The sequence below is a fragment of the Leptosomus discolor genome, chromosome 1 (assembly GCF_034619465.1).
Source record: "Leptosomus discolor isolate bLepDis1 chromosome 1, bLepDis1.hap2, whole genome shotgun sequence".
Taxonomy (NCBI): domain Eukaryota; kingdom Metazoa; phylum Chordata; class Aves; order Leptosomiformes; family Leptosomidae; genus Leptosomus; species Leptosomus discolor.
The window spans coordinates 12,170,596-12,314,118 of record NC_141391.1 but is presented as its reverse complement, the minus strand read 5'-3'; the positions used below and the strand labels follow the sequence as shown (position 1 = coordinate 12,314,118).

At 47.7% G+C, this 143,523-nt stretch overlaps 2 protein-coding genes across 5 annotated transcripts in view; one reads left to right on the top strand and one right to left on the bottom strand.

Annotated features, from left to right (window-relative positions):
- Window positions 1-10,096, top strand: part of CWC15 (CWC15 spliceosome associated protein) — an 18,460-nt gene extending 8,364 nt beyond the window's left edge. For both annotated transcript variants that reach the window (XM_086481732.1, XM_086481731.1), the window contains exons 6-7: window positions 8,313-8,431; window positions 9,146-10,096. In XM_086481732.1, the coding sequence (XP_086337858.1) occupies window positions 8,313-8,431; window positions 9,146-9,275 (249 nt within the window). In that variant the 3' untranslated portion in view covers window positions 9,276-10,096. The remainder of the gene's footprint in view (window positions 1-8,312; window positions 8,432-9,145) is intronic.
- Window positions 10,097-39,154: 29,058 nt separating this feature from the next.
- Window positions 39,155-112,687, bottom strand: AMOTL1 (angiomotin like 1). 3 transcript variants are annotated; one of them, XM_086481727.1, is made up of 15 exons: window positions 112,603-112,687; window positions 109,999-110,049; window positions 88,146-88,292; window positions 84,473-85,361; window positions 84,222-84,224; window positions 71,520-71,808; window positions 66,126-66,270; window positions 65,056-65,145; window positions 54,661-54,806; window positions 48,944-49,093; window positions 45,163-45,353; window positions 43,713-43,838; window positions 41,600-41,826; window positions 40,591-40,860; window positions 39,155-39,258 (listed from the first exon to the last, which is right to left on the bottom strand). In XM_086481727.1, exons 1-15 carry the CDS (start codon window positions 112,685-112,687, stop codon window positions 39,155-39,157), a joined length of 2,913 nt encoding a protein of 970 aa, XP_086337853.1. The 3 variants fall into 3 exon arrangements, with proteins under 3 accessions (XP_086337853.1, XP_086337854.1, XP_086337855.1); XM_086481728.1 differs by lacking the exon at window positions 84,222-84,224; XM_086481729.1 differs by lacking the exons at window positions 84,222-84,224; window positions 109,999-110,049; window positions 112,603-112,687 and adding an exon at window positions 64,681-64,682 and having other exon boundaries at window positions 54,661-54,800; window positions 65,085-65,145; window positions 88,146-88,284.
- Window positions 112,688-143,523: the final 30,836 nt, after the last annotated feature.

The following is a 143,523-nucleotide window of genomic DNA, read 5'->3' as shown; positions in this document are numbered from 1 at the left end:
TATAAAGTCATCTGAGATGTTTTTTAGAACGTGATAAAAAAAAAAAACCCACATACTGATCAGGAGGCTAAGCGAAGGCTGCTGTGACAACTTAATGTTTTGATTCCTCTGAACTACTCGTAACGTTTCCTGTAGCTTAACACACACGCTTATAGTTTAGTGTTTTTCATGAGTGCTCTCCAGTGGAGTCAACTGGCAGTGAACAGGGCACAGCATCTAGCAGACACCAGGGACAGCCAGGAGAGAGAGAATGATGTTTTAACTGCTGTAGGCAGCAATGTAGTGCTTCCCTCCTCTTGGCTAACGATAGAGAAATTTACCTTTAGAATCAACAAGGCCTGTAAAACCAGTGAGGTCTGCGATTTTGGAGTGATGTACTTTGGAAGGCTAACAGCTGTACCGTGCTGCCTCAGTGCAGAAGTTTTGCTGCGGAAGGCTGTTGATACTTGATTGTCCATCTGGCCTGTGAGTGGTCTTCTGCATTAAAGTGTGCCTGAAAGTGTCTCTCTTCTCTTTATTTAGGCATTTGAAGCACATCACGCAGCAGTGAAATTGTGTTCTGCAGTAATAACATGGTGAAAATTACTTAAAAACACTGGCAACAATTGTCCCATGTATTCCTCTGTGAAACGTGCTAAACTACAAGGATAGCAGTGTGTAGGAAAGAGTTCTGCTTCAGCTGTGCTTGGGTAGTGCTTAAAATGAAAGCTTAGATCCGTGTGGATTTTTCATTTTGCCTGATGGTTGAAATTATACATCTAGGTTAAACAGCATGACTCGTCACGTTTCTGTGTAGAAAACTTGCATGAGGAAAATAGTGGTAGTAAATTGCAGCACAGAGAACCAGGTGCATGCTTCTCTGTTCGTGTGTAGAAGGTGGGAATATTACTGTCTCTGAAATTCTTATTTTGTCACTAGAGGGTGCTAAAAGCTGTGAAGTATGTAGTGTAGCACTTGTTTTGCTGTCTCTTAACTGGTATTATTTTTTACCTTCATGGATGTTCTCCTTCCCCCAGAAGCAGGGTCTGTAATGTCCAATACTACGTGCATACTGAATACGTGCACGCTTGTCTGAAATGAATACGTTTGTTTCTTCCTAAAAATTAGTAAACTAAGGAAACTAAGACTATGTTGAGGGAAAAAGTAAAAACCAAGGTGGGGCGTAGCCTTGGAAGGAGCCTTTAGGGGTGAGGATCTCCTTAGGAAAGAGATCCTTATATTGGCTTTAGGGGTGCAGTCTGTTTAGATTATGCCTTGTTTTCCATGGCTTTGAAATAAGGTGTTACTGACAAAGCATTTTATAGCCATTTTATATAAATCCCTTTTCCCTTCAGATATGTGGGATTTCATATTATTATGTATGGCAAACGGTAATTTAAACCTGATTTTGTAAATAAACTGGTGTTAGTCATCCAGCTGACTTCAGGGTAACATCTCATGGAATGTCTGAATTGTCAGGTCGCTGTTAGTCCTAATGCACGTGCAGGGAGGGCTTGTCTGCTGAAACGCTGCTGCCCCTGGGAGGCAGCGTGGGTAAACCAGGGGCAAGGCAAAGGGAACAGCAGAGTGGATGCCTGTTGGCTCTTCCACGCATCGTTCTCAAATCTCTTTGTTGTTATGCAGACAGGTTAACGTGTCTCTGCATCTTCTTGGAACGTGCCAGGGTCTTAGCAAGATGAAGTGGGTAACATACAGTAATATATCCCGGATTTGTGCCATATGTAATATTTTTCCTGATACTTTAGTTATTTTGAGTTATTAAAATGCTAGTCCAATTATTTCTGAGACTTTAAATAAAGGAAACTGTATTTTTGTTAACTGTTCTCAGTCATCACTTTGCTGTCCAGTATTTAAGTTGCCATGAAAGGAGGACTGCTTCTTTTGAAACCCATCTCTGGTGAGACAGCAGTTAAATAAAAAAAAAAAAAAGATAATCTGCTTTTTTTTTCGACTCATCATGCTCTCTGTTAACTTCCCTTATGTGGTAATACCAATTTCCACAGAAATTCTCTAACTCTATGACAAATATTAGTATTAAGAGGTTCTAACTTCCTTCACACTGATATTTCCCTGTAGTCTGTGAAGCAAATAGTTTGTCAATCAAATAAGCGGTTCCTGTCAAAGCTTGTTAACTTCTCAAAATGCTTAAATTCCCTTGAATTCTGTAGAAACATTAAATAAATAGTATGAATGTTTTTAAAAACTGATTGAGCATGGGAGTCCTCCTGACTTTTCTCACACCCTCCACAGTTTTAATCTCTTGAGTTGTATCTAGTAGACACTAAGCTGATCAGGAAATTTTAGTTTTGAAAGCTATTTCTGTGGAATAATTCTACGTCTGTCTTAAACTGTACAAACACTAGGTCTGCTGTCCATGTGAACTATCCACAGATAGGTTTCATGGAAACATTTCAATATTCCAAATTCAGCATTACAGTCCTCTTGGTTTTCAATTTGCAAGCACTTCCTTAAAAGGTAAATTGAAATAATTAAAAACAAACCTCAAACCAGTGAGCAGCTGAACGAACATGTGCAGTTCCAGCAAAGCTGTTTTAACATCCCGTCGTTCTGTGCTTCTCTGAGAGCAGATTTAAAGTTTTTGGTTTGTTTTTCTTAACGGTTTTATTTCACCAAGTGTTTCTCTATAACTGAATGTATTACTTTACCAGTGGTCTAAATAGATCTTAGCTCTGTCCTGTGTTTTAGCCATGTCATGGACTTTCAAATAAAACGTTAGAAATGTTTCTAAAACATTAGGAGATGAATCTTGATAGATATTAACCTTTTCACTTAAATGTTAAGGGTCTGACTAAAACTAGAATATCAAATCAGTTATTAAGAAGGAATTTCAGGAAAGAGGCAAAAGCAGATGGCAGAGTATGTTCCTTCATTAAAAGTTTGAGACATGCTAGCAATACTTACCCTTGCCGGCAACTAACCATAATGTCTCCTCCCTTGAGGGCAAAATGACAGCAAATCTGTGTGTAGACACTGCGGTTGTGATTAGTCTGTGCTCTTATTTTTTTGAAGTTTCAGTCAGTTATTAGAATCGCTGTATTGCATAGAGTTAGTAATTTGCATAGGATCAAATAACTGTGGTGGATCTCTGCATTATTAAGTTTCTTTCCCTGCTGCTAAAGGCAGTCATAGTTTGTCATTCAAAAATTAGCATTTAAATAAGGTTATGTGATTTTATTTTTTTAATTATTTTTTTTTTGGCCTTCAATGAAACATGGGTATTTCAGGTTTTCTTTCAGCTACTCAACATCTATAAAAAGTGAGTAGGATAATTTACTTTAATACAATGGAGTCATTTCAAGAATTTCAGCACTTTCTGTGAAAGTAATCTTGCTTTGTGCCAAGGGCAGAAACTATACTTAAAAAAAAAAAAAATAACCATGGTAACAATAATGTTTTTCTTTCCTTTGCGGTCAGAAACAAATATGCCAGGGGACTGTTATTCTTACAGCAAGATAAGGAGTAATTGTTTAGTTAAGGTTGTATAGTTTTGTCAGCCTTCTTTTTTTTCCCCCAGCTGTGATGCCACATGGTGAGCTCGGTTGTAGAGTGAGGGCCTGCTGTGAGATCCAGTTCACGTAGCAGCGTCGCCATCTGCTCCCTCGGGGTATGGGACTCCCTCTGCCAGTCCGGTCTTAGTCCCCACGCCGTCACATTCCTGTTCTGTTGCCTCTGACGTGGTGGTTACAACATGGTTGATGTCTGATTCATCTCTGCAGATGGTTGGTGCAGCTCGCTGCCACTGAAAAGCGCAGCGCTGCTGCCTTGTGGCGTTGGAATCGTCTGTAGCGTGGGTTTTTACTCGAGTGGCTTAGGAGGAGTTGTGCAAATAGGCGTTATTTTAGAAAGGGTGGAGTGAATACAGATGTATTGTTTTCCCCCCTAGGCCTTTCTTCTGTTGTGGGTTTGCTGTATCCGTGGTGTTTTAGCTTAATAAGCCTTTGTTCCACCACACAAAAGAACAATGTAGGCTTTGGAGCAACTGGGGCCGCTCATTTTGTGAACAGCTGTGCTTGATCGTGCCTCAGAGGTGTGAAGCTCAGACAGCTCTGAAGGTTATGTCTGGTCTGTTTGATTTGATGCAATCCATGCTCCATCGCCTGGAGTGTCCCAGCTTTCAGCGGAAGAGTGGACAGTAGAAGATTGATGTGGAAAATTCTGAAATATAAGGAAAACCTCTTTTGGCTGGAGGTGAGCGATTCTGCAGGTCTGGCCAAAATGTATAACTTAGCTAAAGTGTAAATGTCAACTTCACACCACTGTGTGGTATACCTAGTATTTCCTCCATGTCATGTCTCTACGATACAAAACTTAGTAAATTAGCTTTTTTTTAAAAAAAACTTGAATACCTTCTTTGGGGGGTTTTAGTGAAGCTAAATAATACCAAAAATCTTCAAGACTAATTTTCGGAATTAGCTTCCTAAAATTTGTAGCAAATCTGTTGAAATGTCATCGAACCCAGAACAGTTTTGAACAACTGAACTCCATAAACAAATTGCCATGTGAGCTGGGTCTTTGTGAAGTGGCTAAAACTGGTGATGCCTCGCTCACTATATCTGGTCCCTGTTTGCTTTCGGACTCTCGTCTGTTGATCTTTAATGGGAAAGATAAGCTTACGCAGTTTCTTGCTACTTCTCGTTGTTCTGCCTCTGTGGGTCTAAAAGAAAGCAGGGTTCTGTTTGTGAACAGAGCTGAGAAGCAGCGAAGGGTCACACAAAGTACCCAGGGGCTCTGCAGCGTCTCTTGACTGTGAAGATGGAAAATCCATGTTTGAAAATGAGATTCATGGTTGTTTTCCGTAACTGTTGTCGCTATAAAACAACGTTTGACAACTTCTGTCAGCATTATGTTCATAATTGGTTTTAATAATTTAATAGGTGCAAAAGTAAAATGTAATAATTTGAAATTCCCAAGATTGCCCCTGCTACTTCTTTTAATTATAGTGCAGTTTTTGCTACCCTCCACTCCTCTGGATTTGTAGTTGACTTGAGTCAATGTAGTTTTTTGCTAGCAATTAGAAGTTATAGACAGAATTCAGTTGAACTTGAACTACCAAGTTGTTGGGCTCAATGTACAAGTTATGTATCCCAGCTTCTGTGGAGATGCAGGCAGTAGAGCCTGGAGCCTGGCTGCTCTCCTGTGTGTGTAGTTTGGCATGAGCAGAATTCTCTAGATCTCTGCTAAGGTGTGAGCTCAGGTGCCTACAAGCGGATGTCCAGATGTAGCTGCCTTAATCTGGACCTAAATCCTGCTCTTAGTCTTACGCTACTGCTTATAGGGTAACGCTTCTTAGAAGTGTTATTTCAGTTTTTATTTTATTCCCCCTCCTGCCCACACATGCACATTTTATCCCTTCAGTCTGATGATGCTTTTTTCATTATCAGAAGGCGAACTATGTCAGGCTAATTGAGGCTGAAGGTTATTAAGTGGGTTATGTAAAGCTGATAGAAGTTCGGTGGTGCCTAACACGTCTTTTAAAAGTCTTATTATAGAAAAATTAAACGTGCATCTGTGTATAAGAACACTGGAACACTGTACACATTTTTTTTTTTTAATGATTCTTAATACTGGCTTTATTTTCCTCTAGTGATTCTGACTGTTCACAATTCAAATAACTGTCTGAGTGCTTTTCACTCCTTTCCTGTTCATGCACGGTAGAGGATGCTGGAACCATCAGCTTTGTAGGAACGGTTGAGATTAAATCTAAAAGGGGGGAAGGGAGGGAAGAAGAAGTGTACTTCCCCCCAAAAGATGCTGACTGACTCCAGTGGACTTTTGACCATTGAAGAAACATTGTATGTGGAGTGCGGTGTAGTTCTGTATAGTCAATGGTGTGTGGATGCACTGTCATGCGTCATAAAAAACCAGCGTGAGACAGTTGTGTGTGCTCCAGGCGAGGGGGTGCGCGGTGCGCAGGTTCAGTCACTTCGGGTCACGGCCATGGTTCATAGCTGAGAAGTTTGAGGGCGAGACTGTGCCATGCTCTGGTGCCACCTGCAGCAGAGTTCCCCTGGAGTCCAGCTCTGGAAGGCAAAACTGCTGCGTCCGTTTGCGTGGGGGGGACTTGGAAGAAGTTCTCCCTACAGAAGCATTTTTCAACAGGGGAGTTACTGGTTTCTTACAACGCTCTTATGAGTGCTGCCTCCCCTTGAGTATAGTCCGGTGTGGATTTCTGCTTTGCACCGTTCTTATTTGCTTTTAACATTTGTCGCAGACCTCTTATTTTCTTCAAAGTCTCACTTTTAATGGGGCGTCGGAGATTAAATTTAATGATGCAGAGCCCACATCATTTTGGACAACACAGAGAACGCTTCACATGCTTGCATCCTGTTGTACATTTGCTCAATGGTCTTAAACAGAAACTGATCACTCCTCAGGAGGTACCTCAGCACCAATACTGATTTTTTTCACTCGTACCAGTATCCTAGATTTGGCTGTGTGGTTGTCTGAGGGCTGCTTGGCCTCTGGTGGGAATGAACACATGGCACAGACTGCAGTGAGTCAGGTTTCACTGCGGTTGGCTCCTCCGTGTTACGGGGAAGGAAGATGGTAAATTAAAGCTTAGCATGCTGTGCAGAAGAAGCTCCGTACATTTCTTGTCTGTAATCCACAGAGGAAAGAGATGTGTAATTTGAATTTGTGTTTCTAATATGGGGGGAAATTGCTGTTCCATATCAACTATTTTTGCTCTCTGTTTCCTTATTTACTGGGGAGATAATAACAACTGAAGTTGGAATGCAAATGTTGGATTTAGAGCTATGTTTGAGAATGAAAAACTTTAGTTTACTTGTGTTAATAACTTTTAACTCTGCAGTTTGTGTTAAAGCTCCATGGATACAGCAGCAAGGGCAAGCTTTGCCTACACACATGTTTTAATAACAGGGCTTGTCCTGAAGCTGTGCCGTGCTTTTAAGCAGTATGCCCTCTTGGGGAGCTTTTCCCATCCCAATGGAAACTAATTGCAGCTGCTTCTAAATCTTATTTGTGAGAAGCAGTGTAATGGTAGGTGTCTCTTTCATAACTAAAACTGGGGTAGATTTTGAAAGGTAAAACCTTTACTAGTGATCCTGCATCATCTGGTATTGCTATGAATGTTACGTTGGTATTGCTCTTAAGAGGGTTGGAGTGTTTTATAGGAATATTCCACATACCTGATCAGTCCAATTGAAAAACATTATAAATTGTAGATAGTTTTAGTAATATGTCACTTAGTATTGATTAAATGTTTGAAGCGAGAGAACTCTGGCTAGTATCAGCGTTCAAGTTTAGCACTTAAAGCTTGCAAACGCTGTCATCAAGAAAAACATTTCCTCTCCTGGGGTCCGATAGCAGCCCTCAGCCACGAATTTTCTGCAGTTTGGAAAAAACCCCAAACCTCATGATGCCTCTGTCTTTAGTTTATACCACTCTTAAAAGCCAGGGCTTGAGTCTCCTGCAGCACTGATGAGACTTGAGTGCATTTTTTAACTAGAGTGTCTTCAGACCACCCTTCAGCATACAGGGAGGGGGAGACCTAGTTAGTAATCCAAATTAGAGAAAATTTTTTTTTTCCCTTCTGGTACTTTGATCAAAGAGCAATCCTTGTAATACGTTTGGAAGGTTGTGGGTAAATATGTTGGTGTAAAATGAGTATTAAGTATTCGTTTTGAAGTCTGTGAATGTTTGAGTCACTAAATATATTAAAACAGCTTGGAAGCATGGGCAGTGAAGCCTACTAGTGCAGTGCTTCACTTAGGCTTGAGTTACATGTGTTTGCTAGTACAGGGAGAAAATTTTTCTGATCCTTAATATTGGAAGTCTTAAATAGTCTTATGACATCCACTGCTCAGGGTTTTTTTTAATTGGTCCCTAGGGAAGTTGTAGTTGTAAAACCCAAGCAAATTGCTGAAGATGATAGAGAAGTCTCAACGTGCTTTAAGGTTTCTTCCACCTAATGAATATTGTATAATGTATTCTCTTTACTCGTGAGGGTGAAGAAAATCTTTTAATCTGTATACAGTTTTTAATATAATAAATATGTAAATGGTAAAGCTAGAATTTAACTGAATAATTGATGTAAGTAGAGCAGATATGAGTGTTGCTAGATTGACAGTTTATTAGCAACATTAAGCTCTTTAGAGTGTCTCTGCTTCTGTCCTTATTCTGCTCATATGCAAGTGTCAAATGCTCCGAAAAGCCTGAGCTAGGAATTAAAGCTCTATCTATGCGGGTGTTCACAGCTAAATAATGTTTGTCTCTACCAACTAGGTGAGAAAAATGGCCCAGAAAATAATGTATCACTTTCTGGTTCTCAGGAACAAGAGCAAAAGGCTGAAGAGGAAAGAATTCGGATGGAGAACATTCTGAGCGGTAACCCGCTGCTGAACCTTACCGGCCCCGCACAGCCTCAGGCGAACTTCAAAGTGAAAAGGAGGTACTGGGCAGCCTGTGCTGCGATACCCGTCCTCTCCTGACTCTGTCTGGAAATGTCATCAGGGCCTCGGTTTTTACTTCCTTCCTTGGCTCTTGTCACAAGCAGAGTAATGTAGGATGGGGATACTGATGGGGTACTGATTGTCTGGTGCACTTCTCTGAAGAACTCATCCTGCTCTTTGTGTTTAAAAAAGAGAGAAAAAGAGACTGAGAATTGTGTTTGTCTGACAGTGGTCCCGTTAGTTTTTGTTTCGTTATGAACAGAGTTCCTCAGGAAATTTGACGTTATGCTCCCCTTTAAAAACTATCTGGTTTGGGGGTTTTTGTTTCTTTGTTGTGTTTTTTTTTAGTGTAACTAGAGTTAATAAAGAACAGCCTTTTTCTGAATACCATTCTTGTATTCTGTTGTGTTTATCAAAATTAGGGCCATTAGATTCAAGGTTTTTTTCTGCTCTGTTCAAATGGTCATTATTTTCTGTAAAGGTACAATAACGTTTGATCTACCGATGCTCTTCTCGCTTCTAACTCGGGAGCCCATAGGAGACGGTTTGGATTAGAAAAGTAGATCTCTCCTTCTTAAAGGTGGAAGTCTAATCCTAATGACTAGTTGTTCGTAGTACGTTTAAATAGGAGGGCCAAACTTTGTTTATATGTTTTTGTAAGTTGCACCTAATTCTCATACGAGCTTACTGAAGTTAAAAACTTTTGTTTTCAGGTGGGACGATGATGTTGTCTTCAAGAATTGTGCCAAGGGGATAGACGAAACAAAAAAGGACAAAAGATTCGTGAATGATACTCTGCGATCAGAATTTCACAAAAAATTCATGGAAAAATACATCAAGTAGTACAGTTTTATGTGCGGTGGTGCTGGAGGACTTGGAAGGTCATGGTTATTCCCTCCCTCTCCCTCAGAATTCAAGGCTGAATACTTGGTCATGAATTCCCAAATGCTTTTCCAAGATCACCAACAGCTTCCTAATTAGTCATTGCTATGTATCTGGAATTTCTGCTCCTACAATATGTTTCCCTTTTCAGTTTTAATTAAATCGGTTTGTGTTTCATGCGTGTTTTTCTGCTCACGTGCATTTACTTTTACTGGCCGCCTTGTACATGACGGAGGAGAGAAGCTGGTTTGGAACAAATACTTCTAATTGTTTAAATTGCTTTCCAGAACAACCTGTATTTGTAGTGATGGTGGTTTGTAACTTGTGTAACTTACGTAAATGTCAGTATTATCAAAGGTGGGGAATAGCTGAGTATGATAAGCAGTGTGAACTGAAAAGAGCTGTACTTTCTGTAGCAAACTGGACTTCCTCTTAATAGCTAGTTAGAAACTTGGTTAATAATCTTCCTTTTTCAATTCTTCTTACTGTGAACCAAGTTGTGGTTTGGTGGGGTAGCTCCAAGTTCTTGGCAGCCCTGCTTTCTGGGCTGGCTTGGCTCAGCACTTCTGGAGCAACACCATGTAATGCTTGGGGGGGTGTTGAGAGGGAAATGCTCTGTGGAACCGTGGGGTTTTTTTCCCTCCATAATAAACCCTTGCAGTGCTTGGTCCCTCAGCCACCAGCACGAGGCTGTGAGTCTGCGTGTGTGTAGTTCAGTAGTAATAGTGTTGTCAGAAACTTGCAAGTGAGTGTTTTTTATTAAACGAGTGATCTCTTCAACATACCGTAGTGCACTTTGTTTACTTCTCAAATGTCCATTTTAACACTTACTAGGACTGTATAAAATGTGAATGACTGAAAAAAAAAAAAACCCAACCCTCAGTTGTGAAGGAATTTCCCACCCACCCCCACCCCATCTTCTGTCATCTTGGTTGCATTTGAAATCTTGGCCAAGTGATGCACTGGATGTGAGCCTAACATTTGCAAAATGTCGTAGTTACCTCTCTGTCTAGAAGGCTGCAGTAGCAGAGCTCAGATGTGTTTTTGTAAAATTGTTGCCCTTTTCCTTCCCAACGTTAAGCTCCGTCTAGTTCACTCTTACAGACACTGTCTGATAGTAAGACTGTTATTTTCGAGCTCTTAATTTGAAAATATATCTGATTTCCTTTTTAAGAGAGTAAATATAGAGCACAATGTTTTAGATTTTTGTTGGGCACGACTGGTATCCTGTAAAAGCTTTAGCTGTATTTTCCATCCTTTCATTAAGCTGTGCATAGTGTGCTAATGCCAGCAACTAATATCCGTATTTACTTGGAAGCAAGGTTTTCAGCATGCCTAAGATCATGTGAGCCCCTACAGCTCCTGGAGGGCTGTGTGTTTGTGTTACTCGAGCTGCCTGCCTTACAATAGTAATGATTCTTGGGAAGCAGAAGAACGGGTGTAGTTTGTCATTCTCTCTTTTTGATTTAGAGCTGCTAAAATCTTGGTATGTAGGCAACGTGTTTAGGAGGGGGGAGAAAGGTAAGAGCTGCACTTAGGGTCTGGCAGCGGAGAAGCCAGCTGCTGCTTTAGGTCTGGCCTAACGGCATAGTTGTCATGGCAACAATAAAAATACATTGGTCTCGCAGTATTACCACATATGATCACTGTGCCAAAGTGAGCAAGTGAGCGTATGGTTTTGTTGGAGGGGGGGGGGACAGGGTTGGAAGGCCGGTTCAGCGCCTTGGTGGAGATCACAAGTGCATAAGCCATCGTTTGTGTGCGTGCAGTAACGTTGACTCTTTTCGGGGAGGAGGTAACGCTTTTGAGCAGTCCGATGGCCGGGGCTGGGCGAGGTCGTCTGCACCCCTGCAGGCACTTGTTCTGCACCCCTGCAGGAGCACCCCGTTCTTAAACTGCTGCGTGACGTGTAGGTGTGCTCGGTGGCTTCTGCCAGCAATTCTCTCCCTCCCTGGTCCTGGAGGAAGAGCTGTAGGGACTGTATAGCTGCGGGCTGTGTCTTTATTTGAGGTTTTTTGTTGGCACTGTTCAGCTCAACCGCAGAATTTGCAGATCCTATCTCTAACCTGCCCCCTCAAAGCTTTTGTGTTTTTGCCTCCTGCGGTGTAAGCTGACCCACAGTCTGAGGACTCGCACAATAATGATAATTAAGGAATCTCAAGCCTTAGCTCTTGGTGGCTTTTGCATCAGTAACTACTGAATTTCCTTCACCAGTGCTGGAAAACTAAAGCAGTCTGTGCTTTTTGTCAGGGAAGAGCCCCGTGCTTTCAGTATTGCTGCTGTATTGATGTTTAACTTTATACTGTGCTGCTTATACTCATCTAGGAAAAGACAAACAGGTCATTTGGTTTTTTGTAAAACTGCAGTGTGACTGTGAGTTCTTCAAAAAAAAAAAAAAAAAAAACAACCAAACCCAAAAAACCAGACTGTGATGTTGTACACCTCTGCTCCTGGCATAGGTTTTTTTTTTTCCCAGGAACCTCTGCTCAGTATGACAAATAACTTTCAACAAAGGCGGTGGAGCTGGCGAGGCAGCTGTTCCAGGAGGTGAAGTGGAGGAAGGTTAACTTTCGGCACTTCAAGGAACGCAGTGTTTTACAGTTGTTTAATCCTGTGTTTTTGTAAGCAACACCTGAACTCACTGTAACTGGTGGCTTGAAACAAAGCCGCTTGCTTTATAAACCGTTTTCCCCCATTGTTTATGGTTATCCTTGGTGTAGCGTTGGAACTGAAAACCAGGATCTATTTTCCATAGGCACGAACAGTTAAACTTCAAAGAGGTTTTTTTTTAATAGACTTGTCTTTCAAAATTTTTCTTGGAATGTGTTTTATAATTCTAAAGAGATTAATACTGTGAGGAATAAGGCTTAATGATAGTCCTGCTGCTGGAAATAATTGCACGGTGCATGTACAAGGTTCTAAAATATTTTGCATCTCTTTGTCTTCCTCAAGTAGATGGCTGAATGTTAAAGGCTTCTTATTGCAATGAGAAAAGTTATCTGCATTTTTCAGGATTTGATGTAGTCATAGGTACCACGTAGGCATCCCGTGAACGTCTGGAAGGCGGCTTTCTCCTGGTTGGTTGGCTGGTTTGTTTTTTTTTTTTAAAGTTAAAAATAAGAAAGGCCTTTTTGGTGAGTTCCAGTTCCTCTGTTCACTTGGATTGTGTTTGAAATAAAATCCGGAGGCAGAGGTGGTTTGGTACTTGCTCTGTTTGGCTTTGAGTGCCTCACGGACAGCCCAGCTGGTGCCTGGTGTGGTGACAGCCTGGTGTCTCCTTTCAGCCACACACCTATCGGTTCCCATCGAGCTGCTGAAATTTCTCTCTGCTTTTTCCTACAACTACAACTACCTTAAAGTCTTTCATGCTGGAGGCGAGATCTGAGCACAGGGTCAAACCATCAAATGGATGGGGGCTGTTGCCTTGAAGCGCTTCCCTTCAAAGGCAGATCTGTAGGAGTCAAGCCTTGAAGGGATGTGCTGATGCTCAGAAACTGCTTCAGGCTCCAGTGTTCGTTCATATCTGCAGTCATGGGTAGTTGGAGCCTGAAGCCTTAATTCTCTTCTAAGGAAAGTCAGAATCACGTGTAGGGGCTTCTCTGATTTTATTTCTTTCTCAGTGCCTAGTGCTCTGCAATATGGATTCAGGGGGGAGGGAAAGAAAATGCCCACAGAAACGTTTCCATCTGTGCAAGTCCTCCTTCCCTCTCCTGTCAACTTTTAGAATGCAATTCAGTTAGTTGATGGTCAAGAACAAAACTTCCTGCCAAATTTTGTCTTGCTTATTTGGGAGGAAAATTTTGGGATGCTTTTTCCGAAGAAATAAAGTCGATGTTTTGTTGTAAGTTCAGCTACTTTTTCCCTAGACTGCCTGACATATTGTTGTATTTAGCGATAAAAGCAAATACAGCCTCGTAGCTGTATGTGATGTCCCCCAAGATACGGTTCCGGCAGAGTGTAAATAGGCATGTTTGGAAAAGTTGTGTTTGCTAAGAAGGGCTCCTCTGAGCTCTCCTTTGGATCGGGGAAAAGCAGAAAGAAGGATAATGTTTCCATAGGTGTCCAAGTCACTCATTTTAAATAAATTAAAAAAAGAAAAAAACCCAACCAAACAGCACTCAATTCTGATGTTGTTTGATCACAGATGCATTTTACCATTGTGCTGCTTTCCTCCTTTGGCTGAGATCATACAGGTTGGCTTTTATGAATTTCAGACTTGACTTCATTTTCTTGTCAGAGGCGGGCATATCATGGGATGTGACTGAAGAAGAATGACCATGATACGGTGACTGGCAGGGAAATAAGACTGAAAATGAAATAGTGACTATGTCTAGTTTTTAAATTGCTTTAGTTCAGAGGGTTGGAGTATACCTAAGGGATGTGATAACGTGTCTATGTGTAGTGTGGGGTTTTTTTCCCCTTTGTAGTGTCTGACCAGCAGTTCAGGAGCAGAAGCATAATGTCACTGATCTTATCAAAGTGTCATCCTTCAAGTGGGAAACTGCAGCTTGGTGATTTAAAATAAAAAACCCACAGAATTCCTTGGAATGTGCCTAGTGCAGCTCTAACAGGAAAGAAGAGTCATCCAGATCTAAATCTATTATGTCTCCTAATCCAAATCCTAACTTGGCACTAAGCCTAAGAAATACCTGCTGAAGTAGAGGGAAGCAGCACTGTACAGGAGGTGGAAGAATGAAGCAGGGACATCTGATTGCTCTCTGAAATCAGTAGTAACTGGATAGGAAAAGAAGATGATTTCTGATTTGTACTATAATATAATTTTATAGATTACAATGGGGATCTGTTATGATAGGTTTTATGGAAACAGGCTGTAGAGCAGGCTGTAGAGAAGGCTTAAAATGCTCAGAAGTTTGGGTGAAGGGCAGGATGGAAACAGACTGTTCAGTCCTGCAAAAAATTGTATTTGGGAGCAGAGTAGTGAGCCCCTCTCCCCTCGGTACCTGCCCACTCCCTCACCTGCAGATCTGCCCCCCCTCCCAGCTCTTTTCTTAGAAGTACTCTTGTTAAGAAGTTGAGCTATTTCTGTATTTTTTAACTGGGTTGTTCCCAGTGGATGGGATTTCAAGCAGCTGGTCTTCCTCCAGGGGAAGAGGTTTATTTTCACTGCCCTGGGAGAACAAGTTGTAAGTTTGAGCTGGATAAGGGTGGAGGATAGATCTGCCGGTCGGTCTGCTTGCTTTCGAGTGGAGTCCCCTGGGGTTCATCCCTGTCCTTTGGGGTGGCCCAGTTGGACTCGGTGGCACAGGAGTTGTTGGGATTGGCGGGGTGCACGGATGGTAAATTCTGCTGAAGCATCACGTGCTGAACCACTGCCTGGGTGGATGGTTGAATCTTGGCGCTAAACTTTTTGAATAGTCTCATTGCAAGACAAATGAACTCTCTGAAAGAAAAGCCTGTTCTGACTGAAACCCCCATGAATCCTTCCTCTGGTGTGCATGCGTCCTGCATTGTGTGCCCCGGGTGGGAGCCCCAGACGTGCCGTCGTGGTGAGACCAGCACGGCTCAGAATTCTGTGAATGTTCTTGCTGAGTTTGTTCTGGTGCAGACCAACGGCACGAAAATGTCACGGTCCCTTTGAGGACAGGATGGCAACGGGCTTGTACAGAACCAGTCTTGTAGCCTGATTCATGACCTGGGTGCAAAGGCTGACACTCCTGTGTGCTGTTTACCAGCCCTCAAGCTTTGTGTGTGATCGTGTTGGTCTCCTCCCTCGCTCTGGAGAGGTGCTGCAGCTGGAGGCTGCTCTGAAGCCAGACAGCGATGCAGGTTGTCAACACCGGACAGAAGAGTGGAAAAAGTTGGTGTCCTCTTGGGTTTATTTGCTCTGGTGAACTGTCCCTTGCACTCAAGGACTCTGTTCAACCAACTTTCCCCATCAGAACCTACTCCCACTAACAATATATGGATTCATCACATTTCTTACTTGTTTTGGGCAGTGCAGCAAAACCAGTGAACATTGTGATTTATTTTCGAAGATGATGCTTCACTGGAACACCTTTCCAGTTTAAAACTTTTAGGGCTGAATTTATTTCACTTGGAGGCACAGGTAAGCTGATGGTAATGACTGTGAATCATGTTTTCTGAGAGCTTTAGGAATTATTCACAGGTATTGAGATCTATAGCTGTGTTATGCCCACCTCCTCTTTTAGTTTATGCTTGCTTTTCAAACATTGCCTTTTTAGAAATGTATATTCTTTTTTTCAGCACAGACAGTGAGAGAAGGAATAATTTTAGAAAATTCCAGAGCCACAGAACTAAAAAACCAGCAAATTAAAGTTGTTCTTTATGTAATACCCCTTTCTGCCATTTGTTCCAATAAGGAATAAAAGCAAGATGTAACGTAGGCGTTAGAGCAGGGGATGGTAGTCAGAACTCCTGAGTCTATTTCCAGCCACTACCCCAGGATGGTGGCCTGGTTTTCATTCCCCTTGATGGACTTACTTTGCAGAACTTGTTCTGTTTGTGGAGTCAGGCACGAAGCTGAGGGGTGAAGCAATGATTTCAGCCCTACTCTGGGATGTGAGGAAAGCAGGGCTTGGTTTTTGGCTCTGCTGCAGTTCGTGTGAATTTGCAGGAGCAGCTCAGGCATGCAAACCCTTCCAGTCCAAACCCTGGATCCAGTGGAGAGCAGGGTGCTGGCGCCCCGGCTCTGCCCGGCCCTGTTCCTGCTGAAAGGTGCACCTTTACCCCTGCAGTGCTGAACCGTGGGGAACGAGGCGAGGACCCACCTTAGAGCATCTGATAGCCTCGGTGGTCACAACAGAGAAGCAAGAGGCCTGAATTAATACTGCTCGAGGCACAGGATAGAGGGAGAAGTGCTCAGCGTTGGTCCCTCGGGTAAGTTCGTGGCTTATGCACCCATGGGTCCCTCGGTGGAGGCTGTCGGCTGCCCGTGGTCCTGCGCAGGACCTGGGCAGCCATGCCTTGTGCCAGTCCGGGCGGAGCACTGAAGGGAGATGAAGCAAATACAGCCCCTGGTGCAGAACGTTGCATCTTGCCGTAGACAGCAGCTGCACCGCACTTCAGTGGTGGGCAGTGGTCGCAGTGGGGGCACACAGCCACCCTCTGGGACGTGCCTGGGGTGGCACTAGCCTGTCTGGGCTTTTGCTTCCCAGGTCAAACTCCTGCAGGAGGACAGGACTTGGGACATGCCTTTGTCTGCTGAGCTGCCTGTTAGCTCAGCCGTAGCTGCAGAGCACGAGAGCGTGGCTGGATCTAGACTGAGGGAGTTAGGGCTTTGGCATTAAGATTTTATTCAAATTACATGTTGTCAAAGGCAACAGTTTTGGTCAATTAGCACTGATCTGTCTCAGAAACATATTTTTAATTTTACTCTTGCTTTTAGTAGAAAGCTACCAACAACTGCTGATTGCAGATGGAAGCGTTTATGGATAAAGCCTTTCCTTTTCACACTGCTGCAGCCTGCCTGGCTGGCTCCTCTTCGGCGTTTGTTGGTTTGGAGTGGGTTTGTTATTTGATTTCATCCATTTTTTTCCCCAATAGTTACTCCTTGCCAAGAATATCAAATCTGAGAACTGGGGCGAGCGTGTTGCAAGGAAATGGAGAGCTACCACGAGGCGCCTTGGTACAAGGGGAATGCGAGGAGGGAGCTGACAGAAGACCTGGAGGGTGTTTGGTCCACACTCAACTGGAGACAGACACAGTGCAGAACTGGCAGATGCAGAAAGTTAAAGAAAAAAAAAAAAAATGGTGAAATGGAGGGAAGGGAAGAGATCAGGAGGTTGGAAGGAGTGTGACAGATGAGCAGAGTAATGTAGACAGAGAGAAGGTCTTCCCACTCCTGTAAGGTGCCATAGCCAAAGAGGTGATAACTCACTAACTGGGACCAGATGGACTTGTTTGTCTGCTCTCAACATCTCAGCAGAACTTGTTTCAGCTGCCACCAAGGATGAGTTTCAGAGTCTCAGCACAGATGGTTGCTCTTTTGACAACGAATTCAGGGGTCTGTCAACAGGTTTTCCAAAGCTCTCAACATCTGCGGGGAAAATGCTGAGCAAAGTCTGAAATTGCAGTCAGTTAAGTAGCGTTTGAAATGGGAGCTGGGAGCTTTTGAAGATCTAATTTCTGTCCCAGGATGCTTGAAAACCAGTGCTCTGAGACATTAATCCTGTGACTGGCACAGCTTTGGTTTTATCCCAGCGTTACACCGCTGGCTGTGGTGGAGTTATTCTTGGTCCTTGCTGCTGTAAATGGGAGAGCAAGACCGAGATGTTTCTAAATACTTGGAATTCTTTTTTTAGTGAAATGTGTTTTCTAAGTGGAAATAACAATAAACCAAAGACTTTTTTGGAATATCCTGAGCATTGTAAGAGTCAGCCGCGTCTTTCCCTGCTGAGTGCAGGGAGTCTGGTGGGATGAGCCACCCCCGCCAGCCGCAGGGACAGTGAATAACTGAGTGTCTGAGGGCACCAGCTGCAAATCAGAGGTGGCAAGCTGGGCTCTAGAGGGACGGGTTGATGCCGAATGGCATCATTACGGGACTAACCCGGCAGCTGCTCTGGCTCAGGAAAGAGGTTTGTCAGCAAGTTGAAAACTCTCCACAAGTTTTCTTTGCCGATGCAGCAGAAACAGAGGAGACATGGGGATGGCAAGGTGGGGGCGTGAAGGACGTGGTGGGACCCACACCGGGTCTTGAGCTAAGCCAACTTCTGCCAGCAGAGGAGTGAGTCCAGGGCTTGTTTTCTACTCCTGGCTTTTAATTCGCCTTTCCTCTGTAGTGCTTAAATTTCAAAGAAAGGCAAAGCAGTGGAAATTTTTTTTTTCATCCAGTATTCAGCAGGGCAGAATATAGCTGGTCATTGTAAAGCAATATCCAGGGGGCTCAGAAAGTATGAAGATACTCCCAAGCTTTCTCTTCCTTTTTATTGTGAGCTGGGAACTAGGAAAGGCTTGTTATCTGCAGGTGCTGCCTTGTGCAAGACGACATGAATTGGCATTGGACACTGAGGCCAGAGAGAGCTTTGCTGTAGCAATTAATGCCCGTAAACCGAACAGGACACACAGAGCAGGAATGGTGGCTCCAGCTCATACCTGTCGTCTTCCATTGGGCTCTGATGCTTCATGCTGGTATTATCGTAGGCAGAGTTGGAAGGGGGAGTGAGGAGGAAACGTGACACTCACAGTTTGAGGACCCGAACTTGTCCATGGAGCCACTGCCAAGCAGAGTGCCGGTGCGGTGGACTGGTACGTCTCAGATGTGACTTGGAGCATCTGATCTTGCCTTCTTGCATCTTAATTTGGTTGGTGCTACCCTGTGCTGCCATGTAACCACAGCCCCGTCATGGTCTGCTCGTTCCTTGGTGGAGTTTCTGCATTCGGATGGGCCTCTCCAACATTGCAGTTGTCCGTTAAGGCAGTCTTCAGGTTGACTGGTGTGGAGGAGACTTCCCTGTTTGCCAGGATTATGCTGAAATCTAATCCGGTCCTCTAGAACACTTGTTAGCATCCCCTCGCTCATCCTGGTGAACATGATGTGGCATTTTACAAGTGTGCTTTCCTTTCCGTCGTGAGGCAGCTCACAAACGGAGGCCAGGACACATCCCTGACCAGGACGTCTGTAGCTCCCCAGGAGTGTGAGTGCATCGCTGGCATACATGAGTGAGCGTCAGGCAGGACAAGGGAGTTTATCATATGAGCTTAAGTCTCAGAGGGAGGATCTATACAGGGTGGGCCTGATCCTGATGGAATTTCTGGGAACCGCTGGGACGCTCGTTGGCATTGGTAGGGCAGCACTGTTGGCTTCACACCTCCGTGGAGGTTTAGGTTAATGCAGGGCTAAAATCCAGTTCCAAGAGCTAGCTTTTCCCAAAGGGTAAGCAGCCAGGGAAACTGAAATCGGATCCTGTTGTCTCTGACGAAGGGTTGAGGCTAACGATAAAAGTTCTTGGTCGTCCTCAAAAGCAAGGACTAGGTGATGGCCGTGTTGTGAAGGAATCATGGTGGCTTTGTCTGGTAGAGCAGAAAGGGGAGCTTGGGGGTCTTGCTGTTTGGTGGGTGTGTGCTCTGCCTGAGAAGCAAGAGAGGGTACCCCTCAGCGCTGGTAAGCCTGCAAAACGGGTAGGGTTTGTCTGCAGTGGTGTGGGTTCAGTCAGGTCAAACGTTGACGTACGGGCATTAGAGCATACTGGATAGGGAGTTGCTGTGGGCTGGGGTGGCTCTGCAGGTCTGCGTGAGCTGCTTTCACTCTCTCTCCATGGCTTCCAGTACAGTGGTACTGGATAGTGATGGGAAGCACTCGCAGCTCTGAAAAAACACTTTGCAGTTGTTCTTGAAGGCATCAAAAGGGGCAGCAGTTGTAATTTGTGTGCAGAATGAGGGCTTCAAATACTGCACCTCTGGGGAAGGGGGAGAGCCCCCCTCAAATATGCCTCCTATGCTGTGCTCTGCTTTGCTGAGTTTCTTTTAGGGGAGCTAAGCAGCTCTTGCAGGGCTGGAGAGCTGAGGACAGCACCCGAAAAGGGCAATGTGGAAGGAGAAGAGAAAGTACAGCTGTGCTCCTCTCCCCAAGACGTTTGAGTCATCTCTTCAGCAGAGAGGAGAGGCTGACTAAGCCACTTTCCAGGACACCCTGTACCACAGGGGACAATGCTGTGCCCTGAGGGACATGTGCTGAAGCCCTTCAGCCTGGGTACAGTGGTGGTGGGGCCACCCAGCACACTGCAACCAGCCCTACAGACCCTGGTTCCCCACCCGTTGGGAAAAGTCATTTTCAAGAAGCTGCCGTGAAGCCTTCTCGTTCGATTTCTTTTGGCTGCTTATTTACAACATTTCAAGCCGCAGTGTTTGAATTCCCCCAAGTCCCTGTGTTCATCATTATGCCAATATCTTGTTTCTTCTCAAAGCATTTTCACCCAGGGCTACCCACTGGGTTTCCATTAGCCAAAAGCTGGTCCCCACAAGGCTCCCCACCATGAACAGGACTCACCAGGGGGCAGCTGAGAGGGCTAAAGCCTGTGTGAAAACACAGCGTTGCCCCTTCTCCTCAATGCCTGGTGCATGGAAGGAGCCCAGTGCTCATGAGAACACCCCAATTTTTTTTCCTTGCTTTGAAGCTTTCGGATCCCAAAGCCAAGCCTCGGGCTCACTCGGCTGCGTCTCTTCAATCCTTTAATGCTACCCCGGTACGACACAGGATCACGGTGAAGACAAAACAACCTCGCTTGCCCATCAGGGATATCTCTTGCAAGGGCCTCTTTGTTGTTCCAGCCCAGAGGGTTCTTCCACGTTACAGGCTGTAAGACACAGCGTGACGGGTCAAGGCAAGGCCAGAGATCCGAAGAGAAAGAAATGAAAACAAGCTCCTTTAATATAAACTATATGTTTTCTTGTCCATGCTCAATTTACACGCTGCATTTTTGACTCCTTTCTGACGACAGTGTTTATCTCGTGGGGGACAATCTCATTAGCAGGGAAGGGCAGCATCAGATTTTTCTGTGCCTTGTTTAAACAGTATCATTTGCTTGTGTTTTCCTTTTAAAATGATTGAGCAAACAGCTCAAAAGCGACTGAGGCAAGGCTTACATCGCCCTGCTCCCTTTCCACGTGCCCCCAACTATTTTAAAAGTTTGAGGGGAAAAAAAAAAACATTGTGTCAACTAAAACATTTTAACTTGCTGATTCAGAAGGGTCAAAGAAAACCCATTCCAGGAGACAAAAAAAAAAAGAAGTGAGGTTTTAGCTTCTATTGAAACTGGTGGCTGGCATTTATGAAAAACGTTGGGTCATGGTAAAGCAGACTAATATTTTAATAATATTTAGGATAACCTCTGTTTACACAGAAGTCTTGTTTTAAGTGAGGATCACTTCTATTGAGTCAGTATATTTTCCAGGAATAGAACCCTTTTTTCTTTGGAAAACCAGGAGAAAAGTGCAAAAGCTGTTATTTATATAAGACTGACCAGTTTTATTACTCTTTTCAGCATCAGGGTGGCCGAGGACTGGAGGGGGAGAGAGCAGGGCAACCACTGCCCCGTTGCACTAGACCATGCCCAGCGCCAAACCTTCCCCTTACCTCCCTGCGCCAGAGCAATGCTCTTTTCCTACTCATTTCCTCTCCCCGCTTCCCTTTGATCACGGTCTGGAGCCGAGCATCCTGACCCAGGCCACTTAAACAGGAGGGAAGATTTGCTTTGTTGGCTTTTGGAAACAATAAGCTGGTTTTGGGGCCGAAGGGGCTCCTGACAGCCCTGGCGTCTCACTCGGGAGTCACTGTGGTTCTGCGAGCGGCACCCCTCTCCCCACTCAAACCCCATCCCACACCAAAGTCCCTCCATGCCCATAGGGGACAGCTCCCTCCCTCCCTCCCATGCCCCCTGTGCTGGGATGCTCTGGCTCAGTGTCACCACGGAGAGGCACAACCTCATGCAGCTGTGGCCATATTCCACGTCTGGGTCCAACCCCGAGGACCTTGATTCTGTCTTTGCTGACTTTGGGAGATCCACCACCCGTATTTTTGGCACTGTGTTTCCAGAATCACCTTGTGCATTTAGAGCATCGAAAAATGTTTAGCCAAAGCCATTAGCAGCATCACAGCGGCCAGCGAGCAAGGAAGCGCGCTAGGAGATGGTAAACTGATGGCTTGTCACCGTTAAACCAAAGGCTCCACAGTGGTGTTTCTCCTGCATCTTCCTCCTCCTCCTCCCCCAGTGCCCTCTGTGCGGGCTGGGGTCTTGGCTTCTCCCAAACCCCCAACCTCCCTCGCCTCCCGCAGCCCCTGTGGCCAGTCGCTTTGCACTGGGGCCCTGCTGCAGTCCCCACCTCCTGCTCCTCCCGAGCACGCTTCGCTGGGCCGTTTAACAGCTCGGGCACCAACAGGCACTGGTGCTTCTGGACCTGGGCACGTGTGTTTTGAGTGTGCACCACCCAGGTAACGTTCAGCACCTGCTTCCCGCCGCGTATCTAGACCAAAATGGTAAGGCTGGCCAGCGCTATGAGGTGGATGGATTGTGCCAGGCCAGCTTAGCAGGACACGACTCACCCCCAGCGTCTGTGCCGGGTGGAGACGTGTGTCTGGGACGTGGGGAGATGGCTGTGTGACCCAGCAGGAGGGGGCCAGGCACTGTGGATGCCCCCGCTCCCAGGGATTGCTGCCTCCCATGCGGTGATATCCCCATCACTAGTGCTTGGGCCAGCTCTCCTCCACCGCCCTCCTGGGCCTCACAGGCATTGTCATTAGCTTGACTGGTGGGGTTTTTTTTAAATTTTTGTTCAAGTTTCCACCGTAAGGTGAGGGATGTGCCTTAACCTGCTGGTCTGGGGTTTTCCTAGCACAAGACTGAGGAGCATTGGGTGTCTGGGGGGTGGGTCACAAGCACACGAGGGTGTTTGAGAGCATGAAGTCTGCTGGGATAGTGCTGGAGGAGCGTGTGGGGCAGAAGGCACCAGGCTGTGCTGATCGGGTGCTGTGCCTTTTGTACGTGGCCCGCGGAGCATGCCTGGAGCTGGGCTGTGGTTTCACCCTGGGCAGATGTCCTGGTTTGGGCTAAACCAGAACTAATTCTGTTTTAGTGCTTTAACTTTTCAGTTAAGTCTCCTCTAACTAACGGCACTTTCTGAAACAGCAGCCTGTTTTTCCAGACAGTGACTGCTCCTAGCAGTGATAAGGCCTGATGTTTACAGTTCGTACCAAGGAATGGGATGCAGAGAGGCCCTTGCTTATACTTGTTCTTATGGCGACCAAGGTCACTGCTAAATCTTGTACCCCATGTTGGGGTGCCGGGAGTGAAAAGTGTCACAAGCACGTAAGAGGTCACACCTGCAGGGAGGAGCGAACCAGACAGGTGACCCAAACCTGACTTACAGAGTGTTCCATCCCATATACATCATATTCAGTATAAAGCTGAGAGATCACGAGGGTCTCTCTCTCTTCTTCGATGGCCAACATCTGAGGAGGACTCTTGAATCCAGTGCCTGAGTCCAGCTCCTGATCCCATCCCTGTCTGCTGCCGAGTCCAGCCTGGGACTACCCCAGTGCCAGCCCTGTGGTGTGGTGGCGACGTATCGTCATCAGGGTGGGGGGAGTCGGGTTCGGTATTGGTTTTGTATATATTTGTACATATTGTATGTATTTAATTATTTCCTTATTCTTATCTTTTCTTTTATTGTTATTGTTTCATTAAAGCTGTTTTAGTTTTCTTTTCCAAACCATAAAGTCTCTCTCCCTTGTTCTTTCTCCTTTTCCCTTCTGGGAGGGGAGAGGGGTTAACAGAGAGCATCTGTCATTCCTTAGTGGCCGGCCCAGCCTCAAACGGTGACAGCAGAGCTGCCTGGAACTCGCCACACTGGAGAGGGCCAACAGGGAAATAATATTGTGCTGTGGGCAACTGGGGGAGTCCAGCGTTTGAGCTTACACCCTTGCCTGCTTTTTTTGGGGGGTGTAACATCCCAGGTGGGGCTGTTTTAGTGTTTGTACCCACCTGGCGGTTAGGTACCTGCCTGCTCCTGCGGTGCAGAGGTACTTCCTACGTCTGGTGTGGAGGTCTCAGGGGGACAAGGTCCCCCAGGCTGCACCTGGCATGTCGTGGCTGGGGGACACCAAGGGGTGACATTGCTGAGAGTGAAAAGGAGGGCCCCAAACCTGGGACCTCTCCATAGTCCTCCAGCTCCTCTTCAAGGATTCCTAAGAAAAGCTGAAGGGCTGATTCCCCACTCCAGCTCCCCGGTGAGCTGGGGAGGTGCTTTGGGCCAGTCTCAGGGACAGTAAGTAAGTCCACTGAAGTGGTGGGCTTGCTTCTAGCCCTGCTGGCTGCCCTGAGGAATGTAGGTGTGCGAGCAGGAGCCAGGACCAGTTTTGGAGCTTCCAGGGGACAACATGGATTTAAGGGTCTGGCTCTGAGCCCCTTCTTCCCTGAGGATGGCAGGCAGCTGCCTCTTCAGGGTGCCACAGAAGTAGGTCCCTTTGCCTTGGAGAAGTCATCAGTGATCCTTGGGTGGATTTTTTGCTGTGGAAATGTAGGTATGATGCATTTGCAACTCCCTTTTCAATTCTGCTCTGCCAGACAGCAGATCTCATTGACATGTGCCTATAGCAACGTCTCCTGGTTGAAAATGAGTGAGCTGCAACAAATTGATAGATTTGCTGGTGGATACATAAGAATGGTTGATATTATTACCATTATTATTATTATTACTACTATGACTGTTATTTATCGTTTTGGGGCAACTGTTTTTTGGTTAAGGTTGCAGCAGTGTGCAATTCAAAAACAGCATCACCCACATGGCACCTCCACAAGCCTCAGGGTGCAGCAGCCTGGGGCAAAGGGACTGAGGTCACGGCGGATCTGATTCTCTTCTCTTGCTTAAACAACTGCTTTTCTTGGCGGGCATCTGGTGGGAAGAGGCCTACAGCATCAGTAGGGAATCCTTTTTCCTGGAAAACCCATGTATGTGCCAGTGTGTCCAGGGCAGTTGGACAGTGCAGCGTGTCACTGATTCTCAGGCTGTGTGACGTGCTGCCGGTCTCCAGGGACGGTGCTGCTCCACGAGGTTCCCGCTCACCAGCTCATGACCATTGCTGCATGACACGGGAGTCAGAGGTTATTGGCAGAAAGTGTCTTTGGGTGGGCTGAGCTGTGCAGAAGTAACTCATGGCTTTGGATGCCATGGTTTCTGGGTGTCCCTGTTTGAGTTACTGCACTATACTCTTAGTTTCCATTGCTAATTCATGTTTCAGGGAGCTCGTCAAAGCCAGAGGCTCAGTGCTCCAGGTGTGTGGTGGGAGAAGCACCTTCTTGTGGGCTCTGCATCCAGGCCATGGTGAGCTGTCAAATAAGAATTTATAATTAATAATTTGTTTCAGAATAAGTTATTTTTTGCGGAGGATTGCCCAGTGATTGGGGGGGATGGACTTTGACCTCATAAGCTTTCATTTTTGATCATTTTCCTGTTGCCCTTTAAACAGTTTACTTTTTGCTCGCTGAGGCTGAGATTACTTATGATTAAGAGGATGTGGCTTACACACGGCTCTCCTCTCCCCTCCCAAATCCTCAGCAGGATCAGGCTTCCCAGGTGGGGTCAGAAGTCATGGCACCAATCCACAGCTTTCCTGGGATTTCTGGTTTGCAGCACATTTTGCACAAATCCCCTTAAAGAATTCTGGAAGGAAGCTGGGAAAGCACCCATATCTTCAGGGCACTATCCTGCTCCACTGCCCTGGGACCTGTTGACTACACCCAAGGAGGATGGAAACAGACACCCAGGTCCCTGAGGTGTAGTTGTTCAACACATTCTCACTTCACAGTAGGGAGGAAAAAACAATTCCATTTAAACAGCCTTTTGGTGGTTTCCATCTGTCTGGGTCAGGTTTCCAGCGCACCGGCTCCCTGCTGTGGATTGGTGCTTGGTCATTCACTGCCAGGTCCCCTCCCGAGCCTGGGGATGTCCTGGCCAGGATGGTCCCAGGAGGGAGCCAGGGTGTTTACAGTTGGAAACATTGGGGGGAAACATGCTCCCATGGTGTTTTCTCTAAGAGCAGCAAATCGCAGAGGTTCCTCCTGACCCTTCCTCCTAGAAAACAGATGAAAAGAGACACTTCAATGAAATCCAGGTTGCCGTGACAGGGGATGCCCCTGACAGCTTCTCCAAGGGCTTCACACTAGGCACCAGCATCAGGGAGGCAGCTCCTGTTACCAGGCCTTCCCTGGGCTGAGCTGAGCACTGCACGATCCAAGCGTGGTGCATCCCCCAGTGTCAGCGCGACAGCTTGGGCAGCTCGGCCACGTGAGAAGCCCAGCAGAAACCTTGGGTGCTGGTGCGGTGCAGGGTGGTAGCTGGGGGTGTGCTACAAGCCCTCGTGATCTCAGATTTTGTGCACGACTTGGAGGAAGTTGTTCAGCATCTCTGGGCTTCGGTTCCTGCTATGTAACATACAGATGGTAGAATAAACTGGGGGACACGCAGCTGCTCTGCTGATGGGGACAGATCCATCCCTGAAGGAGATCACTTCCGACCCTCCCGGAGCAGGCTGGGGCTGGAAATGAGATGCCGAAGAAAATGAAACGGCGATCCGGTGATTCAGCATCTCTCCACCCTTCCCTGAGTCATACTCTGACAGAAGGCAAGAATGTCCGTCCAGCCCCTGTCCTGCAAGTGGGAAAGGCCAAGCCACCGCTCTCTCCTCTCTTTTGGTGTGCTCTGCACTGCTTCACTTGGCCTGGGACCCATCCCTTGGACGGGGATGTGCTGTGTCCTCCCCTTCTGTGCTGTGTCCTCCCTTTCTGTGCTGTCTCCTCTGAAAGCAGGAGGCTGCCATTAAGTGCTCAGAACTCCTGTGGGGGTACTTGGGTTTTCCAGGGCACCATCATGCCGATGGCTCATCGTCATCATCTCTCTCCAGCATTTGAAACCAGTATGTATATGTGTATGTGTATGTATATCTGCCTGTCTGCTAGGGGACATATTACCATTATCTGTGAATTCAGGCTTTTTGCCCTATTTCATTTCATCCCGTTTCTGCTATTCCACTCCATGGGGCTGTTCGGTTCCTCCAAAATGATATGCAAATCCTTTTTTGGGATGAAAACTGTGACACGTTTATGTTACCACATACTATTTCTTGTGCCACTGGCATTGCCAGAAATACTGAATGAGCCCCAGGACTGAAATTTGAGTATCTCCAGGAGTTATCTCCCTTGTAGCCTGAGAAAACCCTTACTGAGACAGAGCACTGGGATCTCCCTTAGTTCATTTGTGTCCTGGTTTCAGCTGGAATAAAGTTAATTTTCTTCCTAATAGCTGGTACAGGGCTATGTTTTGGATACAGGATGAGAAACACATTGATAACACGCTGATGTTTTAGTTGTTGCTGAGCAGTGCTCGTGCTAAATCAAGGACTTTTCAGCTTCTCATGCTGCCCTGCCAGCAGAGGCTGGGGGTGCACAAAGAGCTGGGAGGGGACCCAGCCAGGACAGCTGACCCCAACGAGCCAAAGGAATATTCCATACCATATGACATCAGGCCCAGTATATAAACTGTGGGGAGTTGGCTGGGGAACACCGCAGCTTGGGGATTGGCTGGGCATCGGTCAGCAGGGGGTGAGCAATTTATTGTGCATCGCTTCTTTTGTATATTCTATTATTATTGTTGTTACTGTTGTTGTTCCTGTTATTTTCCCTTCCTTTTCTGTCCTATTACTCTGTCTTTATCTCAATCCATGAGTTTTACTTTTTTACCTTGAATCTCTCCCTCATCCCACTGCGGGGGAGGAGGGAGCAAGCAGCTGCGTGGTGCTTAATTAACGGCTGGGGTTAAGCCACGACAGTTTCCTCTCACCAGATATTATCTTCTCCATTTTAACTAATAATTTCATGTGGGACACCATAAAAAGAAAGGTGCTAAACGCTGGCAAGATCTGACTGCATGCTTCTTTTTTACCTAGAAAATCAATTATTCAGGAAAGCTTGCAGAATTCTCTGACAAGAATTTTGTTTGGCAGACGTACTGTAGACAAGCAGAGCTGTAGTTGCCCAGGGCAACTTTCTTGCCTTTCTTAAATTGCTATTTTCCAGCACTGCTTCTAAACCACCATAGATTAATTTCAAATACTTGCTGCTGAACTTGCAATTTCATGGCCATTTCTTCACTGACTCTGGGATGGAGCTGGTCCAGTTCCTCTGATTTGCCTGCACCCAGCTCTTTGAGATTTCCTTCCCCATTAGATGTGGTTGTTTCCATATCCTGATGTCCATCATCCATCTTCAGTTCAGCCTGAGATTCATCATCCTCTTTCTTCCCAAGCCTGACACCGAACAGCCACCTCATTTGAGGGACCTTTTTTTGATATCTTTAGACTGCCACACTCTGGGCATGCAGAAGCCACATTTTTTTCTTCTTTTCTCATTTACAACTCATGAACATTTTGGTAGTTGTTTTAATTTCCTTTGTAAGGTAGCTTGACTTTGGCAACTTTCATGTTACTCCTGCACCACCCAACCTTTAACACAGAACTCTCTTTGCTGGTTAACCCCTTTTTCCCATCCATTTCAGGCTTGTGGTTATTCCTAACATTCTTTTTTTGTGGTAATTCTTCATCCAGTTAAAGCTTTGGCCTCTCCCCTGAGAAGCTTCCTCTTTTGCCTGGGATTGCGTTCCATATTGTTGTTAAGGTGAGTTGATTTCCCTGATTAATTTCCTTAATTTCTCAAAATTCCACCTCTGAAAATGTTAGCAGCAAGCTAAGTTGTTCTTTTTAATTTAAATTGAAATACCATGAGGGCATTCAATCCATTCCTTTATGATATCCTTACTTCTTATCAAAGGCAAGCAAAAAAGTCTTCACTCTTGTTGGATTAATGATGCTTCAGTGAACAAACCAGGCTATTGCAACCAGGAGTAGCCACATCTCATCATTACTGGCAGCGTGATGGGAAGTTAAGGTCTTCATTAGAGACACCACTCCCATGCTTGCCATGCTTGTATCGTGCTTGTATCAGCCCTGTGACAACAGCACCAAAATCCCTGTGCGTACCCACATCTGACCCTAATGATCTAGAGGAAAGTGCCAGCACTACCCTCATATGGCCTTTTGATGCTCCTGTCTCCTTCCTACCACTGCTGACGCCTCCTAGGTACTTCCTAGCCAAAGCACCGGCGGACATGATTCCTCTCTCCCAGGTTAGTGCTCTCACTCAACCATGTTTCTGCAGAGCCACTATGAGGTCTGCTTACTCCTGTCCATCCCTGCTGCTGAGTCTGGGTCCTATTCATCGCTTCCCACTTGCTTCCCCAGCCCGACCCAACTATTTGCCTGGTCTTCTGCAGACTCACCCTGGAAGCTGCCATGAGAAACAGCTGGTTTGCTTGATATCAAGTCAACCCCTCTGAAAATCGTTCTATTGACTTCCCCTTTCCTTCACCAGGTCTCAGTCAAATCTCAGCTCATTAGACCTCGCTTTACTTTAGGCCCCTAATTAAGGTGTCACTTGGAATGGCTGGATTTGATGAAATAGTTGGACTCGATGATCTTAAAGGTCCAACCTAAAAGTTTCTATGATGCTATGATTCTAAGTGCCTGTAGGTACTTGGTTGGAAACTAGGCCCCATACCCAACCTCAAGGTCAAGGGTGACTCCGATCTAGATTCTGTTTCCACTCATCTTCTGGCCTCTTTTTCCTCTTCAGTGCTGTCATCTTGTGAAGTTTGTAATCCTACTAATCCACAGGAACAGGCATGTTTCAGGAGCTTTGAGGCTTACAGGTCTTGGAAGGCTGAATTCTTTGGAACCCAGGTACGACCGGGAAGTCAATAGCTACTTGATTGCTGCAACAAGCTAGTATGTGCTGCTCATTTAGGAAGAACTCCTAAAATGCTGTCAACTTCTCTCCAGTGTTTTTCAGCACCATGATTGTAAAGCTCAACAAATGACAGAAGTTTCCTGAACCATTTCATCATCTTTTCTGTACATTGATTTAGTACCATCTGAGGACCTAGCCTTGCTCCTTCTCTTCTGTTGGCTTTCTCGAGATAAGATCAGGTCCTTAGACCATCTCTGCCCCATGTCCTGAAACCTGCAGGAACGTGGTCTGCCTCCACTGCACTGGGGCTGACTACTCTGACCTTTTTCCCAAACACATGGTTCTTTTTACAGCTAAGTGGCACACTGCTAACTTGGGGCCCAAACAAACATCAATATTTGCTTCATTGGTCTGGGAAGAAGGATTTAGAAGAGACTGGAGGGGTCTGACAGAGATGTTTCACCAGCACGAGGGGGAACAGCTGCAATGCTCGTCCCGGCAATGCCCCCCACTGCCCAGCAAACAATGCACAGTCATATGTGTCCCTTCCAGTTCTCCCTCTTTCCATGATGGTCTGCTAAGGGAAACCTTCGATGCATACAGCATCCAATGGGATAGTCCCCACAACTGCTTTTGGTGATGGGTGGAGATTCCACGGTGCCTCCCTGATGGTCCCATGGGCTGGCACAGGGGACACAAGGAGCTGGTGGGGTGGGAAGGAGATTGCCAAGGGGACCCCCGGCTGCTCGTTAGTGCCTGAGCAACCCTGGGGTTGTTGCACCCTTCCATGCCACCTCTGCTGGGATCAGGAGAGACCAGCCATGGGTCACCATTTTCGCACAGGATGACAGCACGGCACTGCCGAGTGGCTCTGGGGCCTCAGAGCAGGCCCCACCGACAGATGCCTGGTGCAGGGTAGCGCTGGAGCTGCTCCTGGGGCAGGCCCCAAAACAGCATGCCCCTCCCCAGAGAGCTGGGGTGAGACTGTGCGTCCAAAAACATCTCTTCTACTCTTAGGACTTCAAGTGCATTTTTCACGTGGGAAAAATCTTGTTGCAGGTGAAAGATCCAAGGAGAAAGCCGACGTGTGTCGGATGAAGGCTGCCAAGTGCTGGGAAATGTTTGCTCTAAAGAGGTGTATGAAATTCCTAAAACCGAAATGAACCTGGTCTGCAGTAGCTGGTTTGGGTCTGAACAGGTCGACTGGGTGATGAAGCAAGGAGGCTATGGAATAAAACTAAGTTTTCAAATGCAGCCCAGTTCTTGTGAGCGCATCATCCTGTTTTCTCCATGCAGATGCAAACCCTGTGCTCGGGTTGAGATATATATAGATAGATATATATATAATTTTTTTTTTAATGTGAAAAGACCTACGTTTGAGCTGGTCTGGCCACAGCCAGTGTTCACAGGGGAATAACAGACAATTTTCTCCTTGCATGGACATGCAGCACACTCTTGAATCAAATTCTTCACCTTCAAACCCTTCTTTTGCCATCTGCGATGAACGATTTTCTCTCGTTCTTATTCTATTTTCTTGTTCCCTGTGATGAACTGAATTGTTATTCTTAGTCTTTTATTCCTATTCCTACCGTTTTTCTTATTTTCATGTTCCTATTCCAATTCCTGTTCTTTTCCTTATTCTTATTCTTATTCTTATTCTTATTCTTATTCTTATTCTTATTCTTATTCTTATTCTTATTCCTCTGTCTCTTCCTCTACTATTGCTATTGCTATTTGCTACTATTACTATCCTTCCATTACCATATCACTATTATATCATCATCACCATCACAAGCTGGAGCCACCCTTCGCACCAAAATCCAAATGTGCTGTGTGCTACACAAACACGAAACGTCCATGACCCCCATCCCAGAGCCTTCCCAGTTTGAGTGCCGAGGAGGATCAGCAGGGGTGAGTGGCTCCTGCGCTGCTCCACTGCACGGGCTGCCCCCTTGCTGCGGGCTGGCTTTGCCCAGGAGTTGGCACGTGGCCGCTGGAGACCGACACTGGGGGGCCAGTGGATGGTGGATGGGGACAGGGACAAGGGAGGCTGGTGGTGCAGCCCCAGCCAGGGTCGGGTGAGGCTGCAGGGCCCCGCAGGCAGGAGAAGAGCCAGTGCACACACAGCCATCTGGGTAACACGATAAGGAGCTCATGGCGTCTGAAAATAAAGGCTCATCCAGCTAAAAAAAGCCCTGTGGTGGGGGTGAGGCACTATTAACACCTAAGTGAAAGGGCTTTTACTTCTGTGCCAGATTTAGGCTTGAGGAACTGGTATGATTTAATTTTAAAAGCAGAGGTGCACCAAGCTGGTGTGCAGGTAGTATTAGTATTTAGCATTAGTACTAGTGTTAGTATTATGTTGTTATTTACAGCTCGAGACAGTGCTTTTGGGCCACCACACATGGCCCCACCAGGCGAGGCACTGTAGAAGCACCCAAATGAGGGCAGCCCCTTCCTCCTGGCTGTTCAGTCTTAAAACTGAACAGGGAAATGTGGGGAAACGGTGGCACTGGAGGACCTGAGCACCTGGGCTTTCTCTGCCTGTTTCTGGCAGGGTTGAGTCAGAAAAAGATGTGGGAGGCAGCAGGGTGAGAGGGATGGAGCAGAGAGGCAGGGTGGGATGAGCTCCGTGAGGATGAGCCTGCCAGCCTGCAGCGGCAACACGGGTGAGCAGGTTGGGGGACGAGGATGTGTCCTACAGTGGAACAAGCCATGAAGGAGGGATGTGTCCCTGCAGAGGAGCAGGGCATGGATGGGGAGAGCCCATGGCAGCCCCCTCTGCTCACCCCACTCCTCGCTGAGGGGGTAGACGGGTTACTGCTGCCCCCTGGCATCACGCCCACCCCTGACCTGGCTTTGTGCAAGTGGTGGCTTTGGCTCTCTCGCCCGCTTCAGCCCCAAACCCACAACACCACGGGCTCCCTGCAGGTGCAGGGCGAGCGTGTCCTGTCTGCAGGCCCTTCTCCAGCCCTTGTGGCCAGACCCACAAGCCCTGGGGGTTCCCCACCCCTGCATCCTGCTTCACCCAGCAGCAAAGAGGGGAGAGGCTTCCCATGGCCAGGGTCTGCACCTGGATGATGGACTGATCCTGCTCCTTCGACAGTCCCAGGGCAGCTGGTTCAAGTGCTCTATGTTCCCTGTGGAGTCAACAGGTCCCACTGCTGCTCTGATGGGCTCAGGGCATAGACAGCATCAGGGCAAAGACATGGTGGCCACTGGTTCTCCAATAAGAGCAGAAAACCACTGGATTTGGTGCTTGGCCTGCTCGTTTCTGGGTGTGCTGTGAATTCAGGTGGAATTCATCACCTGGGCAGCAACTTTTTTTTGCACACCAAATCACAATGCGACTATTAGAGCAAGTCTACCAGAAAGGGTCTTAGAAACACTCTGAATGACCACGCCAAGGGAGGGTATCTCCATCTCGTCACGCCCTGTGATGCCCTTCTCCCTCCCAGTGCTTCCTCCCAGCAGGATTTCTCCTGCCCAGGTTGAGCAAGTCCCAAACCGGGGGCTGGTGGGGGGGATTGCTGCTGCTGCCACCGTTCCCTGCCCTCACCCCAAGCCCAGCTGTCCTGTGGGAAGCTTCACATGCCTGGAGGGTCACCAGCTGCCCACTCCGCTTCTGCAGGGGCCCACGAGTGCTCCCAGGGCACGCGGGCACTGGGGGGAGGCTGTGAACAGGGAATCAAAGAGGCCACCGAGCAGCCAGGGAAGCCACCACAATGGCCAGGTGTGGCTATGACCTCCTTGGAGAGGTGGCGGCACTGCCATCCTCCAACTTTCAGCTTGCTGATAGCTCCGTCGCTGCCTCTCCCTGGGCTACCTGGGAAAACTCAAGTTCTCCTCCAACACTGAGCTTTGCCATGGGTCCTCCGCCCCCCACAAGATGGAGCGGCCAATATGGACCTGGGTCTCATCTCTCATTGCTGCCCTGCTCTGCATCAAAGGGGAGGGTGCTGGCAAAGGCCTGAGGCCCAGGCTGCAGCAGGGCCACGCAGGGTTACTCTGGAAAATATGCACGCTGATATTTTATTCATCTAAAGCTGAAGTGGTCGGTATGAAAGAAAATACCTTTTGGTCTTTCATACCTCCAGTCAATGAATTCCTGGGCCTTTTATAGCTCAGGAATGCCGGGCGCTCTCGGTTGGTTTTACAAGGCTGCGAAGCCGCAGCTTAAGGTCTGGATGAACATTAATCACGGCGGGGACGATGACAGCTGCCCGTGTTTTACCCAGCTTTCAGGCGGGTATCACACTTCGGCACACTGCGCCCTGTTTGCCCCATTTGCTTTGGTCTGCGGAGAGGGGGGGGTTATTACCTTCAGGCTGGTGGGACCACTGGATCCACTGCTTTTAGTGCTGGGATTCGAGGCGGGCCCATGCCTAGCGCGTTGGTGCAGTGCCAGCACAGGATGCAGCTCAGCACCGGCCTCAGGCACATGCCTGCCCTTCGCTTTCCCCCCCAGGCTGCTATTTGAACAGCACTCTCACACCACAGGGGCAAGGAGGTTTCCCAAATGTCCATGACCTCTGTAATAAGACAGTTGGTCTCTCTAGCCCCCCCATCACTGCAGGCTGACGGCTGGGAAGGGCAGCCCAGCACAGACCTCACCAGGCACCACCAGCCCACTGGGGCTCTCCCACCCCCATGCTGTCCGCCTTCTGGGTGAGCAGCTCATCTGCCACAGCATACCCAAAAACCTGGCTAAGGGCAGTCCAGGAACACAGTGGGATGCTCAGACCTAGCCTGGTTTGTTGGGTTGCATCCAGATCCCAGACTGGGGATCCCAATTGGCAAGCAGACACCTGGCAGCATCCTCCCTGACAGCGACAGATGTCGGCACTTGACACACGTTTCACTCCAGCCCCAAGAGGTATTTAATGATGTAAGAAATCACAGCTTTTCCCCAAGAATGCCCCTCACCACTGTTGGTACACTTGCTCCTCTACAATGCAGGGAGGACAGAGCCCTGAGTATGGTTACAAACCAGAGCAGAAGAGATGTCGCAGCTGTACAGAGCGCTGAATCCAAGTGAATCCTGAAAAGGTCTCATCATTTTGGCTGAGACTTGACTCATGATTTTTGAATGCTTCTAAACAGCAATTTTGTTAGTATTTTAGCTCTTCTGAGCTCTCTCCCTGTATGTGCAAGTAAGGAGACCACTGGCCCGTACTTACTTTTGGGAGCATGCAGCAATCAGGGATTTTAGTGTTTAAACAAATTGAGTCAAAGTTTGCTTCTTTGCATGTTTTTTCCTGAGGTTAACATGCAAAATGTACTTAACCTGGAGACAGCATTACAGTGATGTTCTTGTTTTTTGGCTGGAGCATCCACGGTAAAGACACAACCCAAAAATGGGATAAAACCGCTCCTGAACACAGCTGGCCATGAGGCTTGTCCCACCCTAACATTGGTTTGGCCTCTGATAGTTTCTTTTCTCCTGTGGCCTTGAAGAACCAAGCAAAGCTCCAGATTTTACTGTTGAATCTTGAACTGAAGAAAGTTGAAAAGCCGCGATCTCAGCAATCACTGAATTTTTGTTCTTGGTGGTGAAGAGCCAGGGCACTACAAATACTTCCAGCTGCCATGTCTTGAAGATGGAGTAATCAGACGGGTCAGGCTGACCTGTGCTCGCATGGGGAACACGAGGTGCCGGATGTGGGTAAAGCAAACCGCTGCTCGAGTTTCTGCAACACCCCTGGATCTTTGCTGACACGCTCCCACCCCAGGCAGGTTGTTTTCAACGTGTGTGCGAGGATTTGGGGAGAGGAGACTGGGACAGGCAGAAGAGAACCCATAGCACAGAGATGCCCTTAGTGGCTTTCATGCCTTTCATGCCTGCAGCTCCCTGGGACCTGATTCAGGAATTTTCTAACAGACACTTTCAAGAGCATGTGAGAGCCTGCTGAGCAAAGCTCCCTCACTCAAAGCCAGACACTTGGATAACTTTTGCTCCCCTCCCCCCATTTATTTCAGTTGCATAAGCAAACATACGAGCGGTATTTCCACGAGGCTGGAGCATTCCCCTTTCCCGCACAACAGCTTGAAATGGGATCTGATCTCTATTCCTTACTGAGGATATGATAGTAATTCAAGAATACCCAGATCTACAGGGTGTTTAGGTATCTCACTCACACTGATCCAACACCTGACAAATAAAGATGCCCCAGGCCCTCAAGAACAAACAAACGTAAAAATCAACGGGAGTACTATGCTTAGTGGGAACATCGGGCTAAAGGACCTTCAGATCTTCCCCAAAGTGTCATCAAATTTCCACCCTCATTTCCTTCAGGTGAAGATGATCTTGCTAAAATCCTGCTCTTCCTGCTTGGCAAAGCTCTCAGTCTGATCGTCTGCTCTGCAGACCCACTGGTGTCGTGCCCACACACACCTACTGGGGGCACCTGCTGTGGGGCCTTTCAATAACAGCCATACAAAACAGAGAAGATGCAGCCTTAAAGTCCCCGAGGCAGCACTTCTTAGTCTTACGTTTTGCGTGCAAAGCTCAGGGAATTGTTTAAAAAGTCCTTTCTTCTTGGGGACTGAATATATTCACACTGGAAAAGTGAGAAAATAAACATGTTTATACATTTATTATATACAATATTAAGGCACAAGTTTAAACAGCAAAGAGTAAGAAATCTTTGGCTGACCAACAATATCAATATTTGCCGTGGGTGACACATAACATTCTCCATTTTCCCCCTATGTACAAATAACCCTCCAGCTGTACAACACTGTACACCAACTTCTCTATACAACCAAAGACAATTAAAAATGACAGTATTTTACATCTAGTTACCAACGTCACCTGGAATGGCTACAGCACAGTTTCCCAAAACACAAAACAGTTCAAAGAGCTGGGAAAACCAGAACAAATGGAGTTTTGCCGCTCTGCTGAGAGGGGCTGATACATGGCAGTAGTACTCCAACCAAGTCCTGCTAGTGCTCGGGCTGGGGGGAGACCCGCTGGTCCTCCAGACCCTCCCTCCAGGAAAATTAACATCTCTTGAGTTCAGCACAATTGAGGAGAACGAACCTTTGGGTTTATTTGAGCTGTTGCCTACAACAAGAGTTGCCAACACCGCAGTCTCTAACAAACAGTTTCCTACATGTGACCACGAATCTGGGGCAGCATCAGCTGTAAACACACCTTTGGATACCAGAAACTGGAGGGACTGTGGTCTCTGTGAGGAGTAGGAGTGCTGTACTCTAGCTGATTTGGAGAAGCTGAACTGAACCACTACCAAACGTAACTGAAAGCCACATCACAGGATCACAGAATGGTGGGAGTTGGAAGGGACCTCTGGAGATCATCTGGTCCAACTCCCCCGCCAAAGCAGGTCAGCCTAGAGCAGGTCACGCAGGAACGCACCCTGATCCAACACTGTTTCTGCTGGATGCCTAGCTGCCTGCCTGCACACAACTTACTGAACAGTTCCATCGAAAGAAATAATACAGCTGGTAATAAAATGCTTAGGGACTTCCAAGCACCTGGGTATCCTTAGTTCTTGGAGAAAAACAATGAAATTAAATATTCACTATTGTTTTACTTGTATTCCCTTGCTTTGTCTTCCTCCTGGCCTGCTCCTACCACAAACACTTGAGGAAGGGCCACGGAGGTGGGTCAGCACTGATGCCATGCGCGGGCCTGGCTTTTATGCAAACACTTACAACGTTTAAATTAACTTTAGAGGAAAAAAATAAAATTATTTTACAAGGCATATATTAAGCTGCGTAACACCTTCCAAGGGTTTTACACATTTCACAACGCAAAGCTGCTAATACTCAAACCACACAGTTCGCTTGCCCACACAACCTACCTACCACGACTTCGTTTAACAAGTGCAAAAGTCAGAAAGAGGGTGACACTGACGCGCGTCTAATTCTATGTACACGCAAAAATAAGTGCATAGATTTAACACAGCAATTTTGTTTTTAAAAATAAAAATATCAGCCAGGCAGTATTGAGCGCAAGGCTCTGGCCCCCTGAGGCTGAGGTTGCAAGGACTTAAGTTTCAGCGAAAGCAGAGCTTAAAGTGCCTGGTGTTTTCACAATCAAGGGCTCCGATTTGATACCTACAGGAAGGTACGCTTGAGCCAGCCCTGAGCACACCGTTACTTCCAGCACCCATCACTTTTCCACTCTAGGCAGCTTCACACAAAATCCCATCACCCTTTTTCCCAAAGCCAAGTTCTTAATGTCACTGCGGTGCACCACAAGGTGCAGGAACCACAAAGCCAATACAAAAATACCTCACAGAGGAAAATTTCCCTATCAGCATGTGCAACGCACGAAGCAAATGGTATGCCTCGATCAACACAGCTGGTGAGCTGGCTGTCCTACAGACAGTCACCACCTCTGACAGAAATCAGGGACTAAGCTGAAAATGAGAAACGTTCCATCCTGGGTAAAACAAGGTGAAAAGAAACTGCAGCTCAGCACAGAAAACTGCTCATGTACTGCTTTGCAGTTAAACCCTGCCTGGCCTGATCCTACACCCCTTAATTCCCAGTCCCACGTCAGCTTGAACGGCAGCTCTGTGTGCTCAGGGAAGGTAGGATTTGGCTGCAGACATCAAAAATAATGAAAAATCCTGTTCTTACCACAAACACACTGATTCTTCCACTACTATGAACCACTGCATGGTAAGAGGCATCTTCTAATCTCACATGCAAACTCATCTTAACTGCACTGAAAACCCACCCACGCAACCCCTCTGAACGAGCTCTGTAGTGTACAGCCCTTCGTGGAGCTGCCGGGATCCTCCCCCGACTTCCCCTCCCGAAACCTTCCCATCGTTACAAAAGGGATTGCTTCAGCAGAGTCCTCCTCCCCCCTTCTACGTTCATCCTCCATGGGAATTCCAGCCAACAACTGCTCCTACCAAAAAAAGAAGTCTCAGCAAGCTCTGAGGTTGCAAGACACGAATATTTGCACTGTAAATCCAGCTCCAAGAGCAACACTTGCCCAGCCAGGAAAGAGGCACCTGACCCGCCTGCCCAGGAAAACCACACCACACCACTTCAAACAAATACTTACAAGAACCCGCCGTGTACACCTACGGACCAGCTATTCACTGAAATTAAGCAGCAAATACTTTTGAGAAATGAATTGATACCGAGGAAGATGCAAGTTTCTCCTGGGTTATTCAGAAACTCCCCCTGGCCTCAAAAGAGCTGGGATTTTGCTCCCTGTCCTGGCTGCAGAGTGGCAGGAAAACAGTGGCAGTGTGCACCCAGTCTGTAACTTCACTTGCTACCTTCTCTTCACACCAGAAAATGCAGTTTCCTTTTCCCTCAACGATCCCTTCTCGCACCACCTTCTGTTTTCAATGCCCTTTTCTGCTCAGAAAATCCCAGGCATTCATTTCATCGCTCCTCTTCAGCGCTCTTTACTTCTCGCCTGGTTCAAAGTCTCAACATAGCAGACTCAAGCTTCGTTTTGGGCACAAACTTTGTGTATCTTTCTTCAAGCTCTCAGGGTTAGTTTTTAAGGTTGGCACACCGAGGACCACGTTGGACCTGGCTGTATGCACAGCAAACCCCAGAGATGCTGTCCTCTGCTCAGATGAGGACTTCCATCATGTCCGTATCTGGAAACTCGGGCTTGTGGAGCAAGCTGCTCACTCGGCCTTTGCTGTCGGGCGGCTTCCCATGGCTGGAGTTCTCTGCAATGGAAAGAAGGGAAGGTTGGTCTTCAGCTCAAATTCAACAGACCATTGTTTGAAGACAACATAAACCCATTTCCTCTGGGGTGATGGTGGGGCACGTCTTAACTGTATGTCCTACCTACTGACAGCCAAATTTCATCAGGAGGCTGAGAACATGTCATGCTGAATTTCCTGCACAACGACAGCAGGTGTGTCAGCGTGCACAGACCCCAAGGGCAGGCACAAAGATGGTATTTAAGAGGTACAGACCAAAGCACCTCTTTAGCTGTCACCCTAGAGAGAAACAGGCATTTGCGAAAGGTCTACGTCACTTCACCAAGTTACTACTTGTCATCTGACCCACAGTAGCTCTCCACATGTATACTCCTGTTCTGCATCAGATAGAAAATTTAGGAGTTTAAAACATTATGAAGGCAGTAAACAAATAATCAGGTAGGTGGTTTAATCTAAAATGTATTACTTTGCCAGTGGGATGGGCTCAGAGAACATATGTGGCCAATTATCACAATGTATGATAGATATTGTTAGGTGTTTATCTTTGTTGCTGTAGTTCTCAACAGTCAGGGAGAAGGAGGACTGTAATGTCTTACAAGCTGGAAAAGCTTGAAAGGCTATTTTAAGAGTATCTGGAAATAAATTTCAATCTGGATTCCCCAAAACACAGTAATCCAGAGTTTCAAGGAATTTAGGATATTCAGCCCTATTAGTGACACGTCATGTTTTTGGAGGGAAGGCTTGCTTTTGAGATGAGATGAATGTGTAGGAAACAGGCTTTTTCAAAATAATGTGTGTAAAACAAATGTCTCCCTTGATAGGGCTGCCAAGCAGCAATTTCCACCTTTCAAAAATAATTAAAATTGTATTTTTTTTACCCCCACCCCCACAATCTCCACTTTGTCCTTACTATTTCCCCCCAGGTTTCCTTTAAAAATTAGGGAGAAAATGGTGTTTTCACTAACCATGGTTTACATTGAAAAAAAAGAGGAGGGTCTGAGTACATGAGCAGGTGTGGAGTGTTTTCAAGGTGTGAAACTCTGTAATTTTATCTTTGGCATCATGAATAATTGCATTTGTTGGAAACTCTGCCTGCCACAGGCGAGCGGAGCTTAAAAAAGCTGCCGAGCACGCAGCTCTGCAATGCCAGACCGGGCAGCCTTGGCAACGTCTCTCCCTACGATTTTAGTTTCCCTGAAGAAACCTCCCCACTGCCTTACAAATTGTGAAGGCGTCACTCCTCCCTCCATCAATCCTGGGGCGTCTCTGGGGATCTGCTGTCAGCCCTGGGGGTGCTGGCATTCCATACTGATGCGGGGATCTGGCAGAGCTCACCCAGTTTCTCAGCAGCCACCCGTGTCCCTGGGGGCCGCGGGGCTGGGCTGTGTGATGGGGTGGTACCCAGCCGCCCCCGGCCGGGGAAAGAGGCGGCTGCGGGCCAGAAGAGCTCAATGCTTTTGTCCGTCTGGGTGCTGCTGTCTTTGCTGCCCGTCTTCGCGTGGGAGGCCGCTGGCCCTGGGATGGGCATGCAGGACAAGGAGGGCAGTGGAGGAGGCAGTGAGGGGCCTGATGGGTGGTCGTGGTGCTCCTTCCCCAAGAGCAGCCCTGAAAACACACGGAGGTGAGTCACATCCCAGCTGGAACGTAAGTGCTGTCCCTGCGTCCCACCCCAGAGTTCCAAGGCGCTGGTCTGGATTTGTCTCCAGCCGTTTGGCTTGGCTTTGCTTTTCCCCTTGATGCTGCCTGTTGCTCTTCTGCTGACATCCATATGGTACTTTCCTAGAAAACAGCCTTTTAAAAGCAGCTGCCCTTTCCTGCATCCCCTTCTGCACGCCCATCCCAGCGGTACCTGTGCCTGGCACAGCCTTGTCTGCCTCCACACCCCCATCCTACACGGCCCCAAAGCACAGGCAGTCCTGCACTCATATTTCCATTTAGCTGCCACATCTCGTTGTGCACTCCTACCCAAAGGGATGCTCACCATCCTGAGTAACTTTAACAAGGCTTTTTTTCTAGCCCAAATTTGCTATTTACTCCCACAAAGTTGCAAACATCATCTGCTTGTGTCTGGGAGGATTTCTCCCAAATATGGTTTTCTATAATCAGTGCAGAACGATTTAACATGATTAAAAATATAATTAAGATAGAATGTGAGGTTAAAGACTAATTTTTGACTTCAGCACAAGGACACACGTTCTGCCCATGGAAAGTGCTCTGGAAAGGAGCCATGGAGGCAACGTGTGCCATGGCCGAGGCACTTTCGCTAAGCTCAAGCAGAAGGATCTAAGAGTACCTGGAAATAAATTTCCAAATGAGCCAAAGCTTAACCAAAAACTGAGCTTACCTATACTTCCCTTCCAGATCTTCTCTTCCTTTTTCTCCTCAGCTATCTGATTGCTGGTCAGTGAGGTCTGGCGCGAATGCACGCCTGTAGCAGCAGCGATGGAGGGGACGGACCGTGCAGGTCGCAGGCTGGCACTGTCGGCTTTTCCAGGGTCTTTCCGTGATCGTTGCTGAAGGACCTTGATCATGGCATCCTTCTCAATTATTTTGGCATGGAGATTTTTTATTCTGCCAAAATAGGAATGCTCTGCTTACAGGAATGGAAAAAGCATTTATATGGGTAGATCTCCCCACTCTGGGGCAGCAGGACGGGTCCCCGGGATGTGCCCTGCTGCTCTGTCCCCTCCGGTTTTGAGCGACTCAGACAAGACAGCTCCCACCAGTTCCTCTGAGGATAACCACACACTTCAAAACCGGCAGCTTTTCCAGCTGTTAAGCCAAAACTGGGAACTCTTTTCTGTAAGATTAACTGAACCCATCTGTTGCTGCAGCTTTACCAACCCAGCAGGAGCAATGAGGGCAGTATCTTGACCTGGCTGCAGATTGCTACCTTCACCGGAAAACACACAGGCAATTTCCACCCTGGTAATACATCAGGGCCAAATCTGGAAACCCTCCTTTGGCAGGCTGAGTTAACCTCATGATTCGGGTCTGCCATCAGCTGGAGTAAAGACCTGTTGAAGCAAGTGGAACAGTTCCCTTTGGTTTCTCTAATAGGTGCACTGGGCTCTTGCTTCTCCCTCACTGCTGCAGAAATGATCAGCACACAGTGTGCAGAGCTGAGCAAAGCTTGCTACTTCTCTCACACAAACCCTGACGACTGTCACATCACAAAAAAAAATAGGATTATCTGAGACTTTTCTCCAGGAATGACTAACACCAAATCATACCAAAGGGCTACATTAAAAAAAAACAATCGTACATGTATTGTACATGTACAATACGACAGCCAGATGACTACAGCTTGACTGTGATGCACAATATATAGTCCAATGCAGCTGCACTTTGTGAAGCACTGAAAGCTAAAATGCTGCATCTGGAAAACCTACACGTACAAGGGAGACAGATAGTAGCTTCATGTTGGCATTAGTTTTCATAATCAGATGTCTAATTTGCAATGAAAACACAAGATCCTAATCTATCTTTAATGAAGCCAATGGCAAAACTCCATTACTTCACTGGAAGCAGGTTTAGCTTGCATCTGTGAGTGGAAAACAAAAACTAAACCCAGTAAAAATAATCATTGCTATTTTCCACAAGCAACAAATACATTTTTTTATAAAAGTGTCTGCAGACCAGTGTTTTTGTGGGGAAGCCAACACTGCAGAACAGATTTTAAATAGTTTTTCAGTAAAAACCTAGAGGAATGCACAAACTTTCTCAAGGGATTTTTACTGATCAAAAGGCCACTTTTCACCAGGAAAACAGTCTGGATTAAAAATACTGCCCAGGTCTAATGCTCATTGAACTACACAGCCACATGTCCACTTGTGTGCTGAAAACGGAGAAGTATCTGCAACAATGAATGTTAGTCTTGCCGACTGCCTGTGCCCAAAAGAGTTTATTTTATACCTTCTACTACTTGTAAATGCATCTTTTTTAGCGGTGCTAAATTTTGCAGGTTTGTTCCTAAACCCCAATGTGACCATCACACAACTTGGATGTGGGAAACTTAGTGTATCTAGAAAGCAATAAGCAGGCAAGGAGTGAAGAGCAAGGCAAAGAGAAGCCCTCGCGCTGCTGATTGTGTAGGAGTGGGATTACAACTTCAGCTTTTATGACCAGACACTCTTGTTTCCAGAGGGGCATTTTAACGAGATTAAACAAGCATTCAGCTTCCTCGCATGCCAACCTACTTTTATAGTGGAACATAGCCTCTGGTTTGTAAGAAGGTCATTTTTGGCACAGAGAAGGTTTAACAGGGAGGTAGGGAGGAAGTTATCTAACGACAGCAACTCTTTAATCCCTGTTTTAGTGCTGAAGAGCAAAACTAAGTCAAAGTGAAGCTAAGCTCATCCTTTCCAGGCACGCATGAAGGAACAGAAGGGCATCCTGGTTTATCCGAACCCAGCCCAAACACCACCACAAGCAGGTACGGCACGACGGCCCCTTACGTGTACTCCATGTCCTGGCAGCGCCGGTTGGCTTGCATGATCTCCTCCTCCTCCTGCCAGCCCCGCACCTCCAGCGCGCTCTCGCCGTAGCTGCCGTTGCGGGAGTGACTCGGGGCTGAGGCGTCCCTGGCAAAGCGGTTCAGCATGGTGAGTCGGGCTCCTGAGGCCACGACGGTGGCTCTTGCAAGTGAGATGGGCACTTGCAAAGAAAACCCCAAACCCACATTCAAAGAGCAAGCTAGCGATGGTTGCCTGTCAAACAGATGGCTGTCTGGCATTGGATCATCTTGCTGCAGGCTGCTCTTGGCTTGGGTTTAGTCATTAACACCATTAATTAACTGTGCTGATGGAACAGAGAGCATGCTGAAATCGTGGGTGACCCCCACGGGGCTAACAATCAACCTGAAGGACAGGGTCAGACATCAGAGGGACTCACTCACGGGGGAAAAGGTCCCAAGTCAACAAGATTACATCGCAAACAAGAAACAAAATTGTACACTTTGGAAGGTGAAAAATAGCACAGAATTGCTGCCTAGACTAGTGTGCAAAAGAAAAGGATCATTCTGAGTCATGCACTTAACCTCATTTCAAAGTGAAATCTCATTTTAAGATGTTTTCAGGGGATTTGGCTTCTAAGAAACTGGGGCGAGAAGTTAATTATCCTGTCCTCCTCATCGCTGGAAAGGCTCACTGCAGTGCCTTTTGTGCTTCCGGGCACCACACTTTGACACTGACAAACTGGAGACAGTCCAGACAAATGCAACATGAACAGGAAGGAGTTTACACTAGAACACGTGAGGAATGGCTGAAGGAAGTAAGGCAGTTCAGGCCAGAGAAGATATAACAGGGCATATCTGTCTTGCAATATTTGCAAGGCTGTTACAATGTCGACAATGATCTGTTGTTCATCATGTATTCCTGGAAAGGACAAGAATCAACTGAGGTAATTTGCAGTAAAGAGGTTTATCTCAGCTATCAGAAGAACCTTTCTAATTTGAAGCTTAATGAAGCTGTGAAAGAGGAGACTTGGGCCAAAAAATTTCCCTCACTACAGGGTTTTAAAACTAGGTTAAACAACCAGGTTGCAGACCATGGGATGGATGCAGCCATATACCAACAGTCCCTGCTTGCTCTATCAGTGAGGCAGGGGGGAGTTGCCTTTCCTATCCTGTGTAATTTGTCAGCCCAGGATTTTGCTGCAGAGGCCATGGTTTGAGTCTGGTGCCTGGATTCGGTAAACTTTTGGACTTGGTCAGAAGGGTAAATCCTGTCTTAACCAGCCATTGTATCTCACTGGCATGACACCACAGAGAGATGCACTAACCCTGGCGGTGCAACTCAGCAGGGAAAGGCAAGCGAAATCCAGACTTAAGAAAATATCCATTCCTTATTATTCCCCCATGCTTTCCGCGGTGAGGAGAGCTGCCCGCTTGCAGCAAGGCCACCTTACCTCTCTGTGGCAGCTGTGGCCACGGCATTCATGGCAAAGTGCCTGATCGTACTCTCCTCCAAGTACTTCTGCTCCCACTTGGTCATGTCGGCTTCCAGGGCCAGGATTCTCTCCTCCTTCTCCCGCACCAGCTCCATCAGGGCTGGGGCATTGTGCTCCGGGAGGCTGCTCGCCTGGTAGCTGCCCTGCCTCTGCCGGTGGAAACGACAACAGATAGTCACCCTCTGCCAAGTACGGGAGCTGCTGACCCATTTTTCCCCCCACTTCTCTGGAGCATGAGAAGACATCTTCATGTCTTTTGACAGGAGCAGGTGGAAACCCCAGGCTAAACACCTTAGGTTGCAGGAGGGCAGGCCATGCTGACAGAAGTAGGGATCTGGCTGCCCCCTGGATGTGCAGGGATTTCATGGGATACCCCAAGCCAAGGAAAAAGGCGGGAAAAAAAGCTGGTAGGAAAAAGAAGCAACAAAGCTTTAAAAGATATTCTTCTTGCTGGGACTTCATCACATGTCTGGGCAGTGCTTGGTACGGACACACAGCTATTACCAGAGGGTTTATATATAAAAGCAGAAAAAAAAGCGACGTGTAACCCATTTAAAACAGCAGCTGGGAAAATGCCCCAGACATGGATTTACACCTGTCTCTTCTGGCACATTAGTTCTCACGTGCCCTCAGGACATGTCTTCTGTGGTGCAGCAGGTAACTCTCTGACCGGAGGGGCAGAAGATCCCCAGGCACTGCGGGGTGGCTCCCATGGGATGCTAACCAGCAGCAATGGGTGCGGAACCCTTTGCATCTACATTGTGAGGAAAGCACTTACCCAGGCAGGATCTATCCCACCCAGTTACAGGCACTTAATCAAAGCACCTAAGAGGCATGGGCAGCTGCCCCGAGCTCCTCTCACTGCTGGTGGAGAGTGGAGGAGGATGGATATCCAGTCCTCGGCCCAGCACAGGCTGGGTGGGATGAGCACACACTGAGGGGAGAGGCGCGAAGCTCTGGGAGAACTCAGTAGAAGTAAGTGTTTTTTTTCAATAAAAAATGCAAGAGATTCGTTCACTCCACAGTGCACAGTATTGTGTTAAAGGGGAAACCGTGTCTCGGCAACACTGGGTTCTCATCCGTGCTACACCACGAACTTCCACTGGCAAAGCTGTACCATCACACCGCAGCAAGGGCTGCAGCAACCATTTCCATTCTCCAGGCCACATTTCCTCCTTCTAGAAACTTCTCTCCTGCTTTATCTGGGAAACTAGAGATATCAGGGGAGGGCTGCAGCCTCTGCCATTGGTGAGGTAACGATGCGTTTGGAAGCTGGTTTCTGGAAATGTAATATGGAACAGCCCTTATGAGCAATGGCTGCAGCTCTGCTCCTGCAAAAAACAGCACTTAAACTTGAAATATTGCCAAATCTCTGGCAGGAAGGTAGTATTTTGAAAGCACAGTCCTGGTCTGTAAATGGCATCTTGGGACATCACCGGTGCCTGTTGTCTCCTGAGACAAAACCTCTGCCAGCCCTGCATACTCAGCCTGCAAGGCTCAGTCCAAGGGATTTTTTTTTGGTCCTGGCTCATGCGTCAGTGATAACAAAGATTTGCCATTTGGACTCGGTTACCTACAAGCCAGGAACAGCAGAGATTCTGGCTTGCTGTCTCCTTGTGTGCTGCATCTCTTCTGCTGACTCTGGTAAAATGGAGAAAAAAGCTCTTTTTTTCTCTGTGATGACAAAATGTTTCAGTAGATACAACTTCGGTAACTCAGAGAAGACAGGTTTGAAGTAAAAAGTTGGGGCATTTTCACGCAACATGATTGATTGAAGTGTTGTGGCTCATAAAACAGAAAGTATAAATAACAATAGTAAAAAATACCCCAAAGTCTCCTCTCAAAGCTGATAGGCGAGACATGAAGTTAGAGTCTCTTTCTTTTTAAAACTTACTAGAGAGAACTGGTGCAGGCATTTGAGAACTATGGCAACTCAAATCCCAATTGCCAATTACAGTGCCAAAAAACAAAATTTAAAAATGAAGCAATCTATTAAGTTACAGAGGAATTTTATGCCAAAACGAGCAGACGTAGCCTGAACTCCCAAGACAAGGACTTCAGTGACAGTCCGTCCCAGTTACTTAATATATTGATTTGCCCCTATATTGCAGCTCAGAGAACAAAACCTTTCCTAGTTCTAGTTTTATCTTCACTTGAATTTGAATTTTCTCGCATGTTCTTTCATTTACACCAGCATTGGCATGTCATATCCCACGAAATTTCTTTGTTAAATTGGAGGAGAGCAGGCTAAGGGGCAACTGAGAAGATCTACTGGAAGAAGACAGGAACAGCAAGCCCATGGTGGACAGGGCAAGAAAGACTTAATGCACTTATATGGCAACAAGGAGCCAAGATGGATGGGAAGGGTCTCCAGGGAGCAGCAGTGAGAGTGCTGTTGAAGGGATGCTGGGCGACCTGCCCTGCCCTGGGGCTGCCAGTGAGAAGGTGATGCTCTCAGGTCTGGCCACCTGGCGACTCTGCAAACCACTGACACTGCCTGCAGAGCTATTTCCCAATCGCATCCTGCTGGCAGGCTCAGCCCCTCTCTTTCTGGCAGCACAAGCTCTGTGTAACAGCTGCTTTGGTCTCCACTGGCTCAGAAATAAGGAAAGGTTATTGCAGTAGATGCTTGTGCTGACAAGAGATATGAGTGAGTCCTTCAAGACTTACAAGAGCATCACGCTTTGCTTATGCTGCTGTTTTTTCCCCAGGTGGTGGTTTGATACACTTAGTACATCTGCTTGCTCTCCTCTGGAGCCAATGGCCATGTATTTGGCACTCGGTGCCAGCTGCAGCCTGGAAATCCTCCCTTCAAGCTCCTTGTGCCTTTTTTTTTTTTCTTTTCAAAGATGACTGGACTTTGGGACTTGGGGATGGAGAAGGAATAACAAAGGAAAACTGTGCATAAAACACAAGCATAACACTATCTCTCTAAGGGCACAGGGCTGCCAAAAAACAAGGGGACATACATAGAAATGCAAATCTACGCTTCTAGCCCATTCTGGACTGGACTGATATTTAAATTATTTATTGTCTGAAGATGACACCATTTGTCTCCAGATCTGTCATGGGTAGAGGCTTCTGTGAACCACGTATATCAGCTCTGCCCAGAACAATTATAGCCCAAGCTCTTGCCCCCACCAAATCCCACCTTGCTTTTCCAGTGAAAGATCAGCCAGAATCTGTGGGCTAAATCTCATGCCCATGTGTACCACACCTTTCCTCTCCTCCTTCAGTGTGGGGCTGATCTTGCACAATCTATGATTACTGGAGAGAAATGTGGAAGGATGTTTTCCCCCAGCAGGTGTGGGGGGACATGTGGGGGCAGAGCCTGTCCTTGGGCAGGGGAGCCAGGGCCTCGCAGGAGGCAGGGCTTGGCTGTGTCCAGCAGCCTCACTGCGGAGGTCCCCCATCCTCCGCTGAAGATCAGCAGTTAGAACCACAGAGTGGTTTGGGTTGAAAGGGACTTTCAAAGATCATCTAAGTCCAACCCCTCCATCATGGGCAGGGACATCTTCCACTAGATCAGGTGGCTCAAGGTCCCATCCAACTTGACCTCGAACACTTCCAATGAGGGGGCATCCACAACCCCATCCAAAGGAAAGGCTTAAGGCGAAAGCCCAATGACCTGAACCCAAAAGCAAGGCGGCACCCGGCAGGGCTGCAAGTGACTGTCCCTCTTGAAAAGCAACACCCAAGGCGCTGTGCTGGGGTCCCACACAGACCACCCTGTCCTCACCTGCTGCATCCGCAGCGAGTCCAGCTCCCGCTCCAGGCGCGTGCGCAGCCGCCGCTCCATCTGCTCCCTCTTCTCGCAGGCCGCCTGCAGCTGCGTCAGTGCCTGCTGCAGCTTCTCCACCTTCTCCACATAGGCCTGCTTCCTGCGCAGCTGCGGAAGACAGAGGGTCAGCAGTGCTGGGGGGGCACCGTACCCCCACCCTGAGCCACGGGGACCCCCACGCACTTGCAGGCATGCATTGGGCTCAAGCATGGCTTTGGCCGTTTGCTTTGGAGAGTTTCTCCAGGGCAAAGATGGTATCCCTTTCAGAGGGAACGCTGCCCAGACCTTCCACCCCTTGGGGATCCACTAGCCATCAAACTCCCTGGCCACTTCTAAGCAAGAGCCGTCACGTTGGTGGATACTCTTTGGGCAAGCACATCAGGCTGGCCTCAGCAAAGAGGAATGCCCACGGGTTTTATTGACCGGGAACACTCGGCACATGGTCTGCACCCAGACAAAGTCTCTTTTTTTTCAACCCCACATATCTGTCCAACATAGGAGGAACAAGAGGAGTGCCAGCAGCCAGAAGCACTCCACCTGCTCTGTCCTGCTCAAGGGCTTGGCCATGCCGATGTATTGATCTGCTGGCAGCTAAAGCCAGGCCCTCCTTATGTATATAACAATTACTGAAGGCCTAAACATGACAGGAGGATTTTGCAATACCAGGTTTTATGCCCAGAGATTGCTCAAGCAGCATACCCCAAAAGGAATTTGCAAGTGGACTGCAGATGTTCAAGGTGCTTAGTGGCTACCTCCACTTCTTCTGGCCTCCTACCATGCCAGCAGGCATTCAGCAACACCACAGGGTACTGGGATCAGGGTGCACAGCAGGAGCTGGCCCTCAGGGAGAGGAGACCGCAGACACTGGACATGTTTGGCATCAGCTGTGCTGGGCACTGGGACAGGCAGCAAAGCCTGTGCTGAAAACTGACCCCCAGCCAAAATCTGGCACCAAGAAGGGGCAAGCTCACGGGGGCCAGGCACACCTGGGTGTGCACGAGCCATCCTCGTCCCTGGGGAGTGTAGACACTGACCCAAAAACTCACCCATAGGGCTGCGGCAGCGGGGTCTGCCTGCTCACTCCATGGGCTGCAGTCCTAACCTTGGGAAACCCACTTCCCTTCTTCTCCCCCAACCTTTTATCATGAACTTTCTCTTCATCAGCATGAATAAATTTACCTTTCTAAAGATATCTGCCTTGTAGTAGAGAAAGCAACAGTGCACACTGTTTCTTGAAACTTCTCTTCCGTCACCCTAAATCCATCCATGTCACAGATGAAGTGAGCTACAGGCTTGTTCACAGCAAAAGCAAAGCTTGGCCTGAACAAACCTCCCCAGCCAGAGCGAACAACTGGCAGCATGACCTCCCTAGCCCTGCTGTAATCCGGGCTAACGCTTACAGCTGGGGCTTTCCATGAAAATTAATGAGATTATAATCCCTACAAGTCTCTGGCAGCAGCACAAAGATCGCATTCCTCAGGATCTTACGACTTGGCAAGACAGGCACAGTGGTGACTTCTTGCTGAATGTGCTGTTTTGGCAGTAGGAAGGTGCCTGTGCCACCTCCCAGCCACACCAGTGTGGATCAGAGAGGGGAAGGGGGCTCCCCTGGGGTCTCTCCTTGGCAGCAAATCTCATCTGCTCTCCCACCCCCTCCCAGATGCTGGAGGGTCCATCCGTATCACAGCAGCCAAATTTTGGCTTTGCAGCAGCCCTCTAAGCCCCAGGGTTCACATGCTTGCACATGAGTCCACCACCTTAGAAAACAATTTTGTTGGAGACATGCAATGAGACAGTTCCCACATTCATGAATTTATAGGGAGGTTCTTGAGCCAATTCTGACTTTTCTATCCTGCCTGTGGATTCACAAGCAAAAAATTTACCCACACGTTTAAAAAACAAAGTACAAAATGTTGCTATTCAAATTAATGGGCTCGTCAGTGCAGTATGAATCCGTAAGGGAGGGGGACTGAATCAGCAATAGATGATATTAAGCTCCACTACCTCAAAGGCACACAGGCGTAAATGAAAAAAAAGCTGGATGGCACCTGGAGAGGTACCAGTCCATCCTCCCGCTGCAAGGTGGGATCAACTCTACCTAAAACCTGGCACACGTCTGCGTGATCTGTTTACAAAACCCTCCAGGGGTAGGGACTCCAAATCCCACCCCTGCAAACTACTTCACGGCTTATTTTCCTTTACTGCCAGAAAACTTTTACCCTAATGCTTAATCTGGCTTTCTCTTATGCAATTTAAGCAAATTACTTCTTGTGCTGTTTCCAAACTGTGATCTACTAGAGCAAGAAGCATTTAATGAAACAATTCACATATTCACAAGATCAGCAAACTTGCCTGAACACTGCCCTTGTCCTAGGGATTAGGACAATAAAAATGAAGAACTTCCAAGACTAAAAGAGGATGATCCAAGCAAATAAATCTGAGTAAAGATGAGTGGGTCTTGGAAAAATACCTGCACTAGGAACATAACTCCAGTTTTATCTACAGAATATCTGTTCTATAGATATGAGACTTGAGTTAAAGACTGCAGGAGATGGAGCATCCACTATCACCCTAAGTAGGCTGCTTCAGTGTTAATTACTCTAACTCTATTTCTGGCCTGAATTGCTCAGCTTCAGCCTCCAAACACTGCATCTCATTATTTCTTCTTACGTTAAAGAGCAACATTTAATCTAGCTGACAGCAATCCCTTCTGCACGTTCATATGCATGGACTGGAGCTCAGCAACCTCTTCACTGTAAATGTTCACAGCGAAGAACAGCTTCTGTTCTTTCTGGGCCCGAAACAAATTCTACAGCTGTTTTCTGAACTTTCTCCAATTATTCAGTCTTCTACCCAAAGCAGGGACCAGACACACAATTCCAGAAACAGGCTCCTAAATGACATGTGGTGATAATACCACCTACATATTTTTGAATTAAATCCTTCTACTAGCAGGCGCTCAGGATAATGTAGATTTACATAATATGCCATCTTATGTTAATTCAACTTAGTAGCTATTGCTTATTTCTCAAGCCTTGATTTAAAAAGCTTTTAAACTTAATTACATTCTCGTGGTAGAAGAAATCTGGGTGGATTTTCATTTGAGTGATTTTGTGTTTCCTTCAATATACTCTAAATTATAGTAAAAATCCCAGGTTTAAGATGAAGGTTCAAAACTTCAACATCTGCTGCCTATGTGTCAAACTGAGCTCCAGAAACACTGGAGACTGTTAAAACGGTGCTCTGACTTAGTGATGAAACAGGCCAAAAGCAAGGGGAGGAGAGCACAGGAGCTTGGGCACACGCCAGCAGCCACAGATTAACTGCACTTCACCTGAGCTGCATGACACTGCCTTGAACAATTGAAACACAGCAGCTGGCACAAAATTAATTTGAACTCCCCCTAGAATAAAAAAAGCAGTTAAACACTACCAGGTTAATGTGGGTTTGCTCAGGCTGAGGGCTCTGACATACAAACTCCAGCTAATACTGTTGCATCATTCAGATGTTGTCGCCCCTGAGGTCTACCATGCCCTGTGCAAGAGATTACCACCTCTGTAACGACTACCATGCCCTGAGCAGGAGTTTAGCAGCTCTCCAGATGGGAATATTTGCCCTCTCCTCAGCCCCACCAGTCCACAATCCAGGATCCTAGGTCCAAACCCCAGCAGGGGCACATTTCTGTTGGATGACTAGACTAGAAACTGGCAACTGCAAAGCTCTTAGAAACAGAGTCCTAAGGCTGCAAACATATTTACTACAACCCAGCAGGCACACGGTAGCTTCTTACACCACCTGCCTGGAAATCTGTGTTTATGCTTCTGCTGCCTTCACTGGTGTGTATTCAGCAAGTCAGTGCTACCTGCCAATGGCACGCTGACAGTCTGTGGAGCAGCCAGGAGCTAAACCTATTTCCATCCCCTGCGTGATGCCACAACTGCAGGAGCAGGTGTTGCCCACCTAAAAACGTTCCTTTATTCAGCCGCTTCATAATGAAGCGCAAACAGAAAACCTCTGGTTTCCTTCAAGGCAAACAGTGTCAAGTGAATTATGTACAGATTAAAGGTACGCTAGCTCCTGCAGCTATCCCAAAGGGACAGCCCCAAATACACTGAGATGGTGAGCAGGCTTTAGTCTAACTAACAAAGGAGCAGTTAAACTTAGTTTGATCCTCTTCTGCTGAGCGTATCCACCAGAGGGAATGCAGTTTTTAAAGTGTTTCTAAATAGGAAGTCAGAATGGTCTAGTGGTCAGCAACAAAACAGCAGTGCCTTCAGCACTTACATATAGTACCTGAAACCTTCCAGACTCTAAGTAACCATTAGTTAGCCTAACAGGGGGTCTGTCATGCTGGATACCCTGATAAAAAACATTCAAGTATCACTGAGGAAAAATTCACCTTTCATCTTTCCAAGACAATGAACTGCACTTGTCACTTGCAGGTACTTGAGAAAAGACCTTTCCTGCTCCCCACAAGACCTTTGGCATCCTGCACCCAGAGGGCTCCTGTGGATTCATCCCCAGGCCAGCCCTGAGGAGGGTGCAGGTGGGAAATAAGGCACTGAAAGGGAACAGACAGGCCCAAGATCATGCCAGCGGTCTGTGCCAGAGCCCAAATCTCTAAAAAGCCTGCTAGGGTAGAGGTTCACCAAGGGACTTCCCCTCACCAATGACCTACCCACTCAGATAATAGAGATTAAGTTTCTTTTTCTTTTAGTCCCCACAAAACTTCCTCCCTCTCTGTTGGTCCCATGGACAGAGGTTTTATGGCCAAAAAGGCCTGTTTTAACAGTTATGCCTGATCTGCCAGAATGCATAGACTTTCAGCTAGTTATTAAGTTCACATCTCCTGATTGAAGGTCCTTAAGGAACACAATAATTTGAGACTTAGAGACCTCCAATAATGGAGAACTGACAACATCACTCTTACTTACAGTTAAAACTGAGCATTAGTTCTGCTCTGAATTTGTCCAGCTTCAGCTTCCAGATACTAGATATTGTTCTGTAGTTGTGTGTCACTTTGAAGAGCCCTCTGTTCCTGGGATTTCTCTTCCCATCTGGATCCTTATTTTCACCATCAGGTTTATAGGACCATTGTTTAAAGATCTCTTGGGAGTTTTGCACAGATGGAATTTCTTGGGTCTCATGGCATGGTAAGTTTTTTTCAGCTCTCAAATAAAACCTGTAGCTCTTTGTACCTCTAAATCCTGGATGATCTGCTTCCAGCCAGATCAGCCAGATCATTTAAGATCACTGTTTAGATGTGAAGTTACCGAGCCCTACACTGCTGTGTTGCCGTGCACATCTCAAAAGCCTCCTGGCATTCTTTGGGGAGAAATGGGATGCACAAATACCACATGTTTGTATCGCAGTCCCAAGTTAGTGAGTAGTCGGCTTTTCATTTGATATTTCTGCTAAGTCCTACCATTACCTCAGCCACCAGCTAGTTGAGTTTGGTGTTGCTCCTGGCTACATGTGGAAGGCCCTGCTCTGAAAACATCTATGGTTGTTGTCTCCTTGGCTTGCTTGTTTGGCTCAGTATTGTACACCTAGTGCAAGGGGAGCAGGAAGACCTTCCACACCACGGCTAGAAGAGATTCAGGACTTGGATGGAGAAAGCCCTAACCATAAGCCACAGCTACGCTCAGAGCACAGAAACTTTGCCCATGCCTCACCTCCTCTTCCAGTTTGATGACCTTGGCTTGCGCGTTGTTTAGGGCCTGGTCGAGGATTTCGATGTGCCTCCGCTGGTCCTCATTGGCAGAGCGCACAGCTGCCAACTCCATCTCCAGCTTCTCCTTCTCCTTCAAGTGCTCTTTGTCTGGAAGAAAGACAAGAACAAGACCCACTCCAGGAGGACAGCTCTCAGGCTTTGGGCCACGCATAAGAAGTAAGCTGCCACCTCCCTACGAAAGCAAAAATTACGTGAAGCAGCAGCAAGTGGGGCCACTACAACACAGTGCTGAGACACAGCTGCCAAGGAGCTTCTACTGCCAAGGAGCTTCTCCTGCCAAGGCTCAGCCCCTCAATGCCCAGCCTTACGCAAGTGCCAGCAGCAGAGATGAGTGGCAGCTTGGGCTGTGTTGGCACTAGCAGAGTTTGTGGACCCGAGCACTGCCTCGTAATTGTCCATTCTGCTGAACTACTAGCACGTTCCACAGCAAAATTTTGGCTCGCACCAGCTACTCCTTTCCCATACAATGTGCAGACCCTGCCTGAGAACAGCTTACATCAAGGACTGTTTACAGCTGACAGCTTGGATGCTGTTGCCCTGCCCTAATGGGCAAGAAACCTCAGGCCATGGATGTGGGATGTGCCTGGTCCATTTTATTTGCAAGCACGGAGATCATGACTGTAATGGGTTTGCACGGCAAGCTCTTGGTAGCAGGGGGGCTACAGTGGTGGCTTCTGTGAGAAGCTGCTAGAAACTTCCCCTGTATCTGACAAAGCCAATACCAGCCAGTTCCACAATGGACCTGCCACTGGCCAAGCCCATCAATGACGGTGGCAGCATCTCTGGGATAACGTATTTGAGAAAGGGAACAAGTTACTGTGCAGGAGCAATTGCAGCTGGAGAGAGGAGTGAGAATATGTGAGAGAAACAACTCTGGAGACACCAAGGTCAGTGAGGGAGGAGGAGGAGGTGCTCCAGGCATCGGAGCAGAGATTCCCCTGCAGCCTATGGTGAAGACCATGGTGAGGCAGGCTGTCCCTCTGCAGCCCATGGAGGTCCATGGTGGAGTAGAAGTCTGCCTGCAGTCTGTGGAGGACCCCACACTTGAGCAGGTGGATGCTCGAAGGGGGCTGTGAGCCTGTGGGAAGCCTGCACCGGAGCAGGCTCCTGCTAGGACCTGTGGACCCATGGAGACAGAGGAGCCCACGCTGGAGCAGGTTTGTTGGCAGGACTTGTGACCCTGTGGGGGAGCCATACTGGAGCAGTCTGTTCCTGAGGGACTGCACCTGTGGAAGGGACCCACGCTGGAGCAGGGGAAGAGTGGGAGGAGTCCTGCCCCTGAGGAGGAAGGAGCGGCAGAGACGTGTGATGAACTGACCACAACCCCATTCTCTATACCCCTCCGCCACTTGGGGGGAGGAGGCAGAGAAATTTGGAATAAAGTTAAGCCCGGGAAGAAGGGAGGTGTGAGGTGAAGGTGATTTTAAGATTTGGTTGTATTTCTCATTACCCTTCTCTGATTTGATTGGTTACAAATTAAACTAATTTCCCCAAGGTGAGTCTGTTTTGCCTGTGATGGTTAATTGCTGAGTGATCTCCCTGTCCTTATCTTGACTCACGAGCCTGTCATTATATTTTCTCTCCTCTGTTCAGCTGAGGAGGGGAGTAACAGAGCAGCTTTGGTGGGCACCTGGCATCCAGCCAGGGTCAACCCATCACAGTGAGATACAGAACACCTGAGGAAGCCAAATAATAAACACCGATCTGCACTGGACAGCCTGAAAACAAAAAGAGGGGAAAGCAGTAAGGAAGAATAAGATAGGAGGCACCTGACTGGGCTTTCTCTGGCCGTGCAGAGAAAAGGAAGCCATGGGAGGCATTTCAGTCCTGCAGGGCGCTGGGTGACTTTCCAGTCCTGTATGATCTAAGGGTCCAGTTACCAGTGGTCCCCTCCTGTAACCACCTTAATGCATCAGGAGCGAGAATAACACATGTAGATAACCTCTGTTCTAAAAAATCATCCCTTTTTGGATAAGATTTAAAACGACATTAAAAAGAAAAACTGGCTAAATTACGTCAGCTTTGCTCACATCTTTTTCTTTGGCAACAAAATACATAAATATAAATCCATGGGCCCTAATGGGATGCACCCACGGGTGCTGAGAGAGCTGGCAGAAGTCGTTGCTAGACCGCTCTCCATCATCTTGGGTAAGTCGTGGGGAACAGGTGAGGTGCCTGAGGACTGGAGGAAAGCAAATGTCACTCCAGTCTTCAAAAAGGGCAAGAAGGAGGACCTAGGCAACTACAGATCAGCCAGCCTCACCTCCATCCCTGGAAAAGTGATGGAACAACGTATCCTCGGTGCTGTCTCTAGGCATATCAAGGATAAGAGGGTCATTAGGAGCAGTCAACATGGCTTCACCAGGGGGAAGTCATGTTTGACCAACCTGATGGCCTTTTATGAAGACATAACCAGCTGGATAGATGACGGTAGTGCAGTGGCTGTGGTTTATCTTGGTTTCAGTAAAACATTTGACACCGTCTCCCACAGCGCCCTCACAGCTAAACTGAGGAGGGGTAGTCTGGGTGATTGGGTAGTGAGGTGGATTGTGAATTGGTTGAAGGAAAGAAGTCAGAGAGTTGTGGTCAATGGGACAGAGTCTAGTTGGAGGCTTGTATCTAGTGGAGTCCCCCAGGGGTTGGTACTGGGACCAGTACTATTCAATACAGTCATCAATGACCTGGACGAGGGAACAGAGTGCACTGTCAGCAAGTTTGCTGATGACACAAAACTGGGAGGAGTGGCTGACACACCACAAGGCTATGCTGCCATTCAGAGAGACCTGGACAGGCTGCAGAGCTGGGCAGGGAGAAATTTGACAAAACACAACAAGGGCAAGTGTAGAGTCTTGCATCTGGGAAAGAACAACCCCATGGACCAGTACAGGTTGGGGACTGAGCTGTTAGTGAGTAGCGTAGGGGCAAGGGACCTGGGGGTCCTGGTGGACAGCAGGATGACCATGAGCCAGCCATGTGCCCTCATGGCCAAGAAGGCCAATGGCATCCTGGGGTGGATTAGAAGGGGGGTGGTCAGGAGGTCGAGAGAGTTTCTCCTCCCCCTCTCCTCTGGCCTGGTGAGACCCCATCTGGAATAGTGTGTCCAGTTCTGGGCCCCTCAGTTCCAGAAGGACAGGGAACTGCTTGAGAGAGTCCAGCGCAGAGCCACAAAGACGTTGAAGGGGGTGGAACATCTCCCTTATGATGGAAGGCTGAGGGAGCTGGGTCTCTTTAGCTTGGAGAAGAGGAGAATGAGGGGTGACCTCATTAATGTTTATAAATACAGAAAGGGCGAGTGTCAGGAGGATGGAGCCAGGCTCTTCTCAGTGATGGCCAACGACAGGACAAGGGGCAACGGGTGCAAGCTGGAGCACAGGAGGTTCCACATTAACATAAGGAAAAACTTTTTCACTGTGAGGGTGACAGAGCCCTGGAACAGGCTGCCCAGAGAGGTTGTGGAGTCTCCTTCTCTGGAGACATTCAAAACCCATCTGCACGCATTCTGTATGATCTAGTCTAGGTGGCCCTGCTCTGGCAGGGGGGTTGGACTAGATGATCTTTCGAGGTCCCTTCCAACCCCTAACATTCTGTGACTTTGTGAAATGCAGGCCCACCACTGACTTAGCTAGCAAGCTGCCTGGGGAAATGCTTGGCTCCATCTACCTCTGCCCAGACAGCGCTAAGAAGCCGTTTCAGGGAACACGAGCATCACGCGCCTGTCACTGGATCCCTGATGTTGGATCGCAAACAGTTAATGACTGGAGTGAGCAGGGGATGGAGGTTTCATTCAGTGAAATCTGAGATTTCAAAATCTGGCCTTCATTCTGAATGACAACAATAATAGAGCACTTGGAAAGCCTCCACGAAGGAAAATTTCCACCAAAAATTAATTTGGCATCAATTAAACATTGTTTTGATTTTTGACTTTTTAAACACAGCATTACAGAATGTATTATTTTTTGACTGAAGTGAAAAGCTGCTCCAAAAACATCGAAACATGGAAAATCTGTCCCTAAGATCCAGCCTGTCCCACCCAAGCATGACCACTCAAGCTGGAAGCCCCATGATCCACCTCCCCCTGAGGAGGGTCAGGAAACTTCACATGGCCAAAGCCAGACCATTTCAGACCTGAACTACCCCCCTGAAGGGCCTTATTCTTCCTTAATTACAGGTGGGAAAAGAACAGGTTTAATTTACACACTCTTGGTAGGTGCCTGCCACGAGGCGAGATGCATACAAGCTGGGCCATGTGGAACAAGGCACAAGTGGACAAGGTGAGCCCAAACCCATCTAGCCATCTTCCCATTTATCCTAAAAGCAGGAATTCAGCACCTCACAAAAAGAAACTCTGGCACCAACACCAGCACACTGGCCTCTGCGAAGCCCATGGACAAAGCCCAGCAAGTGCTGTGCACACTGTGCCACTGACTGCCACCACAAGCCGTCTTGGTATGATGTGGCCTTAATCGTCCCACGTTGGCAAGGAATTTTATATTGGTCATGCAGACCTCTTCTTTCACACAAATACATTACTTCGATCAGATTGACCAGAAGGAACATTAATATCTATTGTACAAAAGAAAATCTGGGCAAATTATCAAGCAGCTAATTTCATTAAAGGGTGAGGAAGCTGGAAGATGAACGCTATTTCAGCTCTAGCACCCCACCATTTCATGCTGGGACCACACTTACTCTGCCTCTGATCTGAAACCCATGTTTCATGTTACACATGAAGACAGCACATAGGAAAACAGGACTTGGGACCTTCACTTTCAGCTTTCGTCCGGGGAACTCGAAGCACTCTGCTTGCCCTGCTGCATTATGTTTTCTAGCCCCTCCCAAAGGAGGACAACGTTATGCTGTACACAGAATAACTGCTGAACTCACTAGAAAGCTGGCAAGAAAAATTTACTTAGCAGCTCTTAACACTTCTCTACATCAGCTTCTCCCTGCAAAATGCTGGAAGCACATTTTAGAAGTACTTTCCTACATTACATCAAGTTTTAGTAAAGAATGACTTTGTTGAACATACCTTAAATTCTCTTCAAGTACATACAAGGTATCCTTAAAGTCTAACAACACTGTTTTACTGTGCTACCCTTGCACACACCTTTTGCCCAGGCACGTGTTTTTTACCTAACAGCCTCCAGCTAATAACTCTTTCTATTCTCTGGTGGGTCACTGCCACATCCCATTACTGAACAGTTCCCAAGAGGTTTCTCTGCTGCAGCTTACAAGTTGTAATCGCACGGCTTTCCACCCACCGTCTGCAAGTACCTCATCACACTGAGGACAATACATCTATACTCTGGCTGGGTAGAAGAAAGAGGAGATAAAGCAAAGAGCCTGCTTCAATGCTTCACAAACAGGCTTTTTGAGTTGTCAAGCTGGGTAAGTACACCAAGAGTAGACCAGCCTTGTCCCTGCTTTGAAGTAGAAACAGACAAAGATACACTCAATGTGTGCCACCTCTTCCCTACACTCAGATGTGACCCTCAGCTTTTCACACATTATATCTAAGTATCACAGTATTCGACCAATTTAATGACCATCTCAATACATCTCCTTGCTGTGGTATTGCAGAACGGTAACACAGACATACTTTAAAGACACTCCTTGTTCCTACAGAATGATCACTGCCGGCAGAAGAAAATATATCAAATTATGGTAAAAAGAGCCCAATTTGGCTGCAGGACATTTGCTGAAAACAAGACTGGCTCCCATACCATGTCCCTTGTGGCACTGCCAACAGTTTCTCTTATGCAGGTTTGCACTTCCCAGTGATGGCTCTTTGCTCACAGCTGCTAATTCCACAGATGCTCTCCAGTGACCATGCCTTTCTTGAGTGAAACCTGTGGGACTTATTTAGCCTTTCATCAGTCTTGCAACTCCCGACATGGCAAGCATGTGGAGGAGCTCTGATGTCCACCATCCATGGGCAGGGGTGTATGACGCAGCAGCTGCTGCTGGTCACCCTTGGACCAGCTGATTCACCAGGATGGGGCAGCATAGTTGTCTTTTCTGCTCATCCAGCTCAAGCTGGGACTTGCCCAGCTCTGGTGGCCTGATCTTCCCAGAAGGGTGCTAGGGCCATGACGCAGGAGCTGAAGAGCAGGACGGGTGCCTTGTGCTCTGCCACTCTGCTCGGAGTGACCAGCAGAACGAACATGAAATGAGGACAGGACCTTGTTGCCTGCTCCAAAGACCTTTCAGCAGCTGGTTCCCACCCCGTAAGAACAAGCAGAATACATGAACAAACAGAGCCCATTCACTGCATGCAGCCAGCCAGGACGAGGTTTTCCACAGCTTTACTAAATTCTTTGCACATTAAACAGTGCCAGGTTGCCAGGTCCAGACATTGACATTTCCCTCCAGAGGAGCAGCAAAGCCACCATACATCCATCTGTCTGTCTGTGCCTCTGCCCACGCCTCGCTGCAGCCCCCTGCAGCTGTGGTTTGACGCTGACTAGGCTGGGCCAAGGCAGGCCTGGAGCAGCAATGCAGAACTGGGAAATGAAGCATTTCTTTCCATCCCCACTGGCAGGTCTCCATAAGAAAAAAAAAAAAAAAAAGAAAGAAAAGATACAAACGCCAAGAGAACTCATTGCAATCTTCTCCTCCTGCAGTTTCACTCACAAACGGCAGGCTTCCGACAGCTCTCCAGAGTTTGGGCCATGCCAGCACCAAGAAAAGGCTGGGAAGCTGCAGGAGGTCATGCTTGAGTCCCTGAGTCCATTTTCTCATGTGGTCATCGACAGGGATTCTGTGTTGGAATTAAAAATTATGATCAATCGTAATGTACTTAAAAAAATGGCTCATGGTCACTGACCTAAGCAGGGATGTAGAAAGGTTTGCCACTCTGTTGTCGAAGGAAGTGACCAAATCTCCATTGAAACTTGTGATGTCTTTCCTTACCCTATGAAGTATCGTGGGCAGCTTAAACTTGGTCTGATCTACATCCTGGCCATTTCCATTTGCATGTCATGAAGTACAAGTCAGGGGAGAATTTGTCCTTCACATGTTGAAAACCGAAATCAGATTTCCCATACCCTTTCCCTTCGGAGGGCAGGGGGAAGTCAAGCAAAACAAACGCATTTTTCTATACAACACTGTTTCTTCAGGATGCTGCTCCCTGCACAGGTGCCCTTGGCTCTGGGTACCGGAGGGCAGCAGCTTCCCCATCTCCCCACGTGCAGCTTACAGCTGTGAAACAAGAGGGCAGAAAGCTCCCTCTCAATCACCCCTGAAACTTCTGCCTCTGCCCTGATTATTTCCCGTATGAATACCGAACGGCTTTTAGTCCGCCCCAAAATCCACTCTCAGAAACATCTATTGTGGTCATTTTCTTTGGTTGGATTAATTTGATGGGAATATTTCTGTGTCTGGGATATCTGGTACACAGATATATGCACAAGCCATACACGGCACATCCACTGCACATTCCCGTGAAGCACGAGGCTGTACCAACACACTGCCCAAACCGTCTGCGCATCCCCACTAACGGCTGCAGAGCCATGTGGACGGGCACAGACCCCGATCTGCCTCAGACACCTCAAAAAACAGCCCCTTGGAGGAACCGCTGCTCTGACAGAGTGTCTCTAAGCCCAGAAATCCAAGAAAAACAGACAAAATTCTCAGACTCCACCAAAACAAATTTTTCCTGTGATATGCTGTATCATAAGCTTTCTCTCTGCCTTATGCCCTTGAAACCATCCTCAGTCTTCCTGCTTCTCCCTTTCCACAGCATCTCTCAACCTCCTCCTGCCTGGCTCTTGTCTCACCTGTATGGGCCCACATGCCTTCATCTGTCACTGCTTCATGTTTTTCCTTAAAAGAACCTTTTTCACTGACAAAACATCACATAATTATCATGAAACTAATTTGCTGCAAGTTCTCTCCTACCCATGATACAACAGTAACATTTTTCTTAGGCACAAATGCCTAGCACTTAATACTTTGAGGCATGCAGCCTGGCTTTGCCTATTTTTATTACAAAGAATAAGAGTTTTTGTCACCTCCAATCTCCATCTCAGGGTGCATGACTGCTCTGCACTGTTGCACTGCTAATGGAAAGCTCTGTGAGGAACTGAGAAATGATCCCTGCACATCCTGCCTTGCCAGACTTCTTTTTCAGGGAGTTTCTCCTATTACTGGAGTTTTACCACAGTATTAATTCTATGTTTGCAGTATTACCAAGGATGAGCATTAAGAAAACCTCTAGATCCTTTCCTTCATCTCATTATGAGACTGGCTTAAAAATGGTAACTTTTAGGAACCTGCTGCTGAGTCTTTTCATATAACTTGGGTTGGGGATGTTTAAGTGTCATGTTTTCAGCCTGTTTTCCATAAATATAGGGACTAGAAAACTGCTTTTGCTTTCCTACTGAAAACTAAGATTTGCATTTACTAATCTGACTTAATAAGCTCCTACTCTTAGGGAAAAACAAACACGAGTTTCATGACAAAATTGCAACAGCTGATGGGAGCGTATTTAGGCACCATTTTTCCCTCCTCCTCTAATAATGACTATTGCAGTCTCAGCAGACAACTGTACACACAGCAGCTAAAACAAGCTGCATCCCATCTCCTCAGTTTTCTGCCTGAGCATCTCATCAAAAGACATGAGAGGGTACAGACTGTGCTTGCAAAACTCCCAGGTTGGCAGTGGGGTGCAACCCTTGCTCTGCCCCAGGGGAAGAGTCACAAACACCAGTGCATAAATGCAGTCAGCAACAGAGGATTTCCAAGGAAAACCTTTTATGGGCTTTCAGAGGGGTGTTATAGGCTGCTATCCTCATATCGAGGTCATTACTGTGCATGCCCCAGCAGCCCACAGAACATGACTGGAGGACCTGCTTTACATGTGCCCATTTTTCTATTCTTGGAAGCACTCTGCATTGCATTAGTAACATTTAGCTCTCTGGCCTAGCCAGGAGACACTCCAAGCATCCAGCCCATCTTATGAGATAGGATCCGAAAAGCTATATTTGTTTGTAAGCTGTGAATTGATAGCAGTAATATGCTGAGTGCACAGGCAAAGTTTCATTGCTAGATATTTATCAGTAGAAGCACTGAGCATGTTTACGTGCTGGAAAATGACTCAAATTGAGTCCATCCTGGGGATTTAATTCCCCCGGTAGCTACCAGTACATGGGAACATGGCCAGGCTGCCTCTAGACGAAAACAGCGGACCCCAGTTTGCAATTTGCGCTGTGCAACTTACCCCATTTGAACTCTTCCCAAGGATGACAAGACTTACATAGCAATGCTATTTTCTTAACAGATCATCCCCCTGGGTTCGCAGCAGTATCCACATGTCCTTGTGGCATCTGCTAATATGGCAAAGCTAACAGATCATTAGATTCTCTTCTGGTTTGTGCACGCAGGCACAATTATCAGTGAAGTTGCTGTGCTGGCATCGTTACTGCTGGTGGGAGCTAGGAGAAGGCTCTCCTGCATTTGGAGCAGCTGGTGGACGCTGCAGGGCTGGCAGCAAGGCATGCTGAGCAGTATCAAACACGGCACTGCTAATAGAGGCGGCCGGTTCTCCACCTAAGGATTTGCAGTTGCAGCTCATCTTCCAAGGAAACACTTGGTGCAATAAATAAATAAAACAGAGGGATCAGTTGTACACAGCATTTAGCTTCAATAGGATTTAATCCCGCAAGGTACTGCACAGCTCCCAGGCGGTCAAGCCCTCCTGGAAGCGTGCTGAAGATGCTCAGGATGCACGAGAAGCCACGTGCTGTCTTGTACCAGCTGCTTGGGTTTTGGTTTGGCTGGTCACACGGAGCCGTCAGCACATGGCAGGGAAATGCTGCGGCACTGTGCTCAGTCATTACAGGAACCTAAAACTTGACAGGAAAGGATGTTTTTCATAGCAGTAGAAGTTGTAAAATCTTTTTCTCTTCCATCCTTTGTGAAAAGGAGGGTCCAGTTCTGTTCTGCCTCCCAGACAGTCAACCCCTGTCATTGACAGTGAGTCAGCAGAGGTTGCTCTGGACTTACCCTAGCCAAGAAAAGAATCTGGCTTCTCTAAGAAGCGTGCGTCTCCAGAGGTGAACCCCGCAAGCAACACTTCACAATTTCAGATAAATATTTATCAAAAGTAAGCTAGGTTGTGTTATCCACTGCCTGGTTCTGGTGCTCAGATAGAAAAAATAATAGCCTAAACAATCCAGTCTGCAGCTTAAATAAGAGTATGTGATGAATTAGCTGAGTAAAACCAAGCCATAAGGACAATAACAATTCATAGCAAGGTATTCATCTCCACTCCAGCACATACGTATGTGTGCGTATACATATATGCACCTTCAGAACAGATTAGCACAGTACTCACTCTGGGCAACATAAAGGCCCTCTGTTGACTTATCCTCATGCCCATCGAAGTCTCTGCTGGCTAGCTGCCTATTGGCCGTCTCCAGTCGTTCTGCAAAAAACAGGAAATACTTTAAGTATAAATATATGTATATAAAATTGTAGGCCAACAAGAAAATAAGATGCATGCCAGCAGAGCAGTATAAATAGACTCTCTGAAGGAGGGCATTAAAATGGAGGCTGACACATACATAAAAGATGAGGCCTTTGACCTCTTCCATGAAGCTGTGTCGTTCAGATTTACAGAAACTGGGGGAAAAGCCTCTGCCATTCATGGCTGACGTGCCCAGGCAGTTTATCTCTCGCTGTCCAAAATGCACAAGGCATTTGCAATCTGAATTACCCAGCTTTGCAAGGGGATGGGTGCCTTGCTGCAGCAGAGCGCTGCCTCTGGTGCAGCGAGACGCCCTGTGGGAAGGCAGCCCCCAGCCCAGCGACACCAATCCTTGGGGATGCCCTGGGAAAGGAGCTTTCTGCAGCAGGGACAGCTTCCCCTGGCAAGGTTCTGCCTTCAGGTGCCTCCCTCCTCCAGAAAGACCATGCGACCTTCCTTGCACCATTGCAAAAAGCATAAGCCAGCTTGCCGAAGGCATCTCACTGCATGAGAAGTATACCCCCAATTTTATGTTTTTAATACAAAAATATTGATACTTGCTACTGGTTCGTGAAGGTACTGAACTTTGAGATTTATGGGTTGTACAGCATTGCTCTATACTGTAACTTGCTCTTCAGCTCGTTAGAGCTGGATGAGACTTCAAGACTGGTGGCCTTGCTGTCAAATCAGTATTTGCAAGTGCTAAACACAAAGGCACCATCTGAAGCTGACTCTCGTATTTTGCCAGCAGGTTTTCTTGCCAGCAGGGGCGTGACAGCAGTTTTGTCTTACGCCAATGAGCAGGGCTCGATTCCTCAAGACATTAATCTAAAATGTGTGAAGCTACTCCTCTAAAGCCTGCTGTTATGGGGCTTGTGAGAAGTGAAACACCATGCCAACCACGGAAAAAAAACCCACACAAGTTAAGTGTAACGTACCACGGAGATCCCTGTTGAAGTCATGAAGTCTCCTAATTTCTCCTTCGAGTTTGTTTCTCATTGCTTTGTCCAGAGACTCCCTCTTAGTGGTGGTCTTGACCAAGCCCTCATAAGCTTCTGAAATCCTCTGAATCTCTATTTCAAACTGAAAGGAGAGAGAGCTCCTGTTAAAGCCCAGCAGGAACATGTCCCGTCCCAGTGTCTGCCTAGTGCATTTCGATGGGGTGCAGGGGTCGAGGCAATGCTCATGCCGAGCGTCACGCCAGCCACCAGCTCTACAATGACCAATCTCCCCAGCGGAGGATGGTGTGAAGCCCTGTCAGTGCTGGAAGTTCCCAAACTGATCCAAAACTTAGCTCTGAGCTCTGCATGCCATCAAAAGTGTTTTAGGCTCAGCTCTGACATACCAGTTTCGAACTACTGTGGTCCACTCCTTTCTGTCCTTGACTGAAGACTGTTCTACACAAGAAGCAACTCTCTATAGCAGACCAAACCAATTGTTTCGGGTTGTCAATCTTCTTAACCCCACCTCCTTGAAATCTGTCAAACTGCAGGCAGGCAGAGGAAGCCCTTAGCAGTGAACTTGCATCTTAAGACCTGAGCCCAAAAGACTGACAGGAGGATAGTCCCAGGCAGAGTTTTGCTGTTCAGGTCAATCCATCAAACTCTTTTAATACGTTAATGTTGTGTTAAGTGTTACAGCTTTGCTGAAATCATTGCTGCAGGAATGATCAACACCAACTCGGGAATCTGCTCCTGCATGCCTGGCCCTTGTGTTTGTGGAAGAAAGCTTGATAATGTGCACAGGCTGGAAAACCAGGAGATATATATATAGCCTCGCACATACCTTTCTAAATCTGGCGCTTTTGTAGCCTCTTGAATCGTGGACGGGACGAATTTGCAATTTGTGAAGCCAGGGTGCGAGCCCACTTCCACTTGCTGTGGAGGTAGGTCCCTCCCCGGGGCTCGTTAAGCTTTAGGTGTAATTTGCCAGCTGCAGCACTTGCAGAATAAAAGCGCCAGAGACACTGGAGCTCTCACTCCGCTGTCTGTGTAGGAACCTACAGCCAGGCCGCAGCAGCACGGACCTGCACTTCCCACAACGCCAGGGCCACTCTGCCTGGATGTGGCCCACGGGCACACAGCACCTCCAAGCCACGCACTGAGGAAAGCCTGGCAGACCTGTGATGGGGAAACCTGGTTACCTTCCCTGATTTCTACTTTCAGTTTGTTCAGGCACAAAAGCTGAAACAAGTGGTGATGTGCAAAGCCCACAGTGGGGCCCCCGTGACACCAGCAGCTTTGGATTAGTACCTTGCTGGGTATCGCATCACCTGTCACATTGGCGGTGATTTAACAGCTCGCAGGTATTTCACATGCACACAAGATCCATTTGTAGATTAGTTTTGAGCTGACAATTCTCCAGAGCTCCAGTTGAGTATGACCTGTTGAACCAGCCATATCCCACACTATCACCTTCCTTCCTGGGTGAACTACAAACTTTGCAGATTATTCTCACTTTCCATTTTGCTTTCTTAAAGCAGGAGCTCCAGGAAGCCCTGTTACGTTTTCCCTAACCATATAGAGAAAAGCAGGTCCTTCTTCCCCACCCTACTAATGCATGGCCAGACACCAAGTATGTTCCCATCATGAGGACAGCACACTCTGAGGAACGCCACATAAATCCAAACCTGTTTGAAATTCAGACTGAACCTTACTGTGGTTCAAAAAAAGTCAATGAGTTTTATTTTTTCTCATATGCATGGCAACGCAAGCTTGTACAAAGCCTCATCAAAAAGTCTGAACTTTTTTTGAGAAAATCACCTCCAGTGCTCCGTGCAGTTCTGGACCCCACAATTTAAGAAGGTTGTGAAGGTCCTTGAATGTGTCCGAGGAGGACAACAAAGCTGGCGAAAGGTCTGAATGGAATGGTCTATGAGGAGTGGCCAACAACTTTGGGCTTGTCTAGTTTGGAGAAAAGGAGGCTGAGGGGCGACCTCATTGCTCTCTACAGCTTCCTGAGGAGGGGAAGTGCTGATCTCTTCTCCCTGGTATCCAGTGACAGGACACATGGGAATGGTTCAAAGCTGCACCCGGGGAGGTTCTGACTGAACATTAAGAAGCATTTCTTTACCAAGAGTGTGGTCAAACAGTTTCCTAGAGAGGTGGTCGATGCCCCAACCCTGTCAGTGTTTAAGAGGCCTTTGAACAATGCCCTTAATAACATGCTTTAACTTGGTCAGCCCCGAGTTGGTCAGGTGGTTGGACTAGCTGATCATTGTAGGTCCCTTCCAACTGAAACAGTCTGTTCTATTCTATGACTATGACCTACAATCAAAAATCTGTTTCATGTGAATTTTCCAGAATCAAAATGACATGTCAATTAGTTACTCCAATAACAGCACAGTTTCAACTACTTTATTCTGTTTCAGCTTTTTCTTTAGATCATGTGCCCTCCACTAGCAAAATGTTGTATGACATGTAGCCTGTCATGATTTACTTATTCATATAGATTGCAGCGGCTTATGTAGCCTTGATCCTGCTTGATCTGCCAGCAGTATTTGCTTCTATTGATCACAGGCTATTTGACTGCCTTGAGCAGCTTGTAGGTCTCCTTGGTTCTGTCCACAAGCAAAAGTTTTCTCTTCCTCTAAGTAGTTCAGAGGCTACATGCAAGCTATCTTGCATTGCTCTCCTTGACCATTTAAGAAAATTGAGCTTCTCTCTCCTTGAAAGGAAAGTTTGGCTTAGCAAAAATAATTTTTAAAGCACTTTCCTGAATCCTCAACTAGATGATCCCAACCGGACACCATGCTCAGTTGGGTGCCCCGACATCCTGTGCCTCCCCTCTGCTGGGGGAGCCACTATCTTCAGGAGAAAAGGCCTGCTCCAGAGAGCTCCTACCACAGCAAAGCAGATTTGCCAACCCAGCAGGGAGTTTCCACAGCCTGACAGTCCTGCCCAACACTGCTGGTTACCACAAGGGCTCTGCTCTGCCCCATTATCTGCTGTGATTTCCCAAAACACATCACCACACAAGTCTCCTGCAGCCCTGGAGGCAAAGACCTGCTGCAGGAAAACGCAAGAACCTCCATCAGCACTGAACAAAATTAAAGGTGAGCAGAAGAACAGCCATAAATTGTGCTGGTATTTCTCAGCAGCTCTGGGATTTCCTTCCCCTTCTTTAAGGAGGGGAAACAGTTCAGCCTCTTCTCTGCTTGGTAGCTCCTAGAGCCAACTCACTCAACCCACACACACAGCACGGGGAAGAGCCAGTCCAGCCTGGCAATTAAACTTCAGCCAGGTAACACTGCCCAACAAAAAACAAAGAAAAAAAAAAAGATAAAACAACACTTTGCTTTCGCAAAAAAAGCTCAAAACTAAATGTGCACAACCCTTCTTCCCCCCAACTCTTTTTAGGTAATAAAACCAGACAACTCGTCAAACAGCACAGGGATTAATCACCACCTTGTACCTCTCTGCAAAAAGTCTGTTCAGACATGACTGAGAACTTGACAACCCTCAGGGCTCATCTGTTCATACGAACGCCCAGGGAGCCCTCCACGTCAAGCTGATTTTCTATAATTTCTTCTCCTATTCTGCAATGACTAAAAGTGATGGGAATAAAATTGTTATGCACGGACAAACAAGAACTACTCCTCATGACCCTTCCACTTCCAGCAAAAGAGGAGTTTTCACACTCAAAGTATACAATCTAACTCACTGTCACGTTTTCAGAGGGTGGTGTTCGGCTGAAACTGTGGGAACAGAGAAGGACCTGCCCTGTCCTTGTATTCAAACGCAGAAAAAACAGCATGGGAGGGATACTGTGTGTTAAGGCCCTGGTTCAGGACATTTTCCTGAAGAAAGAATGCACTTGAGCATGTGTGTTGCTTTAATACTCTGCTTACATTCCCCTAAAGTCAATGGGACTCGAGTCCACACTTTGTTGTCTGAAGTGAGACTTCAGCCCATGCTTGAATACCTTTCTGTTGGTGTCTGATGCAATCGACTGGTTGGGCATCCAAGATAAAGAAAGAGCCGTTTCCAAGAGTGTAAAAGGAAATTGGAATATTTTTAGGGCATCACACTCAAATACATTTTACTGAACAACGCAGCTTTTGTAAAATTAATAGCTGGAATATTTCTTTTTGCCCACGAAGGCCACAGGGAAGTCAGCGTTAAAAGCTTTGCAGACGTCCTCACAAATAGTTAACACCGCTACAAAAATTTCTCAACTAAGTTTAGGAAATTCTGTGAATAAACTCAACCCATCTGGTTGCACAGGAGGAGGCTGAAAAGACAACAGCAGCTACAAAACAACAGGTCTTTTTTCTAACCTGTTTGAACAGATTGTCACGGATTTTTCCCAAAACTGAGGCTGGGACATGGTCTCTCAGAGCTGCTTCTTCTCCTGTGACGGGTGTCTCCAAAAAAAAAAAATTGAGCTCCTATTTAGACACCTAAATTCACAGAGAAAAGATCTGCAGCCTAAGCCCATTTGTGCATAAGCAATGGGAAGACACAAACAAAATATCAGGGTGGAATCCTAAACAATTCATTTGGTCTGGGCCCTTGGGACCCAGCGCCAGCAGATCTGGGGAGCATCTCTGCTTTGCCTTCAGTGAACTCTCATTTTTAAGCAACTTCTACTTTGATTTGACTTTTCATCTTGTCACCCCAGGCAGTATGCAAGACATGGCCCTTCTCCACTGAAAATGCCAGCTTGCATACAGAAAAGAGGGTGCAGGAACTCTTTGCAAAAGGGATTTTCACTAAAATTTTTACCAAATGGTTGTTTCAGATAAAGGGGCAGTGCTTTTTGAACCAACATGTTCAAAGGTGGGTATCTAACAACAGGTCCTAGAAACCCATAGGGCAGTCACTGAAAGCTGCCCAGACAACCAAGTTAATGCATTGCCAAGTCATGGGCAACGCCACCGACAGCTGGGGTTCCAAAGAGCATGGAGTGCCATGCAAACATATTGTGGTGGACAGTACCGCTCAGGACAGATGTGGCCGTGCTCGTCAAATGCTTCTCACCCGCAGCTCTACTGCCTGTACAGAAGGTGCAGGACCCAACAGCAGACTGCCCATGGGAGACTTCCAAGGAAAGCTCCGGTGAGGCCAGCACAGAAGGATGGAAGGGGGATGTCCCCAACTGAGAGACATGTGATGGGCTGCCCACTTTGCCTTAAAGGCAGGAGAGCCCGTGGGCCATGGGGCACAGGATCACACTTGTGGGAGACCACCACGGAGAGGCAATGGTTAGAGACGGCCACTGGTGCATCCTCACTGCAGTGACGTGACTATGAAGAACAGCTTGGGGGACCCAAAAGCAGGACCACCAAGATGGCTGCCCTGCCCAGACCCCATCCCCACCTCTCCACGTACCTTCTGCAGCTTGTCTGCCTTCTCGTAGTACCCCTCCAGCTCCTGCCGCAGCATGTGGTTCTCCTCGGAGAGCATCTCTACCATCTGCTGCGCCCGCTCCACGATGGCGAAAGCATCGGGAGTCAGCTGCTGGCCCGACGGCGGTGGTGTCGGCGTCTGGGCAGCAGCAGGCGCCGGCAGTGGGGGCAAGGTGCCCGGGAGCAGAGGGCCGGCGGCGGCGGTGGCCTGTGAGGACATGGGGCTGTGCTGCTGGGCTGGCGGCGGCGGGAAGGGCGGTTGGCATTGTCGGCTGCGGGGAAGCACACATGGGGGAGGCGTTAGAGCCGCGTGCCCTCAAAACGCGTGCAGGAGCTTTCGCCTAATGACTGCACGGTTTATTAATAGCGTTATAACTGTACAGTTGTGATTCCGGTCCTTAGTCACTCCTAAATACCAACAATCATAGCAGGGACTGGGGAAATTGTCTCCTTGCCTGCTCTTGACAGTGATGCATACATCTGGCGTGAACGGATAAAGGACGCATTGACTCGAAAACTGCATTTTTGCCTAGGTGCACAGCTAATATTTCAGCAGCCAGCCAGCCTCTCCCTGCCCCCGCTTGCCACAAACCCCACCACTGAGAAGCGTAAGCCGGCGGGCTCGAAGGAAACACAAGGGACGCATTACTCACCCTTCGAACACCGCTCCCTGCCTGGAGCGAGACCGTCTGATCAGCCGAATTGGGAGGCGAAAGGAAGTGATGTGAGCGAAGCAGCGTCCCCGAGCGGCTTTAGCAAGTGGCAAAGGGAAGGGCTGCTGTGGAGCTGCTGGAGGCAGAGCCCCGGTCAATCACGGCAAGCCACGAAAGCCATCTTCCCGCACGAGACCTCATTGTGTCACTCCCCGACTAACGGCATCCATCACCCACCAGGCTTGTGTCGGGGAAGGCTAAGAAGCGAGCTGGCGGCAGACCTGCTTGTGGGCTAGGCTTTCTGATGGCGGGCAGCTCTTTAATCCGCCCGAGTCACAATTTGCAATGGCTGGAGGATAACCCAGGAGGACGTCTTAGCAGCGAGGATAATCCTGCAGGCTGGTGGCCAGGCAGGACCAGAGCCCCTCACTTCCGTCCTGCATTTCATCCCCGCGAGCTCAAGAAGAGATACCGCCCCTGTTTCAAAAGGGGGAAATTCAGGCAGGGAGCAACTCAATGCTTGTCTGCACCAGATCCATCTCCATCCCTTCATCCACCGCACAGGCAGCCTTGGAGCCTTGGCCAGGGCGAGTGGCGCCACACAGAGCCTCGCTGTGCACAGGCTGAGCCACTCCTCGGCCCAGATGCCAAAGTTATGAAATTTCTACACCACGCTTGTCTAAGAGACTCAACCAACACCACGGGGGACATCTATGTCAGAGCCCAGTGTGGCTGGAAAATAAGCTGGCTGCTGGACCCCACCTGAAGTCTGCAATCAAGCACCTTCTGAGAGTTGTATTTTAGCTTAACCACAAGCTATTAGGCTTGCTGTAGCTTTTATTTCTGTACCCTGTACGAGGCAGGAGACCTAACGAAGAGATGTATTTACCCCACTTGGCCTCAAAAGATCCATGAATGCTATTTTTTAGACAGAAGACTTTGTGCTCTATAAATACATAATAAATATGATTACCGTTGTCTTCAGCACCTCAAAGCAGCATTTTCAAAACCTAAGAAAGGCCTGATCCTACTGACAATTGCCCATCCCTGCCTTCAACTGCAGCAGAACAAGATGAAAAGTGAAGTCGGTTTTAAAGCCCTACCCTAAAAGTGAACAAGATTGTCCCCACCAAGCCACATGACAGCGTGAAAAGCCATCGATTCAGCTGTATCTTCTGTCCAAACTAGAGAGAAATCAAATGGGGCCCTGCAGCCCCCCAGAAGTGGTGAACATACAGCCCCGCACTCCCATCCCAGCTCTCACGCTCTGCCCAATGCATCTGCTGTGGCACAGAAAGGTATTGAAATGGAGCAAAGACCAGCAACGAGGTCACTCCCAAGCACGAGCACACTGCTACCCTGCCCAGCAGCACAGACCCTGGTCCAGGTTCAGCGTCCTTAGGAGGAAGATCCCAGCCAAGCTTCCTGCAGTCAGCAATGGGAAAGCCTGTGCTGAGCTCACACTGGCCTCAAGACAGCTTCTACCTACACAGCACAGACATACCCTAGGGCTGTGTCTCCCCTGGTAAACATCCATGGAGGCAGCTCAGGAGCACAGGAAAGGGGCCATTCCCCCTGGGCAGCTCCCAGGGCCAGCAGGGTTTGCTCTCAGCCCCAGGAATGTTACCTCTCCCACAGAAGTGTGGCCTAATGACTAAGGAGCTAAAGATCTACTGACAGTCGATAAAACTTTCCAAAGGACAGGAAGGCAGGGAGATGCTGTAAGATGCCTTACATATGGCAAATAAAACATACAGTAATTCATACAATCATAGAGTGGTTTGGGTTGGAAGAGACCTTTAAAGATCATCTAGTCGAAGCCCTCTGCCATAAGCATGAACATCTTTCACTACACCAGGTTGCTCAAAAGCCCCATCTAACCCGACCTTGAACACTTCCAGGGAGGGGGCATCCACAGCTTCTCTGGGAAACCTGTCCCAGTGTGTCACCACCCTCATCGTAAAAAACTGTATTCCATATATCCAATCTAAATCTACTGTCTTTTAGTTTAAAACTGTTGCCCCTTGTCCTACCACCACAGACCCTGGTAAAAGTCTCTCTCTCTTTCTTGTAGGCCCCTTTAAGTACTGAAAGGTCATGATAAGGTCTCCTCAGAGACTTCTCCCCGCTGAACAACCCCACTCTCAGCTTCTCACAGGAGAGGTGTTCCAGCCCTCTGGCCATTTTCGTGGCCCTTCTCTGGACTCACTCAAGCAGGTCCGTGTCTTTCTTGTCCTGGGGGCCCCAGAGCTGGACACAGCACTGCACGTGGGGTCTCACCAAGAGCAGAGGGGGATAATCACCTCCCTCAACCTGCTGGCCACACTTCTTTTGATGCAGCCCAGGATACAGTTGGCTTTCCGGGCTGCAAGCAGACATTGCTGGCGCTTGTTCAATTTCCTGTCCACCAGTAACTCCAAGTCCTTCTTCACAGGGCTGCTCTCAATCCATTCATCCTTCAGCCTGCACTGATATTGGGGATTGCCCCAACCCAGGTGCAGGATCTTGCACTTGGCTTTGTTGAACTTCATGAGGTTTGCACAAGCCCACCTCTCCAGCCTATCAAGGTCCCTCTGGATGGCATCCCTTCCCTCAAGCAAATCACCTGCACTGTACAGCTTGGTGCCATCTGCAAACTTGCTCAGGGTGCACTGAACCCCACTGTCTACTGTCACTGATGAAGACATTAAACAGTATAGGTCCCAGTAAGGACCCTTGAGAGACTACTCATTACTGGTTTCCAGTTGGACATTGAGCCATTGACTGTAACTCTTTGGAAGTGGTCAACCAGCTGAGTTCTTATCCATCTAACAGACCATCCATCAAATCCATATTTTTCCAATTTAAAGGCAAGGATGTTGTGGGGGACCATACCAAAGGCCTTACAGAAGCCTAGCCAGATGACATTCGTAGCTCTTTCCTTATCCACTGATGCAGTCACTCGACCATAGAAGGTCACTGGATTAGTCAGGCTTGATTTGCCCTTGGTGAAGTCATGTTGGTTGTCTCTAATCACCTCTCTATCTTCCAAATGTTTTGACATAGCTCCCAGGAAGAAGAGAGCAAAGTTTTGTCTGTCACAGCTAGTGAAGGTTCTGCCCATGCTGGCCCCACACCTTAGGCCAGAAGATGACAGTAATGGTCTCTGTGTGGAGTTGCTCAGCAAATCGCAAGGACAGCAAGCCATTGACACAGCTCACACACCATCACCACAGTGCCCCCTTCTTTTGGTGCCCCAGTGTGTAAATCCCAACAAGGGACCTCATGCCCATCATGGGACTGGAATATTCTTTTGCTTGAAAACCCGAACAATAAAGAACATCGTGAGCAGTGGAGCAACAGATGTCATTCAGGATGCAAAAGATGCTCCACAAGTGCATATAAACACAGTCAAATACATGGTGCCTCCTCAGCACTACTGACAGCCAGTCTGCGCTTGCGCATTTTACCACAGCGATTAACTGAGCTAAGTGTGAGGTTTGTTTGTCTTTACCAAAACAAAGGCCACAGCTGATCTAAACAAGTAAATGCCTGGCTGTCTGGACACAGTTATACCACTACAAAGAAACGGATTTGCTACAGGTGCAGATTTTCCCATTTCTTTATGGGAATAGCTTAGAGTAAAATAATTATATTGATCTCTGAATCTAAACCAGTGGAGAAATAGCAATTACTAATGGGTTTCATGGCAAGCTTTTGGTAGCAGGGGCGCTACCGTGGTGGCTTCTGCAAGAAATTGCTAGAAACCTCCCCTCTGTTCGATAAAGCCAATGCCAGGAAGCTCCGAGATGAACCCACCGCTGGCCAAGGGCAAGCCAATCAGCAACAGTGGTGGCACATCTGGGATAACGTATTTAAGAAAGGGAACAAGTTACTGTGCAGGAGCAATTGCAGCTGGAGAGAGGAGTGAGAATATGTGAGAGAAACAACTCTTGAGATACCCAGGTCAGTGAAGGAGGAGGAGGTGGTGCTCCAGGTGCCAGAGCAGAGATTCCCCTGCAGCCTATGGTGAAGACCATGGTGAGGCAGGCTGTCCCTCTGCAGCCCATGGAGGTCCATGGCGGAGTAGAAGTCTGCCTGCAGTCTGTGGAGGACCCCACACTCGAGCAGGCAGATGCCCAAAGGAGGCTGTGACCCCACGGGAAGCCCTGGAGCAGGCTCCTGCCAGGACCTGTGGACCCGTCGAGACAGAGGAGCCCACGCTGGAGCAGGTTTGCTGGTAGGACTTGTGACCCCGTGGGGGACCCACGCTGGAGCAGTCTATTCCTGAGGGACTGCACCTGTGGAAGGGACCCACGCTGGAGCAATTCATAAAGAACCGCAGCCCGTGGGAAGGACTCACATTGGAGAAGTTCATGGAGGACTGTCTCCTGTGGGAAGGACCCCACACTGGAGCAGGGGAAGAGTGTGAGGAGTCCTGCCCCTGAGAAGGAAGGAGCGGCAGAGACAACATGTGATGAACGGACCACAACTCCCATTCCCCGTCCCCCTGCGCCGCTCAGGGGGAGGAGGCAGAGAAATCAGGAGTGAAGTTGAGCCTGGAAAGGAGGGAGGGGTGGAGGGAAGGCGTTAAGATTTATTTAAGGTTTATTTCTCATTATCCTATTCTGATTTGATTGAAAATAAACTAATTTCCCCAAGGTGAGTCTGTTTTGCCTGTGACAGTAATTGGCAAGTGACATCCCTGTCCTAATCTCGACCCACGAGCCTTTCAATGTATTTTCTCTCACCTGTTCAGCTGAGGAGGGGAGTGACAGAACAGCTTTGGTGGGCACCTGGGGTCCATCAGCTACCGTCAACCCACCACAGAATTTTTCTTTTTCTTAATGAAATAGTACATTATTTAGTCATGGATACACCCTTTAAACACTTGCAGGAACTCCTGACACTACTTTCAGTAAATCTCAATCTCCCATCAATTTAACCTTTTCACATGTACTTCAGTCTGCCTAGCTTTATACCACAGAGGGAGGAGAGCTCCCTAGGACTTCCATTTTCTTGAACTACAAACCATTTGTTGAGCTACTAAAGATACACCCTGTAGCAGCAGCCAGGCACCAGAGTCTCAATAATCAGGGCCACAGGAGACATTCTCCAAAGTGTTTTCGAGCTTGGAAACTAAACCAGCAAAACCAATATTACATCTCTTGAAGTGCATCTGTTCAACATAACGAACACATTTCTAACTTGCCTTTTACTTGCTTAATCTGTCCCAATTTAATTATGAGTAAGCCTACTGCAAAATCTCAAAGTGTATATGCAATAAAATCAACACAGCAATTCATACTAACAAATCAACATTTGTAGAAATAGGAGAGTTATAACATCAGCTTAGTTCACATCCAACCACTCACATAAAGCTCCAAAGAAATGAAGCAATCAGGATTATCCTGAGCTCTTTCGGACTTAGTAAAGAATGACATTCTCAAAATGCTTCTACTGTATTTTAAATGTTGATCTTACTCCGCATTAGAGTAGGTTAAAGTCTTTCAGCCAAACATGTTTTCATCGAAAATCGTCGTTCTTAAAAGCATGAAACTGTGAAACATTACGAGTTTTGGATATCTCTGCAACACTGCAGCCACACTTCTACTGAAAACATATTTTTTGTTGACATTGTTGTAGAAGTAGGGCTCCTATACACTTATGCAATGCAAAGAAGAAAAAAAAGAAACAAAAAAAAGAAACCAGGTTTTCGAACAGAGAGGACTAGGCAGGCAGTGAGCCTTTTGATGGCTACCATGCTAGGGTCACCAGACTGTACTCTCTCTTTTAAGTGAGGTACAGCTTGCAATATATGTAATAGCTTGCTATATACAGCAAGCAATACAGTGTCTTCAGCAAAATCCTTGACCATAGCCCTCATTTTCATGAGAAGGCCCATAGAATTTAGCAAGGCCACCCGAGCCCCAAATTTCAGCATGATCTTAATACACCTCTTATACTGGAACCCCTGGGAGCAAGAATGACCAACACAGAGGAATTTGGGGGTGAATTTGTAGCTGTATGTAGGAGAACAAACCCCTGAAAGGCCAATTAATAATGAAGTCCACTAGCTGTGGACCACCAGGAAATCATAAATACAGAATAGGTATTGCTCGATAAAGCAGGGCAGTATAAGGAAATAATTAAATGAAAATGCCTATAAATGTTCTGGAAAGGAAAGTTCACCACTGCCCTGCTACAGGTACAATGCAGCTCTTCTCTACATACGGATGAAGAGTGGCCAGTTGAAGAAACACTGTTTCCAACATACCATAGCATTTACATCCATAATTAAAATGCCCTCCACTAACCTATTTAGCCCATCTTTCTCTGAAAGCTCTGCCTTCCTTTGACTCTAGGGCAGACTGGCCTACTTCATCTCTCAAAGACTCTCCCAATAGACTTCATCTCATCTACCGTGGATGCTCCATCTGAGTCAGCAAAGAGAAAGAGCCATTTCTGGGGTGTGGATCTTTGAAGCTGCCTTACGCTTTTACCTTACAATGAGAGTAAAAAGCACGTGGAAGGTGCTTATTCCTGCCCACTGAGCAGGAGCCTTGATCCTGGATACTAAGCTCAGACCCAGGTGCCTACTTGACTTCAAGTATGATTTCCACAGTCATGAAGCAGACTTCAAATGCTATTTTTTGTAGCTGTGAATAACACAGAGGAATCCGTGTTGTCACTGCGTGGGAAAAAGGCAGGATCCTGGGAAAGTCAGTAAGCCCCGTCTGATGGTCGTGGTGCATGGAAACACAGTTATAGACCCATCATTAAATGCTGATACAGCCAGAAATGGGAGAAGACTTTCCACAGCCAAGACATGTCCTCATGGTATCCTCTGGTTTATCAGAATCAGCAACAGTTGCAGCACCTTGACACAAAGGTTTCTTTTAAAAACCATTTTGCAGACTTGGACTGACATCTCTATTTTGTTAGCGATGTTTGTCACTAATGGAAAGACCTGGCCAGCTTCTTTGGGGGTTATCACATCAAGATTTGTAGGGCAAAATTATCACCTGAAAAGACACATGCCATATGAAACATATCCTCCGTAGTTAAAAGAGGGACAGGATATTGTATTTCTTCACAGGGATCCACACTCAGAATAAGTACTCCTTCTAAAGCCCAGATGACTTTCAACAAAGGAAAAAGTGCCTTGCTTAACCTCTGCACTCCTAGAGGAACCGATCAGGATAACAACACAGAAGGGTAAGAAGAAAGGACACGGCATTGGGTGATGCACCCAAGCTGTGGGAACGGCTTGAGTTCTTTCATTCATTTTAATGAAAGGCAGATTAGACCAGGAAAGCGGATACAAAGCTCTTCTGCAGGGTGGCCAGCATCCACATCAGCTGGAAGCACAGCCCCCAACCCACACTCATACTTGGGCTATCCTCACAGAGAAACACCAGCACAAGTCAGCTTGGGCATGACAACCCTTGGCTCAGCCACACTGCCAGCAGGCCCGCCTGCCTGGGGTGAATCTGGGAGGAGAAGGAGCTCCTTGTAGTCCCCTCAGCGGCCACAGACATGTGGTTGAATGAGTAAATATCAACAGGTTGTCCGAAAACAGCAGTAACGTGGCAGGGGGGTTAATACACAAATAACCAGAGAAGCCACAGACTATTCCGGCAGTCAAATATAGGCTTCTACATCCAGGCAGGGTGGAGCTTTATGAGGTACATAAAAATTAGGATATCTGTAAAAACAGCTCAGATTCATTCTTAGTTGAATGCCGTCTTTTAAAATGCATGGATTAAATCAGAATTAAAACATGCCTGCATGATTGACTTCTGCATATAACCACAAATGAAGTCCCCCCAACAAGCAGTGGTGTTTCCAGTTCAAGGCTTCATTTGCATTATACACGCTTTTCATTAATGGTGCAGAGAAAGAAATCATTCTGGATAAAAGACACCAGGATCTGACAAGGGCCACTGGGAGCAATGAAGAGGATTCATTGCACTGAGTGATCTGGACCACTGCTTAAGTAGGGCACGAAGAAACAATATGGACTCGAGCAGGTCCAAGTTCATCCACCCAGGAATAAATCCAGTAAGCTACAGTAAAAGGGTGGGAAATCCTATCCTAAGCTGTGACTACCCTCACATGCCTGACCAGATAACAAGCTGGATGGGGAGCTCCTGGGGTGCCAACATCTGAAACAGCAAGTGTTAATGAGCTATGTAAACGAGGAACCAGTCCCACTGCAGAGGTGAGAGTATATCCGATTAGCCTCTGGTTCAGCTGGTACTGCAATGGTGTTGAGGTCAGCTTTTCACACTGAAAAAAGGCATTTTTGACAACACTGAAATAATTACAGGGCTCCAGCTTACCTGTTAAATGCATTAAAGGACCAACAGCACAGGGCTACTCACTGTATCTGACAAAGATATTGCAAAATCCCAATGGGTAACTAGAAAATACAGGCTAAAACTAAGATGCAGATCTGTGCCAGAGACAGCAATTAGCTAGTGGAACAAATCTGTAAAGGCTGTGATGGATTCTCCAGATGGAGAGCATTATAATCACCAGGACTGAATATTTCACAAACTGGAATTAAGTCATGGCATTGTGTTAAAGACTAAATTAGATTATTTCCAAGCCCGTTTACCTGACGAGCTGTGACTCTCTGAACATGCACCTAAGGAAAGTTAGCAAAGCCACCATTCAGGAACAGCCGCACATCTAGGAAAGGAAAGGTTTTCTAAAGATTATTACACTTGGCCACTTAAAGCATTCAGAAGTCATGAGTCAGGGCCCCAAGCATCATACAACTGGCTTAAAAATACTGATATTTTAAAACAGGAACAAATATCGGTTCCTTTTTATTTGCCTTCTAGTTTTTTGGCCTTTTAAGCTTCAGGGTTCAAGCTCTGCTCTGCAATCATGATGTCCATAAACCAGAGGTCACTAAGTCTAATTTATATAAATGCTGAGATTACTGCAGCATCATAGACTCTAGGAGGTCTTCAGGACAATACCAAATATCCTGAGGTTTACCGTAAAGTTGTGAGATTTCATCATGATGATTATAAAGGCAACGTTCCCTTTAAAACCAGACACGTGCCCAAAAAAAGCCAAACCAAAACAGCAAGTTAAACAGCAGCTGCAGTTATCCTATATCCTTCAACAGCTCCCTGCCAGCATTTGTGAGTTTCCAGCCAGATTTCCCTTGTCACAGGATGGGGGCTGAGGGGGGGATCAGTAACCCTACAGGCCTTTTTCATCCCTGGTATCTGTGGGTGCTTCCTCTGGACTGATGCAGCTCTGTGCTTCTCTCCTCTGTTTTCTGGAAGGCAGAAGCCTTTTGCACAGTCTCTGTTCAGAGGATGCCACGATGGACAGGCTAGGGAACAGATACAGCCAGGATAGAGGGAAGCAGATATATGATATACGGGATATATGAGATTCCCATCTGACCATGGGCAAAGCTCTGCTTCCATTAGCTTGTTTCCCAGGCCCTCCCTACAAGACAAAAGCTGGAATTTCCCACCTCGCTTGCTCCTCCAACATAAAAAAAACAGTCTCTCCAAACCCTACTCTCCCATTAACCTTATGAAACGGGGTAGTCCCCTTACTTGACCTCTCTTCTCAAGGTCCTCCATCCCAGCCAGGTGGCTGGTTGTGAGCCTCCCCAAAGCCCAGGTAAGGTGGGAAGCTGTGAGCAAGAGCAGAGGCACAGGAAGGTTTGCGCCTGGGAGCAACCCAGCAGTGTAACACAGACCTCAGCTCTCCTCCAGCAGGGCTCGGGCTGCCGCCCAGACAAGTCCTCTAGCAGAGACTGGGCTGACATCCCTGGACAGGTAACCTGCTTAACCCTCTCCAGAGAGAGAAGTATTTGGGGCAGAGGCCATTTTGTGAAATTGGATTTGAACCATGCTCATTCCAGATCTGGGCAAGCCCATGCTGTCACGTAGGGATGCCACAGAGCACAGCTGCTGCAGACTGCGAAATGGCAAGTGATGAGCACCCTGGGATTACTGACACTTCCTAAAGGCTTTTGTCAACCCAAATTTTCCCAGGTAGCAGGGCTGTAAGGGGATCCTGCAGCCCGTGGGGCCAGTTATAATCTGGTGTATGGCACAGCAGAAGAAACCAAACCAGTTCACACCAATTAAGAACAAGTCTGGGTAATGCCGACAGTGAATATTTCGGTGTCCAAGCAAAGCGACATGTCAACAGTCCTGTATTGAAAAATATCACAGAAAAGAAAACAAGATGAGGACGAAGACCACTGCTTGCCAACACCTCCTTGCGCAACGTTGCCACAGCTGCTGCGCAAAGCAACGGCACAAGTCTGCAAGTGAGCAACTGTCCTGCTAGTGCTAATTACTGCCTAAAATGTAGCTGTCAGGAACACATAGGCAGGAAACATCCCCCAAGATCCAGGCACCGTGTGAAAGGAGCCGAGAAGGACCTGAAAATCCCCGTCTTCACACCAGGACCCAGAACTGCCTTAGAGAAAGCACAAGAGAGGCCACACGCCTTAGACCAAACCTAGTTTTGGTGAAACACCCCCCAGCTACGCCAACCTCCAAATCTACCCCTGGAAACGCACATTGGAGTAGCCAGCTGAATATATGCAGACCAAGAGGTATTCAGGTCCTTGCTGAGCTGCAAGAAAGACACCACCCAAGATTTTTTAGTAAGTCTGCAACCTGCAACAGCTCTGCTCTGCCACGCTGCCAGTCCTCTGCTGCACAATACATCCCCCTGGCGCCCCTGAACCTGCCAGGAGAGACATTTCTCCAGCATCATGCAAAGAAAACAGCACACAGGGGTCGCAGGCATCCCCTCTGCAGTGTGATCTGGGGGTTAAACCATGCTGCCCTACCAGGAATGTGCAGTAACCACTATCCTGAGCAGAGGAAGTTTATCCCCACAGCTGCTGGGGTGATCCAGCAGTGTCTTGGCATAAAGCTAGGGTGGCTGGCCTGCACTCCTGGTGTGGAAAGCTGCACTGAAAGCAAGTCTTTTCTCAGCATTAACCTTGCGGATCAGGCACCTGGACAGGTTTTGAAACTGGTCCCAAAGCATTTCCCACTTGTCACTGGTGCTGTTCCTGGTTAGCTGCAGCAGTGCATGCAGTGCCCAGGCCTGCTCGCTCACACGGACTCAGCAGAACAGACTCTGTGGGTATTGAATCAGCATTTTCCAAGAGTAACTAAAAAACTCAAATCAGATCCTTTTCTGTGGGGATGAATCTGCTTGGTGCCGAAGAAGTTTGTCAGCACCACAAATGGCTGGTGGCTGAGCCAGTCCCAGCTCAAACCCATTGCCCTCAAGTTCGTATAGCTGGTTCTTAGCATAAACAGAGATTTTTGCCAAGCTCTTAAAAATATCTTCTCGCACCAAAAAAATTGCACAAACTCCTCACAGTGGCAGGCTGGTAATCAAAACACAAGTGTAACTGGAGGAAGGCCAGCGGCACACAGCGCGGGCCCTCCGCTTGTCACAACTGCTTTGCAACATCCATCAAAGCCACGCTCCCAGTTCCTCCCTGTCTTGACACGAAACCCATCACTTTCGCAAACACAGACAGGCAGAGCATTCACCCTCTGATATCACGCCTTACGAATTTCGGAAAGGAAGAGCCAGGTCAGCTGCGCCATCTTTTCTCTGTGCCTGCGCTGTGGCAAAGTAAGCGCGTGCAACTGAAGTCAACGCCGACAAAACCTGTGGGGATTTTGGGGTCAGGAAAACGCCTAATGAGGTAGCTCGCAACATGAAAGCCACCCACAATCACACCAGACAACACCAGCCTTCCAAATCTATCAAAATGCTGTCCAGTAGATCAACAAGACAGGGATGACACAGAGAAACACTTGTATTTAGGTACAGCAAGGAAAAGGGAGCCCCCAACGCACGGGCTCACCTCTGAAGGCAGCAAACCTGCCTGGGTGCTGGGCAGGACCTGCACCGCTCACAGGGATCAGCTTGCAATGAGTAAACGCTCCGGATTATTTTTAATGCGCTTGGAATAAACCCGTGCTTGCGAGGAGGCCTGGCACGAGGGGCCCCGTACCGTGAAAGCCCTGCACGAGCTCTGTTGGGAAGATTTAAGTAGGGCATAAGCAGCGTATATGCTTTATACAGCCCTCTTCGAGATGCAGGTGCCTCCACCAGCTGTCCTGCACGGGCCTGGGAGCACGATGTCCCCACCATGTGCCTGAGGCCGAAGCTCACAGGGGCCACATCTACGCAAGGCCCAAGCCCCTCAGAAGCTGGTTCCTCCAGCCAGGGCAAGATCAGGTCCCTCCAGCAAACTCACCCCCCCCTTGACGGCCATTACCTGCTGACCCCATACTCCGGGGGCGGCTGGTAGCGGACGAGGGCGACCTCCGCCCGGGCGGGCTGGGGGGCGGTGTAGGAGGCCTTGAGGACATCCTGCGCCGGCTGCTCGCCGTAGAAGAGCCCGTGCTCCTGCGCCTTGCTGCCGGGGGCTGCCGCCTTGCCTTTGTAGGGGTACTCGGGTGGCGGGCCCCGTGGGTCTGCGGCCTTGCCAGGCAATGGGGCCGCCTTGAAGCCCTTCCCGCCCCCCGGGGCCGGGGGATGCTGCTTGGCCCCGTTCCTCTCCAGCGAGAGCTGCATGATCCTCTCACTCAGCGAGCGGACGTGGCCCTGCTTCAGCTCCTTCAGCGCCTCATCCTTATGCGCCTGCCCACTGTTGGCCCGGTTCACCGTTGGCCTCCCCTCCGTCCTGGACTTCTGGGTGGATGCACCATAAAAACCCGGCGTGGCGGCAGTGGCCGGTGGCTGCGGCGGCTGGCCTCGGAAAAACTGAGACTGGGCCTTGGCCTCCTCGTAGGTGGGGAGCTCCTCGGTGCCGTGCGGGGGCTGCGGGGCCCGGGGCTGCTTCTCCATCGCAGCACCGTCCCCTTGGTGCTCCTGCCCCTGAGGTTCCTGCCGCCCTGACGGCTGGACCATTGGCGGGTCTTCGGGCGTGAGGTTTTCTGCGGAAGAGAGAGTGCTGGCAGTGCTGTTGGAGGGGCCGGCGCTGCCCGTCGCCTGGTGCTGTATGGCCAGCAGGTTCATGTTCTCGCTGGGGTTGCCATACCTCAGCCGCTCCTGGATCAGGCGCTGCAGGACGGTGCCGGCTGCCACCTCCTCCGCCCCTCGCATCTCCGCCTCCGGGACCCGGCGGAAGCTGGGTGGGCGCAGGGTGCACAGGGCCTCCTCAGCTGGGCAGGGAGACAGAGAGGCAGCCATTAGCTCTGCTGCCTAGGAGGTCCGATTCTCCCCCCCCGCCCCCTCATTTTCCCCTCCTACACCCCATAGCTGTGATCCCATGCCCAAGGTGCATCCCAGGGGCAGTGGCCTGCCAGGGTTCCCCTGGGAGCAGAGGGGGCACAGCTGGAAGCCACCAAAGGAAGAAGGACACTGCTCCCTGCTTGTCCCCCAAAATCATATTACCCTCCCCTCCATAATACTCCATGCGCCCCATACTCACAGCCCTGAACCCCCTCTCAAGTCAATGGAGGGCCAGGCAATGTCACAGGGACATTTACTTGTTCTGGTTTGGCTGGGATAGAATCACACAGCCCAGCCATGCCAGCCAGGCTCAAGCCGCCAGGGCAGCTGACCTGAGTTAGCTACATGTGTAGCCCATACCATGATGTTACGTTCGTTATAAAGGGAGGAGGTTTACTGAGGAGAGGGAGCTCCTGTGAGGTTATTCCTACCGGGGTTCCTTCTGCTCCTACTGAGGACTACTCTTACAACAGCATGTTCATTTGGCTAAGTATTTTCTGTTTGTACTGGTGGTGGTTTCATTAAATTTGTCGCACTTCCACCTACGGGTCCTCTCTCCTCTTTCCTGATGCCTGTACCTGACTGGTAAGGGTTCCTCAGGTGACAGAGCAACTGTTATGTTTAGCCCTGGGTACAGGCTAAATGTAGACATTGGTCTTTTCTAAAATACAAACGAAGAAAGATTTCAGTTGGAAGTGACCTACAATGATCATCTAGTCCAACTGCCTGGCCAATTCAGGGCTGACCAAAAGTTAAAGCATGTTATTAAGGGCATTGACCAAATGCCTCTTAAACACTGACAGGGTTGGGGTGTCAACCACCTCTCTAGGAAGCCTGTTCCAGTGTTTGACCTCCCCCTTGGAGATGCCTGACACAGCTTACAGAGGCAGCCTGTATGACAATACTAAATGAGATGCTACATTTTTGATGGCCAAGGTCAACTGAGTCAAACCCCCTCTTAAGTGCACCACTTGCCACCACAAAATAAAATGCAGGATGTGTCACAGAAAAACCGTGAAACTACGCTGAAAATAAGAGAGTCCTAAAAGTGTAATTAAAGAATAATCTATGCTCTGGCATCCTCCCCTAAAACTACAATTTACCTTCTGGACAATAACACTATTTCTAAGGGGGTCAATAGTAATAAATTTTCCTGGATGAGCACAAGGAAGGCATTATGATCATACACGTAACACCAGCATTTTAAAAACAACACAGATGGATTAGCCACACAACCCTCCACAGGCTACTGAAGTCACTCAGAGGCAATGACACCATTTTCGCACTATATATGCAGGGGAGCTTTCCTGGAGCTACACATCTAATGGTATATAACCACGGCTGGGAGGTTGGAATTCCTCCCACACTCATCCCAAAAGCGGTACAAGACGTCTGTCTGAACGGTGTCTGAGCCCAGAAGGGTGCTCCTGAAAGATCCCAGTGCAGGCAAAAGTGAGAACAAGCCCACAGCTCTGGACAGCGTCCTCCAGTGTCCCTAGGCAAGAAGGAGGTGCTTTTCAGTTCAGTTTTTTGAGGTCATTCTTGGCAACTTTCTCTCTCTCTCCTGCCATTTACAATTCTCGGAGGGGTTCATCAGAAGGGCATTTGTTTTTTGGCATTTGAAAGCAGTTAAAAAGCAAACTTTCTCTTGAGGTCTGGTATTTCCCTGAGGTTTCATCAGTCGCTGCACATGCTGTGGGATAACTTATATACAACCCAGATGCCAGAGGGTAAGACAAGCCTTTGACACTTAACTATGAGAATAAGTCATTTCCACTAACATTCCTGTGGCAAAGCCTTAAAGATGATTGTGGGGCTCGAGGGGGTGAGAAGATTCCCAGGCTGTTTCGCTCCATGACTGCCCTATGAGATACACCTCTCCTGCTTTCCCTAAGACAATGTTATCTGCCTGCTAGCCTGACTCGCTGGGGTTGCAGCCTGGCCACCAGCTTTCAGAGGGTCTGTCAGCTCCCCATGCCAGTGTTTGAGCCAGCAGGATGCAGACATGCATCTCCATCTACCTGTCTGCACAACAGCCAAGTGTCCATCTACTTTACATGTCCCTGCAGTTACAGCAAACTCTTACTGCTTTATTCATGTTATCACAGTGTGCAGAAGCCTCACCATACTGAACATTTTTGCAGACGTGCAATTAAGAGTCTCCCTAACACACCAGAAAGCTCACCGTCTAGGCTGTTACTAAGCCTGAGGAAAGCGGATAAAGCCAATGTCACATGGTCAAGGCAGCTCTTTATCATACATCAGAAGGATTTTCACCCCTGTGCTAGTCATCTGTCAGCATCCTTATATTCAGGAGATGTACTTTAGTCGCCTATTACTGAGGTCCAGAAGGACTGACCACAGTGAGCCTTCCACGGGGTGCCTGCAGTCCTGCTCCATCAGCAAAAAGCTATTGACCTTGGTCCAGCTGTGCAGTGAAGGGCAGCCACGACCTGAAGGACACGCAGAAATGCTGCATCCTCCACAAGCACAGGTGATAAACAATGGTGGGTTATAACACTCAAGGCAAAGGTAACTTTCCTTCGACTCTACCGAGGACAAGAAGCTGGGCTTCAACTCTGTAAATACTATTTGTAAATGCAAAAATTTCAAACTCTGTAAATCCCTATTGTCTAAATAGCTCAATTTATGCTTCAGGAGAAACCTGGAAGTAAATGTGGTGTGTTCCTATGGAAGTGTGGCCACACACTTACCAGCTTTTTCTTTGGCACTGACCGCTTCAGCTGTTAGCGAAGGAACTTCATGCCTGCCAGCAAACAACTGGTGATCCTGGTAAAGAAAGCCGGTGTCTTCCAGCACCTGGACTGGGCTGGTAGGCTTGTAACAAACAGATGTGGAGCCTGTAAGAAAAAAGAAAGGGATGTCAGTAAAGAAACAGCTTGAATGACAATATCTAAAGCGATGACTTACAACAGAAGTCCAAAAAAATTTTTTGAGCATGGCTAGGTGCCTGAGAAGCCCTGCTGAGGCCACCAAGCGAACCTCCTCATCATCCAAATAACACATTAGGTCTGAAGAACAAGAGGCAGCCACCAAGTCGTCAGTGCCATTCCATGCACCAAGCCACCCTGGCCTTCGAGGTCCCCAGTCCAGGTACAAAGCAAGGCTTATAAGAGCTAACAGTGACAACTGACAAGCTCACAAATCAAGGCACGACCCCAGGACATGAAGCCAACAGAACCAGTGTAAAACTGAAAGAGGGAGTGGGTAAAAAGGAAAGGTGAGGACCCAGCCACACATTCAATAGGGCTAAAGTCTGGGAAAGGCTTTACCACAAAACCTGCTCATGAATAATAGCTCAGCAACACAGAAAATTGCTGAGACATAAAATACAGCCAACACTATCAAGGGAGAGAGTTTATAAATCACTTTGTCCAGATGTTCTTAATATGGTAAGGAGAGGATGTAGCTGGAAGGCCACGAGAATGTGTCTGGCAGACCAACTGCACAGGAGCCGCATGCCTGAGCTTCAGCATCCCACAGACATCGACGGCTGGACTAGTCTCCCAGTCCCTTTGACAATCAGTGAACAAGAACAAGCTCTCCTGGCAAGCAACATGCCTCATCCTAAATCTGCTCTCAGGGATGGCTTTCTCTGGTGGTGCTTGTTTTAACAAGCTCACACAAAACGCATCACAGCAGCGTTAAGCCAAGAATGACATTGACTTAACCCCACAATTTAAGACAGGAATGACATTGTCTTGTGGGGTCATGCCAGACTGGACAGGGTCCAAGTGAGGTCCGTGAAGATGATCAAAGGGCTGCAGAACCTGGCCTGTGAGGAAAGGCTGGAGGAGTTAGGTCTTTTTCCCCTGGAGAAGAGAAGGCTGGGGGGTACACCTCATCACAGTGTTCCAGTACTTATCAGGCAGCTACAAAGGGGACAGAGAGTCTCTCGTCACAAAGAGCTACATGCAGAAGACAAGGGGCAACAGGTACAAGTTGCACTAAGAGGGATTTTATCTTGACATAAGAAAGATATTTTTTACAGTGAAAACAATAATTCACTGGAACCTCCTCAGGGACATGGTAGAGTCCCCATCACTGGAGGTTTTCCACATGCGATTGAACAACCTGGGCTGTTCTATGACTCTATGATTTTCCACTTCCTATTTACTTTTCTGAGCACTACCTCACTTTTGTAAAGAAAGGCTCTTTAAGGTCCCAGCCTTGGAGGTAAGTATCTCCTAGCCCCGAGTAGCCTGGTGCAGCAGGGACACAGAGGAATCACTCTCCAATTACACCACCAGTTGCCATAAATTTTACACTAAGGAAACAGTCATCGACCTCCAGCACTGGCCACTGCTGAGGGACTGGCTTGAGAAGGAGGTGGAGGGCTCAAAGTGGCACCAGTGAGGCACCAATCCACCCCGCTCGAGCAGGAAGCCCACGAGCACAGGGACCTGCAGCACCCTGCTCTGCAGGGAAAAAACATCAGCCACGGATGACAGGGACTTATTAACCCTGACTGCTTGGTTTGTGCTCAGCTAACTGTGTGCTCACTGGCATATATTACACAGGGAAGTTGCTTTGCTCTCCTCCTTATGTACAGGTCATTGCTAATCCCACGCCCCTGCATGGAGCAGGGCAGCAGAGGGGTAGTGGGGGGCAGGACTCAGCCCCTCTTCTCTACAGGCATGAAGATACTATTTTCTTCTGTGCCCAGAGAAGAGGAAATAGGCATTTCTGCAAAATGTTAATGAATTCATCACTTCACCATTCACATTATGCATGAATGTTTATGGCAGCTATCTATATTTAGAGAGCAAGAGGGAAACATTGCTCACTTGAGTAGACCTAAGCCAAATATGTTTGTGAAAATGAGCATGGTAGACTGGTCTGGAATTCGTGCTGATGCTGATATAGACCCAAGAAAAATCTCAAGAACCCCAATTTCCAACATTATTACCCTATTCTGGTACAGAATAGCATTAAAGACACCCTTCACTGCTCCTCCACACACACAGTCCTGCCTTGGAATTCGGAATCATGTAGGAAACAAGGGAGTTTTGAGCCCGGGCTTGTTCTGTGAATAAAAAGTGGATTGGGATGAAACAACGAAAATCGACACACCCAAGGACAATGCACGGTTTCAAGCATTACAGGCAACCTGAACGGGCAGCGGCTACCAGCTTGGCCTTATCACTCACCAAACACTTTAAAAGAAAGAAACTGCTAGTAAGAGTGCACACTCGCCTTCTGAATTTTGAGTCTGTAGGCACCCTTGGGTGGTGGTTTAAAATTTTCAGAGATGCAAAATGGAGAATAAAGACTTGTTTTTTCTGCAACAAGAGCAGAAATTCTCACCCAACTACTTGTCTTTGGTGGCCACAGCAAAGCAATATTCTACAAAAATCAGGACTGGTAAATGTCGGCATCTGCCAAACTGCTCAGTTTCTCGTCTCTGTTATATCAGAGTCAAAACCAAGTGGCTCCAACCCAGGCAGAAATCACTGCACTTTGCTGTACCCATGTTGATGTTTTATCACCGTAAAATGATGTAATAATGGTTTATGATGTTAAAAGTGATGTAATGATATTTTATGTTCATTCTCAGTAGGTTTTAATTAAACATCAGCTATAACTGGCATAGAAAGCCAGTTTATGTGTAAAACAGATAACGGTTGTCGAAAGATCAGTGCTTGGCATGCGGCCACAATCCAGATCACGGGCAATAAGGCACCACTTGAAAGCTTAGTGAAGCCTCAGGAGCCGTTTGGAGCAAGGAACGAGCCTTTTTTCTTTCCCCTTTGCTGTCACTGGAGCCTCCCAAATCCCACCTCCCCTCTCTGGAGGGAAAGAGTTTGCTACACCCAGGTCTGTTGGGGTGCAAGGTGCCCATCCGATGCTCAGACACTTGCTCCTTCCCCAGACCTCCCCATTCTTCTACAGTGCTCACCAAAAAATGCAATTTTCATCCCTATAACTGAATCGTGGTGCCAGCGTAGTGGTGCCTGGGGGCCACGGGTAAGCAGCCAGTTGAGGGCAACCTAGGATGGAGACCATCACCCCCACAAGGACATGTCCTCGAGGAAGGGCTTTCTACTCCCATCTAGCCCAAACGCCCGAAGCCACAAACCATGGCTGCTGCCCTGTGCTTTGCCACTGCCAAGAAGAGCCGACCCCATCACCTCTGTAACTGCCTGCAGGCTGCTGCCAGCCGTTCCTTCCCCCTCCCAAAGCCAGCCCAGCCCCCTCGGCCCAGCATGTCAGGATACAGCCCAGTCCATAGATGTCACATCTTCAACTACCATACGTCCAGTGTATTTTACAGCCAAACCTGTAAGACATGACCACATTTCTGGCCCGGTTCAGTCCTTCCTGAACTGGACAGCTGCTCCAGGTCTTCATTGCCGCATCTCCACTGACTCTCCCACATTTAAGTGACTGCCTTACCCAAATTCATTTGTTTTCCTTAAGATAAACATGCATTGCACCGTACAGAAGCAGACATATTATCCTGGAGGGTTACTACACAGCAGTGCAACTCATTTGAAGATTCAGAACTATTTCAGTGAATCATTTGCTAAGATTAACACCAGACAGTCAGCAAAGACCCAGAGACAGAGAAGCAACGCTTAAATATTTCCTGTTTCTGATGTGGTTTCAGTCTGGTTTTAAAAAGGATCTAAAGCAAAACCTCATAGGAAGCTCATTGCTGCGACATTACAGGAAAGCCATGTTTTTAGAGCAATAACAGCATCCCCAAGAAGCAAATTTCCTCCTCACAAAAATAGCCAGAGAAGATGGTTTTCTTACAGCCAAACTGTACTACTACTCGTGTCTTCAGTAAAACACCAGAAAATGCCCATTGTGCAATGATGGTTTGCTGCTATTTAGAGGCAACACCTCGAGGCAGTGCCTGGGTGATGAGTTTCTGCATCACACCCTGCTGCCCGCCCGAGTACTGCTCTGTGGCTGCCTGCAGCACAGCCCGCACTGCCAGCACATACAGCTCCTCCTCTGCCACTCAAAAGCCACCCAGCCAAACAAAAACAAAGAGTTGTCCTCCAAAAAATCCTCTTCCAATTTGTACCATACTGACCGAGCAGTTTGAAAGAGACGGAAGCATTTCAAATACCATCCAAACCAATCAACTGAAATTAAAAAGTAAGTAAGACGGCTTTACACTTTCCTATAAACTCTACTGTGGTTTGTAAGGGAGGTCCAAAAATGACAAAACAAAAATGACATCGTTTCCAAGCCCACATCTGTCCTTCTGTGTCATAGCCAAGCCAGAAAGGAGTATAAATACCTTATTCCACATTTAAAACATTTTCTCTGCCCTGTCACTGCATAAAAATCTCAGGTCAACAAGAAAGGAAAATAATTATTTAAGGAAACTAACAAAAGGACGGTCAAAGCGCTCCAGGGTCCCAGGGGCTGCCCACAGGCTGTGCCAAGAATTCCCCAGGGTGGACTCATCAGTCCCTCTAACAGGTTGCACGGACCCTCCGTCGAGGCTGGACACCTCTCCATGTGCAGCCCGGCCTGTGAACCTTACTCTCTCTCCTCATCAGTCCAGTTTTGAGAGGGGGGGATTACCACACCCCAGCCACACAACTGTGCTTCTCTCCCAAGGCTGGGAGGCAGATTTGAGTTTCCTTCAGCTCAGAAAAAATTAACTTGCTTGTCCCATTTCTTGGTTGACCTACAAGAAGGAGACACCACTTCTAACAGCATTGCAAAGAATGCTCTTGGTACCACCGGCAGCTCTCCTCCGGTGGTGCTGGGACTCCTTTGCAGTCCCAGCTCCGACGAAGCCAGGGGCTCAGACACGCGTTGGTGACTGCTTCCCCACCAGCAGCTCCCCAGTTGATGCGCAGGTTTTCTAGGTCACTTCTGGGGTGGGAACCTCACATCCGCTGCCAGCACGCCTGAGCCCCGTGAGGACTGAACCAGCATCACTAATACAATTTTCAAGGGAGCACAGCAACATCTTGCAGGACAGAAATCCAACCCACACAACACACGCCAGATGTGAGCAAACAGCACCTCTCATTTCCCACATGAAAGCCAGGGATCTACCACATCTAAGCTGGGAGAAGCCTCACCCCTGTGCGTGGCAGGGTTCACCAGACCAATCACCCCCCCTCCGCAGCTCCCCGCTCTGAGGAAAGAAATCCTCATCCCAGTATTAGCGCCGGCATCCACATCGTGCTATTCCTTTGCTCAGGAAGAGCTGCTGGAGTCTCCCAGCTTGGGTACCATCACTTCACTCTCCAAAAAGTGCCGCGTCCAAGAAAGCACTCACAAGACTAATGAGAAAAGGAGACAGAGGCAGCCAAATCCCATCTCTCCCAAGGAATTGTGCTAACACATCCAAATTTAACTGCCTACAAGGATGAACACTTTCTGTGAAACTTCTGCCTCATGCACTTATTTTCATATACGCTTCCCCTCAGCAAAAAAACAAAGCGGACGAGCGAAAAAGCTACGAGCAAAGCAAAGCAAAGGTGCCTTGAAAGCGGCTCCAGAACCTGGCATGAGATCAGATGGATACTGGAAAGAGTGGAGCCAAGTCTGCCTGCCCGGGAGATCCCCCACGGATGCCCGCACCTCCCCGCCTTCCTGATGGAAATCAGGTGCGCGGGCGTGTGGGGGCAAACGGTGCCCAACACAGCTCTTTCATCTCAGATGGTTACAAGTTTTATAATGTAGAATAATCAGCTGGTTTTTTTCCCCTGTCCCAGGCTCACCCCCAGAGGAGAGGCAGGATGCAGGCAGGGTGTCTCCATCAGAGGTCCAGGAGCCGAGCAGCCACCTGGGCATCAGCCTGACGAAGGAAGGGATGCATGTTCCTTAGGTGGCTGTGCTAGGCTTTGCACAAATATGTGCATTTTTAAGGCCTCTATATATTATAAGCTATCAATTTGCCTCTGCAGCTATAACACTGAGTCTACAATACACAGCCAGCCTAAATTTATTCAAAAAATTGAATCAATAATTGAAATTTCCTCTTTGATCACGGTGCCAGTGGCACAATGACGACTCATGTCAGCGTTGCTGCTCTGAGATAAAAGGGTATAAGTATTATTCAGAGCTGAAAGTAAGGGAAGAAACGCTCTGTGAAAGAGTGAAATGCAAAGGCTGACACGGAGCTCGTGAGAGAGACAACACTTCTGCTACAGCTGTGCCGCTTGTCAGCGCAGCAAAGGGTCTGCAGACATTTTCAGTACACCATAAATTCTGATTTCCAAGCCATAAAAAACCCTCCAAGATAAAAATTCATCATGCAAATTCTTAGGAAAGGAATTTTTTTTTTCCACTGGGGAAGAAAAAAAACCATAAATCAACCAGCTACAACATACAGAGAAGACACTCACAAAGCAGGAGTTTAAGCTATGATTAACTGTACTTACTGCCTTTAAAAACGATCACGTTACAGAAAAGCATTGGCACGATCCATGTCACTTGGATATTTAAGCCCTTCCATTAATTAACCAGCAGTGAAATAGGACCTAGGACTGTGGATTATTCAGTGTAATTCCTTGTTACTTTGAGCAACTATATCATAAAATTCCCTTCTTGAACTGAATAAACAGCATCTGAAGAACAGGACTTTTTTTCTGCCCCATTCAGAGGATGTTTCAGGATCCTCTTCCTCAGATATACACAAATATTCTTCTCGGTTCCCACTCGCAGTCACTGACATTGCTCTTTATCCATCTATTTTTTTTGCCAGTGGTGTCCTTTAGGTTAAATAGCTTTCTCCCTGAGTCATTCCCACAAACTTGCAGCGTACAAAGGAGCCTGGGATAAGGACAGAACAAAAATAGTACAAAGACTGTACAGTACTCTCTAACTGAAAATGCAGGCATTGAACTCTATAGTATGGATCTTCAGATTTCTAGAGCTTTTCCTTTTTTTTTTTTTTTTTTTTTAAAACACAGGCAACAAACCATAGGGTAAGGATCCGCAGTTCTTCATTCGATCTGTGTGAAGAACTGCTCATGATAACCCTACACTGAGCAGAGCCTTTGCATTATTATCTTAAGTGCTATGTTTAAAGGAAAAATAAATTAAACCTTCTTCCCACCAGAATATATATTAAAATTATAAGCTTTCCGTTATTAAATCATTACATGCAATTTATATTCAGCCACTTTTAAAATGCAGAAATTTAATAAAAGTATTATACACAGAAGTGCTAACAAGATAATTGCCTTTAGTTCCTGCTCCCAGACGGCTGAGCTCAGATTTAGAACAAGGAAAATCACAGTAACAGACGACGGTGTGGAGCCATCGCCTCAAAAATGGCCCCAAAATGATGCACATTGCAGGCAGGGGCACATGACCCAGGGAACGAGACATGTCACTGGCAGGGACCACCTGCCCACCCCAGGTAGCCATCCTGGGGCGGGGAGGAGTCCTTCCAAGAAGTGTCTCCCCATCTCCGCGGAATGCAGGAGCCCAGACCAGCTCCCTGGGGGGGACCCAGGTGCCTCCCGCCCTCCAGACACCTCGGTTAATCTATGTGTCATCCCCCAGCACTGCAAGGACTTCACCGAAATATCTGCTCACAACACACACATCGCGGAGGGAGGGCAGAGGAGTAACAGGTTTTTTAATTACTTCAGTTGGTTTAGGCCTTAAATGGTGACTGAATTTCACTAAAAACGTTTTAATTCATTAAATTATTCATGAAATTAAAATAATAAAATAAAGCCATTATTTTCCAGCCTTGACCACTGGAGTTACTGCTGTCCAAAGCACACTTATGTTTGGGCTAACTAATACGGTCACAGCAGATAATCACAAGCATTGCTCCATTATTTACCCCAGGCTATGCCTTCCTACGGTGTAGCATCCCCTTACCGATCACCCCAATCCTTGAAAGACACTGCCTCAATGCGTGCTGGCCATCATCGTCTGGCTTGTGCAAGAACTACACACAACAACTGCAAGACGCGATAGAGACATGCGTGGGGAAAGGCACGGCCACACACTGCGGTGGGGCATGCCGGGGCTGGGCAAGGCCAGAGAGAGCCAGCAAATGCCGCAGGACCTGCCGCCGCACATGGGACGCATCTTACTGCAAGGCAAAACTCTGCTCTCGCAAGTGCTGGTCCAAACCCAGAGCGATTTCACCAGCTTCTACAGATTTACTCCAGATTTACACCCACAGCACCAACCCACCTACTGAAAAAGTCACTTAAAGACCAAAAAAGGAACAGATACATTTCCTATAACGCAATATTTTAATAGGAAAGTTGCTCTAACATTTTTTTTATAGAGGTGATGTTGTTCTTGTTGCAATTACTACTATTTTCTATCTACTTCCATATATTTCTACTTCTGTCCTGAGCCGAAGGCAGGCTGTTCCATTTAAAAAATCAGGACACAAATGGGAACCAGATTACATCTATCCCAAAGCTGCCAAAAAGCAATTGCTGTATGAAACCAAAAATCCTCCTGGGATTTTTCCCAAATCCGCAAAATATTCCCGAGCCCTAAAGTTTCCACTGGGACTATTACATTAGCAGATAGTCTCTGTGTGAAAACTCGAGTATGCAGCCGTCCTCCTAATGGTTTCCAGGACAAGGAGGCTGCGCAAGGCACGTACTCCCACCTTAGCAGCAAATAACATTTATACCAGATCTGGCCTTTAAAGCGAGTTATGTGCCTGTCAGCGTTAAAAAAAAAATGGCACTGGGGACCATCAGGCTTTCATTTCCCGAAGGAAAGCTGCAATGGTCAGCAGTAATATCTCCATGTTGTCCTGAAACCTCGACGTGCATCCTGAGCCCAGCTGAGCCTGAGCCCCCCGGCAGCCCTGCGCACATCCCTCCCAGGGCTGCTGCTGGGATCCCTACAAACCCCCTTCAGTGTCTCTTAGCTGGAGAAACGCAGTGTCTTTAGCTCTGTGCCAGCATTTTCTTGCAGAGGAGCTCTTGCAAGGAGCACCAGAGCTATCTCCGTGCATCAGTCCCTCCATCCGGGATGCCGATGTGCGGAGGGTTCAGTCCAGATCACTGTGGGGGGCCGGGACCCCAGGAACTGCCCCTAAGTGTGTCCACAACGTCGCAGGAGCATGGAAATGAAAAGTAAGTGAGAGCAGCCACCGAACCTGCGGGCATCGAGGCTTCAGCGAGGCGTGACATGCTTGTTTGGGTCGAAGCTGCACTCCTCCAGCAGCCCAGCGCTTTGCAAAAGAACAGGGAAAGCAAAGCTCCCCCTGCCAAACGCTGGCAGAGACCAAAGGGGAGCGATGGGCATCAGGACAGAGGAGGAGGAGGAAGACGGACATGCAGGTGGTGAGAGGGCTCCTGCTGGCCCCATACAGCCTGGGGAAACTGGGAGACCCAGCCCCATCAACGCTGAGGGGCACATCCCTCCCTCTTTAATAACCTAAAACCAGCCCCCCAAATTCATCCCCTCACACCATGCTCCAGTTGGGACTGGGGATGAGGAAGGCTGGGCAAGACGTGGCCCCTCCACGCAGGGCCACGGCATGCACCCAGCACAAGCCCGGAGAGGGTTTTATTATGGGCTCTCACCACTCAAGCATTTCTTAATAAGGTATTTACAGGGCCCTTTTATGAGCTTTTCTGGCCATTTGCAATGACCACATATATATATAAATATATATATACACTATATATGCACACATATAAAAATATAAATATATATATGCAATATATTTTGTATTTATATGTAATATATATGTGGTAATATATATAAATATATAAACATATTCTCTATGTATATATTTTATATAACTCTCTATATATGTAAAAACATCTATACACCTAATATATATATATAAATATATCTCTGTGCACACCTGTGAGCAGGAGCAGCACTGCCAGCTGCGCACAGGAAAAACCAGGGGACTCCTCATCTTCACGGCCACCCCTCTCTCAGAAAGCTCTTTTAGACTTACTTTCATACAAAAAAAGACAACCCCCCAGCTCAGTGGATGCCCGGTGAGGGCCTTGCAGACACCTCAGCAGGCAGATCTCGGTCTCCGGCAGGCGTGCGGCAGCCCACCGCTCCCTGCTCCCGGGATGTTCCCACAGCACCAGGAAAGAGGAAAGAAAAAAAAAAAAACCCCACACCAAACCCCCTTTTTCCATCGAAAGAGGAAAAAGACCAAGCAGCGACCTTCCTGTATTTAAAACTATGAATCACAAAACCTGGCAGGAGGATTCCAGTTCAATTCACGCGGTTTTTTTTTTTTTTTTCTTTAAACAGGAGTTTATCTTTGTTTGCCCCGCAGGGGTAGGAAGGTTAAATATAAAAGTTCGCTGCCACCATCCCCCTACAACAACAACAACAACGTGAGAAAACGCTCCCCCGGCGTGGGAGGCCCTTCCTGCACTTCACCCTGCCCGGTGCTCTGCCCGCCGTCCTCGCCCCGTCCTCGGCGGAGGAGCGGGATGGGGTGAGATGGGGTGAGGTGGGGTGGGAGCCGCCGCCACCCCCGGGGGGCCCCTCCGAGGCCTCCCCTCCAGCGGGTCGCAGGGCTGGGGACGGGCGGTGACCGCCCGGCGCGGAGGGACCCACGGGGCCGCTGCGATCGCTGCTGCGGAAACACGAGCGGCCGCTGCGGGTCCCGCTGGAAACGTTCCCCCGGCCGCTCGCCCCGCTCTTCCCCCGGCGCGCCGGCGGCGGCTGCTCCTCAGCGCCCGACACGCTCCTCCGCCAAAAACAACCTGCGAACACCCCGGGCTGACCGGCGGCTGCTCCGGCGCCAAGCCCGGGCTCGCACACCCGGGGCTGGGTTTGCCTTTCCGGAGCGGAGAAAATTCGCAGAAGTACCCGGGGAGGGCTCAGGGCGCGGAGAACCACGGAGCTGCCCTCGGCCGGGCGAGCCGGGCTGCTCGGCCCTAACGGGGCAGCGCGGCGGGGGAAGGAGAAACTCGCTCCCGCCCCGGGGGCAGGAGCCGGCTGAGGGCTGCCCGGGCCTCCCCGCAGCCCCTCCGCTGGGGGCAGCGGGGCTCAGCCCCGCGGGTGGGGGGGGAGCCGCGGGGCACCTCCGCGGGGAACAGCGAGCCCAGCCCGGCCCGGCTCCCCACGCAGCGCCCGCTCCACGCACGGGTGGGTGTGAGCAGGGACAGCCGGCACCGGCACTCCCGCGCTCCTCGGTGCGCTCCCCGGCACACACGTGGACAAAGGCACACGCACCCCCGCGCACACGCAGGTTCGCACCGACCCGCGCTTGTGCGGGGACACACGGGCACGCCTCGCACACCGCGGCCGCCTCCCCGCCGCCCTTACCTCCGGCTCCGCGCCCCGCCGCCCCCGGCAGCACCTTGGCCATCCGCGCCGCTCCCCGCCGCCCCCGGGCGCGCACCACCGGCCGCCGCGGGGCGGGGCGGGGCGGGGCCAAGGGGCGGGGCGAAGCGCTGGGGCGGGACGGGGGTGTGGCCAGGGGCGGGGCGGGGCCAGGCGGGCCCCGCACCCCCCCGAAGGAAGGGGGCGTCCGGAGGTGGCATCGCCACAAGTGCCGCCCGCCCAAAGCTACGGGCCGGCGGGTTCGGGGAGAGCCCGGGGCCCCCAGGCTGGGCCGCGGGCTCTGCTGGAGCTTCGCAGCCCCAAACGGAGCCGCCGAAGGCAGCTGGGTGCTCCCGGGGTGAGCCTGTGTGGCAGCACCGCCTCCCCACCTCATGCTTGGGGCCTAAACCCCACCCTAGGTGCCAACACAGGCTCGCAGAATCCCACCCCAAGCCTTGCAGGACAGCTGACAGGAGTTAGCCCCTGCCTTAACCCCAAGCATCCTCCCCATCTCCCAGGGCTCCAGCTGCTTCCCCTGTCCCTGGAGGAGCGGGTGGCTGCCGGGGAGAGACTGGGCTGTACCTAGCTGCTGCAGAGCTGGGGCAGCACACCCCCCCCCCCCCCCCCCCCCCCCGGTTCTTAAATGCAGCTCCTTTCCCCTGCTGCCCACCTGCTTTATCACACATTTTCACACGAGCAGCGGATGCACGCACCCCTCAACGTCAAGGGATTTACAGCTGATGCCGAACACGAGTGCTGCCACAACAGGAACACAGGATATTTCTCAGCTCAGGGTTTCTCTGCGATTCAGCACAGTAGCTCTACAGGATGTGTTTTCGTCAGGGCTGGAGTGAGCCACTGCTTCTTCTCCCCAGCCCACCCCAGCCCATCTCAGGAGTTTGCTCTGTGCTTTGTTCCCATCCTTGTGGCCGTGTGGGCACAGGCTGGGTTGGGCAGTCCCTCTGCACCCTTTTCCCAGCACTGCCCCGCAGGGCAGACCTCTTTTCAGATGACTGGTGCTGCCAGCACACTGCTTGGGTTTCCCTATCTCATTGCTCCAACCTCCTGTGGTCCAGCAAGCTGCCCAGTAACGCCAGGATTATCCACTTGATTTGTACTCATCTCTTCCAGCTCTTAAGACATGGACAAACTTTTCAGCCCCCAAAGGGACTGACGGCAGCTTCTGCCTCCTAAATACTGCACCAAAGGGATAAAAGCAGGTAGAAATGCAGCAACAGGCTGAAGACAAATACACCCAGTGTCACCGCAGCCCTGTAAAGAGGCTCTGGCAAGATGGGAGCTGGCCCGGGGCCACCACCGTAGGGCTGGATGGATGCAGTGGGGACTCCCTGCAGCTCCAGATGCTGGGAGCACACTGTGAATCACAGAAGTCTGAGGCATTGCTTTTTTGAATCACAAAACCCAGCTTTGCTCAGAGTTTGGGTTTTGCCTAGGTGCAAGACACGGGGAAACTATAGGATAACGGAAACAGGCAAAGAAGGAGAAAATATTGGTGAGGAAACCGGGTTCCTTGGTTCCCACATCCACTTATCTCCCATGGCAGCAGTTACCCCAGAATGATGTTTCCCACGTGAGCCGAGCATCCACAGAGGTGCCCTTCCCTCGGTGTCGGCGTGCAAGGCGAGGTGACAGTCGGATGCTGCCCCTGTGGGTGCCTTTCTGAAGCTCTAAAACTAAGGCAGCTATTAGCTGCCTCCCTGAGGTCACTTAATACAGGCTGGGATTACGCTCAAGCCGGAGAGAAAAGAATTGCAAATACGCTGCTATTTGAAGGGAAGGCAGGGGGAGCCATCGCATCCTTGGCCTCCTCAGGGGAAAAATCACAGGCTGCTGCTTAGGGTACCAGACTTGGACAAGGCAGGGATGTTCATTTCCCTTGTCTCCTGCGGATGCCCTGAGTATCTTGGAGCAAGTCAGACCCATATTAAGGTTTTTAAATGCCTAAATCTCTGCCATATCATGGGGAACCTTGATGATAGGTATAGACACCTCGGTCCCCTGGAGGCACTGGCCTTCAGGTTTTCGAATTGTGCATCTGCCCTCTTCTACCTCCCCCAAAGATAAATGTTAGCTTTGCTTATAGACACAGGTGAACCATAAACCTGCTCAGCTGTAAGTGAAAGTGACATTTTGCTCTCACCTTGTTAGGTGTCTGCTCACAGCGGCGGATGAAATTGGATGAGGGCGCTGCTCACCCGGCCCAGTTCAAAATGGAAATTCCAGTGCTGTATTTTGTCGTGCTCCAACTTTATCATTTGGTTGGGCAGAACGGGACACATTACTATTTTGGTTCTTCTGCTTCATGGGGGACTGGGCCATTCCAGTGCAATCTGGCTGTACTACCCCCAGCCAAGCAGATCCAGCCTGCCAAAGGGCTTATTTTATTTCTGATTTGGGCCTCACGGTCTATGCTCCCCTTTTACCCACTGCTGTGCCATGACCAGTGATGATTTAGGCGCTAGAAGAACAAATACATCAAGAAAAAGGAATATCTGCTGTCTTGTCTTTCAGTGCCTCACGAGGACCTCATGAACCATGCTGTTATGTTTCCAAGGAAAACAGCCTTTTTTTCTGCCTAGGTAAAAGTGTTTTTTCTTTTTCCCTCACATTCTTCATTTTCTAGGGCATGTTTCCAAGTGATTTTCAAAGTCTTTTTCCTGTTCAACTCTATTTTGACTTGATAAACTGAGGATGGCAGATGGGAGAGGGAGTTCTCTAATCCCTCTGTGGTTTGACACACCTGATAAACGCTGGGGAGCTATGTCTGCACAGGAGGGGAAGGCAATAGCCACTCAAGGTTCTCCTCTTTGCAGCTCCAATAATTATATATATATATACGTATTTTAATATATATTAAAAATATATGTATTAATACATTGTTCCCTCAATGAATTTTGGAACTGGTTCGGTATTATTTATATTTATATTTATATTTATATTTATATTTATATTTATATTTATATTTATATTTATATTTATATTTATATTTTTTATATTTATGAGGTTTATGTTATTGCTCCAGTGAATCTGGAGAAGGAAAGAAGTTCATCTTTCCATCCCTTTTGGTCTTAACCTGCTCAGCTGGGACAAAGTGCCGCCACAACTCCAGTTGTCAGGTCAGTGCAGCAGAGCTGACAGCGCCGTCTCGCTTCACTGCCTCCCTCCCGCTTCTCCCTGGTAACTAGAGATCCAGGAGGCACGCGTGACCCGCAGGCTGGAAGCACATGCCTGTTGTACCCTGCTGTGGAAAATAAGCACCTCTCATGGATTTCGCAAGCATTTCAGCGAGCTGCATGGGAAGGGCAAAGCGTTTCCAGGTACCTCCCTGGCTTGGCCATTAACAGCCCCTGGATCACTCAGCATCCCTGCGCCATCCCGAATTCCCGACGGCTGGGGACCTCTGAGCAGTTGCTACTGCCAGACCCAGGGCAGGACCACCGAGGCCCTACAGAAGGGACGCAGCCAGCCCAACCCGCGAGTGCACCCGGGTGTTGATGCTCATCGCATTTGCACCCACCCATGCGTGTAATCCCACGGATTCCTAATGCTGCAAGCAAACAAATAATTGTCCCGCTCTGCCTGACACTGCAGCAACCCCAAATGCCTGCACGCAGTTTCAGTTCTTGCTGTCGCTGCTGCTTTTAACGACGGCCGATGGGCAGATGCAGAGTTACAGCCCCGTTAACGTCACCGCTGGGGACAACAGCACGGATAACTGCTGTGTGATGTTGAGACCACAGCAAGAGCTGAATCAAGAAACCAGAATACACTGCATAGAAGGCTTCACCCAGGTAAGTTTAGTAAATAAAAGCCACAAAGCCTTTGACATGAAAGATGACCTTACCATTGTCTCAGATGGAGACAATCCTACCTCTTCTTGATAGTCAGAGGTTTCACCTGCCCTGCAGAGACCCTTCTACCCATCCTCAGCATCCCCAAAGCATCTCTGACTACTGGGCAGAGGCAAATCCACTTGCAGCGGTGGAGCAGCACTTTCTAAACCACCTCTGCAGAAAGTTTTTAAGCAATCTTGCTACCAGGCAGCCAGTGAGCTCAGTGGTTTGGAGAGCCCCGAAGAAACCCCTCTTGCTAAATTAATAGCCACTGTTACGATTTCCATAGTGACAACTGTGCGTATTTATCAGGTCCCCTCTGATATGCACTTAACAGGCAGCATTGTATTTGGAGGCAGCAGAATTTCTCCGCACATCTGTTTTTCCAGTTCTGCCAAAGAGCTTTCATTTTTCTCTAATAACTTGACCTGTTTAGTTTCTGGCAGAAGACGGCTAAGCAGAGCACTCACTCTCTGGATTCACTCCAGTACGGGATGAGGTCAGGACAACAAAGAAAAAGAAACAGCTGGATGGCTACAAAGCAGCGGGAACAAACAGGACGGGAACCAGGGCTTTTTCTTTCCTTCCCTTTCTACTTATCCAATGGGATTTCATTCCTGGGCGTATTTATTCCCCAGGCAGATGGTATCACAAAAGCAGTGTTTCCTGCAAGCCGCCGTTGTGGGGAGCAGCAGGCTGACTGTACCCCGGGTGCAGGTATAAATAGCACAGCCAGCTAATCCCTCCTCTGGTCGACTGTCGGGAAACGTGACGCACAGGTTCTAGGGGTTTCCACTGAAATATTGCATCTCCTACACAAGCATTTTCATCTTGATTTTGACAAGGTGGGGTTCATACCCCCTACTCCCACTTTTTTTTTTTTCCATTTCATCACATTCTCATTAGCCTGCCCAAGGCTTTCTGGGGGCTTTCACCTTGCAGTTTTCAACCAGTCTTCTTGATTTTTTCTAATATTCAGCTAAATCATCTTAAAGCAGCACGGAGAAAAATTGCCAGTGGGGCAGGAAGGAGGTGTAAAAGAGGGGAGGGATGAGGGAGTGGAAGACAGGGATAAGACGTGCAAGCACAGGAGAGAGACAGCGAAGCAGTCTGCACATGTTCCCCTGTTTGAGAGAGTTTCTCTCTCCCTGACCTCACTTTCTCCAGGGCCAGAAATTCCACCTCCAGACTTGCCAAGGAGACAATGCAGCATTCCTCTGCTGGGCCACAAAGCAAGTGTGAAATGTTCTGTTTTAATCATTTACAGAACAAAAGGAACACAACAGTCACCGTCTGATTCATATCTGCTGAATCCAGCAGCCAAAGCTGTGGGAGAGGAGAGACAGATGAAGAAAAGAAAGGAGGAGGAGGAGGTGTGAGTTTGGTTTGTTTGTTTGTTTGTTTTTTTCTTCTGGTTAGTTGCTGTGGACCTAAGGAAGGAGAAGAAGGACCACATTGGATTATACCAAAGTTTAAGAGCCCCTGGTGTCCTTTCTCTGATGTGGCCTCTGATAGATGACTGCAGAGAAAATACAAGGAACAGTACAAGTACAAATGCTGTTTCCTCTGGTGGTTGATCCCATTTCCCTTCCTGAGCCAGAGGTTGTAGCTGCACCACCAGGTTTGACAGCCTTTCATAGACTTTTCTTCCATGATGTTTTCTAATCACATTTTGAGTCCATTCATACTTTTGGCATCCTGGACATTCCAGGGCAGAGAGTTGCACAAAGTAATTGTGCTCTGTGTGAAGACATACTTCCTTTGGGTTGTTTTAAGCCTTTCCTTATTTCACAGAATCTCAAACTGGTTGAGGTCAGAAGGGGCATCTGGAGGTCATCTGGTCCAACCCCCCTTCTCAAGTAGGGCCACCTGGAGATGGTTGCCTGGGATCATGCCCAGATGGCTTTTGAGTATCTGCAAGGATGGAGACTCCACAGCCTCCCTGGGCAACCTGTGCCCATGCTCAGTGTAAAAAAATGTTTCCTGATGTTCAGAGGGAACCTCCTGTGTTTCAGTTTGTGCCCATTGCCTCTGGTCCTGGCACTGGGTGCCACTGAAAAGAGCCTGATTATGACCTCTTTACAACATCCCTACAGGCATTTATAGACATTGATGAGATCTCCTTGACCCTTCTCCACGCTGATGAGACTCAGCTGTCTCAGCCTTTCCTCATGAAAGAGATGCTCCAGTCCCTTCATTATCCTTGTGGCCTTTGCTGGACTATCTCCAGTATGTCCATGACTCTCTTGCGCTTATTTACTCCTATGCCATTCATAATTCTTGTACTTCTACTGTATCCTCCTTCAAGCATCTCCTTTCCACATCATGGAGTTGTAGTTTACTCTGTGTCTGCTTCCATAGAAGCTGCTGTGTCTCTTGGTCACCTTTGCCTCCCTTGCCTCGTACCTTTCCAGGGAACCTCAGAAATGTGCTCACTGCCCAAGGTATGGGTGAAACATGCGCTGACTTACACAGTAGCAGACCACAGAGAGATTTCCAAAGGTTGGGCATGGCAAGCAGAGCACCAATCTCTAAGACGAGAGAAAGAACAGTTAGGAAGTGATTTCACAGCCATTGTTAATTCCATCCTTGGAAGCACTGGAATGACCAAAGGCTTTACAAACATGTAGAAAAGGAGATGATGAGTAATAGCCAGCACAGACTCAGCAAGAATAGAGCTGGTTAGACTCATCTAATATTCTGAAATGAGGTAATAAACCTCGTAGATGAGGGGGGAGGTGCAGATGCCATATATGTTGGCATATAAGTAAAGCTTATGATACTGTGATATATATGGTATCACTATAAGCAAGAGAGGGACAGCTGAACTAGAAGAAAGTATGAAAAGACCAGGATGCATAACTGATCAAAACCTTTCTTGGAGGTTAGTTACTCATGGCATGAGGTGATGCAAAAACCCTTTTGTAAATCTGGCACTGATCAACATTTCCACAAATGACTCAAAACCCAAGCACAGCTTTTTATGCTTGCAGTTGACAGCAGGCTGGATCAAGCTGCCAGAAAGCTGGACGCAGGACTAGAGGTCAAGGCAGATTTGATGAGCAGGAAAAAAAGATGTGATCCAGTGATCCACCATTGGGTTCCTCCTCCACCCTTGCACAGAGGACCAGAAACTCTCAGTCTGGCCCATGGAAGGTCTTTTCCCTGCTTATGCCTGCCTTCAGCAGCACAATGCTTAATTGGCTTAAATCACAGAAATGTAATTAGACACCAGGAAAACCCTTCCAGTGCAGTGAAGCACTACGGTGGGCTGCCTGGGAAGGCTGCTAGGTCAGATTGGTCTTCCACGTGGGGTGATGGGTGAACAGGAGGCACTAGCCCTGCCTTTGGGCAAGAGGGAGGCCTAGCTGACCTCTTCAAGTCCCGTTCAGACCTGTCTTTTTGTGATTTTTATGGTGATGATGCTTTGTTATGATATTGATGTTTTATTTCAGGATGTTGTTATTATAATGCTGCTTTGTTCGTTGCTCTTCTACTAATAATTCCTGCTGTTCAGGTGGCTGGTTTGACCAGGGCTGAGTATTTTTGACCTGGTATTCTCAGGCCCTGGTTACACAATCACTTCAACACAGTATAAATCCAAGCTGCTACTGGGATGGTCTTGGCCTCTCCCCCTCCAACAAGTGCTTGCTCTTACCCCCTCACTTGCCTGGCACTGCAGACCATGCAGCTGCGCATGACTCAGGTCAGGAGACAGATCCAGCTGAAAACTCACCAGCCGGGAAGGAGGCAAGAGAAGAGATCAGTTTTCCATTACTTGTTCTGCTATCTCACATCCTTTGTCTGTCTCGTCTACCTTGGATGGAGCAATCACGTCTTGTGCTGTGTTTGGAAAGCAGAGTGGAAATGTAAGGTGATACAAGCACTGAGTTTGAATAATCTTTTCCAGACCAAGGGATGTCTAATACTGCTGTGCAGAGGAGAGCAGTGTCCGAGGAGCTCCTGCTGACCCTTAGCTGGGAGTGGGGCTATGCACAAGGCCTGGGAGATGCCAACCACCACCTCAGGCAGCAACACATCACAGTGGCTGGCACAGACTATTTCCCCATTAACATGAGAAGGATGCCAGGAAGCTGATTGTCCCATGTTACAGACCTGGTCCCTGCCCCTCCAAGGTCCTGCCCCTTGAGCAGGAGTCACCACAAGCCTAATTTTGCACATCTAAAACATCTGTCTAGCTGCTAATGCATTTCTTTGCTACTCAGCTAAAACCAACCAAATCTTGTTATTTGGGAGAGAGAGCTTGTTCTTTGTCACTGAACACATTTGCTAAGACTTGGAGGGTTTGCCAAGGTTAGGAGAAATGGGCATGTGTCACTGAGGGAAGGCACTGGTCAAGGGATAAGATGAGGGAGATCAAGAAGACAAGGAGCTGGTGGAAGCTGTCTCACAGAAAATGCATTTTAAAGTTACTTGACTTGTTTTAACAGCAATTGGGTAATGAATGAGGCAGCCAAGGGAAGGCTCTTGGCTTTATTCCTGTTCCCTGTTAGACACTCCTCTGGGTGAAGGCATGTCAGAGCAGTCTCTATCCTGACACCAAGTGGAGAGCGCTCACAAGGACTCCTTTAAAATACGATCAAGTGTATGAGATTGCCAGTGAGGACAGCTGCTGGCCCCAACACCCCTTTGAGCACCAGCGAAGCATCATGCAGTTTATAAGCATTTTTGCCTTCACAGGAATTTTTTCAAGATCCTGGCCTTTAGCAGCAGAGGTTTACAGCAGAGATAGCTACACATGATAAAAATCACTGTTCTGGGCTTCTGCAGTTTTACCCTCCTAACCCCAAGTTTCCACCAGTGCTGTATGTGGTGAGCAGGTGGGTGCAGGTGGACCGTCCTTAGAGAGGACAAGGCGGGTTTTAAGAGTGGCGGGGAAGTCACAGAATCATAGACTGGTTGAGGTCAGCAGGAACCTCTGGAGGTGTGCTGGTTTTGGCTGGGAGAGAACTAATTTTGTTCACAGTAGCTAGTATGGGGTGATGTTTTGGGTTTGTGCTGAAAACAGTGTTGATAACACAGGGATGTTTTCGTTCCTGCTGAGCAGCGCTTACAGAGAGCCAGGGCCTTTTCTGCTCCGCACACCACCCCACCAGCGAGTGGGCTGGGGGTGCACAAGGAGCTGGGAGGGGACACAGCTGGGACAGCTGACCCCAACTGACCAAAGCGATATCCCGTACCATAGGATGTCATCCTCAGCATATAACCATTACGCGTGATGGAGCCCTGCTTTCCTGGAGATGGCCGAACACCTGCCTGCCGATGGGAAGCAGTGAATGAATTCCCTGATTTACTTTGCTTGTGCATGCAGCTTTTACTTTACCTATTAAACTGTCTTTATCTCAACACACAATTTTTCTCACTTTTATCCTTCCGATTCTCCGTCCCGCTGTGGGGGAGTAAGCGAGCAGCTACATGGGGCTTAGTTGCCGGATGGGGTTAAACCAGAACAGGATGTCATCTGATTCAACCCCCCTGCTTGAGCAGGGCCTCCTAGATCTGGTTGCCCAGAGCCATGTCCAGACAGCTTTTGAATATCTCCAAGGATAGACATTTCGTTGCCCTGAAGGTGAAGTGGAGGATGTCTTTTCCTTGGGAGGAAGGGCCAGTGCTCGGTCGTGTAAGGCGATGGGCATTGCAGTGTGCCAGGGTGGTCCCATGTTGCTGCTGAAGAGCAAGGCAGGGTGCACAGACCTGAGCCTGGCGTCTCTCCCAACACATCTAATTTGCACTTTCCCACATGCTCCATCACCTACCTTCCCCCATTTTCTCAGGAGGGGTTGGGGGCTTGATTTCCTGCTTCCCTGCATGTCAGACCTCCTGCAGAAGCTTCCCAGCATGCAGCTCAGGTCCTTGCCCCCACCTTATCTTTGAGCACCTCTAACTCCTCCTGAGCAATGCATCTTTTTTGACCTTGGCCCTAGGATTAAGGGGAGATCACTGCCAGATACAGCTTCCATGGATTCAGCCTCTGAAGCCTTCAGCTTCCCATGGCCATTTGAGGTTGTTTTCTCCCTGGGTGTCTTACTCTTCACTCTTACTTCACACATCTCTACTTCTGCCTCCCAGGGGGAAAAAAAGCCCACATCATGTTGTAAAGCACCAGAAAGTCACAGAAGCTCCAGTACTGGCTGTGGGCTAAGCCTCAAACCCCCAGCTAAGAAGCAGCAGAATCTGAGAGCGCGCTGCACAAGAAAGGTGACAGCTTCTCTCCAAGGTTAAAAAAAAATCTGCATCAATTTACCACAGAAAGGTACTAAATACATCTAGTGTCAAGCTGTCCCATCCCTCTGATGGATGACGTTAAAAAAGCAGCACAGAAAAGGAGGCACCGGTGATGACAAATGTATGCAGTGGAAACCATTCAGCAGCTGCCCTGTGTTTTAAGTCATCTCCTAATTACTCTACATAGGAAAAAAGGAAGAGGAAAATGTATCACACATGGACTTACCCAGCTGATCCAGAGCAAAGAGGGCTGGGGCACCTTCGGAGAGCTCATTGTCTGAGGGAAGAAGAACAAATGCTTGGAAAGGTCAGCTGGAGAGGGAGGTGTGGAGAGCTGGGGTGACAACGCCGTTTTAATCACACTGCAGATAAGCCCCTGCTCAGATTGCTTCCAGTTCATCCCTGGCAGCCTTTATATGTGTGTTTCTTTTAATCCAGCTGTTATTGAAAAACCCTGGAGTCAGTTCAAGAAGGAGACTTGGCAGGATGAACCCTTATCCCTCTCCAGCACTGCCAAAGAGCAAGACCTCTGCTGCCCCGTCTCAGCCCACGCTGGGATCCCTGGCCAAGCTCCCCTTTTCAGCTGTGCCACAGCTCTCTGCTCCCTTTCCCAGCTCACCAGGGTCTCAGGGCATGGCCAGAAGCATCTTGCCCACAGCAAAGCTTTCCCGTGTGCTATAGTCTCCTCCAACAACAGCAGCTGGGGTGGGTTTAACCAGAGGGAGCAGGAAAATGCTTCAGTTGTGATTTTTCAGAGGCTGAGCAATCACTTGAGTCATCTGATCATAATATTGCTGTAACTCAGTGCCTGTGACAGGTTAGACCATGAGCTCTGGAAACTCCTGAGATGATGGCATCACTCAGGATGGGAGATTACATTGCTCAGGTGGGAGATTATTTTGGATCCCAAGTTCAGTCCCACCACAAGCCCACTCATCCTCGCCTGCTCTTAGCTACGGGTCACAGCGCGCAGGGATCCCTCACTGCCAGAAGGACCTGCAGCCACAAAGGAACATGTGGCCAAGTGCTAAATGCCATTTGTGCCTTGGAGTTGGTGGTATTTCTTTAGTTTCAAACATTTCTTTCAATGTCAAAATGCTGCTAAATTGCAGAAACTCAATGCAATTAAAAACAAACTGCAGAGAGTGTTTCTTTTCCTCTTGGCTTTTGGGTTTTTTTCCTTTCAAGTTCATGGCATTTGTCCGATGCATCGGTTAAATTAAAAAAACTTTTGTTCTGGAATCTTTGAACTGCTCCTATAGGGTTCAGGGGTGATGTTTAAGAAGGGCAGGTGCTTGACACCATGCAGTAATCCATACCTGTGACATTTCTAAGAGATCTTGCCCCCCACTATAAAAAGCTGTTAGGCCCATCAGCTAGAAAAAGCTGTGAGCCACTAGTTTAGGATAGAAACAGTTTGCACACAAAACCAAAGGCTAATGTATATCTACATTTAACTGTTCTGGATTTTTATAAACTCCTGACAGCAGGGACTGCTCTCCTCTGCATTACACACCCAAGGCCAGTGGGATCCCAAACCCAACAGTACAAACCTCTAAATAGCAACACAGACCAAGCATGTGGCAAAGATTTTAGAAAAATAACAGAAGCAGAGATTGTCCTAACAGGTGAAAAGGATGGACTGCAGCAAGCATCCCTGTGCTGGTCCCTTGGAGCAGCCCTGGGCTGGGTACCTGCAGAAGCAGCAGATGTGCTATCATAAGGATGCCACCCAGTGGTGCACGGCTGGGGAGACTGAACCCAGGGCTGCTGGGTTCAAAAGCATAAGCTTCCTTATCTAACTCAACTCTCGTGGAAAAAGAGGCGATGCCGCAGCTCGGACTGTCCCCTTCCCCTTCCCCAGGCATCTGGGCTATCAGCGGGAAGCCAAGGGAAACAGATGGAGATAAGCAAAGTATTTTACCGAAGCAAAATGCTTCCGTTCCCAAGGCGCTGTCATCTGGAAGGCTGTGGGTTTATTTTGGTTTTAGTCCGGGGCACAGCGTGTCCCAGCCAAACAAGGAGCTTTGCCCAAGGAGGGGCAGCTTTTGCTGGCCCAGGGGACGGAGACCTCTGGTGATGAAGATGAGCTGGGGCTGAGCAGGGAGTACATGTGGCTGCTTCTGCCAAATGTTCCAATGGGGATTAAAAAGCAAACTACATCAGCTGTTGGAAATTAGGTAGAGATGAATCAACAGAGGAAACAGTTCTGCTGGCCATTTCCCATTGTATCTGTCCTGAGAGCTTTCCTGAAATCAGCAATTTCTGGAGAGCGATGGACCCCAGCCTCAGGCTGAGAGAGCTTGTGTTTCGCTACAGTGGGCCAAAACCTTGAATGATCCTGCACAGGGAGCCCCAGCCAGGGCAGCCCTCCTGTCACTGCTGGGACAGCGTGTCTCCCTGGAGCCATCCTAAATTGTCCTACACAAATACGATTGAAAAGAAAAAAGGGTATTTTACTAGCTCTCCTCCTCACTCCTCCCCAACCACCGTCATCTACAGAGTCCTGCTTGTGGAGAATGAGGGGGGTCACATGTAGCACAAGCGGCATATTAACTTGCCAAAAGGTGGATGTTGGGTTTTTTTTTTTGGCAAGGGTCTACTCCAGAGAAGGAAGACAAGCCACAGATCAACTGCTTGTGTCAGTGTGCCAGCTCCTGGCAAGACACTGCAGCTTGGATCAGACCCTTCATACTGAGTACTGCCTTGCTCTGGGCATAGCTCAGCAAAAGCCCTGGGACCACTGCAAGCTCAGTGAAGTGGAGCAGCGTATCAGGAAGGCTCCCAGCACGTTCATTAGGTGGATTAAAAACCAGCAATCATGTCCTACCTCCTTTCACACTGGCAAAGGGATGCATTCCACCATGAGACAACCAGTTGCTTTCATCCAGCTTCCAGTTTTCACCAGGGTCCATCTCTGTTCTGCAGCATCAAAGATCTGCTTGCAATGCCTCCTGCCGCTCTCTCTGGGGAATGACCAGAAGATACTCTGAGTGCCTGTCGTGGTCCGCACCATGGCCAGCTGCTGAGAAGCTTCCCTCAGCCGAGGAAAATGTCTTCTCAATATTTCAGGAAAAAAAGGAAAAGAAAAAATGCATGGCTCACAGGGGACTATTGGACCAAGGAGTAGCTGACTCTGCCAGGCCTTGACTTATCACATCGACAATTCTCCCTGCTGTGTCAAAAGGCCACAGATGCTTGGACCTCTTCCATTTTCTGTTGTCAGTCTGACCCATGCTGAGAAATTCCTGATCCCTCACAATATTTACAGGGATGGAGTTTTATTCCTGAGCAGGGTGACGTGCCACCAGGTTGTCCATTGGGGATGAGTGTCTTGGCTTTACATGACTGCGCCCTGGGGTCCCGGCTGGTGAGGGGAGCTGGGAGGGGTGCTGGCCCTTGATCCCACATCCCAGCCCCTCCATAGACAGGAATTACAGGCTGGAGTTATCAGTTACACACTACAAGCCAATGCTACCACTGGCCCCTTGGCTCTTGCAGGTGCCCCAGCTCTCGAGCAGTGGCTGTGAGCCACCAGGGAAGGATGGAGACTATTGAGCCGTTAAAGCTGGAGCTCCTAGCCCCAAAACCCCCCTTTCTGGTGTAGACAATGAATTATTTTCCTGTCTATCTGCCATTCAGTTCTACCTATAAGTTTGCTGTAGCTGGGACTCCATAGGAGCATGTGGAGGCATTTTCCTTCCCTGACCACTTGGAGCTGTTCGTCCCTGGCAGGGTAAGCACACAGGGGCATTTCATCCATCCCTAAATTTTCAGGATTACATGGATTTGGGAAGGAATAGAGTCCTTCAAGTGTCAACAACCTCTAATTTATCAAGGAAGCACACACCAATGTTGGGATGCAACAAAAAGTTACTGCAGAGCTTTTTTGCCTTTGCAGGAAGATGCTGAAGAGGAGGTGACAACAGGGAGTGTCCCTAACTATGTCTGAGACAAACACAGACCCCAGGTGGCACTGATGGAGGTGGTTTCATGGTGAGGTGAGTCCTCTGGGACCCACCATGCTGGAAGACGTGCATCTCTACTCAGCTCCTTATTTTCATTGTCATCATTTGTAGGAATTTGTTGTAATCTAATGCTGCCAGGGCCCTGAATCCAGGGCGCTCCTAGGAGGGATGGGCAGGCAGTGATGGAGGGGCACCGTCACACCAGCACTGTTTCCTTAGGAAACCAGGCAACAAAAGAGACGGACAGCCTGTCCCCACGGGGAAGCGATGCATGGCCAAGTTGCACCATTGCATTTCCCAAGCACTGGCACATCCCAGCCACCATCCCATTGGGGGAAGATGCTGGAGTTGGGGTGGCTGTGAGATGGGGCAGCAGCCCCACTTCTTCGTATCGCCCCTGTGCCTCCCAGCCTGAGCCCCTGCCCCAGCACACTGCTGGGTCTCACCAGTGTGAATCATGGCTGTGCCGGTGCTTCCCTCGCCGGCCAGACATGCGAGAGGTCATTTCACATGGTCTCTTGCTCAACACTTCAATTAAGTAGAATTAAATACTTGTACATATGCTTTCGCTGAGCAGAAAACTGGACTGGTCACTGCTGCATGCAGGTGGAGCTTGACTTCAGTTTTTTGATGTAGTAAATTCACCTGAAGGGCAACTAATAGGTACTGAGACTCTGGGTAAATTTGTGTTGAATATGTAATGAGTTCTAGCTGAAAGAGAAGAAAAAAGTTCTGAGAAAAGCTGCGAGGCTCCATTTTGATATTTTTAAAATGAAACATTTTTTGTTGTTCTTTCGAATGATGTTTTTAGTTTGAAAGTGACCTAGTTTGCTTTTTCTTTTCTTTTCTCTTCTTTTTCTAAGTTACAGAAAACACTAAATATTCTGAAACCAGAACGTCTCATGCAATCTTATGAAAAGAAATCAAAGAAGAAAAGAAACATCCTCCTTTAGGAGGTGACCCAAACAAAAAGGATTTTCATTTTTTCCGTTCAGCCACTGAAATGAAAAACCTATTATTTGTACAGCTCCACTACATCTTGTCAAAGTCTACTGCTGGCAATTTATTCTTTCCACCTGCCAAGGGAGAGGTTTGTCTGTGAGTTCAATAAAAGTATAAAAGAGAAAGAATGAAAAGGCAATTTATCAACAGTATAGGACACAAAATGGCTTTTCCACATTCACTCGTTTCTCTGAAAGAAGAAAAAGCAAACCTCCAGGCCTCAGCTCTTTGCCCCCTGTACCCCTCTGTTCAGAATCATGTAGACATGAAAGTGTATAGACACAAGTCCTGAGCTCCCGTTACACAGAAGTTTAAACGTAAAACTTCTGACTTCACCAATGTGTAAGGTCCAACCAATAGCAGAGAAAGCAAAAGCCAAAATGTATTTGAGACAGTAATACTGGCAATGAGAAACACCTAAAAGATCATAAACCTCACTCATTGCTGTAGCTTTGGGGCATGCATCCCCTCCCTTCACAGCAGAGCTTAGTGCCAGCAGAGGCTGGTGGTGTCACATCCTCGAGGCCAGCATCACAGGATCAGGGATGGGTTTGTCATCTCTGTCTCACCACAGCGTATTCATCGTGCCCACCCTCTGCTGTGGCTGCCTAGCAGGATGGGATGCGAGGGAAAGGCATGGGCACAAACACGGGCCAGGGCCCACTAGCTGCATTAATATTCATGCAATAGACTTCTTGCTAAAATGCAAAGCTGAAGAAAGAAACATTGCCACTCAGCCTGATGTCTCGCGAGGGCTGGGATTTATACTCCAGCTGCTTGAAGCTCTCAGCCTTGCTGCAGTCAATAGTCAACACCTATTACCTCCATCTTTTAAGAAAAAGACAAATCAAATGTCAGATTTTCCGAAGTGCCTGCACTCAGGTCCTATGTTCAGACTTCAGTTAGGGCAGGGGAAGCTCATTTTACACACCTATAGCTTCCACCAGTCCTCTAAGAAAAAACAAGATTAGAAAAGGCTTGATTCACATTCCTGCTATATGTCATATCCTGATACAATATAAAAAAATAACAGGGGCTGAAAGACCCCTTTCACTTCACAGCTTTCACTATACCTCAATAACACCCACATGGATCACAAAACACTGTCCCTTTTTGGCCTAACCTGCAAATCTCTTCCAAACTGCAAAATAATAATAGCATCATAATGGAATGGCCATTTCAGCAATATTTTACAGCCCCTCTAATCTGTAAGAAGTGGCTGTCAGAGGACAAGCCCTAGTTAAGCTCCTCTTCTGGAGCATTTCCAGTTTAAGACAACCTGCCACACAGCCTCTCTGGGCACTCAGCAGCTGCATGGGGATTTTTTTTTTTTAGTACCATAAACTGTGGAATTCACACAGTTAGAACAGCAGGAAAATAAAAGTTATTGAACTGAGACTAAACCAAACAGACAAGAGATTAAAGCGTCAAACCCCAAATGCTCTAGCACACATGGGCTTGATCTGGAGGGCAAGAAGAAGCCAGCAGCGTTTGCCCAAGCACTGCCCTCAAAGTTGGCTCCATCCACATGGCTCACCAAAACCAGGCACTGCTGAGCAGAGACGCAGACGCTGTACAAAGGATGCCTCATTTCTCTGAGCTATCATACCTCCTTCCATATGGTTCAACTTCAGAGCTCTAGCTGCATCCACCTGCTTGACTGGGGGTAAAAATCAGTGGCATCTCCCAGAAAGCACAGACTCAGCTACTTCTCTCCTCCGTGAGGAATGAAGGAGGGCAGAGCTTCTTGAGATGCTCAGTCCAACCCAACCAGGGCATTGCTAGGGCTGGTGATAGCCACACACCACCTTAACAGTACACGGGAGCCCTTTGCACTTAATGACTGGGGAGCCTGGTAGATGGAGCAGCAGGGAGGACACCAAGGAGAGTGGGGTTGGGTATCGGTTTGGCAAGGAAGGGTGGAACAGGGGAGAGAGATCTCTGTTTCTGCTCACGTTGCAAACCCTACAGTGGGGCTAGCCATTGCTAGCGTGTTTTCCAGCAGGAGAGGGCACCGACCCTAACCTGTGCCTCCAAGAAATTTGTGGGTTTTGGGACTGACATTCAGCACACCAAAAGGATGAGGTAGGCAGCCAAGGCAGGACTGAGGCTGAGGCAAGACGCAGGAACTAACAAAGGGAGCTTGGTCTAGCTAGAGAAAAGCAAGGGAAGCTCGGGCAGACTGTGGGAGAAGGTCTTGGATAGCAGTATTGCAGCAGCCATGCATGGCATTAAATGCTACGAGACAGATCCTGTTCCCTGGGATGTTTCCCAGTGCCCTCCAAAAATACTAGGAGAGCAACACAGCCTTCCTCTCATCAGTCAGGATGTGCAGCCCCACAGTCACCAAAATGGTATATACATCCTTACGGTGCCTGTTCCAGCCCAGTGCTCACCAAAATGGCATATACGTCCTTATGGCGCCTACACAGTAACCCAGATTCTTCCTACTCCCAATGAGTCCAGAGAAGTAAAAGCATCTGCTGACCCTCAGTTTTGCTCAGAGCAAAACTTTTGTATGTCAAAAAGGCCACATATGCCAAACGTGGGAGCAGTGCTGAGGTGAAGTCACATTGCTTGGGCAAGTAGCAGCTGCTCTTGGTCAGGTATCGCTGCCCTGCAAAGGCATCGCTTTTCTGCACCCACCTCTCCGCAGCTATTCTTCTGCCCAAGGGCAAGGCCAGAGGAATGAGAAAGGTCTGACTGAGCCTTAGAGAGCCAAGCAGTGCAGGATCAGGCCTTGGAGAGAAACATCACAAACCCATGTAACTGGAGCATGACGGCCATAGCAAAGGGCACAAGGTGATAAACTGCTTCCCCTGTATGGTAGAGCTCAGCCTGATGGCTGCCTTTAATCACCCACTGCTGTTCTTTACTGCCTTGGATGTGCTCTCCCTTAATTAGCCCAAAAGGTGACTAACGAACTATTTGTTAATGTCATCATTCAAAAAGCTCTATTTGTAGCTGGTCTAAAAGAGTTTTTTTTAAAAGCAGTGAGTTTCAGCCAACTGGCCCAGAGCATGATCGCAAGTTAATTACATGATCTCATGGCAGTTATCTCAAACTAATACATTATTAATCTGATCTTACGACAGCTAAAGGAGAAGCTCAGAGACAAGAAGCACTTGAAGGCTCCACAGTCCCCAGGACAGGAGCCCTTTTTATAAAAGCTGTGGGTTTACACACAGCAGGCACATGTCAGGACAAGCTGCAAGTTGCATTGCTCCCCTCACCCTGACGAACAAAAACATTCAGGAGCCAGGAAACACACAATCTCCTCCAAAGGGAGCCTTCCCAAAAGAGCAGCCGCTGTCCCCCTGACTCGGTTCAGGGCTGCAAGGACAGCCAGACTGGGAAGGGGCTCAAGGGCAGGCTCCCAGCATTGCTCAGGGACACCAAGGTGTTTCTGATAAGCCTTCTGTATGACAAAGCCCTTTTGGAGGTTCTGTCCCAATGTGGTCTCACGGGAGATATTGGCAGGTGAGTAGTTTCAGGTTATCTGCACTGATGGGGACAAGCACTAGAAGCTTCTCTATATCCTCTATATCCCTTAGGATATAAAGGTAGGAAGCAAATCAATAAATACATCCCTATTTACATGTTATGATTTTATTTGAATAGCTCATCCCTAGCTAGGGACACACATCTACACAGATACCCAGGCACGGGAATAAAAGCTTGAAAAGCTTTTAAAATACTAGTTTCAATTTCAGCCAAGCTCTTACTTTCAGTCCTGAACAAGGGTGCCCCCCGGAACAGTCCTGAAGGAATTCACAAGCTTCTTGCAGCCATCCCGCAGGCACGGCAGCACACCAGGAGCCACCTTGCAGCTCTACAGGACCACCGCTCTGACGAAAAAGTACAGGCGACGATGGATGCACATGTCAACCCAGATTTGGGGTGGTTTTAAGGTCTGTAAGGTTCTCCAAGTTACCATGTGAAATAAAATTTCTCTGTCTTACTTCTCTGGTTTTCTTCCGAAATCAGCAAAATGAATTGCAACTCAACAATTCAAATGTTAAAGCAAAGCCTGTGTTTCCCTTTGTGTCTCTTGCACAGCCGTCTGTGCTAAAGCAGCGATACCAAACACCACCACACCTCATTTCTGCCAGTTATCTTTGCAGGCAATTAGCTGCCAGGTTATTTCAGCCATAACAATCACTTATCTATTTAAGAGAGGATAATTTCTCTGTGCTGTTCCCATGACCTCTCAGAAAGCGCACAACTGCCTTTTTTTTTTTGCATTCATAGTAGACGTTCCCATTCCAACTTGAGTTTGGTCAAGAACTTTCAAAAACTGATAAAATAGAAATGGTAAACCTTACCTGACAAAACACCTGAGATTTTTCTTGTGACAAAAAGCATCGGTGCCTCCGTACTGCAAGACCAAAGCTTTCTCAGGGAGCCGTTTGTCCTGCGTTGGGTAAGGGCTCCACGAAAACTATGCAGCCATTGCCTGGACTTGCTTTGGTTTGGGTAGGTAAATCACGGGAATTCAGCTGCTCTTGTGTGTTCAAAGAGCTTCAGAGTGCTCCACACCACCTATCGGCGTTATGGTTCCCGCAAGTATGCGAGGTATGTGCTTGTCTTCCTGAGTCATATAATTATCTTTGGGAAAGTAACCTGTGGAAGCACAGCAGAGGCAAAACCCAAACAACTGGCACTGTAAATCCCTTGACAGTCAGCAGTAGCCCTGAAAGGAGATCACCTCAAACAGAGGCTTTGCTAATTCACACGTCCCAAATGTCAAAGCTGGTGGAGAAGCTGGGCTGCCCACTTTTGTTCCTGCCTTCCTCGGCAGTTTGCAGCAGCACATATGGGGAGTGCCAAGGAGAAGGAGCAGCACGGTTTTGAAAGCAGCTGCAGCGCTGGAAGAGCTGATCTGAATCTTGGTGCGTTGCACAGGTTACGAGGTGGCCTCTGGCCAGGAGAAAAGGTAGGATGAAAAAGTCCCTGATGACTGTTGTTAATGGAGGCTGAGTCATTGGTGATACGGGCTGAAAAAATGATGTGATGCGGTGGTGTCTGGGCTAGTTATATCTTGATAAGGATGGCGGATGTCTTCCTAGGCTTTCCGTTGAGTCAGAAGCACCTGGGGAAAGGTGACACCAGGAAAGGGATTTCTGCCATGATCAAATTCTACCTCAGGCATTCTCAGAAAAGGAACAGATACCACAAGAGAACAGGATGCAACATAGGTCAGCTTCCCAGAGAACCCCCTTGTGCCAAGCATAAGGAAGGAGAGAAGGCTGAGAATGGAGCGGAAACAGTGAAGGTGGCCTTGATTACACCATCTTCTCACAAGGAAGAATAGAGTCTTACCATGGAGCAAATGGCCCCAGCTGATGTGCACACCCTGCAATGTTTTTTCAGAGTTACCAGGTTTCCCAGATAACAAGGACATCTCAGAAGTGAAGCTCCAATTCATGCATGAATCAAGCAGCATGAGCTATGCTTGAGCGTAGGCAGCCCACGCACCTGAGCCAGATGAGAATGGATATTGGTTTTTGCTCTGTCTCCCAAAAGACCAGCTCAATCCGTCATCTCTCTCGTCAGCTTACGGTACTTGGGACGTGATTCAAAATTATGAGCTGAGCTGCAAAGTACCTCCAGCCACCAGGTTAGACAGAAAACCTCATACCTGGAAGGCAAATAGCTCCCATTCACAGGACCAGGAGGCCTTCAAGTATCCATGTGCACTGAATGCAAAGAGAAATGTGCTGTGCAGCCTTTGAGCAAGTTCTGACCAGTAACCTTTGTGCTTTCCAGCTGGGGCTCAGCTTTATCTTCCCATCCTGGCTTTAGCCAGCATTGCCTAATGCCTACGACAGTATCTGGCTGTGCTTGGCACCTTCGTGCACCGTGAGCAGCTTGGGACACTGCCAGGTATGAAGTGGTTTGCAAGCTCCCCATGCATTTAGGGAGCCAGTGGGTCCAGGAGCAGCAGACATCAGCCGTGGAGCAAAGACCCTCAAAGACCCTGCGTTCCCACACTTCTTCCAGAGGCATGTCTCAGCTCTGACCACAAAGGAAAAAGCATCCAAGCTACTACCAAGAGGCATTTTGGGGACTGCCAGCACGGCGCCAGCTGGTGCCAGCTGTGGTGGCAGCCGGTGTGTGGGGCAGTGAAAGATTCAGACTGTGGTGAGGAACTGAGAGGAGCCCTGGGTGTGCTGGGATGTCCCAAGGCCATCCCCACACCCAGGCTCACCCATCACAACTGCAAAGCAGCAAGAGCAGCCCTGGCAGTGTCAAAGCTCTCCCACCAAGCCCCTGGGGTGCTGGTGACCCAGGACACACCCCGAGGATGAGGATGCCCCATGGCTTCGACTCCGTAGTGGGAGACACTTGGGAAAACCACTCCACTTGGACAGAAGGTAACCAATGTCAGGGATGTATCCCTGACAGTATTCAAGGCCAGGCTGGATGGGGCTTTGAGCAACCTGGTCTAGTGGAAAGTGTCCCTGCCCATGGCAGGGGGATTGGAACTAGATGGTCTTTAAAGTCCCTTTCAACACCAACCATTCTGTGATTCTATGTGCAATGGAGGATTTGGATCAAGCTTGTTTTTTAAAAAAAAATCCTACATACCAGGCTTGTAATTACAGCAACACCAAGTCCTCATGGCTTTTCCAGGCCTGCTGACAGGGTGCACACTCTTACCCTCCTCCTGGCGTGTCTGTGCGGGACTGCGGTCACCCTGCCGTGGCACAGGCTCATTCGCTCCTGCACAAACATCCTGGGGAGCCAAAACCGCCTTCAGAAAGGTAAGCAGCCGGCGCCGTGTAACTCACGGTGCTCCACAGCTCCTACACTGTGAGTCATGAGCTCCACAGCAGATTTACAGCCAGTGGCACCGATCTGCCTTGGAGACAAATGGAGCGGATGGTTGCAGCCCAAGCCAAGCTCCCGGGTGAGACGGGGCGAGGCAGTGATCAGCAGTCATCGCACAGTGCTGAATCTGCTGCAGAAGGGTTTACCCACAAAGGGGGTGTCTCTCATCTCTTCCTACCCTGTGCTGGGGACAGTGGGTGGTGCCGGATGTCACCAACCTCTTGTCCCTTCTCCAATCACATCACCTGAGCCTAGCACCTGGGTGCCTATGTCAAAAGTCCCAATCCTCACGGCTCGTCCTGCTCACCATTTTTTCTGAACTGGTGAGGGAAGGATCTTTGCACTATGGCCTGTCTTCTGTTAAACATCTGCCCAGCTGCAAGCACTGTGCTCCCCCAAAAGAGCAGGGCAAACGGAGACAGAGGGTCACACCAGGCAATGGGATGAGAAAGGCCGTCCCACTGCAGTTGGCAAATCCTTTCTAAAACCAGATATTTTTTCCTAGGAAAGCTTTTCTGTACCCCACCTCTCAGGGCAGTTCAGGGAGGAGCTGGGTGGGAGGTTGTCTGTGTCCCAAACACTGGTGGGGTGCTGCACCACTGCCTCTCGAGCAGCAGCGGAGCCTCGTGGCTGAGGTGTGGTTTGTCCCTGTCCCTATGCCCTGAGCACTGCCCCGTGTACACCACGGTCTCCTATTCAGTAACACCGCTGGGTTGCCTGCGCCGAGTGCGAGAGAGGAGGGAGGGGTGGTTGGTAGTCCCAGGCCAGCCGCAGGCAGCGGGGAATCTCAGGTTACTCGTGGGGCAGGCAGAGACGGGCAGCAGCCATACCGACACCACAGCCATAATCATAATAATTTTTTCCCTGGGGAAGGACAACAGCAGGCTGAGGAAGCTTCTTTGCTCAAAAACCCAAGTACATCATTCAATGCAACTGAGGCTCAGGCAGGATCTCTGCTGGCAAATGGGAAACACTTTAGCTTTTTGTTTAAGTCTTGGCATTTTTCAGAGGACTGGGTTAGACATAAAATATTTACAGTCTCTCTTCAGAGGAAGCTGCTTTTGGGGATGTCATTCTGTGCTAAACAAAACCAGAACTCTGCACAGAAAAATAAAGAGGTAATCCAACTGGCCTCTTGTTGAATGTCTTCCCCAGGATCAGAGAGCAGAAAAGGGGTTGGTAAGGTGGTGGTGGTGGTGGTGATGACTGTGGGAGGAGGTACATGGTAAAATCAGACCTCAGTGGCCCATGTGAAGGATGCCTTGCCCTTCCCTCCTCATCTGGCTGCATACAGGGAATACGGCATTCTGCATCTGGTCTGGCTCCTAATCTGTCCTCCTTCAGTTTAGGGTTAACCCAGCACTTTTTCTGGCTGTAGCTCACCTACACACGGCTCTGACCTCCCCCAGTCCTGTATTTCACCATCCAAAGGCAAGCCCATGCTTGCTTCTGGCTCAGCCGGCACCCAGCATGTCTCTCTCTGGGCTGTGGGAGTGAGGCCACCAGACACCCCAGCCCCAGCTCCATCAGTGAAAGACACTGGAGCTCAGGCGGTGCTGGTGCAGGGATCTTGGGTCCTGGCTGACCACCTAGCTGGCCTTATGGAAACTTGTTGGACAGATGCACAGACAGATGCTTATTGATGGTTTCATATGGGTGGAAGAGGGAAGACTCAAGTCTTGCTTGGGTAGGCCGGGATATTTAAAAAGCAGACCAAGTCGGACCTCAAATTAACAGTAAGCCACAGGCTTGCTCATGTCTACCACATAAAATGGAGTGTGAAAGCCCTGCTGTGGGTGGGGAGAAGCGAAACAAATCTTCCTCCTCCTTTCTCCAAGAGAAATGTCTCCTTTTCCCCAAGAGTCCAGTGCCTGTTTATGATGGTGTGGTCTCTGACTCCAGGGTCAGTCATGGCACAGACACCTAATGCCTTGGTGCTGGTATCAAAGAAATGCAGCTGTCAACTACTTTCTCCTGATTTTCTCCTGGCTGCTCGCCCTTCCCTGCGAACTGTGCAGTAAGATGCTGCAGTCATCTCCCTCCCCACATCATCTGCAGGTCCCTCCTCTAATTGCAGGAGGACCTGGATGCATCCAGGGCTCAGCCCTGCCTGACGCAGGGTCCTCTCTGCCCACTGGCATGGGGGAAGCTGAGGCTACTCACTGGGCATGAGGATGGCACAATTATAAGTGACCACCCCTAATTACACTGAGCAAGGGTTTTGCCACCAGTCTCAGATGTGGCACGGTGGAGGGTGAGTCCCTGTCACCAAGTCCCTGCCTTACCCTCTTCAGTTCTTGTGAAAAATTAGAGAAGACCTTGGTTTTGTTTCACATCGGAACAAACCCAAAAGCTGAAACTTCTAAATATCTCATAAAAGGGAAATGACAGTTTCTAGCCAGGTCTGTTTGCTGCTTAAGAAAACAGAACTGTCTGCACCATAAAGGTATCAGCATTGCAGTGGCATTTGTTCCAGCTGAAATGTGAAGCGTGCCAGCTCTTCCTTTCACGTTACTGCTTGAGTATTCTTTGGACTTGCATTTTGTAGCAATAAGGGGCTTTTGATTTGTGCATGCTATTTAAACTGTCAGCGAGGAACCAAAGTAACAATTATCTACCCCATGGTCTGGTGATTCACGAGAGACTCTGACGAACACAGTGATGCCGTGTAACCGGTATGAGCTATCAGTGAGGAACAACCATAAAGTACATCTGCTCAGGTCAATTACGGAAGAACAGTGTCTAACAGGATGTGTCCAACTGCATCCTGGAGACTGAGACACCGGGTGATTACCTTGAGGTAATACATAGCCGATTATTACTTCCACATGCATATTACTGAAAGAATCATCAGCAATCCAACGTTAGTGGGTAGCACTTCTCAAACGGAAACAGCTCCCAGTGTAGGGCAAAGAGAGACCTCCTCAGGCCAGCAATGTTCTCCCTGTTGACTTCAAGAACTGACGGACCAGACCCCCCAGTTGCAACAAAGTGAGTGGATGGGGATAGCTCTATCTTTTTCCTGTATGATACACAGTAACTGCCCTACACTTCTTAATAACCAAGAAGACAACTCCTTTAAAACTGACATGTTTGTGATGCTGCCAATTAGAAAAACCTTCCTGTGGCTTTATCAGACAGTTCACCATAACAGTCAGTCCTACACATGTTGGCCACTATGATTCTCTAATCAGAGATATCATAGATATGAACTCTTTTCGGAGGGTCATTTAGGGTTTTATGGCTACCACTTATAAATGAAGAATAAGCTTTAAATTCTATGGAATACAATGATTTTTGCCTGACTCCCTCTCCCTCAAAGAAAGTAACTGCTCACAAGCCCTTTTCTGTTCTTACTTCAATCCACATGCTGGAAGCACTCCTGGTAGGTCTGAGCAAATTGGAGGCACCTTCTTGTAGAGCATGGCAATCCCACGGCTCTTCCCCAAAAGATGGTGTGACAGTTGCTGCCCTTTCACTTTTCCCTCTTCCAGTAGCCACTTACCCCAAGCTCCCCATCAAAAATGATGGCACTCCTTGATTCCCTCTGTATGTCGGTCCCTTCTCTCCCCACCAAGAAGATAGGGTCCCCTGCAAACCCACCTTCTACTCTCCTGTGGAGACAATGAACAACATCGGCTGTACAGCTTGGGCTATCTGAAAAGCCAAGAATTAGGCTTTTCCACCAAGATTTTTTCATGAAGGATGAAACACTGCATATGTGCCCTGTATAGGAACAGAAGGAGACTAAATCTACCTCTTTTCACCCAGGAGCAAGCTACAACAGCTCATTCTTTCCTGTCTGTGCCTTGGGCTGTGCTGGTGGGGTTTCCACTGCTTTTTTTTTCCCAGGTGCCCCAGCCTGCACACCAGCCTCCACAGTTTTCCGAAGGGCTGTCATTTGTGTCAGCAGTGGCCAGGACACATGGAGGCCTCAGGGCTGCCCCCTGCCCGTGGAAGAGCCTCATCACCTAATGCTTGCACACAAGGGGGCCAACAGCACTCCTGTGCCCACCCTGCTGCCTCCTAACTGCCAGGGAAATTGATATTTCCCTGGAAAATACCAATTAATCCTTTTTTTTTTTTTCCCCTTCATTTTGGGAATGTACCACTTTCAACAAAACTTTGCCAGGAAAAGTTTCTTAGGCTGGAATTTTTAATCCACGTGTGGAAAAGCCACCTGGGAGGCACCGGCAGCTAACAGTTAGGGCAGGGCAATGGTGGGACCTCAGATGGCCTGTTTCAAATGTGGATCTCAGATCTGAACTTCCCACATCCTTAATTAACCCTTTGGTTACGATCTCAGGCTCTAACTTTTTTCTCAACAAATCAATAAATAAAAAAATATAAAGATGAGGTTTCATCCTCCTGCAAAGTTGGAGAAAAAGGATAAAGCTAGAAAAGTGCTTCTTTCCAGCCATGGCTCAGTCTGTTTTACTCCCAAGGAGTGTTCTCCACATTTCCCATGATGCCTGCATGGCCTGAGCCAAGGTTGCACCACCCATGCTGCGGCTGCTCGCTGCATTTTGGCTCTGGGCGACAAGAAGGGCTCGAGGCTACAGTGGGTGTTTAACAGCCTGCGGCCAGACCGAAATGCAGAGGTGATGGTTGTCCTGTGCTAACTTGACTCAAACCTTCTGCCCACCCATATCTTGCCCAGGCAGCAAGACATCATGCACGGCTGTGACGGCTTTTCCCTAATTGCACCAAACAAGTCCATCCTCACAAATGACAATGTCCCACCAACACACTCTCATGTCAAAATTCCCATTTCTCTCAACTCATACTGCTCACCAGTTCTTCTGAACTGGTGGGTGAAAGGTCTTCACACTGGGGCCTGTCTTCTGTTAAACATAGACTCATAGAGTCATAGAATGGTTTGGGCTGGAAGGGACCTTAAAGATCATTTAGTTCCAACCCCCCTGCCATGGGCAGCGACACCTTCCACCAGACCAGGTTGCTCCAAGCCCCATCCAGCCTGGCCTTGAGCACTGCCAGGGAGGGGGCAGCCACAGCTTCTCTGGGCAACCTGTGCCAGTGTCTCACCACCCTCACAGGAAAGAATTTCTTCATAATATCTAATCTAATCTAAACATCTGCCCAGCTGCAAGCACTGTGCTCCCCCAAAAGAGCGGGGCAAACGGAGACAGAGGGTCACACCAGGCAATGGGATGAGAAAGGCCATCCCACTGCAGTTGGCAAATTCTTTCTGAAAACAGACACTTTTTCCTAGGAAAGACTTTCTGGGCCCCACCTCTCAGGGCAGTTCAGGGAGGAGCTGGGTGGGAGCTTGTCTGTGTCCGAAACACTGGTGGGGTGCTGCACCACTGCCTCTCGGGGGCAGGAAGGGAAGGACGGGGGTGGATGGGAAGATGGCGGGGGGGGGGGGGTGGGGGGGCTGCCACCCCTTCCAGCATTTTTGTGAATTGAGCCCTTTGTTTCCCTTGTTTTCCTTTACCAGCACCCAAAGTGGAAACAGTCATCTCCAGCCCCATCCCACATTTTGTTTTGAACAGGACTTTCTCTTCTTTCCTTTGCGGTCTTAATGACAAAAACAACAACAACAAAAAAAAGTAACATCCATTTAAATCCACACCAGAGTGGGTTTTCTTTCCTCCTCCGATTTGTCAGTTCAGCAGCCAAACCAAACACAGCCATCCCCACGCCTGCTCTCCAGTCACCACTGGATCAATAAATAACACTGTTCCATTTCCAGCTTACCTTGAGAGGTCTCTCCTTACACTGTCGGCCATATCCAGCTCTCCTGCTGCGAGTTTGCCGAGCCCCAGCGCCTCCTTCCCCCCAGCTGTGGTGTCGCTCCACCTGCACAGCGATGGTTCATGGGTCTGTGTCATGAAAATGGGCATCGGGCGGCATTGCTTGGGACAGGATTCAAATCTACGTGGTGGTGGAGTTATTCCTGGCTCACGTCGGCATGTGTGGGCGCAGGACTCGGTGTAGGGAGCTAACATGAGCCTTTGACATCACTGGTTAAATTTAGTGGATTAGCACAGTCCTAAAATGGTCTGGAGGAAAGCTACTGCTGGGCTGACAGGAGAGAGACAGCACCCTGCAACCGCCTCCCACCCAAGCACAGGGCAGGGGTTTGAGTCAGGGGGTTCTGCACCAGCCCCACTGCTATGCCACACCACCCCTTCAAAAATAACCCCCCAGCAAGGTGGGCTGTGCTTTTCTGGGGCACAAAAGCAGATGGCCTCCCTGGTCTTGCCCGTGGCAGAGCCAATAGGACCCCTCCTGAAATCGCACAGCCCCGTGGAGCCACTGGTCCTGCTCTGCTGGTCAGGGTGGAAGGTTGTGGGGGTTGTGGAGTAACGGAGTTGCCTTCCAAGTGGCGGTGATGTGGGAGGGAAGGTGATATTGAGCAAGTCCCAGCCCACGGACTCCCCCAACGGACTCCTGCAGCCACGTCCTCTCCTCAGGGGATACTGCAGCTCTCACCAACCAGCCCAGCCCTGAGAGGAGCTTACCTCCAAAGAAAAGGAATGGGAAACAGTCACAAAAGAGGCAGCTCCCCCCAAAAGATGAAGAGGAAAGTCTAAAATCCAAGAACAGCCTCTGAATCCCAAGTGTCTCATTTGTAGAGGCGAGTGGAAGCTGTAGCTGTGTAATTGCAATTCAGGTTGGTTTTGGCAACCTCAGTACTTATAGAAGATGGCTTCTACAGTTTATGGTGTCTTTCATGGATGCTTTATTTTTTTCTCTTGATTCTTTGTTGATTCTTGCAAAGCCCTCTCCGATCTTCGTGTGAAGAACATCCCAGAAAGATATTGTGATAACACCTTTGAATTTTCACATCCTTCAGTACGGAGATTGTGGGACACCCACGTTTGACATGACCAGAAACAGCAGCTCTCTGTTTCTGAGCATACCATTTTGCACAAGCAACTGCCTTGTTTTGCTGCAGTCATGTGGCACCTGAATAATGGAAACTGGAGCATTTCAGGTGTGAGGAGAGAGCCATCTGTTTGCTTTCCTGAAGGAGTAGCTCTGCAGCCACCAAACAACTGGTGAAACAGCAGCCACAGGAAGCAACTAATTCCAAGCCAGACTGGGAGAAACAAGACAACCCTTAATTGCTTTCTCAGTGTTTGTCCCTAGCCTGTGCTAATACCAAAAGGCAGTGGAGCCGAGCAGGCTGATGGCCCTCAAGTCCAGCCTCTTGTTCCTGACATTAATGATGCCTGAGAGTACACTAATGTAACATGGCCAACAAGTTGTAGAGCTTATTATTAGTATAATGAAATTTTCTTCAGATCTTAATCAAATATATTGGATACACGGAAGGGCTGCTGAGAGCATTTCCAAATTTCTCTGTCTCAAGGAAAATCATCACCATAGCTTCAGCCTGTGAAGCTCCTCTGTGGAGGAGGCTCCTCTGTGGGATGTGGGAGGCTCAAGTTCAGGGTATTGCCTCCACAGCTGAGCCCAGATAGGCCCTTATCATCACTGCTCAAGGGAATAATATGCTCACTACATCAGAGGGTGATGTGTTTCTCAAAAATCTGGAACAGTTGCCATTGCAAAATTCAAATAATATTCACAAAAAGCCCATGTTTCACTCTTGGGGTACAAACACCTGACATCTTCTTTTGTAATTTTTTTTCCAGCATTGCTACTTGTGCATCTAGACATTAATTTACCTATTTCACAACCACCTTTCACTGTGCATCATCCCTCAGGGTTTTCACAGTCTGTGACTGCTGAGGACATTTGCTGCAGTTTGACTCTCCAGCTAACAAGCAAGACGTGGTGTTGTTTGCAGATCAGTCATTCTTCTGCCCTCTTTTGTTCCTCCTTTGATTAATGTGTTCTCTTTGATGCCACTCATGCTCAGGGACACGTGGCAAAGTGCCTTTATCTTCCCACCTCCCGCTGCAGTCACTGAAGGTTGTCAGCCATTTCCACTGGCCCAATTACCTCTGCAGAAGAGGACCTGATTCTGCCTCACAGCTTTCATGTTGAAGTGCTTGAACATAATGAGCTCAAAGGTGATTAGTGTGCACCCAAGCACTCGTTGTGAAGAACCATGGAGGTTATTTACATAAAAATCACTCATTATGTTATATTAGAACCAGAAGATGTCTGGAACAGAGCTCCTGGGTCATCATACTCCACTGCTGTCTGCCACAAGGAATCACACGATGAGATTGTGCTAAACCAACCAAGGTATATCTCACAGCTAGTTTCATCCTCTATACCCATTTTTCCTATCAGAAGGATGTTCTTACCTTCTGATGGTTAAGACCTTCTTCTCACTTCCAGTCTAAATACATTCAATGGTCAGTTTATGTCCATTTGTTCTTAAGCCTATATTCTCTTCTCATTTAAATAGTTCAGTCCCATATCCTTTTCTAACCCAGGAATTTATTTTTAAAAGAGCAGTCGTAACCCATATAATACAGCATTGAGCTTCATTATATGTTTTGGCTGGTATATACTGTCCCCCTAAGGCTGTGACATGCAAACATTCATCTGCTTACTTTTATTCTAGCATGTAGGCCTATTAAAATTAAAGGGACTAGTCAGAGATAAATGAAGCATAACTTTGCAGGAAAACTGGTTGTGTAATTAACTGCATCTATGTGTATTCTGCATCTAAAAAGTCTGTGCTGCTTTTCAAAAGGATTATAATATGTATTTTCTGTCAATAAAAACAAATATCCTTTAATTTGTCTTCTTTCATTATGAAATTACAGATCTCTACAACAAAATAATACAATTATGTAGATTTAAAAAATGTTACAAGCGTATCTACAGCTGTAGCACTGTTTCAATAATCTTGTGTTAAGAGTAATACAAAAGCAAATGCAAAACCCTTCATCCAGGAGAACCCTTCATCCAGCAAGATGTAGAAGAGGGCAAAGGATACGCAGCTTTAATGACGACAGTTCCTTATTGATCAATATGCAGCACTCTTTCATTTCTGATTGCTATATATGGATTTTACATGCAATTTAATAATAAAAAGCTGGAAAAATTTGTCCAAATGAACACCACATCACCCATAAAAGTAGAGCATACACCATTTTTACCTACACATGGATTAGCATGTAGCTAACAAAAATGCATTTATTGGGTGGGAGGGCAACCAACACCTCCCACCAGCTTCACTTACACAGCACCTGGGCACAAAACGAAGTTGTTATGCCACATGCCAATGAACTTTTGATACAGAAATACCTTTTTTTAGATAAAACTGCTTTGCTATTTTTGCCAACATAAATTTCTAACTCTGAGTGCACAAGCACAGACAGCCTGTTGTAACTAGCAGTACGAATTACACATGGCACAGCATGGAACTTCTGCTCCCATCGACCAACCCAGTGCTTTCAGTGCAGAAAATTAGTCTGTCTTGTGCAACCATCCTGAGCTTTTTGCTCTTTTAACCTGCATGCTGGAACATAAAGTGAGCATCAGCAGCTCCTTCCATGTCAGTCCATTTGAAATCTCTCTATGTGTACATGTATGCATACACATATACACATACATATATATATATGCAGGGCTAGACAGCCAGCTCCTAGGTAGACACCTTGGCTCAGGTGTCAGCCCTGTGAAGCTGCATCCAACACCGCGTGAATAGTCTAATCGAACAGTGTTTGAAGTCCCAATCTCAGAGGCTACTCTGGGAGTCACACTCCTTATTTTGCCTGAGATCAGAGAACTTGTGGGGTTTTATTTGTTTGTCACACACATAAGTCAGCTTTGGGCTAACCAACCCTACGCTTTCGCCCAGCGCTTTCAGCAGTGCACCTGCAACTACCAAATCAGTCCCAGGTTCTCCACCTGATAGCAAACCCCTGCATTTCTAGCTCATAAAATAGTTTCTGTATTCCCAAAAGGGCTTTTTTCTTATTGTTAAGTGGGTTTTCTTTTCAACAGTGACCTGGCTTAACAGAAGGCAGCAAGCATTTGCAGAGGATGATTCAGCCAACCAGCCTCGCAGCTCTCCTAAAACAGATGAATCTCCCTCCAGAGGTGCCCATTCTTCTCCGACGATGACAGAGAAAGCCTAAAGCAGATACTTGTCTATCCAATTTCTGAATGTCCTAAACAGGGGAAATGATTCCTACCCAAAATGGATCTACAACTGCAGACTACTTGCAAAGCTTTCTAATCTGAAAGGGGCAAATGGATGAAATTAGCTTCACCTGATTTAAGCTACAAAATTCATCCCACATGAACAGAGGTGCCTGCTCTCAGGATGAGATGAATCACACCAAATCCCTGACTTGGTATGGGCCGATTCACCCTCAAAAGCTGCATCTTTCTCACTTCACTGATACCGGCATCAGATGACCAGTTTAGGTGAGCCATAGCTGGTAGAAGTCCACTCCCTGCAGTCCCTGTGCTCCAGGAGGGCAGGAGCTGGGACACCTACAGTCAGCTTTGGTTTATATTTCTTGCATTTAAAAGTTGGGATCTCCTAAATTCTTTCAGATTCTTAAAATTGAAGTAGATTTTAATCCTGTGCCTACTGACATATTTGCAAAGCTAAATTAGGCATGTGCATGACCCTGCTGTGCCTGCTAGGTGAAGCATGCTGATGAGCTACGAGGGTTTCCCCAGGAGGAGATGGCGTTCTGCAAACTTCATTTTCTTCTGGTGTTTTAGATGCTCTGTGTTTTCCCTTTGGGTACTTCCTCAGTCTGTTTTTACTGCTAGTGTGTTCAGGCAGACTGACGTGTTGGTGAGCATTGCAGAGGGATGCTCTGTGTGGTAGCTGCATCTGCACAAGGTATCAGCCAGCTCCAGAGAGAAATGCTTCCCTGCAGACTGGTGGGATAGAAAAAAATATGTTCCTTTGCCTGCCATTAAACAAAAATACCACATTTCAGTTGAGTCATTCACAAAGCTCTAAAGAAACAAGTAGGAGACTGTGGCTATTCTCTGGACTGCAATTAGCAGGTGATTTTAATAAAGTCATCAGATGATGATGGATCTGGTGGAAGACAGCACTTCTTCCTGTAGCATAGCTGGGTCTCTATCTCTCTCTCTCGTACACACACACACACACGCATTTTATCCTCTTTCTCCATTCTCCAATTCTTTTCCTTGCCCTTTGCAGTGATTTCAGTTTCAGTTCAGAGACACTTCACACTTTCTCAGCTTCAGAGTCGATTTTTTTTCTTTACAGCTCCGTGACTACAGGGACCGTATCATTTTTTCCTGCCACTCTACTTTGGAACCTGATTAAGGGCTGCTTCAAACACAGGAGCTGCAGCTTTGTAGCTCTGCTGCAAAGAGATGACGTCCTCCTGAGAGATCGCGCAGGCGAGCACCCTGCTTTGAGCGCAGCCTCCTGCACCTGCCGGCTGGGACCTGCATGCAGATGTCCTCGTACAGCCACGCTTGTCAGAGGTCTGCATACCCAGGGTTGCGCCAGTTTAATTAAACCACTGCAATGCTGCATGTTTAAGCAGATACAACTTTCAGTTTAGTACTGGACCTTCAACATGACACAGGTGGGTCCATACCCGGTTTAACAGAGTCAAAACCAGTTTTGACTTATAAAATTTAGGGTAAATATCATGGGCCTCATTCTCTTCTGGTTTACTCTGGTAGTGACAACACAGGTGTTACTCCATTAACTTCAGTCACGCCTCTTCTAAACCTGATGAGAAAGGGAGGAGGACTCACACATGCTTTGTTTCTTGCCTGATTGAAGTTAGCAAAATTGGTTTGTGTTTTGATTTCCTAGAACTCATAAAAACAAAGAGGGCAGCTGGTGAGTTAGGCAAATTGTTCGGGAATGGTGTTGAACATGAAGAATAATTTTGTATTATTTATGATATTCATTGCGTTCTGGAGAATCTGAGACGGAAAGCTAAAGAAATCAGCCTGAATTCCTCTACCCCGCTGCTTGACGGGGAGAAGAAAAATTCCTACTGACCAGAAATGGGCATGAAGAAAACATTTTTTTTTATTAAATGTCTGTACACTTGCTGCTTTTGGAAGTAGAAAACATTTTACCTTAATTGCTCATACGTGCAAAAAAACCACGAGCAGAAAGCCAACACAGCATGTTCTAATACAAAATGAAATATGACCTTTTAAGGAACCTTAAGCTTAGGAAAAGTAAATGTTAAATCTTTATATAATTCAAAGTATATTGGCTAAATTAGACACTGGATTCAAACCTGTCCTGAAAAAATACATCCTCACATTCAGCTTTTGGCTTTATTTATTCTCTGTGGTTAAAAAAAAAAAAAGGCTTTTGAAATTTTACTGTTACTGACTGATTTACTGCATGGGAAACCTGCTGTGGGAAGCAAAGCGGCTGTTGTGCCCATGCACGCACGCAGCTCCAACAGCCGAACTGCTCAAGGGCTCGATCCAGGCAGGAGTGAGGGTCCCTAGAAGTTAGATGCTGCTGGACCCGGCTCTTGTCCTGGGACTGCCAGGGCAGAGCCATGCATGGGCCTTCAGGCCGTGGATAAAATGCAAGGGGAAATATTGCAAGGTGACATTCATCTTTTGTTCCTCACCACCTCTGCAAGTTAGCTGTTTGCTGTAAAAGTAGGTTTGTTCAATAAAAATGTAAATTATTTGATATTGATGCTTGAAGATCCCGTAGGTTTCCTTGTTGCACAAATTGTTATGCTGCAATGTTATCAGGGACTGAAAACATTGAGTCAAACCCAGTTTTATCCTGTTAAAACTCCCACTCACTCTTATTTTGAAATGAATTTACTTATTTTGAAAGGAATTCTTTTGAAAAGAATTTGGAAACAAAGCACACAAGTGCAAGTATCGCCTTTGCATGAAGTATATGTGTTTAATAGCCCCGTCACATTGATTTAAAGAACTTCCGATCCAACAGGCTATGGTAAGATACTAAGAACCAAAATAAATTTGGATATTGAGAGATCTCTTATTGATATATTAATAGAGACAGGCACTCCTTGGCCTTGACAGTTCTTCCCACCCTCAAATAAACAAACTCATGCAATACTTTTCCCTTCACTCCTGCTTAAAAATAATTTCCAGAAAGTTTTCTTACTGTTTAAGAGCATGTCAGCTGTTCATGTGCCAGTATCTAAACTTACAGTCACATATGGCTCAGTTCTCCTATAACCACCTTGTGGATAAGAGCTGGGGAAAGAGCTTGGCCCAGCTTGTGGATAAAACACAGGGAGATTGTCAAATACAGGAAACAGCTACTGCAAAAACAGCAGAGGTGGACAAATACGGGATGCCAGCATCAGGCAAACCATCGATAAATGAAATGGCCAACTTGGTAGCCTCCTAATATTTGAAATATAAACAGGCAATCCTCAAAATACCACCATTTGAAATGTGTGACATGATCTTTCTAGCTCCCTAGGCTCATCAACTGAATAGCAATGCTTATAGTACATAAAATTCCAACCACAGTAGGAGCATTATTTAGAGCCATATTTGCCCAGCCAAATGCTGTCCTTTCAATGTGGAAACAGTTTGGACAGAAACTCACTGGTGTCCAGCAAGGCTGGACTGAAAATGTACAAACTCTGCAAAAAAAGCTTAGTCCTAATTCATCATTGCAAATTATGTCTTTTGGGAGCCAAATCTGCACAGCAGCCACTGCCTGAGCACAGTCCTTCAAGTAACCATGGTGGGGAGACAGCAAGAATATAATCACTGTCTTGAATTGCACAAACTGAGCCCAGAGCAAGGCCTGGAGCGTTTCCTCCATTTCCAGCCTATGTGTCAGTGTGTTTTAAGGTATTCATCTGTTCCTATGCCGCACTGCATCAACATTAGGGTTCATTTTCCAAACTATCAGTGCCACTGCCATTTTCCTTACCAAGATTACCTCGGTATCAAGATTAACAACAGAATGGGCTCAGAAAAAGGTTCAATGTAATGTGTTTTTAGTAATCTAAAGTTCATATTATGTATCAAAAATACTCCTAGGAGGAAATGAAACTTTATTTCTTAAAGAACCATTCAAAATCTCTTGAATTTTGAGAGACAATAAAAACAATCCTGTAAACGGAGAAGCGACCTTGAAAAGGAACCCAGAATTCAAATGCATGTGTCTGCAGAGTCAGACATGGCCTATTCATGCCTCACATTTTAAGGCAGTACTGAGGGGCTTGCCCCTGGACACCAGAATGTGAATTTAAATATCATAATTCCTGATGCTGTTCTACACTAGGCACACAAAGTCCTCCACTGTCCTAATTAAGAGAATGATGATTCCCCATTTTAAAAATAAACCCAAATGTTTTCCTCTCTCTAATGCAAGAGAGAGTTGGAGCAAGACTCTATTGGCAGCCTTGAGATTCCAGTGAGATTTCTGAAAATCATTTTTATGGTATGAGGTTATTCCCTTAGCTAGAGAGAGCAGCTGGTTGGGCAGCTCCAGGCTTGGCTCCCTGTGGCTGCTTCGTCCCCCTGTTCATGGGCATGGTGTGCTCATGAGCCAACCAGACTCTGTGAAAGAAGCATTTCAGAAAAGTAAATGGTCATTTCTTATCTGCACCACTGCTTCTTTTCTTTCTTTTTTTTTTTTTTTTTTTTTTTTTTCTCAGAGAGACAAGCCGCAGGGAAATGCTATTCCTGTACACAGTGCTGTCACAGGATTGCTCTCCCCATCACTGGTGGGCTTGGGCTGCCCAAGGTCATGTTCTGCATGTTCAGCTGTAGGCTCGATTTCACTATGAAAACTGTATTTTTGGGGACATGATATAAACAGTTGGTGGAAGGAAAGCCATTTTTTACTATTTTTAGACTAAACATGCATAAAGACCCTGAAAAGTCAGCCGAGGAGAAGGCATGACGTCTTCAGGACTCTTCTTTTCATCAACACAACAATTGGATGCTCTCAGAGGCTGCTGCTTGTTCCTTCCTGAGTTTTTCCTCATCCCATGCAGGCCAACCTGGTAGGTGATCAGTCACCTGTGATGCCTTCTTCTGCCCACGCCACAGCCCTGCCTTCCCCGCCTGCCTGCCCCCACCAGGCCCGAAAGCAGGGCTGGCAGCAAAGTGCCACCCTGTGGTGGTCCCTGCTGTGATGTCCCGATGAGATGATGTGAAGTCTGATGAGATGCCTGCTCTCACGCCTGCTGAGATGCAGTCGTGGGATGCCTGCAGTGATGCCTGCTGTGCTACCTTCTGGGGTGATACCTGGTGGGATGCCTGCTGTTCTACCTTCTACATTTAGTCATCTTTCAAGACAAGTGAGATCAAGCATTTAAATGTCTGTAATTTTTTTCTTTCACCAGAATGCATGTGTCTGTGTGTGTGCAGATATGCAAATATATTTAAATATTTGTTTTTACAGGCTCTGTCTTGCTCTGGAAGGAATGGTCCCAGATGGCCCAGGCTCCAAAGCCACACTTCCAGCCAGCCCTCACCAAGGCTTTCAGTTTCCCCTGAATGCTGGCAGAGAAAGAGCAGCTATTAGCTCTTAGACCCTCCCCTGCAACCACCAGCGACGCTCTTCGCAGCCAGCAGCCCTGACACAGGCACACTAACAACAGGTTCAGACCATAAGCACGTTCAGCAGTTCTTCAGCAGCTACAAGCTTTCTGGGAAGACTTTGCAGTGCCTGGCAATGCCCCCTATGCCCCTGAGGACCTCCAGGCAGCTCTGTCAAGGGAAAGGCTTCCCTGTGCTCAATGCCAGCCTGGGCAGAGCAACCCATCCCATACCCCAAATGAACCCTCCTACTCACCAGGAACCACATGGAGAAAGTTGCATCTTGCTCAGCTCCCCCAGGGCTCCCCTGGACCCCTTGGCCATCAGAAAGGAGCTCCTGTGCAGGCAGCACTGCTCGTGCCTGCTGAACCCACGCTGCAGGGGGTGGAAGAGCATTTTGTGCACATGAGCACAAAATCACTCAGATGCAGAGGCTGCATACGCAGTGAACGGTCACAGTGTCACACACATCGAGGGCCTCTGTCTCTGCTGTTAGCTCCACTTTCACCTCCCCTGACTTATAGCTCAGATACCTCTATGAGATATGTGGCAACCCTCTTGTTTATATTCCTGGAAAGTCTTTCTTCTCCAGGACACCTTCAATTCTGGTTTCCAATGTTATGAAATATCCAAATGCAGACTTCTTCCATGTATGATTTCAGAATATATTACCTGTCCAATACCTATTTAATATAGATTCTTGGCCATTAAGGTTATTACTACATCGCTCTAAAATTGCGCTGGCAGCAATGCAGAACTGCTGTGAGAAACTGTGGAATCAGATTTAGGTGAATTACTTTAAGAGAAATTCTACAGTTGTATTTTTCTTCTCCAGCAGGGACATGTATTAGGAATTACCTTTAAAATCTCAGATTACATGGGTGAAATTGGTCTATATGCAATGTCTTCTATTTTTAATGAACTGTGATCATCTCAAAGCAATAAAAAAGTTAACATGGATTGCTATGTACCCTTTGCAATGTAACTAACAACTCTGTCAGCAAGTTCTATGCTGGAACTTTTATGTATATCTGTAATTTTAAAAATATGAGAATTTCTGTAAAATAGTTAAGGCAAGGCAAGTTTTATTAGATGAAGAAATACTAAAAATAGTCATGCACTTCTTCATTCAGCCTGGTATTGAACCAAATGTTTTCTCAAAATACTGAGTGATGGCAGATACCCTCTGAACAACCTTACTGCCCCTTAGCTTGGCTCTCTTCCCTGGGCTGCATGCGGGTGCCAAACATTTGCTCTGATTGATATAAATCTCTCCTTGCCATTCAGGGTCTACAGGTTTAAAACACTGTTTCCCACAGCATTCTCCTAGAGAAATTGACTGCTCTTGGCTTGGATGGGCATACGTATTGCTGGGTGAAAAATTGGTCGGATGGCCAAGTCCAGAGAGTTGTGGTCAATGGAGTTGAATCCAGTTGGCTGCTGGTCACGAGCAGTGTCCCCCAGGGCTCAGTACTGGGGCCACTCCTGTTTAACATCTTTATCAATGATTTGGACAAGGGGATGGAGTGCACCCTTAGTAAGTTTGCAGATGACACCAAGGTGGGTGGAAGTGTCGACCTGCTTGAGGGTAGGGAAGCTCTACAGAGGGATCTAGACAGGCTGGATCCCCGGGCCAAGGCCAATTCCATGAGTTTCAATAAGGCCAAGTGCTGGGTCCTGCACTTCGGCCACAACAACCCCCAGCAGCGCTACAGGCCTGGGGAGGAGTGGCTGGAGAGCTGCCAGGCACAGAGGGACCTGCGGGTGCTGGTCAACAGTCGGCTGAACACGAGCCAGCAGTGTGCTCAGGTGGCCAAGAAGGCCAATGTCATCCTGGCCTCTATCAGGAACAGTGTTGTCAGCAGGAGCAGGGAGGTGATCATTCCCCTGTACTCGGCACTGGTGAGGCCGCACCTCGAGTACTGTGTGCAGTTTTGGGCCCCTCTCTACAAGAAGGACATTGAGGTGCTGGAGAGGGTACAGAGGTGGGCTACCAAGCTAGTAAAGGATTTGGAGCATGTCTCATGAGGAACGGTTGAGGGATCTGGGGCTGTTTAACCTGGAGAAGAGAAGGCTGAGGAGAGATCTTACACTCTCTACAACTACCTGAAAGGAGGTTGTAGTGTGGCGGGGGTCAGTCTCTTCTCCCTAGTAATGAGAGATAGAACAAGGGGAAATGGCCTTAAGCTGTACCAGGGGAGGTTCGGGGTGGATATTAGGAAGAATTTGTTTACTGAAAGGGTTGTCAGGCGTTGGAACAGCCTGCTCAGGGGGGTGGTGGAGTCACCATCCCTGGAGGTGTTTAAGAGACAGGTAGATGTTGTACTTAGGGACATGGTTTAGTGGTGTTGATAGAGCTAGGACAAAGGTTGGACTCGATGATCTTGAAGGTCTCTTCCAACCAAAACTGTTCTATGATTCTATGGTGCATGCAAGGAACCAGGGGATGCATTTCTCCCAGACCACAGCTGTGACACTTTGAGTCTTGAAACAATGGAGTAGACAAAAGTACACACATCCAGGTGTTTCCAAAATATAAGTGAATTTAAGCTCAGACTCACCTAAAGATGCACTTGAAGCAGCTGAGTCCTAGGATCCCTATGCAGTCACTCCATGAGCTGAACATCACCAAAGACAGGCTCAGCCCTTGTAAGATCTGGTTTCCTTCCTGAAGCTGCGTGGTCTTCTTCACTGTCTAACAGTGGAGCCTACAGCAGCCACACGTCTCAAGCAATTTGTTGGGCATGGGAGGAGAAAGACATCCACTGATACAGAACCAGGCAGTGTATCTCTACATCCAATTTCCTCATAGAAAAAAGAAAGACTAAACCTTTAAAGCTTTTGTACATATATTTTCTGGGGAAAAAAAAAAAAACCCTCACAGAGCGGGTAAGCACTGAACATGCTCGGGCTCCTAGAGTGCAAAAAGGAAAAGAAGAAATCTCATATATCTGTCCCTGTGCTGAATCCTGCAGTGATGTATAGCAGCTGGGGAACTTCAATGCCCATGGCCATTTCTGGCTGATGTTACTGTCAGGATAAAGAACAGAATGGGTGTATAAGGTACGTGAGATTATCCACTGTATGACATTTAAGACACTCTCATTGTTTAAGGTGATATGCTCTCAGTTTATTAGAAATTACTTCTCCATGCTCAGTAGCAGTAGTGGGAGTTGTTTGTGGACTAAAAGAAGAAAATGTCTTCACATTTCTCCATCAGCATTGAAAGCGGTGGCACGTAATTTATAGAGTGGGTGGCCTGGGGGGTCTGATTCCCGATTAGGGCTCTATTCCTGGCTCCCACAACTTCCAGATGAGTAATTTCTCATGACTCTGCTTATCCATCTGTGCTTCTCCACACCTATTCACACCTCAGCTGGCAGCACCCTGACAACTGTTAGCTGACAATTATTTTGACAATAGCCAACACTAGGTCGATTAAAATGTAAATACATTTTCTGAATTAAAAAAACACTTGAAAAGATGCAGAGACCAGTGTTAGCATGAGAAATCATGCTCAGTGTACTGCTGGTCCTGAGCATATGCTCTTAAAATAAAATCATTACCTTACTATTGCTCATCCTTTTTATAAATGCTGTGCAGTCAATTAGTTAACATTTAAATCTATTTAAACTTCTTGATGAAAACTACTCTTTAAAGTGGAGTACATCCTGAGTGCTGGTTAAATATGCAAAGGACAAAGTGTGTATTTTCTACTGTGAGCTCACATTAAGTTTGCATTATTTGAAATATAGGATAAGTCTGTGAGTGTCAACTAGTTGCAACACAGTAATGTTCATACGTGGCTTTCATCACAAGTGCTTCACATTTTGTGAATTACAGAGAGATGAATAATGAAATGCTGCATTTTAGTGAGTCATTATCTGTATCTGACAGTTACAGAAAGTGAAACATAGAAAGCTAGACCATACATGTGACCAAGTCATGGGAACTAAGTGCAATTTAAGCTGTTTCTTGACGATGGAAGTATTTACACTCTTACAGCAAGACTAGGTATTTTGTTGAATCTCTGTCTAAGCGACTAAATATAGCACCAGAGACAAAGCTGCGGTTTTGTACCAGGCTCCCAAGCACAGCTTTGTGTGCCTTCCCTGGGTCACGCCAGTCCAGAGGACAAGACCAGGTTCACCCATTCGACCACCTCAGCTTGAATCATGGGGGACGAGGGACTCCCCTGAATGTATTTTCCTTTAAGGTAGATAACATCTGTCAAATAAACTTATTTGATTTAAAGACAGCTCATAGTGGAGGACTGATCATGACCCATAGCAATTTTTTTCCAGAAATCAAATATATTATTAAGGGATTTATTTAATGATTAATAATGACCTCTCCCCTCAATCCATCTAGATTTGACTTCAGCCATTGGATTTTTCTGTGACTTTGTCTGATACACTGGGAAGTCCATAATCAAATTTGTTCTTCAAATAAACAACTATAGGTATCAAACTGACTCTCAATCTTCACTTTGTTAAGCTAAGTAGATGAGCTCATTAAGAGTCTCAAGACAAAGGCACTTTTCCCAATATTTCATTAAATCTGTGACTCAGCCCTGAGCTGTCCCAGTGTTAAATGGCTACAGAAACCCTCACAGCTCAAGAATTATCACAACACTGCCAAATGAGAAGGTACAATAACTCATCTACTCCTACTTGGTGTTTTCCCACCTGCCTGCATTTCCCCTGGTAGCATTAGGCTTTTCCATAGCACGAGAGGAAAATTCAACTCCACTCAGTGGGGTCTTGCAAGCCTCCAAGAAGGCAGGCTGCAGAGCCTCTCTGGGTGGCTGAGTGGGCGTTCTCGTGGGGAAAAAGCTTCTCCTTATGCCCATCCAAACCTCTCATATTTTAGCTTGTGCCCGTTGCTTCTCATCCTCCTGCCCTGCACCACCATGCAGAGCCCGGCCATCACTCCTCTATGCCCTCCCCAAATGCACTGGGGCTGCCCTTGGGTCCCCCTAAAACCACACGCTTTTGGGTAGGAGCAAAGTCCCATGCTGTATAACCAGGCTCACCAGATGAGTCACTACGTCCTGCTCTTCAGTGAGAATTTGGCCATGGCTGGAGGTAATTTGGGCCGTCCGGCATTCACAGGCTGTCCTCCCTCCTCTTTTACCCATTTCCTGAAGTTTGGGTCAGCTGCGAGTGTTACCAGTAAGGACTTTGCCATCTTCCAGTTCAGTGATGATCTGATTCGTCTGAAACAGTCCAAGTAGAAATTCAGCCTCAGACTGCCCTAATAAGGAAGGCAGACACTGCAATAATAGTGACAGTGTTAGCAAAGCCTTACCTCATGATGCTGGAATTAGGGTGGGCCACCAACCTAGCCTTCTGCATTGATGGTGTCTTTACCGGCATCAGTCACCAGGAGTGATGTGAACTGTGGAATAACATATTTAAATTTGGAGTGATTTAGCGATAAACTGGTTTTGATGAGCTGCTAATGCATTATTACATTTTATACACTATGAGTCATACAACGTCTGATGCCACTTCCTGTACCTTGCACAATCCCTGCATGCTGTTAGAGGCTTTGACAAAAATAATTCGGTTTATGGCTATAACCAAGGTGGGAACCTGTACTGGAGTTGGCCATTGACATCCCCATGCACAGAAGTCAAACCAGATGGGCAGATTTCAAAAATGAGGCCAATGATGAATGATGAGTCACTTCAAATCAAATGGTGTGACCCAATTATATTTGGCTTCTGCAGTGCTGACAAACCTTTTTTAATAATTGAGGTGGGGAGAAAAACAGTAAAGAAAGACAGATTTATTGTTGATGTGTCAATAACATAGTGGCAAACTTCTCCTGTTCCTAATACACTGATAAAACGTACAGTACCACCTAAATAATTGTCTAATTGTCTAAGCATCTGCATATTTTTGAAGACCAAGAAACATTTTAATGTGTACCTAATCCACCCTCAAAAGGAGATAGAATTGATTTCTGATCCATTGATGAATGGAAAAAGCTAATTAGTTTTACAGTATTCTCTCATGTCAGCTGCTTCAGGTGACCCATCTGAAAGACCTCACACGCAGCCCCTTCTGGCTTCAGGCTCTGCAGTGCCAAAGTGCCAGCAGGACACACGGTGACCCCAGGGGACAGGCACTTGGTACTGGTTCTGGTACTGCACCAGGGTCAAGTCTACCTGTTCAAACCTCCTACATCACTTCGCATATCACCATGCCTCTGGGACCTACCTGAAGAAAAGGTTAAGAACTTTCCAGCAACCAGTTTGCAGAGGAAGTTTGTCTCTGACTTGGTCTTCCTACTTGCCCAGGAGGACAGTGTCTCTGGCCAGGTAGTCCTGGGGGTAACACTCCCTGCTCTCTGCTCTGGCCCCTGGCACATGCCCCTTCCTACCCTTTACATTGATAGTCTCAGATGCCTTTTGTTTTATTATTCAAGCAATATTATGATTAGATCCGCATATAAATTTCACAGCACCCACGTCCCTCCCCAGGAGACATGGAGGTGGTGGTGCAGTGTTC

Excerpts from the sequence above, each read along its gene's own strand:
- AMOTL1 (XM_086481727.1), bottom strand. The coding sequence starts at position 112,687 with ATGGACCCTGGTGAAAACTGGAAGCTGGATGAAAGCAACTGGTTGTCT. Across the intron at positions 45,354-48,943 it reads ACTCGCTGCGGATGCAGCAG|AGGCAGGGCAGCTACCAGGC; the intron begins GTGAGGACAGGG and ends TTCCACCGGCAG. Across the intron at positions 40,861-41,599 it reads GATCTGGAAGGGAAGTATAG|GGCTGCTCTTGGGGAAGGAG; the intron begins GTAAGCTCAGTT and ends GTGTGTTTTCAG.